This window comes from Passer montanus, unplaced genomic scaffold (assembly GCF_014805655.1).
Source record: "Passer montanus isolate IOZ18808 unplaced genomic scaffold, ASM1480565v1 scaffold23, whole genome shotgun sequence".
Lineage (NCBI taxonomy): Eukaryota > Metazoa > Chordata > Aves > Passeriformes > Passeridae > Passer > Passer montanus.
Window position 1 is genome coordinate 885,684 of NW_024366926.1, and position 139,019 is coordinate 1,024,702.

Consider the following 139,019-nt stretch of genomic DNA (forward strand, 5'->3'; position numbering starts at 1 on the left):
TTCTCACCATCCTGTCTGCCCCAAACTTGTCTTTGGTTCACAGGAGAGCAGAACTGATGGCATTAACATCATTGTCACAAGGTCTGGCCTGGCCTATGGGTGTGCTGTGCAGCTGTGTTCTACAATGACTTTGGAAGAAGCAAATCCTGCCTGGAAACATGTTAAAGAAGCCTTGATTAATTAAGTACAAGATCACCTCAGCAGAAGCAAAGTCTCCAACAAGAAGAAATAGGACAGAAAATGTTTACATTTCATTTTGTGACATTCATTTGCAGCATGCCACGCTCCTCATTGAGCAAAACTACTTCTGGCAGGGGTCCAGGCTACAGGAGCTTTATGTGAAGCCTTGTGAACCAACCCACTTAGAGCAACTGATATGAAACAGGAGCACAGGTGCTTTGATGATTAGGTGAAGCAGCTGAGCTCCAGGTCATGGTTTTAACACCAGGTGAGGGACCATCAGACAGCCATTCTGCAAGCCACAGAAGGAGGGGTTTCCTCAGCTGAAGCACAGATCTCACATTGTAACAACACAGGCAGATGGAAATGCACGCACACATGACTGAGCAGGGTGTGGGGAAAGCCTGCTCTGCTGCCAACTCATCTTAACACAGCCAGAAAGCATGTGAGCAGCCAGCAGTGAAATCTAGATTTCACTGAACAATCTACAAGTTTGGTAAATGCCTTTGACAGAGTCAGGTTTTCAGCCACACTGAAGCCCCATGGATTTGTGGTTTTGTGGGCATTACCAACCTGACATATTTCCCCAAGTTACAAATGCTTTTACCGCCAAGTTATGTTTCAGTTCCTGGGAGAGTTACTGAAGAAATCCTCCTGAGGCTACCACAAGAAAAATTAAGCAGGTGATGGGGAAAAGCCAGGATGGATTCACCAAGGGGAAATTGTGCTTGACAGAGCTGATCACCTTCTGTGGCAAAAGGAACTGCTCGGTCCAAGTGGGGCAGGCGGTGGACATTGTTTACCTGGATTTCTGCAGGGATTTCCATAGGGTTTCCCACAGCCCCCTCCTGGACAAACAGACACATTATTGACCAGACAAGTGGTCTTTGCAGGGGGTGGGGAACTGGCTGGCAGGAAGCACCCAGGAGGTGCTGGTAAACAGCTCCTCTTCAGGCTGGTGACCTCTCACACGTGGGGTCCAGCAGGGATCGATACTGGCCCCAAAGCTGTTCAATATCCTCACAAGTGATCGGTGTGATGGGACCAAGGGCACCCTGGTGAAGTTTGCCAAATGGGGGAACAGGCACTTGAGAAGTAAGACTCAGCCTGCAGGAAGACCTGGACGGGCTGGAAGAGTGGGTACTATGGTAACTTGGGCTAACATGAACTCTCTGAAGTCCAACAAGGACAAGTGTAAGGTCACAAAACCTGCTGGAAAGACCGAGGTAATAGCTAGACAGAGGATGTTTTTAAATAAACATTTCACTTTGACTAGATCCTTCGTAAGGGCTTTGTTAGAATTATGATTGCTCGGCACAATTCCCTTTTGGATTCCTCTTCTGGATGAGCTGATTCATACACAGTGAGTGAAGCAACTTTGTGTTCCAGAGGAAGGGGAACATTTTGAAATGCCCTTTGTGGAAGTCACCTCCTTCCATTCACCTCTTTCAGCTATGCTGAGCTCCTTTGGACTCTAAGGTGAATTTTTACAAAAACTAACTGGAATGTAACATCATCTACCTCTCCACATACATAATATGAACAATTTCTCATGTCAGGTGCTGATTTGTGTTCTTACCTAGGGCCAAGAACACTGGCAAACCTCAAAAAATTAAGTGAATGAGACAACTGGACAACATGACACAGTCAGACTGCACAATAAATTGTGGGAAGGAAGCCAGGAGGTCTTGAATGATAAGGTACCTGTGTGTTTCCCTTGGTAGCACTTCTTTTCTGCCCAGTTCCATAACCTTGGAGTGCAGAAGAAGGTTATTGTATGTCTAGGAGCCTCTGATACCATGCCCAAATTCAGAAATCAAGTTCTGAAAACTGCATTATCCCTATGTGCTATAAACCATCAAGTCACTGGTCACCCAAGAGACACGTAAATAATGTCTCTCTCACAAAAGAGTAATAAAAAGAGAAAGAAAAAAGATAAAGTGATTTAGGGGTGAAGAAGGTAAGCGTTCTTGAGGTGAATAAGGCAACCCTCCCTAGGTTCATGTGGCTGGACACACATATCCCATGTGGGCAAATATTTCTGTTGAATTCTGTGCTGAGAAAATGCTGATTTCTGAAGCAACCACCAACATGCCAGGGCTATACATCACTAGACAAGGAGTTTATGTCCAAAGTCCCAGGACCAAAAGGCCCAAGACAAGGAGCCTGAGCGGCTGAGAACACAAAGCAGTCATGGTAAGGACTTATCACAGCAGACAGAATTGCTGAATGCTTACAGCAATGCAAGGATTTGAAACAAACAAAACAAAATTTAAGCTCTGCTGGGAAGAAAATGCAGCTGTGCATAAAAAAGCAGGTTATAAAAAGGGGATGAATGCAGAATAATTATCATATGAATGGACAACCTTGCAGGGCTCACATAACTCCTGCTTAAATCTAACCTTATTTGCCAGGGCTTTATGATTCCTTGAGAAAAGCAGAGCAGGTAGCTGTGCTTCAGGGAATTATTTCCATTATGGGACTGGGTAGCACAAGCAGATTGTGCTGATGGGCAGACTGGCAGTGCTCTAGGAACACTACACATTGAGGAGATGCCTCCTGATAATCTCTTATCTGCAGCATCAGCATGATTATCTTTCCATAGGAGAACTGGGAATGTGGCCTTTGTGGCATTATACCAAAACCCAGCTTTAGGAGGAGCCAGGCAGTGTCACCTCAGCTTCAGAGCATTCAGCACCTGTTGAAGACATTGAGAGGATAAATGGACTTGACCTTACTTTATCATTTAATTTAGTGTAAATGAACATTTTTTTCCTGGATGCATCAAGATGACCCAGACCAGTTATTTTAATTACCAGGTCAGAGATCACTGTTTCTTGAGACATTACTATTCCTTGTTAGAAGAACTAACTTTTAAAAAGCCTTGTCACGTGCTAGGACTGCACTGAACACTGCAGAATCTCAAGACAGATTTGAACACATGAAACCCACAACTGTGGGGACCATGCCTTATGAGATGTCTTCATTCTCTATCCAGCAGGAGGCTACACACAGGAGATACAAGGCAATGCAAGGAAAGTTCTGCTGCATTACCCAGCACATTACCACTCAAGGCCAGGGTATTTTTAAACTCACAAACGTTTGACAAGTGAAAATTTATTTCCTTGACAAGTGCTAAAGGAGCTGTGGAGAAAGTGACCCCATTCTACAATGCATGGCCAAGAACTCTCTTGCTTTATTTTCTAACCCTCTCCAGCTTCCAAAAGGCTACTGCAGACTTGCTCAGCACATCAAATTTGGCTTACCCACCTCAAGGAGACAGAGTTGTTACACAGCAGATGCTCAGCACACTCAGATTTCAGTGGGCTTGGTCTGAAAGCTCAGCAACGTTAGAGGTGGAACCAAAATCAAGTTCCTTTACTGAAGCTTTGAGTTCCACCTCTGACAAGGCTTTAGGGAAAGGGGGTTTTAATTGGATATCCCAGTGTATCTGTTTTTGAGGACAGTGCAGGAATACCCAATCTGGCTTTAAAGAGAGCCAAGAAGGCAAAACAGACCATACAAAGCTCCTTGTTACTGAATACCAGGCTACATCTGTGACCAAGTAAACTTGTTTAGAGATAATAATTTGTTTGGGAGTCTGGCTATTGTACTGAAGATATAGTCAGAGCCCTACCAGAGAAAATTTTTAACTATGGAGGTCATCACAGTACAAGGGAGATGAAATTCATTTCCTAGAACCCACTTGAGGAAATTAGCAATTAAATCTGCTCCCAGTCCAGTGATTTATCCTTCAAGTCACGTTCTCATGGCTGGCAAGATCTTTCCAGCACTTCAATAAAACAAAACCAACCACCCTTTTCCTAACATCTCATTAAGAAGCAAAGTTCCCTGCAGAGCCCACTGGGCTGGCCAACACAAAACACTAGGCATTAAGCCCAAGAAGTGATGCTCAAACTGAGGTCTGAATGTCAGCCACAGGACGTGGTGTTCTGCCCTTTTTTTTTTCATTTGTTTGTTTATCCAAAGCAGCAGTGGAAATTCAGTCATCATGTCCACAGCAATATAAGATTTTCTTTCCATGATGGCTATTATCAGTTTTACCAGAGGCTGACATGAACTGGATGGACCAAGATGTGTATCTGCAAGAGATCTATACAGGCCAAAATTTCAGACACAAACGGTTATTTCCATCCTCACTCGCTCATGGGAGAGGCTGGTGTGAAATATCCCACTCCACAAATTATCCCATGCCCAGAAGATGTGATAGATTCACCACTGTCAAATAAAACACATTCATCAGTCAGCATTCCACTGGACAGGTCACTTGAAATTGAATAGGACCTCCAGAAGGAATTTTCCAGAAGACAGAATCCAGAAGTTTAGTTCATCTCCAATTCCAACCCAGTGGCTGTGCTCCAGTTTGCAGCAAACACTACTCAGAGTCATGTGCCATGGGAGCTTGTTTTCTCATCACATGTGTGTAAGTCTGCTCTTCATTGTCTTCTCAGTATTTCCAATAAAGCATTGACTTTTATCAGCCACTTTTTGTCAGCGTTTTCTTTCCTGGTGTTGAGTTGGCCTTTTCTTCTCTGCTGGCTCATTCATTCATTTAATTTGCCACTTTGCCCAGCCAGGAGAATGTCATTCTCTGAAAGAATATTTGGTGAATGAACGCTCTTAATATTCAGAGCCCTTGCTACACGGCCCTCTCAAAGCTGCTTAAATGCTGAGTAACATTTCCCTGAGTTTACCCCCGAGATAACTGCACTGAGAAGGCAGCACAGGACAGATTCTCCACTTCAGCTGTGCCAATATCCACAAGCCACTTGATGTTTGCCCCAGGTCATTGCCCCAGTGACTTGCGTGGATGTCACAAATTCAAACTTCCCCCCAGATGATGGTTCTTTTTTCCCCACACAGGTAAATTAAGGACTTGTGTTGTAAGGAAAGCAGCTGCTCAGAAGCATTCAAGTAACAACAGTAATGAACCCTCAAAACAGTTTCCAAGGAGCAACTGGAATCCCTCCTTTGTTGTCCTGCTCTTGCAGGCAAACACCAGCAAGGAAAACGAAGATATGAGAAACTACTAATGGCACAGGGCTGCTTATGTGGCAAAGCATTTGTGCTTCTGTCAGCTAATTCTGGCTGGAAAAACAAAAGGATCCTTTCTCTCTTGGGTTAACTCACAGGGTCAGTTCTTTAATTAGAACTATAATGGATTATATGTCGGTTTTTTCCCTAGTCTGGTACACTTCCTGCTAAAAATCAGATACCTATGTAAAGGAAAATCCCTTTCAGCTGGAGCATGTCCTGGATGCTTACTCAGCAAGGCATCCCAATTCTAAATTTAAAAAAGCCTCTCAAGATTTTTTGCCCCTGCAAATCATATAGTCAGCATAGTAAGAAAGCACCCAGCAATTTTCCTTTCAAGGAACTAGGCTGCTTAATTTTACTTCTCATTTCTTCAAAGGGGGCATAAGGATTTTAAGTAATCTAATCTTTTGAAAAATAAGATGAGCATATTTCCAACCAGATTTTCCACAGAAACCAATTTTAAGCCATCCCATTGCATAAGCACAACTATTTTTTATAAGGAGTTTTGAGCTGTGGGGTCTGTTTTAACCAAAGTGACCACATAAGTTGTCCAAAAGGAGAAGTTCCACCTGCTTACCAGAAAACAGACAACCTTCCAGTGTCCTCAGCAAGTGTCAGACTAGAGAGCATTCAATCTTTATTCAATATTCTATTCCTCAGCATTGAGACAAAAACCCAAAGAAATTCAGAGCACTTCTCAAAAGAGGCCAATGCCACCTTTCACAATACATGCATGATTTTTCAGAAACACCTGAATGCTTTGCGTGTGCATGTGTTTCTTTTTTTTGTGCAGATCTCTGCTTTTTTTTGGTTTTGTGTGTTTGTCCTTTTTCTGAGGTTAGTAATCCTCTGTATTTTTGTGTGTTCACCATTCAAAGGAAATTGAGTATAACACACCACACCACAGATCACCATCGTATCTGTGAGAACAAGCAGCAAAATCTGGAGTTGTTTACTGATCTGTGTTTCCCATAAGCTGTAATCTGATGCAAGCTGTTTGTGCTGTACTTGCAGCACGCTATACAAAATCTGTTCCTGTTTCTACATTGTTTGGCATGTACCTGAAAACATTTGAAAGAATTTAACTGCCTTAACTGTGCTGTCTGGTTACCATAACACTTTGTTTTGTTTCTAAAACCCAGACAAGCCCAAACCCTGTGAACTCACTATTTATGTTAAAGCAGCTGCAGTGTATTAACTAGCTGTGTTTACTTACTTTGCCTGTATAAAACTGTTGTCTTGAAAAATCTTCTGTCTTCAATTTATAGCTCCTTCACACAGGTGTACTGCCAACATGGCTAACCAATTACCTCTGCTTCTATCTACACAGAACTGATTTTCCTTCCTCAGACTGTGGTGCTCTGTAAAACACACAATTTTGTTGTTATGCTGGAGGGAATAAAATACACAGTATTACTGAAAAGCGAAAAAGGCTCTTTCCTTTTTTAAGTCATGTTCTTGCAAGGCAGTGGTCACCTCAGTTTTGGGACACTGGAACACTGCAGGCTACTATTTTGAATAGTCAAAACCTTGAATAATAACCAGCCTCTGAACTTATTTCCACCACTTCAATGCAGAATGCACTCTTACACTCTTTCTGACAGTGCAAAAGTTCTGTCAAGCATTGCTGGGACAGGAATATTGCCAAAGCCCTCGAATGACCACTGGAGGCTGATGGCATTCATCCACCCTCCAAGGCTCCCACAGAGCTTAAAATGAAAATTTTCTATCACAACAGTTGACTGTTTACAGTATCACTAAACCACGGAGCTACTTAGAATCCAATATCTTGCCTCCAACCTCAAGCCCTAAGCAGAGTAGGTTACACTGTTGTCACAACACTGCTGTAGCAGCGCAAACACACCCCCTAAAAAAGTGATATGGTCTCAGTGCCCAGGTGTGCTGAAAAACAAGCAGGGAGAGAAAAGAAACCCTTCACCACAGCGTGGAAACTCTCCAGAAAGGAGCCCACAGTTCTGCCAGATTTTTCAAGCAGATACTGAAGAACAGAAGGACACTGGAGACTTAAAATGTGCACAGCCTTTATGTCTTAGGGGCAGCAACCACAAGGAATGATGCCATGGAAGGCCAAGAAAAATCAGTCACAAGGACAAAAAAACACCCAGACCCAGTGATCAGTGTACATTAGGTATATTTTTATTTACAGAGTAGAGATGCCTAATCAATTATAAGGTTAGACACCCAATAATTCAGGTTTTTTTTGTGTAAAAGTATATAAATATATACATAAAATTCTATGAAGTAAACATTATTAACTGTGATACAGTTAAAATTCACTACTATCCTTATGCTAACAGGCATCTCTTAAAGCTTAAATGCTGATTTCAAGATACCCTCCATAAAATAGCTCTAATTGGACTAGAAGGGCAAAAATTCGGTGCCATGAACAAGCTTTCAAAAGAGACTAGTAAAAGGCCTTTGTAATAAAGTTTACAAGATAAAAATACTGCTTCATCCCTCCCACTTCCCCACCCTGAAAGAAACAAATACTCTAAAACAGTTGCAGAACTGCAGGAAGTAGTATAGGATTACTTTTTTTCTTCTTCTTTACTTTTCTTTTTAAATTAAAATATTTTTATTTCTGTATTTTATGACATATTAAGGAAACTGCAAAAAATGCAGCTTTATTAAATATTGTTATACAAAAATCTCACATATGCATCCATGGGGCTGAAGATAATAGTGGTATTGTATGAGCTATCCATTTCCCTTAAAACTATATACTTTATTTGGAATGATGGAGAGACTTCATAGAAAAGGCATTGGACAGCAATTGAAGAAAGAGATTAGAAAACTATTGGCAAGACAAATAAAATGCTCCAAAGCCTCTCAACGTCCTTGCTTCCTTATTTTAAATGCACTTCTGCTTCAGTATTTTATTTGTCTCTCTGTTTTTCTTCATCCTGGAGTTGGTTCAGGACATAAAGGACAACTTGATAGCAGAAAATGTACTGATCCTGTGAGGAAAAGGAAATTACAGAACATGTGAAAATGCTTGCACACCTAAGTGCTCTCACTTGCACATCACAGTGGTACAGCACTTTCAATACTAATTATACTATAAAATAAAACCACCATCACCAAATCCCCAAGAAAAAAAAGACCCCAAACAACAACAGCAAAAAACATCCCAAACAAACAAAAAGGCCACCGTGGAAAAATATGCAACCTCAACTTAAAGCAAATACAGACACTCTTCTGTCACTAAAGATAATATTTCATATGGGACATTCATCTTTCTTTCACACCAAAACCACCTAAAGGAGACTAGGCACGTTATGTAAGTAGAAATGAAGACAGCAAGTGAATTTCAAGGACTTGCATCAATGCCAACTAATACAGAACTCAGAGGACAGTGGAACTTCTTACTTTAATCTGAGTGATAGAGGTGTGGGTGCTGATAGATGTTTTGGGCTGCTGTGGTGGGGAAGGGGCTGAGAGTTGACTTATTTGATTTCAGGTTGTTTTTTTTTTTAACTATGATTTCACAATTCCTTCCCATTCAAAGAAAAAGTGCGGATTTTAACTAGACCTTGTGATGACCATCTCTAAACTTAATTAGCTCTAGATCCAGATTACTCCTAAAAGATTGAACTTCTGGATGAATATATTACCAAAAGAGATCTCAAGACACATCACTGATTCACAGCAGCTACAGTTAGGCCTTCTCTTCAGTTTATAATGCAACTTTAAACCAAAAAAGCTTAGCTGACGTCCTCTGTAAACACATGCTTTTGAAGATGAAAACCCACATTTTTTTTAAACACAGATCAAAACAATACAGCATGTTAAAAACAGCTTGTGTTTATAAATGTTAAATACATCCTGCTACTCATCTGATTTAATTCTTGTGACACAAGTGTCACATTACAGTGCACAAAGACAGTTGCTGTGTGCATCACGAAGCTCTGTAGCACTTCAGATGGTTCAGTGGATGCCTGGGGAATCCAGACTCACCTCTGTCTGAACCATTCCGTGTCTCTGCAGACGCATGGTGCGCACCAGGTCCGAGATGTCGAACTACCAAAACAAACAGCAAGTTAAACATCCAAACAAGACAGACATGCAGAACAAAGGAACACCCCCAGCATCAAACCAGGGAATAGAATTAGGTACATTAGTAATGAAACAAATAATTCACTACAGCCTATGTTTGTCTGGTAGGTAACCAGCATGTGCTGTCTCTGGGCAATCTGGCTGTGGTCCTACATCAGACACTCCCCCCTTTTCTTGTGTTCTTTCTGGACACTGATTCTCTTGCTTACTCTAAGCTAAGCATGCAGAAAAGAGAGTTCCAGACATTCAGAGGGAGCTTAGAAACTCCACAGAGCTAAGCATGACATAGCTCATTTTAGAAATCCACCACAGTTTTGCTACCCCAGGCCGCTGAAGGACATAAACATAAGGAAGCTAGCACCCTCCTGTGGATCACCTAGAAAGCAATCCCTGCATGGGCTGGCAAAGTTAATTTACATACCCCTTCCACCAATTGCCCAAGCCATCATGGCAACATCATTTTTCCCATGCCATGTGCCAGAAGTCCACTATGGTAGAAGATGACCTTGTAACATACTTCAAGTGACACCCCACTGCTGAGGTTCCCTGAGTAACCCAAGAGCCACTGGATATTAGAGCTCTCCCCACCTGGGATCCCCAGCAAAGAAACACGGTACTGCCAACAACAGGGCACACTCTTTAAAAGATTGCATGGATGCAGTGGAACACACTTCCTGCAGGTCAGGAGCACCCCTGGGCCCATCCCCTGGGATACTCACATCGAGGTCTCTGCTGATCAGCCCCAGCACCACATCTATGCAGATGAGGGTGCCCGACCTGCCGATGCCTGCGCTGCAGTGGGTGATGATGGGCCCTGCCCTGTGGACGTGCCTCATGTAGGAGATGAAGGTGAGCAGATCATCCGGCTGCGAGGGGGTGTCGTGGTCAGGCCAGGCAATGAAGTTCAGGTGGGAAATGTGCCGCACTTCACCCGTCTGAGGGTCAAAAACAACACCACCATTTGGCATGTGGCAAGAATAAAAAGAAAGAAATGGAGTTCCCAAAGAAAAGTCTCAGAACAGAGGGATTTCTCCAGTGAAGGTGCTTTGTAACTCAAGGCAACAAGAGCTAAATTGGAATAACTAGTAAGTAATTTAAAAGTGTAAGGTTCACTGTGCAGACTGAGCTGATCACACAGAGGAGTAACCAGCCAGGCTGAATTATTAGTGAATTCATATCCCTACATATGTTTCTGTGGCCAATAGGAGCCAAAATTTAGTCTCATTAGTGTAATGAAATCATAGCCTGGCCCAAATGCTTTCTCCTATAAAGGTCACAAAGCAGCACAAGCTGCCACGAGGAACAGCTGCCCAGTAATGATCACTGGGCAAAGAGGAGAAGCCCTGGGTTGACTCTTGATGTAGACAATGCAAGTGAAAGCAGGAAAGGCAGAAGTATAAATATGGCAACACTCAGAAAAAACTCTAAGCACACAGAATTAGATTCACTGACCTGAATCTCTTCGAGCTCCAGCACCCTGATGATGAAGCCCTTCAGCTGCTGAAGTCTCACAAGAGCAAGGCGTAGTCGGTCATTGATCATGGTGGTTTTATTGAGCACGTCTGGCCAGTAACGCTGACACTTTATCTTTTCTCCCTCCACCTCCTGAGTCATCATGGCAATCACAGTACAGTTTTGTTCCCAAACCATTTGCCAGAAATCTGCTACAGTGGTAGGAAGAGGTCCTTGGCATGCAATGTAAACGAACTCCTCGTTCCCCACGGGCATGCGAATGAAGCTGGCATTGATGTATCCCCCTTCGACCCCCAGAGGGACTCTGGTGGTGTCATCTGTCACCCCCACACAACAGAAAGACCTCATGTTAGGTGTGCACATCATCACAGCTTCACACAATACAGGCGCTGAGCCTTACACACTCACACAGCACTTCTCCCCACTGATGCTTCCACAGCTTGCTTTAGAAGAGATAAATCACTTAAATACTTAATTTAGGACACTAATCAGTACTTTCAATAAAGAAAAAGATGTCTGCAGGAGAAATATAAACCAACAGATAGGAGGGACAAGTGATTTGAACTGCACCAACTCTGAAAAAAACAGAGGTTGAGTTTTTCCTCACATAGAACTAACCTCTGTCAGTTCTTACTTCTCAACATCTAACAAGCAGAATTTTGTGGCAGGAAATTTACTGACAATAGTACACATGTCTGTTTTCCCAATTCTGCATGGCCAAAACTGAAAAAAACTCGTCTGGTTTTTATATGCATACATCATTTAAGACATGGATCTGCTAAAACAACTGAAAAATCTGTGAACTTCCATCCCCACCTCCCACAGCATAGTAGTATATTGTTCACTGATCTTAAACTGCTTCATAAATGCTTGCTTCATTTTCATCCTTACTAGCATTAGGAATCAAACTATGCCACCTCTGATCCAATCCATCTGACCATACAGGCGGAGACAGAATGTCAACTGTGAATTTCAAATGAGTTAGGACTTACAAGGAAGTATGTTTTTATATCTGTTCTTTCTCCTGTTCTCCTTTGCTTGTCCAATCAAACACTGATCCAGAGGTTTTAACTCCTGAAGGTTCTGAACAGAAGCAATTACGTGTGCATTAGAAAACACTGATTGGAAATAATAGCAAGAGTGATTATGTTATCAAGTCACTGACAAACAGAATAATTAAAAATCAAATCCTAATTTGGATATGCAAAATAATGTAGTCTCAGGAAGGAATCTTTTACACAGCCTTTCATTCAAGAAAATGAAATTAATTAGAAAAAAAACCCAAATCAAACCCCACACACTATCAGTAAATATTTTATCTCATTCTCTCAAAAAATAGATCATGTAACATGGCTGACTCAAGACTTTGAAAAAACTGATTTCACATTCAGCAGCTGGACTTTACAGCCTTTGTCTATGCCTGTTTACTTTATATTCATTTGGTAATTACCCAGAAGCAAGAATGATGCAAAAAGCACTTATGAACTGAATTCAAACTGATCTCATCTCTCAGCAGCTTGTGGGAGAAGGGAGAGAAGTCTTTGGTGTCAAGTCTTTTCATCTCTTTTGAGCTTCCAATTAAAGAGCTGTGGTATTCAAGGCAGTGATGATCCATCCATTCTATTTTTGTTTCATACTGGGAAAAAGGACTTTAAAGGACAAATAGTTACTCACTTCAATCTCTTTAGAAGGGACTCCCTGTTCCAGCAATCCACGCAACATCCTGATCACTGACTTCAATTTGGCTCCTGAATATTTGCCTCCAGGGAGCACATTCACAGTAGGGAGTGCAGAGATCTCTTCATTTGTCACTAGGGGGACATCTAGCAGAAGATATAAATATAAATAAATAGCTAAAACCAGGGAAACATAAACAGTAGCTCACAGTTGGATTTGCATGTTGCTGTTCACTACTGCACTGCCTGTTTTCTCCTGAATGCCCCCATACACAGGGAGAACACATAGCTCTCCTCTTTAGTTTACAGGCAAAAGCAAATTAACTAGCAAAACCAGTAAGACACAAAATCAGCTCTGATGAATCCAGTAACTAAAGTGAGTATTTTCCTGTACTTCCAATAAATACATTGAAACAAACTTCAAGTATATTTTAAATCTAAGTTCTTCACACAGTAACTTAAAAAAATGGATGGAGACACATAGGGATAATTCAGAATTGTCCACATTACAGCCTGTGATTTGTTTTTAGCACTAATACTCAATATGTAAACAGCACATCTTACAATTATCACTTGGAAGGACTTTTTTTTTCCAATACAGCTTGCCTCCCATCAGGCCTTCAGTGCTTCTCTGAAGCACAACAAAATTCATAAACCAAGAATCTCTCTGGTATTGCAATTAGAAGTGTCTTAAACCTACTGACTTAGTCTGAAGTATCCTTTTTTCTTTAAATGAATGCAAAGGACTGCTGTATATGAACTTCAGGAACTAACATTTCTACTGCTAGCTCAAAAAAAGCGAAGACTAAATTCTGCCAAACACATCAAACTGCAGAGAGTTCCACTCTGCCACATCGAGCAACACTGGAAGAACGAAGATAAAAGTAGTGCCTAATCTGAGCAGGGGGTAGCTGGTATGTGAAGCACGTGAGATATCAATCTAATCACAGTCAAACATATTTATTGTTACAGCTTTTGTGAGCCAGATACTGAGGAAGGATCTCAGCTTTCTACAGCTACAGACACAGCATTGCCAATACTTGTTCCTTTTAACTATCACACACTTACTACACAAAAATGTAGAGATCTTTCCCAGTGCATTGCTGAGCTGTTAGAATCCCCCTTATACCTGCCATGAGACCCACAAAACATACCCAGGATGTCTCAAAATTCACTTCTGTTTATATAATGTGACCCTGAAGTTTCCCACTGATGATGTAAAATATCCTTGCCTTTATTCACACGCTCCTGGCTGACTGATTCTATTGGCAGCTCATCGCTTCCCCACGTGATCTCCTCCTCATCTGCCTGGCTCAAGGAAGGCTGTGGAGGGGATCTATAAGAGGACAAGGTAAGAAATAACACCTAGAACCAACACATTTGCAACCTACTTAAAAAACAAACAAACAAAAAAAACCAAACCCCACCAGAAAGTAATTTATAGCTACAATTATTTCTGGACTGGAATACTACACCAGTAATCTCAAAAACCTAACTTTTTTGCCCCCCCCCTTTCATTTTTTTACATCTCTATGGGGGATCTGAAAAAGGTAACAGTGGAAAAAGAGCCTGGAATATACAAATCTAGTAATAACCACCACTGCAATTATTTTTCAAATGCTAAGAAATTAAATAGCATCCAATAACAGATTTGTACCACTCACACAATTCACTACACTTGAGTAACTTTTCAGTTGCAAGTTTTCTAGCTTTGTTGAGGATACTGATGAATGTATTAAGTATTAGAGGACACATTCTCAAGCTATGTCAGGGAAGGTATAGGTTAGATATTAGGAAAAAATTTTTCACCTAAAGAAAGATAAAGTACTGGAATGCTCTTCCCGGGGAGGTGGTAGAATCACCATGTCTGAATGTATTTAAAAAAGGCTGAACATGGCATTTGCTGCTGTAGTCTAGTTGAAGTGTTAGGGCATGGGTTGGACTCGATGATCTTAGAGGTCTCTTCCAACCTCATTATTCTGTGATTCTGTGAAGTATTTTAGGCAATAATGTCACCAAGTCTCAACCCCAAACTTCCCACAAGTTTAACAACATAAAACTGTATACATTTTCATTGAAATTTCACCTGGACTAAAATGATTTCACTAAGAAAAACAACCGTGGGAATATTTTAAGTTCAAAGTGGCTCAAAGCCACTAGCTACAACTAGCTAGTAACTTGGTCAGTCATATGCTTCATGCTCCATGGAAAAACCAGGAAGTCCCAGGCATCCACATGGGAGCTGATAGAGCAGAGGAACTCTACATTTGAGTTGCAGTGGTCTAAAACCAGAAGATGTAACACTAATAAAGGTTGAACTGAACTGATTTGAACTGAAGACAGCATTGATTGAATGTTTTCTTCACATCCAAGTACCCAGTTGTTGGCACAATGCAAATTATGTTATTTGGAGACATCTGAACACAGTCCAGTTACTTGCTACAACCACATATGAAAGGAACAAATAAAAGCAGGGTGTAGTAAACCACATAAAACTGACTAGTATTCAGGAAAATTATAACTATTAAAGTAAGGAACAGACCAAAAAGACATTGCACAGATATTTTATTGGGTTTTTTGCGGGGGGTGGTTTCTTGGGTTTTTTTGGTTGCTGTTTTTCTCTCATGCCAACATATTACACTTCAGACTTCCAGACTTCATGGGTTTGCTTTCAAACAACACTAGAAAAGAAATTTTACCTTTCTGGCACAGCTTTTACTTCACAATAGTCTTCACAACCATTTACATGTGTTGCCTAGAAGAAGTATTTCAAAACACATTAAAAGACATAGTTACAACATTCACATACTGCACATTTTAAACAATTAACAATTACAGGGACTATTTCTGAAGGGTACTAAGTTCAAAGCAGCACATAATAGAAGACTTTCCTCTTTTAGACATCTCATTAACCCAAAATAACAGAGGACAAGAACACTGAGCACTTGGAAAGATACTCTACTGTAACAAGGCCAAAAAGCTATATTAAAATCACTCCTGACTCACGGCAGCAGTAGAGTCACCTAAGTTTTCCCCAGCTGGCTTTTTTTGTTTCTAATACTTAGAAACCCTTTATGAGCTAAGCTTGATAGTGAAAACTTCTGCCTCAGAACTGTCATGCCACAGTTCCTATACTGTGGGTATGGAACACACCTCCAAATGACACACACTCCTATTCACACCTTCCTCAGCAGACAATGAAGACTCTGCAGCACAGAGGAAGGCATTTCCATCTTTCTTTCAAGAAAAACTCTACAAAATCATTTATACTTTTTAGGCCAGCTTGCTTTTCCACTGCCATACTGGGATAATTTTACTCATGGCTCTCCCTAGAGCACATTGACACAGAGCCAGATTCCTGATTTGATTTTCAGCTCTACTAACTGGACAGAAAGCTGCAAGATCCAGGATGTGCTGGAGAGACAGAGTTCTGCTGATTTGAAACAAGAGACAAAACCCAGGCTTCCAGTGACTAATGTAAACCTGAACACACAATAACATAGAGTAAACCACATATAGAAGTTTTTCAAGCTAATGAACTTATCCTAGCAAAAAGCAGCAGAAGAAGAAATTTTAAATCCACATTTTGGACAGTAAGGTCTACACGGCATTCATTTTTACTGTGACTGCTTCCCTTCTGTGAGCAGGAATCATTGAAATCTTTCAGATTAAAAAGCTGAAGTAGCATTAACAAAGTAGTTTTATTACCACTTTTTTTGAAAAAAAAAAAAAAAGCTCATGGACTTCACATGACAGTGTAAAATAACTTTAAGCTTTGTTCTCTTACATAAGTAATTTATGATAACCATATGCTACTTAAAAATGAATGCTTACACACCATTTAAAGCTACTACCTACAGTGATGTTCTCATTAAAAGGACATGTCATATTATTTCCATCAATTCTATGCCAATAAGGAAAAAAATTGAAACAGCACTTGCCAGCTCCTTGCCATCCTACCTCTGAAAAATCTTCAGGTAAAGATGACCCATCACAGTCTGTGTCCTCAGACTTATCTTCTGTCACCCTTCCATTCATCTCTACTGAACAGGAAAATCAGGAGATACAGCATAAACACAAGAGAAAATGCCCAGGAGCCACCCGCTCACAGATGTGAATCCTGTTCCACCTGTCTGGCACTAGACAGGGAATACAGGTGCCAGAATAACCAAGAAACACTTCTTGAGGCCCTTTGCTACCAGAGTGTTGGAAAAGACTTCTTATGGTATAGGATAATCAGACTTTAGGTTTCTTTATTTTATAACTGGAGCAGCTGCCATGTTATGTGAGGTTGTTTGCAAAAAATATCTGTGTCACAGCATAACTGGTGGACAGGCTGCAGCTACTGACTTACCACATTCCCCCAGTGGTTTTTCTGCAATTCAGCTAGATTTAGAGCAGCAGTAGGTCCAAACCAGGATTCTACTCACTCTTTGCATTAACAAAATGTAATTAGGACATGCCAGATAAAATCTGACTTGTGTCTGTCTGCTGTGGAAGCATCCTGCTGCCATACCCTATGGATTCAATTAATCTTCAGCCACAAAGGACAGCCTACAAGAAACTGGAAGTACTGGAGCTCCAATGATATTCCTCAGCTGAGATCCTGGCACAGCCAGAACCTCAGTGATCCCTGACTTTAATGCAATGGCCCGTGGCAATAACCCCATGACCTTGTAGTCATGACCTGAAATAATTACAATTTTTAAAGGTGTGTCTTGAGTTTTAGAAGGAATCTCTACAGAAGCAGCAAGCATCTTGCTTGAATTTTTGGAGCATGCATACAGAGTGTGACTACACAAAGGGACTACAGATCCTACTCTCACTACATTTGAGTTAATAAAACTGAGGAGATGGAATGAAGCAAGAGAAAGGTGTACAGTCAGAAGGAGGTACTGAAAAAGAGCCAATCTTTCTAAAAGAGACAAAGCAGGTTGCTAAATTGTTTGGTCTTGAGAGATCTCAACACATTTCCAAGTTGTGCAATCTGAAGTCAATGAAATGCTTAAATGTTTCAGCACACCAACGTGACTGCAGCTGCAGGACAAGGCACCCAAAGAACAGGAATTTCATTCAAGAGACCTCTAGAATAGGAATAATTTTTCCAGATTACTTAATGCAAAATTCAGATTTTTCCAACCAGAACCTCACATATTACATTGAATCTCAAATTCATGGTAATCAGCAACTATTTGTCTGTGTTCAACTTGGGAAACTTCCAGTTTAGATATCAAATCAATGCCAATCAACTCCCTGTTGACAAATCAACTGCTTGCTTGGCACCTTGTTTCAGTGTTTTGCTGTCAGTGATGTTCTTTTTTAATAGCTCATATTACCTGGCAGGTGATTTTCTGATGCAGCCTTCTTCAGATGTAGAAGACCCTGAGCCTCTGAAGTTGCATTATTCTGATTTAAGAGGTTCTGAGCTTCCTCATCTACAACATCCAACAGATACTGGACAACTTCATTGTGGTCATCCTCATCATAATACTCATCATCTGGAACCTCTGCTCCTGAAGACAAATAGTGCAAAATGACAAGTTTTCCCAGTACAGAATGGTTTGCAAGAACTAATTTAAAGGGGCAGACACAAGGCACTATTTCTAGCTGTTACCTTGGCCTTCCTTTCAACATCAACTCCCATAAAGCAAAGCACAAGACTTGGAAATGATCTTCTAAAAGAGACTGCCAGCCTAATATTTGCTTATTTCAGCATATTCGACCATGCAGGTACAATAAAGACAGAATGATGCAGTCTCCATCTCACCTCCTCTTACCTGATTTGTCAATGTGTTTAGAAAAATCTGACATCTGATTGGTAAATCCAAGGGAAGGTGCATCTTCTGCTCCTGAGAGGTTCATTAGGGCTTTCGTGTGATGGATATTGTTTTCTGTATTTCCCTGAGATGGTCCCAGGATGCCATTGCCATTGACCTGAGGAAACAAAGAACAGTACAAATTAACTCTTAAAGAGACTGGTAGTTTGTTGAAGCAGCAAACAACCACTAAAAAGTTTTCCCCTCTCCTTAGCAACAAATAAAAACCTCTGTTCATATCATCTGAAGTATCTGGGTGATGGGTGGGAAGTTTCACATGACAAAAGCAAATAAAAAGAAATTAAAGCAACTGACAAAAAAACCCCACATGCTGATGAAGCAGCATTTCTACAAGAGAACACATGGTAGTATTTAACATTATTTTAATCCCTATAAAATGTATGCAAGCTTCAGTACTTTTGGTTCCACAACACAGCATTTCTAAGGAAGAACTAACAGATAAAAAAAGAAAGGAAAGGAAATAACCTAGCAAATATAATATGAAAGCATCTGCAGAAACTGTGGGCTGAATGGAGTATTCTGGATGATAGCCTTACATCCTTCTCATAAGACAATTTGTCTTTCTATAAAGCAGTGCCAAAGAAAGAGCAGAGATCAGTTAAAAAACTTGCATATTCATTATGAACCCGGCTTATTCATGTCAATTGATAATAATGGGTTTGTATACTTTGATCACCAGATTGTTTCATTCATTTATTTAGTTTTAAAAGTGTTTGAATAGATTCTTTTCTCTGGTTAATGGTAACAGGCACAAGAAAGGAGCATTTACCTTGGGCCCATAAGCATCAGTTGACTTCTCTGTTTTATCACAAGGATCACCACAGGAACAACCTAAACAAAAATTGAGAAAAACCAACTTTTTCTCTGAAATTAAATTAGCCCCCACTGGTTATTGTTATAAAATAAGTAAGGTGACATAAGTAGCATTTCTGCCTGGTTTATCTGCATTGCCAAACTTCTGTCTGAATGACTACACCTCATATAATGGCTTTTTGAATGTTCTATTTAATGGGATCAGAAAGCATGAATTCTTATACAAGTAACCAACTCCAAGCAAAGAGAAATGTTGATAAATAGTTTAACAACTTACAGTGGAAACGGGCACCTTTGACAACAGTGTTCATTCCCTTTTCCTCAAAATGTAGAAGATACAACCCCACAAACACCTGTCACTGACTATTTTTTTTTTAATATCTAACACTTGGGTTCTTCTTCAAAGGAACCCTTGTGGTCTGTATTAGAGAGAATTTCTAAACTACACAAGAAATGATACCATAAAAACACTATTGGTGAATATCTTTTCATGGAGCTTTTAGAGGAAAGATCAAGCAAACTCCTGTTGGAGCTAGTCACAATAAGCTGGACTAGGATAGTATCTTATGGGTCATATCAGTTCCTTTGTTTTTATAAACAGGTGAATTTCACTCACTATGAGTAAGCACACAAAACTTACCATTAGCTTTCACTGGCCATGGACTTGAGTTCTCAGGGCTTTTGGATTTTGGGAACACTGCATGACCATCTCTGAAAAGAAATATTTACAGGAATATTTATTTTAAAAAAAAAAAGTAAATCACGGTAATCAACTAAGATAACAAAGATAACAAAGTAAACAGTACTACTGGCAAAACTGCTAATCATTCCCAAACAACTTGGTGTCATTTGCAAACTGAGTGAGGACACATCCAACCCCCTGTTCCAAATCAGCAATAAAGAAATGAAACTGGACTGGCCCCAATACTGAGCCTTGGGGAAACCCCACTAGCACCATTGACTATCACTCTCTCACTCCAGCCAGTTTTCAACCCAGTGAAGAGCATCTTTCCAAGGCATGGGCTGCCAGCTTTCCCAGGAGAAAGCTATAGGAGACAGTATCACAGATTTCACTCAATCCAGCAGACACATCCACAGGCTTTCCCTTATCCACCAGATGGGGAACCCAGTCATGAAAGTAGATGAGGTGGGCCAGGCAGGACCTGGCTTTCCTGAACCCCTGCTGGTTGGGCCTGATCCCCTTGTCCTGTACATGCTGTGTGGTCACACTTGATCTGTTCTGTGACCTTCCCTAGCACTGAGGTCAGGCTGACAGCCCTGTAGCTCCCTGCATCCTCCTTCCAGCCCTTCTTGCAGATGGGTGTCACACTGGCCAACCTGCAGTCACCTGGGACCTCCCTGGTGAGACAGGACTGATGACAAATGATGGAGAGTGGCTTGGTGAGCTCTCCTGCCAGCTCCTTGCACATCCTTGGATGAATCTCATCCATCCTCACAGACCTGTGAGTCCAAGTGCCACAGCAGATCTCTGACTAATTCCTCCTGGATTGCAAGGGGTCTATTTGAACACTTGTAGTTCGTAGCTGGACAAGCCTTGTGTTCCCGAGAAGCGCAAAGCACAGCAATACCATGTACCCTTGTGCTCCACTGCAGCACAAAAGCTGTGAATTTACAGACCCTTTCTGCAGAGTCAGTCCTCAGTAACATGTGGTGAATTTCCTGTCACACCAGGAACAGGTTTCACTCATACACTTACAGATACACTCATACAATCATGCAAGAAAAACAAAAAGCACAAGGAAGCATTTGCTTCCAGAACACACCTGGTTGCTTTGAGCACTACTGTTGGAAGGCATGTTTCCAGCATTCTTTTGGCTTCTTTCAGAGTCATTCCTTGTGTGCTTACTCCATTAATGTAATGGATAATATCTAGTACATGGAGACTCTCCTCTCTGGCAGCAACTGATTTGGGGAGAATGTCACTAACATACACAACTTGATAAAGGCTGTCATGGCCTCCTGATAACGACAGACCTTCACAGGGAAAGAAGGGGAACACAATAAAAATCAAGGTTTCTTTGTAACTGAAAGGGAAGATATTTCTTTAGGGCAAAAAGCAGATTAATTCCATGTTACCTAGCTCCTCCTTATGGCACATCAGTGTAATGTCAGGCAGCAAATGAGGCAACACTGGCATCTTTGGTAACTCCAGAACACGCCCTAGCACTAATCTGACAGTCCTTGGGGCAGCTCGCAGAAAGTTGACTGCATCAGTATGGCTCATGTTAGTGACATCAATGTCATTCACCTGCAACAACAAAAGCAACACAGGTATCCTTGTCAGGTCCCAAGTAAGACAGCATTACTGAGGAAGCATTTGTTGCTGTTCTCAAGTGCTATTGAATCACGCCTCTCAGAAGGTGCTTATCTTTGCCCTTTTACCAGATTTGACTTGGCCTACAACACAGTTCACTTTTTTTTTTGGACTGAAAGTTGTCCTTTTCGTGCAATCCCTGTAGATGAAACCATGAAGTCTCTCACTTTTATGAGTCGGTCTCCGGGCCGTAGTCTCCCATCGCTTTTGGCAGGATCCTGAACAATGTCATGGACGTAGCAGCCGACACTATCGTTACCTTTGGTCACTGTGAAACCCAGACTGCCCTTTTCTGACTTTGTCAGGGTCACTCGGAGCTCCACTTCCTAGGGGGACAAAACAGCACTTTACAAACAGGCAATCAGAAGTAATAAGAACATTTTACTGAATTTAGGATAACTGATTTACGTACTGATTTTAGTGTGACACAAGTCTGGAACAAGACTTATTTCTTATCAGGCTCAACTTAGTTGCTTCAAATAAGCATCACTAATGAGTTCTAGACAGAACCAAATAATGTTTTACATGGAAATAACATGAGGCTAAAGGTCTATGAATTTAATAAAATTTTGAAGGCACATATCCAAACTCACACCTTATTTTACCCCAATCTAGCTGCCATACATAAGAACGGCTCTGTATTTTTAAATATCTGAACACATCCATAATTATTCAGAACAAAATAAGTGAGCATATTTTGCTACAGTGAGACACAATACCATAGAGCTTATCTGGAAACTGAACACATGCATCTGTTTTTTGCCCATTTTAATTTGCATTAATTTTGATTTGAAAGATATGGATCTGTCTCATTTGCATTTAAAAAATCACAGAGCACCAGCAAAAGTGAAGGAAAACTTCTGAAGAGGGGACGAAGAAAAATACAGTTTCTTGTCAAAATGGAATATTGGCTACTTATAACACGGAACACCCTCACAACTGGGACGTATCAAGATTGAATTTCAATTTTTTTCAACCTTTTAACAGATTATGTGAGGATATGGAAGTCTCTTCTGATACACAAGACATTTCTGTGATGTCAAGAATCTTTCTCATAAGAACCTCAAAAATAGGCTCCATCTTGCAGCAGAACAGAAAGTCTTTGGGATTCATAGTTATAAATACAGCAAAGAACAGGGTCTGTTGATGCCTCAATTTATTCTCTGACCTTTGAAAAACCACCTAAAACTAAAAGAGCAGAAGTAAGATATCTGCCATTTAAGCTTCCTCTCAGTACATGGGTGAGAGGTGGGCAAACATTTAATGCCAGGGTTCCCAGGAAGAAATGACCCATGAAATGGACATATACACATCCACACAGGGAACTACATGAACTCTTCAAGAGCCCACACAGAAAATACCTGCAGACATTGGTATGAGCAGCTGCCATTGATTACAAATGGCAATGTATGTGCCATTTATTGGGCACACATCCAGATTAGTACAAGTATAACCTACAGCTATCTCATTTGTAAATTAATGTGTCTAATTTCTATCCACTCTCAAAATCATGGCTTAAACAACCACAGCAGGACATTTATGCTCCTGAAAGACAGAAATAGTGTATTACTGGCTCATATTCTTCAGCATTTTTTTCCAGCTGGGTGAGTAATGAATCTATTTCTCCCAGGTGTGAAGTCAGCTCAGAGACAGGAGTAGCATAACAGTCATTTATTAACATGGATGTGGTAACATCAGGTACGGTTCTACAGGTTGGGATCGCTGGCAAATCCAAAGACAGATCACTACAGATAAAGCAGAAAAAAAAAGGAAAACAAGAATAAGTACAATTTGGCTGTCATTCATAAATCAATATACGAACAAAGGCTGACTTTATGCAGCTCTAAAAAGCAAACCAAGAGAAGTGTTTCTATGAATAGGTCCAATGAACTACTTCTATGAACATTTCTGCAGGATGATGAGGATCACTACCAGCAGCATACCTGTCCTCCAGCTCTGCCCTGCCGGGAGGCTCCTGGTCAGGATAGAGGATGGTGCGAACAGCGTCCTTCTGAGCAGGGTGTGCCTCGTACTGACCCTGTGTCCCTGCCTCAGCTTCACCTGAGCTCTGGTACAGCGCACAGCTCCAGCCAGGGCCCACCTGGGCTGCTGACTCCATCACCTCCTCATCACCACTTCTGCTGCTGTCACTGTAGCTGTCTCTTCTGGAGGGAGATTTTAGCCTTTTCTTGCTCAGATCAGTAGTTTCATTTTCATCTGAGCTGTCACCTTGTTCTCTGTTTGATGGACCAGAAATGTCTCTGCTGACCTCTGGAAAAACTTGTTGGGGCGAATGGATGGGGGTCTACAAGAGCAAAAGCATTTAATTCATCATAAGCCAGTTCTGGTGACAAAAGAAAGTTTCAAAGACTGCATAAAATTACCAAAATACAGGGAGTAGGTGGCTACTGACTGAACTGTTGAAACACATCATAGCACAGTTTCAAAAAAGTTCAATGCAACTTGGCCAAGACAAAGTGTACAAAACTCTGAAACTTAGGCTTCTAAAACCTTTAAATTCATTTAAGGAAAACAAAAATACTTTAGCTTCAGAAAGCCTACTGACATATGCTTTTAAACTATACCCAGCAGTCTTCTATGCAAGCACCATGAAATCCCTTCCAACCAGAAGCTGAGGCTCACAGAGCTACTGAAGTCAAACCAGCCTCAAAGAGGAGGGAAACAGAGAAGCTGTCAAACAAAAAACAACAGTAACAGACTACAAAAACTAAGATAATTCATGCCAAATGGTGACGGCTAACCAAGTTATCAACCACCACCAGACTGAATAACAATTTTGCCAATTGTCACATATTCCCAAGAATTATGTCAGCCAGCAGACAGAAAAGATTTAAAAGCTTCATTTATGCTTTCATGGTCAGATTCTTGTGTACATGAACACATCAATCTGTGATAATGTCAATAAAAATTTTGGTTTTCCTCTTCTTTTAATATGTGCACTGTTTTATTAAAGTTTCTGTTAAAGTTTGACAAAGTTCTATTTAAGTTCCTGTTATTCCACATTACAAACAGGTCTATTATAGGAGTAGTTATTTGTATTATTAGTTTGCTCTGTTGCTTATCTCTCACTCCAATCCTAACTTCACTTAAATTTGTATTTGTCTATTTAAACTTCTCTCGTTAGACTTGAATTATTCTATTGTTTGAAAATAATGTTAAAGTAATGCAGAATCACAGAGTATCCTGAGATGGAAGAGACCATGGATCATCCAAGCCCCATTCCTGGCCTTGCACAGCACAGCCTCAGGAATCACACTCGAAACGCTTCTTGAACCCTGTCAGGCTTAGTGCTGTGATGAATTCCCTGGGGAGCTTAAACTGAAGACTTGTCTCCATTAGGTTTACACTTTTCTGTATTATGGAAAGCCTAATTTTCAGGCAATTTTTCCTCTACATTCTCTTTTGCTGAAACACATTTCATTTCCACTTCTTTAAGTATCTTAAAATGGCCTTCTGTTCTTTCAATTTATTTACTGAAGCATTTTGAAAATATTCTTTGGGACACCTCTAATTTCCAGGAGGTAAATATGACAAGCTTTTCGCTGTTTTTACATACATCAACACCAAACTGGTGTTTTGCAGAATATCCTTCACAGTAATATCCAATTTCTATCTGATACCAACTTCAAAACATTGGGCTGCAAACAAATCTCTGCTCCGGAAACACTGTAATAAAACAATTTCTCATGCTTTAGGTCAGAAAATGGAGGAAAAAAGCTTTTGAAGCTATACATTCCTTTAACATCCACACAAAACAACGCGCTCCTAAGGGATTCATTCCAAGCACTATATTTCTGTGAGCACTCTCCCCATTATTCCATCTGCATCTTTCATTTAATTAACCCACCCACCCTCCAGATCGAATAAATGAACCTTAAATAGCAAATAATGTTTAAAAAAATCCCATGGCAGACACCTTACCAGCAATGAAGGGTCGATGTCTGGTAGTATTCCAGATGGTGGCCGGCAAAGGAGAAGAGAGACCTCAGGAGATGTTCCCCTCAGAGCAGAGATGACTTCCTGTGGCCACAGAGGGATTCACTGTCAGATACCCACTTGCAGGACTACCACAGTATCAGTTTCACTGCTATAGGTACAAACCTGCTGGGACAAACCCTTCAGCGACGCCCCGTTCACTTTCAGGATGACGTCCCCGATCTCGATCTGCCCGCTCTCTGCAGCTGGCTGCCCAGGGAAGAGCTTCTTCACCCTCACAATTGTTGATCCCAGCTGCTCTGGGGTCAGGTTATCCTCACGGCAGAAACTGAACCCAAGGCCTGAGCTGTTCTTCAGGAGTTTTACCTCAAATGTGTTCTCTGTAAAAGAAACATTAACTTATTATTTCCTATAGCACATGGCCATGGAAAGAGCGTCTGCTGCTCTTATTCCAGATGTGACAATGTGCACTCTCCCCCTCACATGGCTCTTTCACCGAGTTGAACAGAAGGGTTACACAAAAGATCCCTCCAGGTTAAAGAGGACAAAAAGCTGATCATGACTTCTCAGTCAGCTTGCTTGGCCTGACAACATCAATATGCAGGAAGGCAGAGTGTCTCCAAAGGACATTCCCTAGGAAGTCTATTAAGGAACCTTTTAAAGCACAGAATTGTGGTCACATTTCTCTTCAAAGAGAAAAGCAACGCACAACTTCCCAAGGATATTTTCTGGGAATCGCAGCAAGGAACCTCAGAGAAAGAAAAAACAATTCTTATCTCATTTGCTGTGCCTGTGTTTGTGCAAAAGTAGAATGAAATATGGAGACTGTTTACCCAAAGTGATGGTGTTTTGTTTCCTTGGCCTATCAGGGCCAACTGTGTGTGTGTGTGTGTGTGTGTGTGTGTGTGTGTGTGTGTGGTGGGGCTGTCAGCTGTGGAGATAAGTGCAGTGGAGTGCAGAGCTGAGTGCTTGGCAAATTCAGTTTATACATAATGTAATATAGTGTAATAGAATATAGAATAATGTAGTATTATAAAGTAATTAATTAGCCTTCTGATATCAATGGAATCCTCATCATTCCTCTCTTTCAGGGGCAAAAATATCAATGATATAGAGTGACACAACCTTTCCAGACACACTGATCAGGCATTAGTGAGAGCAGCAACTGGAGCTCCTGGCAGACAGGACAGTGCCCATGCAAGAAGACCCAAAGGTATCTGCAGGTTCTGCCATCTGGGTAGATTTCCCTTCACTTGCACAAGCCATGAGCAAGAGAGGCTGAATTATGTCAACCTCTAGTCAGGAGCACAAATCCTCCTCTCGTCATCTAGCTCTTGATGTCTTCTTTCTTTTAAGACAGGAGCTGCAGGACCCACAGAAGTACTTATTTATATATCTAAATTTATATAAAAATATCTAAATTCCCCTTGGCACCCCTTAGCAGCACCAGTTACAGCAGCACTCCCTTAACTTCAGCCTTGGCATCCAAGGCTGGTGAAACTGGGAAAGAACGTGAAGCAGTGTGAGAAAAAACAGTTAAGCACAGTTAAAGTAACCAAGATGTGAAAGAAGTCTTAAAAAGAAACACAACAGCACAAAAAGAAAGAGACTGCATTATGTGCAAGGGCCTGGTATAGATTCTTATCTACTCCATTCCCATCCTAAGAAGTGAAGAAAATGTTATGAAACTACAGGATGCTTTGACAGTTAAGACAATTGCTCTGTGGGACCTGACCTGCAGTGACAAAGCTGTAATCTTTGGCATTTGAAGATTCTGTCGCTGGCTTCTCCTGTGGCTCACACTGCCCCATCTGATTTGGGAGGGTGCACTGTGGTGTCACTGGAGCATGAGGCTTGGCCCCTGAAAGCTGACCTTTTTCCAACAGCAGGTGCACCACCTAAAGAGATGAAACATTCTCCAGTTAACTGGCAACAGATAGCACAGTCTAGAGTACGTGTTTCCTTCTAACTTCTCAGGGTCCAAACTTCTACAGCAGCAAGTGTTATAGACACTTCCCTTCCCATATATATCCTCCAATGCTTCCTTATTTTTAAGGGCTGTTAAATGACAACCTCCAAAATACAGTAATGGACTTGCAAGACACTTGCCAATAGAGTAAGAAAGGGTTTTCTTCCTATAAAGTTGTGAGGGTGTCAAGAGGTGTCAAAGACAGTGTCACTTGCACATTTGTACAGGGAATAAAGTTAAAAACATTTTATAAAGTGATCACTTTATAGTAGTTCTCAGCAGTTCTGAATGTGTACACTCACTGGCTATTTTCAGATGTGCCAGGAAGCCAAGGAGTCCTAGAAAGCAAATCTAGGTAACCACGACAACAATGGGGAGAATTCCAGTCTTGAGATTCCTTCACCTCTTTTCACTGATAGAGAACTGGTTTACCACAGACAGGAGTAGAAGTAGCAGCCACTCACCTGGCCTGTGTTTCTCAGTGTTTCAACAGCTTGCTTATGGGTAGCTCCTTCCAAACTAATCCCATTGACAGAGAGCACACGGTCACCTACGTTAATAATTTAAGAAAAAGTAGGCAGAGCTTCACCTATAAAACATCTATGATGCACAGAAACTTTCAAGTCAGAGCTAACAGGAGCAGTTATTTAAGGAATTTGTCCCTCCCTTCTATGTTCTGAGTCAGTAAGAGAACTTTGCAAACAAACTATATGGTTCAAATCAAAGGTGTTTTCCAATCTAATGATTCTGGGGGATAATCCCATGTCAAAACCAGTGTTAACCATCAGAGTGACAGCCTGCCAGAAAGCTCAGACTCTTTATTCAAAACAAATCTTAGTCTACAGTGGGAATGCTCACTTCAGTGAAGAATGTGGCCTGGCTTACTAACAAGAAGAGCCATAACAATTACAGCATTTTCTGTATTGAGTTGCCAGGCATGCCAAGCAAGAAGGCCACAAATAACACAAAGCCCTCTCTCTCCGTGCCTGGAACAGAGAAGCATTCTCCACTAACATAAGCTGCTTTAGAGAACAAAAATCCCACAAGCTATCTCCTATTTTCCCCCTCCACAGTCTCAGCATTGCTGGTTCTGTGGTTGTTCTACATTAGTTTTTTAATCTTCACCTGCAGAATTAGCTATCAAGGCAATATTTAAAATGACAATTGCAACAGCTTGGAAAAATAGTTCTTCCCAGTGAAAAAGGTGCAAGGACAGGAGGCAAACAGAGTGCTAGTTTCCAGGCCACAGGATATTGTCAAGTCTTTTACAGACAGTCCTCTGCCCTTTTTTCACATTAGGAGTCCCAACTGAAAGAATGGAAATCCTACCTTTTTCTATTCTGCCATCTGCTTCAGCTGCTCCCTTGGGAATAATCGCTTTCACATAAATACCTCCATGCCTTATGCTAGTATTTACACCACCCTAAACAGAAGACAAAAATAGGATTGTTAGTCTTTTTGAAGCTAGAATACTTAGTAATTAAACACAGTGTCACACAAGGAAAACTGTTCTTAGGAAGCATTTGGGCTACTGGCATATAGAAAAAACAGAGAAACTATCGAAACCAAAATGTTACATCAAGCATGTTCTGTGCAGTCATGCAATTTGCTATGAATGAAGTTGGGGTGGGAAGATTGTAAAAACACAATGCATTGCAATGCAAATGCACAAAACACAAACAAATGTCCTTCAGCAGAAACATGTCTGCATTTTATGGGACTTTCATGCTTGCATGCACACCGAAGCTCAGAGATGTGCAAGAGCACAGCATGCCAAAGCAGGAGATGCACAACCATGCAGTGTCCTACTCCAACACAACTTCTCTGATGTAACAGGAGATTAAGGAGCTCTGCTTTCTCTCAGCTCAGACAAGTTTGAAGGTCTAAGCTGCTCAAACTGAACTGAGATTGGTTTTGGAGGGCCTTGGCCCTTCTGCTGATTGCACAGGGGGTAGGAGTAGATGGTCTTTAATTGTCCCTTCCATCCTAAATCATTGTGTGATTCTGGCTCACTGTGCTCCACAGACTTGGAGGGAAGAGGAGAACCAACAGTGTGGCAATGTTCACTACCAGAACAGCCCGATAACCCACAGGTAACTGCACACCTCTCCTCATCACCACTGCACAGCAAAACGATGAAGGAGCAGAATGGAGGCTGGAAAAGCAAAGGGCAGTGAAGACACCACCTGGTCACCCCTCAAGGGAAATCTCTGCATTGGCTGGCGTCTTCTAACATCTCTGCAAAGCCAGTGCATGCACACAGCAGGTCTGGGGCTACTCAGTAACTCCTGCTCAACCACTGTTCCTCCAACTCTCTCAAGCAATGGAACTTGACTAGGATGAAAATAACAGAATTTCCTTCTGCTCCTCTTCAATCCTAGCCATATATATGGAAACAGCGCTAGGCTTGCAAATCATTCCTCCACTAAAAATAGCTGAATATTAAAATACATTAAAATGTATCTTTTAACACAGGAACAGACACAGTGGAAAATATACGTAATTATTCTCTTCTTTCCTGAAATGCCACTCTGCAGTATGACAGGCCCTAAACATAAAACTACCTTCAAAATCTTATAGCCTGAAGAGAAAACAGTCTTTAAAAATATGGTTTTGCCTCATATTGCAAGAAAGCAGTGTCAGCCAGGTCTCATTTGGGTTTATGTAGTTTTTTGCTTTCTGTCTTTTCTCCAGCAGAGGGAGAACACTGAACATGATGAATGTGACTGAGCGTGCACAGATACTCTTAAATAACACTGCTGCTTCCATGCCTGTAGTGCCAGTCTGGGAGGGTCTCACTTCCTTCCTTGCAAATTTGCCACAAGATTAGGTAGCAAGGGACAAAGACCATCTTGCCTTTTGTACTCACAAAGCAGCATCTGTGGTAAGAGTCTATTTTAGGACTTTGGGGCTCCACCATAAAACAAAAAACAAGAATTACTTAAAGGGCAGATGACAAGAAAATTAATATAAATTAATAGTATCACTTTTCAGCTTTGGTAAGATTAACCAAACATCAATAAATCTATAAATTAAAGTGATTCCAGAAAATATTTTGCTTCCTTGTAATTTAGCAATTTAATGGGTTGCTGGGAGTAGAGAAAAAAGAGAAAACATCTAAAAACCTTGTCAAACAGTACCGTGACACTTATTCCCAAGCCGTTATCTTTTTTTGCTAGTCCAACCTCAAAGATATCTCCAGGTTTAAGAGGCATTGTAGAAACCCTTTTAGAATTCACTTTGTTTGCTGTACTCGATGAGGAAGAATCCTTTATTTACAAAAAAAAAAAAAAAAAAAAGGAGAGAGAAAAAAAAAAAAAAAAAAAAAAAAAAAGAGAGAGAGAGAGAGAAAGAAAAAGAAACAAACAAAACAAAAAGAGACAATGATTTGCCTTTTGCCTTTGGAACAGATGCTTACAGCTAAGACCCTAAAGGGTGGGGTTTTGAGTCAGACACAGCCAGGAGTCCACCTGGCATAAGTACCAATTAGTAAGACTCAAGGCTCGTTGCTTCAACTCTTCCATTGCTGCCATTGAACAGGTTTAGCACAGAAATATGCTTGGCCTTTAGCAGCCAAGTCTTTACTGTCCAAGTGAGCTGGTTACAGAACACTGAAACTGCAGCACTTCAGCAGTACAGCAGCCTAGAGTCTGTTGGATTAATTAGCAGGAGCTGCCACAATTTAATTGAATAACCTCCATCAGACAAAAAGAGGAATCACTGCAAGTTGGAAACAAATTTGCAGTACTTGTGATTGTGCCCTTTTGGAAAGGTGAAGCAGCAAGCTCTCTCTGCTTAAGAGCATGACTCACTGCTGAATTTTAATGCACAAGAACAGTTTTTCAAGGACTAGATCAATCCCAGGAGACAATGACTTCTGCTGCTACCTACTCCAGATGTATCACTCCTACTTTCCTTGAGGAAAAACTTCATTTATCTGCCAAGTGAATAAACTTACCTCTAGGGGTGGTCACTAGGTTATGAATATATTGGACAAACACACAAAATTAAAAGGAGGTTTCCTACAGCCTCAGGAAGTGCACTGTAGGTTCATCCCAAAGCAAAATCTGCCTCTAGTGAGACACATCTTGTGACATTGGAAAGCTGGAAAGTTGTTCCAAGTTACAGAAGTGATTTTCTCCATTTATTTTGAACAAAATCACCACACTATTAGAAATCAGCTATGTGGGATTTACATTCTCTGAACTTGGGAGAAGCAGAGAAAAGAATGATCAAAACAATTCTTATCTACACTTGTGTTATGTTAAAGTAGAATGCAATACAGAGATTTTTTACCCAGAGTGATGGTGTTTTGTTTCCTTGACCTATTAGGGCCAAGCATGTGTGTGTGTCAGGACTGTCAGCTGAGTCGATGAGATGTTGTACAGTTGAGTGCTTGTGCAAATTCGGTTTAAATGTAATGTAATATAGGTGTAATATAATACAGGATAATATAGGATAATAAGGTAATTAATTAACTTTCTAATATTTATAGAGTTAGATGCATCATTTTTCTCTTCCTTGTTGGGGACTGCATTGATTACAATACAGTTCCTAGCATCAGCTGCAGGCTAGGCCAGGCTGCTCTCCCCTCCCATCCTGGCACCCAGAGACAGCTTTCTCAACACCACTATCACACTGATGGGAAATACTCATATGAAATCCACTATGCCTTTTTCGCTGGCTGCTGCTCCTGACTGCCGGAGTAAGTTGCTTCATCCATGTCGGAATCCCCTCGGTCAGAATATTCCACATGCTCCACTACCCCGGGCCTTTTATTTTTCGCTCGAGTGCTGTCCGATGAGGATCTTCTCTTCTCGATGGCTTTCGAGGGCCCAGCCTGGGACTCGCTGTAATCCTGCTGGGCTCTGCCACTGGCACGTTTGCCCAGGAAGCCAGCTGGCTGGCCCTGGGACAGGCTGGCGCTCTCGGTCCTGGAATCCTGGGAGCTCACGCTTCCATCCCGCCTGCCTCCCGACAGTCCGGAGCGGCTCCCCGAAGCAGGCCTCTGGTGGCCACGGCACCGGCTGTGCTCTTCGGAAGAGGACTCTGCCTCGTTGTCCTGCACTGAGGAGGGCCTCCTCAAGTAACCCCTGGCTCCAGTGTTAGATGATGCTGCAAAGCAGGAGACAAAGACAGCCATCAGCAGCTGGCAACTGCTTATCTGCAGCACGACAGCCTTTTCTCAGCTTACAGCCCAGGAAGGTTTCACCCGCCTGGATATTCTGCAGGAAGCTCTCTGCTCATGCTGTACCCCCTCCAGTGGTTACCCTCACACTCCTCCTCTTCATCCTGTCTCTGAACACAATCCCAAGCTAGCTCACAGGGGAGACTGCAGATCCCTACCTTTGGACAGCTTGTCCTTCGGTTGGGAGATGACCAGCGTCACATCCTCAGGAGCGTTCTCCAGGATTTCCAAGGCTGCGTGCTGGCTGACGCCTTCCAAACTCGTGCTGTTCACGGATATGAGGCGGTGCCCTGCACACAAGGCTCTGTTCAGATACAGTCTAACACCTACACTTTTACCCATCAGTGACAACATGGAGTACAGGTCTGACAACCTCTACACAATGCATGGATTAAAAATTACTAAACTTCAAGTGATGCTGGAATAGGGAAATCTAATCATGAAAAAAAAAAGTAAAACCCCAAACCACATCACAAAAAAGTGGTTATATTTCCTCTTTTTAAACCTGTCAAATCTTTACATATTCTGATTTCTACCTTCTCTTTTGCTGTAAAAGAAAAAAGAAAAAGCAGAAATCAGAAGTTAAATGAGCAATATGCAGCTCCGTTCAAGACACAGGCTAAGGAAAGGAGGAAAGGAAGGAAAAAAAATACATTTTTCTCCTTCCCCCCACTACAGTTATGGTTATAGTATATGGTTCCATTTAATTTTTTTAAAAATTAAAGTAGGGATATTGAGTTTTAAAAGCTTTAAATGACAATTCAACTGCAAGACAGACAATGGAAAATAAAGTCCTTATCTTTATATATAAAACTTCAAATTTCTGCTACTTCAAGCTTTATAATTTTTACATTTATTTGTAAGATGGTTGTTTTTGTATAGTCTAAGAAAGAAGCACCACTCGTATTCAGAAATTGTCTGGAACGTAACTGAAGGTCACCATTGTAAGGAACGGTGATACCCAGAGCCATAGATGGAATTTCATGCTATTCACCTGGTTTCAGAGTCCCTTCCAAATCAGCTGGCCCTCCAGGAATAACTGAATGAATAAAAATTCCCAGATCAAGTTTCCCTGTCTTCTCTCCACCGACTATTTGAAAGCCTACAAAGAAAAGGCCCAAAGCAGGCAAAAATATCAGTGAACACCACGTCACTTAACACAAATCCATCTTTTAGAACAAACAAAAACTTAATCATTCTAATAAATGTAAAGTAAAAAAACCCAGACACCTCAAACTTAAATCTGCATGGAAAAAGATAGCAAAGCTTTTTGATTAAGCTTTATTGTATACTCTTGTTTTAAGCAACTGATTAAGACTTTTGTCTGTCTGTCTGTTCAGGACACTCCACCAAAAGCTACAGAAGACAACTCTGGCAAGAGAAACACACAAACAGGTGACATGAAATGTACATTTGCTGAGCAGAAGAAATTTGTTTCCTATCACATACAAATTTCTGGTTTTCTCTATTGTCTGTGTTTCACATAGAAGTTTGACCCTGGTCTTAAGATCTGAGTTTTAAACATCCCTGTTTTATTTTGAGGTTTCTAACTTATTTCTGTTCATTCTACCATGTAAACCTGGGACAAATGTTCCAGAGGAAAAAAGAGAAAAAGTAGAAGATATCAGGTCTTTATTCTCACTTAAACAACAAACTACCATAAATTGCATGGGAAAGAAAGAGGAGAAATAGTAAATTTCTTTGATTTTTTTTTTCCTTTTTGCTCAACTTGTACATTACTGTCGTGTAAACACTGAGTATTACTGTCTTGTAGGCTTTGTTCCCTCTCAAATTTACACTACAATCTGATTTTGAATGACAGAACAATGTCCTTAAAGACACTTTAGAGAGTCTTCCTAAAGGACAACACTGGCATCAAATTTTTCATTACTCATACAGGGAAAAATTACGTGGGTTTATGAAAAAAAACCTCAGTGGCAGAGGAAGGAATGTAACGCAAATCTCTCATCAAACTCTCCTCAAACATCAAATCAGTATTCCATCTGATATTACAGGAATAAGGAAAACACTCCACAATTAGCACATAATGCTCTTATTGTGTCTTTTTTTTTTTTTTTAAAAAGGCATTCATTTAAAGCATTTGTCACAGCTCAAAGCTGTGAGGTTTCACAGAGACAAAATGCAACACTGAGCACAAAGATAAACTTAAAAGGTCAACTTCTAGGATGACTAGTTCACAATATTAATATTATCCTACATTTATAATATGGGAAAACTGAAAAACAGACTTGCTTGACATCACAGAAAGTGCATTTTAAATGCCTTCAAAATCCAGCTATTGCCTGCACTGCTTTGCTCAGTTCTACAATAAATGCTTAAATACAGACCAGAAAACTTTATTTTACTTCTGGTTTCTATAAATACATGTCAACAGCAATTTTAAAGCCACTTACCTAAGCCAAACTTTTCATCCTTTTTCAAGTTCACCAAAGTGATCTCTCTCTCTGGTGTGGCAACTCTGTTTTGTGTTGTTTGAAGAGAGTCAACTGTAAAGCAAACATTTCATGATCAGACACCATTTCAACACTTCCTTTCAGGTTTACTTTAAAGTTCTTTTCCATTAAAAAATATTACTTCTCATTATAAGTCGAAAACTTCTCTGATAACTTGAAAAGTTGTTTTGATCTAGTGGGTCCGACTTTCATCTTTTAAGTCGTGACCAAAGACAGAAAAAAACCTCCACAACCCTTCTAATCCACTTCCATCTTCAGCAGTTCAAAATCTTTTATTCCTCATAAGAAGAGCAGCTAACACAGTCTCGTGGAGGGACAACATAATTGACTCCTAGAATCTTCAACTTCATTAGTCTCAAGTCAGGAAAATATTTAGATCTGTGTTTATGTGCTCTGCTCATAGGTAGGGAGGGTACAAACACATTGGTAAAATAGAAATGCAGGGTCATTATATGAAATAACTGAAAGGTTACTCAATGAGTTCTCTTAATGGTGTCTCTTCATTTAAAAGTAACCAAAATTAGAAACATCTACTAAAACTTCTCTTGCTTCAATTTACCTCCTCGTTTGCAACTGCACAGGCTGCTGATTCCACCTCCTCTAAAATTTGAGCATCCTCACAATACAACTCTGACTCCTGAGGCTTCCCATCAGGCTGAAGTAGACCCAGGCATTTCAGAGACCCAAGGAGAATAATTTGGTGAAGAAAAAAACTCCCACTAACAAACACCAACCAAAAAACCCCACCACACAAGCAAACAAAACAAAATACAAACAACTAAGCCAAATCTCCTGAAACTTCAGGAAACACCAACATACTGCAAGTCTGAACTCATGGACTTGCTTCCTAGACAAGATATTCATTTGGTCCAGGAGTGCCTGGGATACTTTTACCCGAAGTGGAAGAGGCAATCCACAGCTGCAGAAACCTAATGAGCTCCACACACTGGTACTACCACAGAACAAGTGATGCAGGAGAGTGCAGCAGACTGCACATCACCCAGAAAAGGAGTTTTTTCTCCCTCAAAACCACATCAAGCCTAAAGAGTGAAAGAACTAAAAGGAAAACACAGAAGCAGTAACCTCCTAAGTGAGGGAAATGAGCTTTCAAGAGCATGATTCTGGTAGGTAAGAGCACCCTTCAAGTCCCAAACTAAACAGACATCGTTCATATTTGAAAAATATTGCACACAGGTGTCTAAACCTCCCCCAAGAAGCACTCCAAAATAAATACTAGGAAAGGAAATACTAGGAAAAGGTCCTATCTAGCTAACTGGCAGAGGCACTTAAGAATACCAAAGGCACGGGACAGGTGGAACAGTGAAGCATTTGCAAAAGACAAACTGACTGAATTAATAACTTATCAACTTACCACTCTCTTTTAATGCTGCTGATGACAGATGATTTTCTGAAGTATTCATGCTAACACCTGTGACACACATGGAAGTATTGGACACTGTTATATTTTTTTTTTTAAATACATAAGCTACCAAGAATGATTTCAGTCTTTACACAGTTCACATGAGCTCATTCACAATATCAAGCTACGTCTTTTAAAAATGAATGAACATAAATCTAGCTTTGTATTAGCAAATCCAAATTATTCATATGCTCTAGTTGTAGTTTAAGGTTCAGATAGATGGTAGCTCATGCAAAGGCAATGAATTAAAGGAAGGACAGAGGTTTGGCCTTTATGAGCATGGCTAATTTCAGATAAAATAATGGATCTTGAGCAATGAAGTCAAAGACTAAATTTTCTAACAATATTGGATATTGAATGTGCTGAACTTAATAAACCCATACAACAGGTTTCTTGTAATATTTTGTAAAGGAACAAATAAGCTGCTGCAGTAACAAGCAATTTGAACTAGTTCTATTTAAGACCACTTGTATATAGAATCATATTTTCTTTGAAATTATCTCAGCCAAGCAAATGTGGCTCTACTTTCAAGAGGATAAAATAATAAATGTACCAATATATGAAAGTACATGAGGGAAGATCATGCTTAAGAAAGCAGCCCTGGCCTTCTCCAAACCTATGAACGCAAAAGTTTCATCTGATGTGTTTCACCTTGCAAAGAACCTATGTCCCTCAGCACAGGCAGTATGATTGAGCAGGAATTTCTGACATGTGGCTAAGACCCTCACCAGAACTGCTGCCCAGAAGATTATAGGCAAGCACATGACCATGCTAATCACAAAAGTAAATGCACAGAGTAAATGGCTGCAATCAGTCACTACAGAACCTCCACACCTCATCTCACTCCTCAGCATTTATGCTCTCAGCACTGAAAATGCATCATTCCCAAGTCAGTCTTGGTTCCAAGTGCACTGGGGGCAGGCATGGGATGCCATACTGCTTTGTTTGCCTTTTTTCAGTTTGTTTATAATGACCCCATCCCCAGAAACTTAACCATCTTCCACTTTTTCTGATGTCCTGTAACTACAGGAGAGCCAACCAGCAGCTAAGGCTGCAAATATTTCAGTTGTTGTAGTTTCTATTGCTATAACAGGGAACCTTCTAGAACCAGAAACTGGTAACAAACAGATATCAAACATTCACATGTAATAACCCAGTGTTAGTTTAAGTCTATTTAGCTGCTCTGAATGGCTGTTTAGTTTTTTTTAATGTGAACTCTCTCTTTTAGTTAATAGTAAAACTACTTGTGTGCACTCCAATCCTTGCCAAGAAAATGGAGTAAGTGCATCTGGCTTACCTCACTAGAAAAGTGTTTTTGTAAAACACCCAATGTACTGCAAAAAAATTTTAAACTAATTTATTATATCTGAAAAAAAAATCCCAAAAATAGAAGAAAAACTCCAAAGTGTGGAGCTACTACTTAGAGGCACTGGCCAATACCCAGCTGATGCTGAACAGTCATTTCCAAAAAACCACTCCCTACATCATTTCCACAAAAAACACTAAAAAAGGTCAGCCTTCACAAACAGACTGTGAAGACTAGGAAATTATTAGAAGATTCATGCAACAAATGGCACCCTGAAGTGATAACCTGGAAGCTTTTTTTCTGCTACAGCTTTTACTTTACACCCCTGTGCACAGACTGGTGCTGACCAAAGGAGGATTTTTTTGGATTCACTGCAATAATGGCCTGGATTGCTTTAACATGTGATACTCTGCTCCCACTTTCAAATCAGAATATTACCATCAGTTAATAAATATATCAAAGCATTACACCCAAAGCAATTTTAGAAGTTTGTTAGTAAATACAGTAATATTATTTTTTGCATGCTGACCTACAACATAGGCTTGACCGGTATCTTCAATGGATGATGAGTCTGATTCATTTTTCTTTCTTTCAGGGCTTCTACTTAAACCTGCATGAGATTTTGAACTTAAAGGGGAGAAGGAGAGAAGGGGAACCAGACAGAGGGAAGAGGAAGTTGGGAGAGGGAAGGATCAATGTAATAAAATAATGGCATGAATAATAAATCAAAATTGATGCAAAATGTACATTGACTGTACACAAAGATACTGCAGGGTGGTCAGAGAGATTCTTACTTGTTCAGTTTTAATGCTCCCGTTGCTGATCCACTATCAAATTTTGGCATTTGCTGAAAGACCCTTCCCATTATATCTTCTATTTTTTTGGGGGAAGAGTCCAAAGCAGTAATAACATTTTTCCTCGGGGGGTAAACAGAGATGTGACTCTGACTCAGATCATGAAACGACTTGCTCATAACTCTGGGTCTTTCCTCCCACGGACTCTTCTCGTTCTTGTCCCTAGCAGAGCCAGCAAGTGGCTGGAAGAGCGAGAGCTCAGAGCAGGACAGTCTCTTCAGGATCTCTGCTTGGACAGACAGGGGTCGGACAGCAAGTCTGTTCAGAGTGCTGCTGGCCAGGCTGCCAGTGCTGATGGCTCGGCCCATGTTGAAACCTTTAACAGAGTCTGCATGAAGGTTCAGGCTCCTAAATGAAGCTCTTTCTGTGGAAATTAAAAAAAAAACAACAAACCAACAAAACCCAATTAATGTTATTCGGTAGAGCTAGTGTGACCACCTTGTGTAAAGCATATTTTCAAACAACCAGCTCACACAAAATGCATTTTCTCAAGATGCTTAGCAGAGATATATAAACACCCACCATGGGGTTTGCTCAGGAAGCAAAGTTTGGAGTTCATGACACTACACTAACTTGAAGTCCAAAACCACTGAATATTTATCCTCTTATTAGCATGAAGACTCATATTCCCTGTCAGGCTGCTGTGCCTTTTACAAAGACACATCATCTCATTCTGCAAAACCAATAATATCCTCAAGCCAAGTGACCTGGAAGACTACACTTCCTTTAATCCGCTCATAAGTCTTTTCCAGGATTTGAACAAATAGGGCTCCCCCACCTCCACACTATCAGATGCTACCAAATTTCCATCCATCCATTGTTTTGTTTTCTTTGCATGAGCCCCTCCACATTTACAGTAATGCTGCAAGGCCATGAGGGCTTGGCAGCATCTCTGCCCAGTTACAGAGCACCAGTGCACTCAGGACACTTAAGGACCTCCCCTGCCACAAACATCCTAGCACAAAACAGAAAGTGTTGTCTGGGGTTTGCCAGACTTTTTGACTCATTAGGCAAGGATTCCCTTCAGCAGTGAGAAACAGGTCTTGGGCTGTAATTAAATTACTGTCAGCTGAGTCGTGGGAACTGTCTGGGTGGATGTTCTTAGCTGAAAGCAAATTCATGATAATACATCTTAGCCTAAACCCCTCTTAATTCAGAGCAAAGCTGAGGAGGGCTCCTTTCTATTACCCTAACTACCTCCTAAGGCTAGCAGGCTGTGCCTTGGCTCTCACACAGGAACTTGATAAGATGTGGCAACTTGTTAGCTGGTTAGAGACTTTAAAGGCAATCAGGCCACCTGGACCCTTCATAAACTTCACTGATGTCTAGGAGTCCACAGGGAAGTCTCAGGAAAAGCAGTCCTCAGCTGCATATATATTTCTGATTTAGGGTTAACCAGTGGGGGGTTTTTAACCCTATATACATGTAGGAAACAAGCTGCTTTAGGAAGCTGCACTGTTAAGTCAAAGGGAAAATTCCACTTTTTGGTACACATCTCCCATTAGGTTTAATGGTAAATACTGTGGCATTTAGAAAAGGGTGTATTTGACAAATGCAGCCTCAGTCCTGCCATTCCAAAAGACTTTACTGCCTCCAATACCTCAGGCAGGAATTAACCGCCACAGGAACTCAAGCCTCCTCTGTAACAGGCATAGAGATGGTGAAGATTTACTTGTGGAAGGTATGCTTTTCTGTCCTTTCATCAGGTGAATTAGCATACAACTACCACTTCCTTACCCACAGCCACCAGACTAGATAAACTACAGACGAATGCTTTTGCCCAATCAGACCAGAAATCCACAAATCCAAATTTCCTGACTCTAACAGAAGGCATCAATGACAGTTGCACTTGCTGTGTTGCCATCATGGGAAAGAGTAGCCTAATAAAATGTGCTGAGATCTCTTCTCTTGACATTGTATTTACCCTCTGAGAACACCAAACAGAATTTCTATGGATTTCAGATGAGTACTTTCACACCATTAACTATATTATATAGGCATTAGGCTTTTCAAACCTTCTGCCAGTCCGTAACTGAAATTTCCCATGTGCTCAAAACTCATCATCTGTAAGGCTGACTTAAGCCGCTCCCCTTTTTTTTTATTTTTTTCCTGGAATACAGAATGCCCATTTCTTTACTGTTATACATGTCCTTTTCATTGCTATTTTGCTGAGTGCTTCCAACTAGCAATTTTTACTGACATATTAAGGGTTCAATTTAGATTTAGTCAAGTTATAACAACAGCAATTTTTTGTTTTAATTGTTTTTGCTTTTAGTGTGCTGGAGTTAACCATAATACTGATTTGTTTGCTTCTGATTACAAGTGATTGGTGGAATCTGGGACCTCTGATTTCCAAGTGATCTGCACTGTACAAAAGCAAACAATTGTTTTCCAGACTCCCATAGCACAACACATACTCTATCTGTTAAGAGCAACCAAGTTTGCCTAGCTAAGAAAGCCCTCCCTGTATTGCTTTTCTCTGCAATTCAGGACAAGCAAACTCTAAATCAGAGAGTAGTAAAAAGGCTTTAAGTCACTTGGTATTATTTCTTTGCCTGAAGTTGGCTGAGCCCAACAGAACAGAAAAAAGGCTGGATAGCTGCCACATGCCTTTTCCCACTTCCACCCCTCCTCTTTTCTCTGTATTTTAAATTAGAGATCACAATATCCACAGCAATGTGGTCAAACTTCATTCAGCTACACTGGTGGAAGTCTGGATTAACAGCAACTGGAATGCAGACAGATAACAGGGAACAAAGAAAGAGTGAGCAGGCAGACTGACCAAAACAGCACTTCCAGACCACACTGAAGGCCAGCCAGCCCAGTGAGCTCTGCTCCAAACAGTGAAGAAATTCATACAGAGGTGGTTTTTTTGCACTGATTACATTATCTAATTAATATTTTCTATCTAAAAATAATGCCTTTGCATTTTTCTGTTATGCACACAAGTTATGAAGGAAATGGGAATTATGAAGAAAAGATTAGTATCCATGTTGTTCCTTACCAGGTCCACCCAACATTAAGCAAAACAAAGACAGCTGCACCCACAGCTTAGAGATGGAACATCATGGAATGTCCCCTATTTTACTTGCACTCCCATGATCACACCATTAATTCCACATTATCAAACCAATCCCTTTCATATTAAGCAAAAGGTAAAAGTCCTGTTATTGAAATATCTTCAACATACTTCTGCAAGAAAAGGCAAAAGCCTTTAATTAAAGAGGGAAGTACCATTAGTGACCTGTTTTTAGATTCCTTTTAGTTTAGAGGAGCTGCTGTGTGCCGTCTTCTCCCAACTTCTTTCCCACCCCTTAAACAAAATCTAAACAAGCTTAGCTAGTAGAGTTTCTCCATAGTATAAACCCAAATGTAGATCTACACATACACAGCACTCAGCACAATTACAGAAGCTCCAGTTCAGTTTTCCTCCTTACAAAAATACATATAGATTGCTAATAAAAACTAACACAGCATCACAGTCCTTACCAATGTCCTGAGTGTCTTGGTTGCTCTGTCTGGTTCTCATCTGTAGCTGGAACTTATGCTGGGAAGAGCAGAGGTGCAAAAGGTACTGGCAAGTCTTACTATTGTCAGTCTGAAAGGCATGCTTGATGCCATCTGATGTGTTCTGCAAAGTTATTTTCTTCTTCTACACAATGGAGAAAGAAAAAAAGCCAAAGACAAATTATTTCTTTTAGCCTACAAAGAATTCTATGTTTGCTTGTGCACAGTTACAGCATTCAAACTTTCCTGAAGCAAAATGCACTAATGAGAGAGATTTCTATTAAAATAGGAGTCAAAGGTAATATGAGATTTATAAAGTAGCTCTTTAAAGCCACTCCTGGGCTAGATGAGAAGGTACTTTATTACTATTTAATCTGTTTCTGTTACTGTTAGTGCTGAGTAATGACAACAAGCAGAACTATAACATTTTGCAAGATGGGGTTTTCAAACACCCCAAGGAAGACACAAGGGTTGCTGCCATTTAAGAGAAAAATAACTAAATGCTGATCTAATTACCAAATCTCTCAGTTAATGTTCCAGGTCTTGAACTTATATTTTCAGTAATTTTTAAACTTGAATTTATCCATCCTAGTTAAAACCATCTCACGGATGAAATAGGCTGTAGCTTTTCAATAAGGTATCAGACAGAATTAGAAGTGCTGTTTTCAATACCTATATAAAGGTAAGCATTTGAAGCTCAATGCCACATTAAAAACAGACACATGATCACCAGATTATGGTGTAACCACTGAAGTTGGCTGGTGTTGTCCAGATCAAGTGTCAGCCTGTTATCTTTTATCATTTAGCTTAATTACTCTTGGAAATGTAACTTGAAAGTAACAGAGGTGCATCTCCTAATTATACTGAGTACTGGCATTTGCCTGTACCCAGTCCTCTAATGCAGGATTCTCAGTCTGGTGCTCCTTCACTATGCTTGCTCATGCAAGCTAAGATAAAAAATAAAACCTTTAAAACATGAAAACTCATATTTCAATCCCATAATACAACAGCCACACAAAATACAGTCAGACTATGCTGTAAAGCAGCAGCTCAATTTGCAAAAATAAACGACAAAAAACTTACAGTAACTGGAGACACAAATATAGATGTGTACACACAGAGGAAAAGAGACCAACTCACACTAAAGGATATTTTCTTGGTCTCTCTCCACGGGAAGCGCAGCACAGGTGTACGGGCACCATTGTGAACTTCAAAAATGACAACTCCTTTGCAGCACACTCCCAGAAGGATTCCTGTTTGGGATCTCTTCTCAGGCAGCACATGATGAAGGTGAATCCCATATTCTGTTAGCCTCTGACACAACTGCACAGATCAATGCAATGAGATTTCTATGTGTATGAATTTATGGTCATTACAAGTTTCCATACCATTATATGAATATTATATATCTCCCTAGAAATGTTTCCACATGTGGATATAAATGTACAGATCTTAGCAAAATAATCCTCTCTGCCTGGTTATTCCACTTACTTATAGTTTACAGCTATTATTACAGATATACATCAGCTGAGGGTTTTAAGACTTGGGGTACCTCTTGACCTGCCAGACTACAGCAAATGAACCCACTGTTTATCAAAATAAAACAGGGAAAACACAAACAGAGAACACACGTGAGTAAATCAAACTTGCACAAAGCAGTTGCTAGCAAGGAACTGTAACTAGGCAGATGCACTTGTTCTTCACACAGTTTTTAAAAGCAGAATTAACACTGCAATTCTGTGATCATACTAAGGTATCCTATGCAGTGTCACTCACTTTGCACTCCCAGTTATTCACCCCTGTTGTCTCTTCAGTACTGGTGATAAGGGACTGATGGAATGAATCAAACAAGGGAAGCTAACCCCCCCCAGCCAGGCTAGGTCTTAGCTAGGATCATGTCCCCTACTTTGTCCTCTGTGGCTAAGTTACAAGAACACTTCTGTAAAATGAGCAACAGAAATGGAATGGACTAAGTCAGCTGAGTGCCTCTTCCATCACATACTTAGAGATGGTGGAACTGTAGTGTGGCTGTGGAATTACAGTGTAATGATTATTTGGTGTTTCAACAGCTATCCTTCACTCCCTAAACTCATTTTGATCAAGGGAGAACCTGATTATTATCCCACGAGCAAACACCATAATTAGATTTCTCAATGAGTCCTTTTAGAATAATTCAAATACATCTGTGGATAATGGCTTTCCTGTCATTTTACATAGAACCTGCACAAAAAATTTTCCTTGGCAATATTCTGGCTTGCTTCATACCAAGCATCACACAAAGTACTAGCTGTAACAAATATTTTTGTAATTTATGAGCTTTTCCCCCTCTACAGAAAGCACAAAAGACATGGGGAATACAGGGTGTGCTGTCTCATAAACTTCCTTTAGAGCTCCATGTGCCCCATGCTTGCTTTAGAGCAAACATAGGATCAGTAGTTGCTTTTAACTAGCTTGAGCTAAGACTACTGATTGGAAAAAAGTGAGAGAACTTCCCATCTGTTACAATTTCTTTCAGCTTGTTATGATGTGTCTTTTGGACAAAATCTTTTCAGCTTTCTTCCTTTCAGCGTTATTCAGAGCCTGAGCTGTTTTACTGTGCTTTCACTTGAAGTCATGCACCCATATTCCAACAAGGGAATTTTTAAGCCACAGATGAAGGAAGCCAACTGCTGCCCACTTACCTTCAGAAATTCTAACTCTGTCTCTTTTTCAGAGGCACCCACGTAAGTGCTGTGCAGTTTTGGCAGCTCCTCCTTGATGTAGGACAGATCCAGTTTCTCCAACACTCTTGCTGGGACATAGTGTTCTAGTCTGAAATAGGACAAGCCATGAACCTGCAACACAAAACGTTGTTGTGATGGCACCTCCATACACTGCCCTGTGAGCACAACTGAAGCACAGACATTCATTTTTACAAACAACTGTACATTGTGACTCAGATAATTGTAAGAACCTGAGTAAGGGGAGGGAATCACAACCTACATCTTGATCCACAGCCTATTTTATATCAGTTTCTCCATATTCAAGCCTGACTCTACTTCCACTGAAAAAAAAAAAAAGCTTTAACGCCCAGATCTTGCACTGAATTCTGCAACTAACTGTGTTAGACTTTAGGAACACCTGCTCACAGAAAAACCTGCCAAGACCATATCAGCTGAGCTTCCAGTCTGGGGCAGAGCTGCAGAGCACGTGTGGCAGAGCACAGTCCAGTCTTTAATGAAGCAAAGAGATCACAGCTCAACAAGATCAAAGGTGAAATTGATGATGTACCTCTGCCTGGTAATCTCCGTACTCAGCTTGGAGAGCTAGGGATGCTAATAATAGGGCTGTCTCATCATCACAGTGCATCCTGTCTTCTAGGATGTCCTTCCTCAACTGCAGGTAGTACTGGTGACATGTCAGTGTGTGCCTAGAACAGGAATATAAAACAAAACCATGAAAAAAAACCCCACACTACCTTTGGTACTACAGTACAGATAAATACTCAATTTCTGTCCATAAATTTAGGGTTTAAGGGACTATAAAAAATTTCATACACTCACTGTATGAGACTGACATCATCCACGAAAAACTTTATGCGAAAAAACAGAGTGAAGTTGACAGGAGGCTTGTTCTTCTTCTTTGGTTCTTCTTTCCATCCTTCTGGAGCTACTTTACTTAGCTTTATGTCAGGATCCACAAAGAAAAACTCATTGTCTGCCACAAACATCAAAGAGAAGCACAAGGGTAAAAGCATAAAAAACAAGTATTTGCAGCAGATTGAAGATAAAGATCAAATTTATAACTCTCAAACTGGGCATTGAACAGCAAAGATTTCCACTGACTAACAATGACTTAATAAGCATAATGTCTCTTAATGGAAATACTGAATAAGGGCAGAAGAAATAATTTAGCAGTTATTCTTACCTCTTAAAGTAGCCAATCCAAAGAAGTGATGCTCCACCAAGCCAATATGTGCAACAACCATATCAAAGACATCTTTGCATATCGTTTTGGTATCACAGGTCAGCTCCAGCTTCTGCCCACTCAGAAGCATCACATTTACTTTTCTCCTGGTGTCATCACTCTTGCCTTTCTTAGTCTGCATTTTGTAAAATGAAATCTCTCAACATCCACACTTGTGATAAAACCACATTTGTTGGTTTAACATGCTTCCCCTGCCACAGGGGGCTCAACAGCCCCTTTCTTACCAAGATAGACTTCGGTAGATCCAAGGAGATGAATGGCTCAATCGTCATTTTCACAAACTCTGGGCCAAAGAAATTCTGCAAATCACAAAAGAGTGTGAATGAACACTGTGCTGCTGGGACAACAGGCTGGGGCACAGTTAACTCTTGCCCTGCAAATGCAAAAGAGGGACCAAAGGCTAAAACCTGGCAATTACCTGCTACCTAGTCTGTATTATATGCAAAACATCTTCACATAATCCTCTTAGGGGTTGGGGGATAGAGAGGAACCAACATGGTTAGTTAAAGCCTACATGAACTAGCTCATCTTAATGTGATGAACTGGAGATAGATACAGGAGTTATTATCCTGCATTAGGCAACCAGTTCCTGAGACTTGCTTCAAGTTTTCCCATCCTTACTTTAAAAAAAAAATCCAGTTCATGGAAAGCAGCAGCAGAGGGCATCAAGCCATCATCTATTCCACACATCAGACATTCTGTTTACTCTGTAAATATACCTATATACCTCTGTCTCCCTCTTTGTGTGTAATTCCCTATTTCATCTGCATACTAAGACAGCTGGGAAAGCAAAGGGGATCACACAGGGTAAACTTATGAGCCAAATGAATGCTCTCTCTCTTTACCTTCCCCAACTTGTTAATTTAATAACCTCTGATGCTGGCAGGGCACATTCACATTCCATGAAGAGAAATGCAAATGAAGTGGCTGAAAACACCACAGAACAGAGGAGAAAACCTATGCCTTACCTTTGTTAGGATGCTATACTGTTTAATTGATGCAATTGTCGAGCCTTTCTGTTTTAGCATCTCTTGATGCCCCTTTAGGCTCTGTAGCCACTAATGCCACAAAATCTCAGAAGTTTTACCCTGTGAAAGTAGGCCAACACCACACACCTGGTATTTCATCTCCTGATGACTGTTTATTACAGGACTTGGTTTATGAATCCCACATAGGAGAGTTTCAGTCAAGACACCGCTGTGCTTCAATGAAAACAAGAGTTCACCTGAGCTTGGGGCATTACCCTCAGTTTCCTTTGTGTCATGGCTGTTTCCAGGGCTATTTCCCTCAGTGGGTCTCTGGTGATGTCAAGCATTGAGGATCTAATTGCATCCCCTGGGTAGAGGTTGGGCCGGGACTGCCTCAGAGCCATCCTCGCCTGCAGCTGCATCATTTCTTCTTCCTGCCGCTTCAGCATCACCTCCTGACTGATCAGCTTGCCTTCAAATGGTGCTTCATGCTGCCTGTAGGACAGTCAGGGGGATGACACATGAGCAGGCATGCCCAAGACATTCTGCTGCTTCAAGCACATCCCCAAGTGGAAACACGGAGCACAAACACCAGCCATCAAATGCTACATGAAACACGTTTATTCGGCAGCCAGGAGGTTACCTCTGTGCAGCAATCCATCACTGTGGAAAATAAGCAAACACACCAGGTTTCTGCAGCTGCCTGCAGAGCTGCCTCATTTATTGATATGAAAATAAAGGCTCAGCTGCAGTCTGAAAAAATACTCAACACTGCAAACCCAGTGAATCAGTGCGAAATTAGTAGATGTACAAGAAGAAGAGAAGTATTAATGCTTTGCAAATATCTTAATTTTGGTGCTCATGTGGGGACTGTGAAAAAGCCATGCTCAAAAACATGTCATTAAATAAAAAACTGACATAATAGTGTACTTTAAGTAAATATTACTTCAACACATTCTACTTGCATGGGCCTGATATTTATTCCCTGATTTCTCCTGAGAAGTAATACAGCTTGAAATATTTACATTAAAATGTTTATGTAATAACATCCTATATACTAAAGTATTCTAAATATCATACACTAATGGTTCCATAATCTTAGTTTGCTGAAAATAGTTCCTTTTTTTAAAAATTCCCAAGAATGGCCTGGCTGATATAGTCACCCCAATGACTAAATTAAGAGTCTAAATTTATAATCTGAATGAAAAAAAAGAGAAAAACAAACAAAAATTGCATCAGTATTTCAAAAAAAACCACAGCAACATATCTGCAATTTCTTTTCTGCAAGTGTTGATCCCAAACATCCTATCAGTCTCATTCTTTACATAAGGAAAGAAATTCACATCTTGTTTGGGTAAACTAAAGCCATTTTTCATTTGAAAAATAAAATAGCTGGTTAAGAAATGTGAACAACTGATAAATCAAAAACCAAAAAAATCCCCAACTTCCACTTCTCCTCTTTCTGTCCCATGCTTACAGGAAAACACCTTCAAATCCCAAACTAAACAAAAAACAATTGAGCCTTCTGTAGAAATCCTAAACCAAGAAAAAGCAATGTCTCCCCTTGTTAACATAACTATACAGAGGCAATTCTTAAACAAAAATGGACAAAGGAAACTAAGGTGGCTTTCATTACAAAAAAAACCATTTTTTTGCAATTCTAAACTGAGTGTTAATCATGCCACCCAAACTGAGTAATGAAAAACATGAAAAAGCAAAGAAAATGTTTAGAAGACTAGGTATCATTGCAGTCAGGTTTAGAAATAAACATAAACAGAGAGTAATCGTGCACTGAGTGACACAGGGCCCTTCTTTGTGGTAAGGTGACATACAGACTTCTTAAAACTGGATTACATTTATATGCCTACTTCTTAGGAGAACCTAAAGATATATTTGATGAGTGACAAATCTTGTTAATAAGCTAAGAAAAAAATGCACCTGTCCAAGACAGTACACTTGCCTACACTTGCTAAACTGGATGTGCTTTCAAACTTTATTTTCATCTTTTTACAACATTACTAGCTAATACCAATACTTTTAATACTAAAGTCTCATTGGTTAGCATACAAAACCAGCCTTAAAATAAGAAGAGTTAAATATAAGAGAACAATGCTAACATTCCTCAAAAAGAATTTCAGGGAGGATACAAAGTAGTTATGGAACAAATGTATTAGTGTAAGCCCATTATCCTTTCCCCTGTGCAGGGCTTTCCACAGCATTTATTTCCCTTCTTCCTCCTCTGGTTTTTTTTTTTTTTTTTCCTACAAAAGACTGAATAACATGCACCTAAAGGGACAAAGAAATGAGAAAAGGCCTCAGACCTGCCAGCACATGTGCACAAGCTTAGCTTTTCACCATGAGGAAACTTGTTAGGATCGACATATATGGGAATATTGACAAAACCCTAAGTTAAATACACCCACAAGCGCCCTTCAGATCAAGGTCTAAGGATGGGCTGTGAAATAAAACAAAAACAAACACTTTCTGAACATAAATATCTATGAATTATCAAAGACATTTGAAAAAGACATGTTGCAACTGGCTCTATCTAAAAACTTGCTACTGTGAAAACACCTACTGCAGAAAAATATCTTGTCTTTTTAAAAATAGCAGTGAACAGTTTTTATCACTAGGTTGGTTTTACCATCTCTGTTGACATTAATTTCTCTGAATATTGGGGGGGTATGGGGTGTCCCTGGATGAAGCTCAAAAACCTAAGGTTTTACAAATTTTCCTATCTTAGTACATAAGTACTACCACCAAATATAAATCTGCACGTTTCAGCATCCTGGGTCAGTAAAATGAACTCTGGCTTGGTCAGACTGCCAGTTTTCATGGGGAGGGAACGACATGATTCAGTCTTTAGGTTCCAAGACAAGGAATGCATCTCTCCTATAGAAAAGGAAATACATTGAAATGAGGAGAGCTCATTCGTGAAGTTCTGAATATGCAAGTGTTATTATTGGAAAAAATTTTAACAAAAGTCTAAATTACATTCCTAACAGATAGCATCACAGAAGTGTGTTTTGTGTGGTGCTTCATCAGACAAGCACTTGGCTTCTACTCTGTATTTTCATCAGTGTCTGACTGCAAACCAGAACCTCACAGCTGCTTATTAACCTGCAGATGGTAGGGGAGCACAAACCTGGAAGGCTGACACTTAAAAAAGGGAAGTGAATTGAATTCTCTCTTCACCTGGTGTACTTACCAAGAAATTAGCAGGTATTGGATCAGAGAAGGAAGTTGGAAGAAGGGAAGCAGGTAGGCATTCCCTAATGATTAGTGCAGTGGGAAGGTCAGGAATAGACTGAGAAAGATGGATGCCTTTTGGTAAGGCAGGAAGGGTATGAAAATGAAATCTACTGGAAGGAAAAGGCAACAGAAGGAAGAGATCCATGTCAGCTGCTGCTCCTAAAGAGAAAAAGGAAGAAATAGTAAAGGAGGAAAAAGAAAACAGAAGTAAAAAAGGAAAAAACCAAGGAATACAAGAAGCAGAGAGGAAACAAGACACAAGCCATTGCCACAAGGAAAGCATTCCAAGAAGCTTAAAGGATAACAACAGTCACAGACCACAAGAAGGGTAATACTGAATGTCTATGGCTTCTGCTAATTTAACATCAGGCCAGCCCACCCAAAAAGCACAAGCTGCACCTTCTGATAACTGAACAGCTCTGCTGCTTCTTTTAAAATAAATCTCCCTCAAATCCAAATCCTCCTATTTGATGTACAACTCAATTTTATCAGGATAATTCTGCGGATAATTAAGCACACTGGCTCCAAGAATATGCCACAGGAGCAGTAAAATTAATATGTACTGAAGTACTGATGGTATCTCTTGAATGCAAGAGAGACACTGAAACATCAGCTTAAATTCCATCAGCTCCCAAGTGCTGATGGAATTTAAGTAAAGGATTAAGTGGCATATACTTCTCCAAACTGTGGAATCAAATGGCCAGCCAAAGCATGTAAACTCTGAGATCCTGCTCCTTGGAACTACTTGTTATCACCAGCTTTACTTTGAGACATAAGGTTTCTGAATCTATAAAAGCCATGGTGTGTTGCAAGACAGGACATCTTAAAGCAGCAACAGGAAATTTCCTGGATAAAAATATTAAGTTATTTTCTTAGAAATCCCCCATTTAACTAATTACCATATTGGATGGAATTCCTTTTACACTTGTTAGCACTGGAATATTTTAGGAGCTGCTGTAGTGAGAGAGACCACACTGTTTTCTATTCAGCTCATATTAGTAACAGAGGTATAATACAAGTATTAGAACAGGACTGAATTCTGCTTATGGCTGCTGTCCTGTTTCTCAGTAGGTCTGCAAAAAAAGCTAGTAAACTAGTGGGCAGTCTTATTTTTTCATCTTGGATATGCATACTGTCTGGTAGTTAGATTAAGAAAAAACCCTAAACTTGTTCACCTATAAAAATGGGTGAACAATTATGAAAATTAATAAATAACTACCTGTGGTATCCTACGATGATATTTTTGTGCAAGTGCAGTGGTATCAGAGTGAAGGTCAAGGATACAGGAGATTAAAAAAAATACTAAAAAATACTGTATAGTTACATAGACGTAAAATTAATTCTGTTGCTAAGTACAAGAGGTAAGTCTATGCTGTGCTTGCAAAACATATTTTCCTTCTGGATTTCACGCATATACAAATTACATCCATTAAAGGTACCAGTCTTAACAGAGTAATATAAAATAATGTGAAACAAACCATGAGAAACTATGTGCTGCTTCACCTCAGCATTTTCACTTGCATAATAGGCCTGATTAATTTACAACAATGACTCACTTACAATGTGACTCATTTACATACCACATACTACTTTCTGTTTCTGAAATACTTTGTAAATAGAAACAAAAGTTCTCTAACAGCTTCTGCAAATTACTGCTGGTTTAGTTGGAAGCATAACTACGGTGCTGAATGGGCAATTTCCTGGGTTCCAGGCAAAGCAGAAGGAAGGTTGACTTAGCAGTTTTCACCAAAGTAAAAAAAAAAATCAACCAACCAACCAACCTAACAAAAACAAAAAAAAAAAAAGCAAATAAAAGCAAATAAGAAATCCATATATTGTTGTTTCTGTACATACAGCGGTAATAATCTGATTTGCCTTTTTAGTGTGGTGGTAAAACAGCATGAAATGAAACACGAAGTAAAAATGTACAGTTCTTTTTTCTAAGGGTTACATGGAATATAAAGCAGTAACCCTTAGAAGTCTGCCATAAAAGCACCTATATTATGTGAAGACAGGCTGGATTCCCATGACTGCTTGGACACCATTAACACATACAGCATTACACAGATATCATGTTCCTGACAACAAAACTGTGTGGACTCACTTAAGCTGCACCCAAATACTTCTTCCCTGCCAAAAATGCCAATATATAGGTTTTTAGATGACTGCATTTCTCAGGCAAAGTGCAGGTAGTAAAACGGGGTAACCAAAAGCTGCAGCACCTCCAAGGAGCTCTTCTCGTGCTCACCTCCCTGATATGCAGTTCATTTGAGACCCTGCCATACCCAGATCCACTTCTGGCACACAATATAGTGCACGGAGCAGACACTCACTTATTTTCATCTCCATGTTCAAAGCATGGCTCTAAGCCCTATTAACCCTTTGTTTTAAGTGAGCATGGAGGTCACATTCACCAGCAGTGACACATCACCCAACACAGGCCCAATCTTCACACACTTCCAAGTTTCTTTAATAGGATAGAGCAGGATTCTCCTCCAACGTATGCCAAAAACATATAAATATCCTAGAATATTGAGCACAGCAGCCATATTGCATCTCATCTACAGCATACAAAGCAAAAAGCTGCCAAGGAAAGGCTTTGTTGCTGTGATGTGATAAGGGAAGATGGGAAGAAAGATGTGCCTTTATTTTTTTACCCCTTGCTACAAAAATTATCTGCATAATTTTGATAAAATATTCCAAGATGACTGGTATCTGGCAGAGACCAGAAGAAAAGTCCAAATTTTAAATTCAAAATGTCAGTCAAAATTTTCAAACCTTTAGAGTGGAACCATTCTCAAAACATAATAGATATGGCAAGACATGTTTCTGCTGTATTAAAAAGATGCTATATCAAAGGTGATGTTCAAAGTTTCGAAGAACCTACTCTTTAAGGCTGTATTGATGAATGAAATTTGGAAAAATGAAACACACAGGTGGTATATTTGAATACACTACACAGCAAAGTAATTTTCAAAAAGCATAAACTGTTACTGAATTGGCCTGCTTAATATAATAAGTGCTGAGGTATTAAAAAAAAATTAATCCAAACACAAAAACATGAACTAAAGATTTTGCCAAAACAACCAAACCAAATGTATTGCTTTCAACTTATTTCAAGGAAATAAGCATGCTTCCATTTCCTTATTAAATGTTAAAAAACCACAAATAAATATGTATTAATATCAGTAATTTCAAAAACTTTGTTCTGGAAAAGTATGATTAAAAAAATAATTAAATAGTTCCAAGCAGAACACAGCCTCTGACCTTCTGACAGTTATAACAACCTGAGTTCAACCCAGTCTCCATTAAACATGGGAACTAAATGTGGGTACCCAACTTACCTCTACATTACAGTGCATCATGAAACTTACTTCAGAATGCAATAAATAATTCCAAAATGCTATTTTCATTCAAGTATTACATGCTTTGTTTTTTTAATCTTAACCAGAAGGAGGGATGGGAGTGAAAAACTTCACCTGAAGATTTAGAATACGTTTTTTGATAAAGAAAAAGCCATACTGTTTTCAAAGGGTTTACCTTGTTCTCTGAGAATTAGCTTGACTTGATGTGGAGATATCATCAGCACCTGATAACACACCACTGGCATCATCTCTCTTGAAAGCTTCATTTCTTCTTGCTAGCAAACCAAAAGACAAATTAATACCTGGGCAACAAAGGTAATCACTCTGTGTGATCTAAATCTCAGGGATTTATCAGTCACATGAGATTACTCAGAAGGAATCAAATTTGTGTGTTCTGCACAATGGCACTACAGTATCAAACAAATTAACATTATGAAGTTGATTTCAGTTTTCAGAGCTATCTTACAGTTCTACCCAAACAAAAATAGCTGATAGGCTTAAAAGAAATCAAACTCCTCAAAATTTCATAGACCCATTCCCAAGGTAACATATCTTTTTTGTCAGCCATGAGTTGAGACAAGCATGGCAGAGACATCACACAAAACTACTTCAGACCAGAAAGAGAGCAGCTATTTAACTATGCATCCAGTACACAAAAAATGAGTTAAAAAAGCAGTATCTGAACTTCTTATCACTATCCCCCAGACCAGAAAGAGAGCAGCTATTTAACCATGCATCCAGCGCACAAAAAAATGAGTTAAAAAAGCAGTATCTGAACTTCTTATCACTATCCCTGGAATAGGACTCCTCATTATAATTTATAGGCCTTTTTTTTCCTTTTGGCAATATATTAACCTGTGATTCTCTTCGTAAAATTACAGCTTTTGCTGGGAGATCTTCCTGTAGCAGCACCTGAGATGCTACACTTTGATCTTGATTTTGCACAGGACTTCACTTTCCCCTCTTACTGTACCCTCAGCAAACAGAGCTGGCAGGAGAGCTCTTGCAGAACACTCTAAAGCCACACTGATTTAGAAATAGGGTTTTTTCACAGTCATTTCACTGAGCCCAGATATACCACTACTAGAAGGCAGCAGAAGGCAGCTCTGTCTTGCCTGTACAAACTTAGGAGCTGTTGACTTTGGACCAGCACACATAAACAGTCTGTTCCAAATTGCAAGCAAGCAAAGGGAAATTACAGGAGCCTCAGTATTTGTTACTGCTCCTCAGCTTCTGGCTCAGTATGCACAAGGACAGACAATGACAAAGAAGGTTGAGAGAGCAGTGAGGGCACGGAGGCTGGGCTGGAATTCTGTGCATACAGAATATAGTGCAGCTATACTCCAGCTTCCTAACTATTGTTTTCTTTCCTAATTTTCACCAAATGATTTGTCTCCATTTTTTATAATGATTCTGCAAAGATGATTCTTCCTGCCATACATCAGCAAACAATCTTTCGTATTGTCTCCTGCTTTTTCAAGTGATTGATTTAATAGAAACTACTTAAATTTATCTTATTAACAGCCTGTACTATGTACTACTTTAGCATTACACTGAAATCCTTGGCATATAAGTTTTAAACCACTTAAGCCTCCTAGTAAAACCCACCAATATAATTATACCATGGAGTTCCCACATAAAGCTTTTGTAATTCACTGTTACTGTGCACTAACAACAACTCCATCATTTTTCTGCAGCATTTACTGTTATTTAAAAAGGAACACTTCTAATAAAAAGTTAATTATTTCCAGCTTTTCCTACCAAGTTCCCTCCCAGAGTGCTAAATGTCAAACTCATTTCTGAACAGACTGCACATTATGCTGATCTGTACATGATGTTGTGATTTCATCTTCTTAGAACTTTGTATCAGGACAATTATCAAGACTCCTACTAAAGGCTTTTGTGGTCTGGTTTTCCTCTCAAACTTTTTTCTTTACGTTTTTTGTTTCTTTGGGTTTTTGGTTGGTTGGTTTTCAAACATAGGTCTTACCTTGCCTGAAATCTGGTTCTGAAGAAATAACAGATGGACTTTCACTCGAAGTACTATAAACATCGCTGTGATAAGATTTGTACCTTCTCAAAGGCTCTGAAAGTTTAAACCAAGGTATCAGAAGCAGAAAGCAACAGTCATAATGTAAAAATCAAGCACAAACATTTGAAAATTTAAAAAATATTTTCAAACCATTTTAAAATGCCTGTGGCTATGGAGTCTAAAAGCAAACACCCAGGGGATGCTGGGCAGTCCCATTCTGTTCCCCTGGCCTGAGGGTTCTGTGGTCAGCCTGGCCTCTCTTGACTATCCCAATGCAGCCACCTCCTCTGAACTTCCCTCAGCATCACTTCCAAGTTAAAACTGGTATTAAAAATACCCCATCGAGACCCAAGACAAAACATATCCCTCCTCCAAAAAAACAGGTGCAAACTCTTTTTGTTCACCTCTTGCATGTAAGAAGCAATCATCAGAACTCAGTCCCTGACTCCTTTATGACGTAAAAAGAAAAATATCCAGAGAGATAAAGCAAGCACTGGAAAATTATAATTCAGCTCATCTTTGACATCCACAAAATATGATTAACAATCAATTAATAAGCCCCTAGAGGTTATTTAATTAACCAGAACAGCTAAACTGATGTGATGAGAAATCAATACAGCAGTCTCAGTTCCTACTCTCAGGGGATTACATAAATAACATACTGGAGCAAAGGACTCCACAGAAGGGGGTATGTACTTGACATTTGCTACCATCTCCCAGAACTTTCCTAAGCACAAGCTAACAACCACACACACAATGAGCATAAAAGCAGAACACACAATAAAAAACTGTCTCTACATCTTGGGAATACCAATGCTTATCTGTCAAAATGAGACAAAAAAAACTCAGGTGTCCTTATTTGTAGAAGGCTGTTTCTGGTCTGACTAGAATTAATGTTTTGGAAAACAAAAGCAGTGATATAGAAAAAACACATGTAATTGCTGTGAAAACAAGTGCCAGTCACTACAGCAAGGAATATGCAATGCAAGAATACAAAATGGGGAACAAATGAGCAGATGTTTCTGGAGGCTGCAACCAGGAAATCAGAAGTTCCAACTTTTCACACCCAGAAAACAAAATGTGGTGAAAAATTCTGAGGGACCAATAAACCTGCTGCAAAACTTCTATTAGGTCAGATGACAGGTTAGTCAACAATACTACTCATACAGAATTCCTACAAGTAGGGAAAATTCCAAATAGGAAAGAAGCATGAAAAGAAGTAAGATAATGCAGTACTCCAAGAACTAAAAGTCTTTAGTTCACTTTGGACTATCCATTTCCAAAGCCTTCCTCTTTGAAAGCCAGCATTTCCCCCATTTTTACCCAGCTCACTTGGGCTGTATAGGGAATCTTTAAGAAAACTGGGAAAAGTAAGCAAAGCTACAAATCAACTCATGAAACCAACAGGTCTCACCAGCCCATCGCAGTTGCACAGTTTAGCAGGACAAAACCCAATTTATCCAAAGAACATTTTACCATTTAACCCTCAGAAAGGAATAGTATGGACCTACAGCAAGATGAAAAGAATCCACTGGGGCTGTGTGGGAGCAGTGAGGTTGCTTCAATCTTCCACAATGGCTACTTTCAACATTGTGGATTTTACAACAAAGAAATCTGCCCCCAGTCTAGCAATTACTTGCCTACCATGGGAAATAAAAACCAAATTCAGTGGGTAGCTTTTGGAGATGTGTTTTCAAAATGCTCCTAGCCCTTAAGTGAGGCATCAATCCACACACAACACTGGAGCTACAGTACTGAAATGCTTAACTAAAACCAGACCTCTTGTTTCCCAGTAGTTTTATTAGCTGTAGGTTTTTCAAGTCTGCTGAACTGACTTTAAAGCAAGATGATGGAGAGGGAACAATAAAAAATGATGTGAGATTTTAAACAGACTTATTTTTTTCCACTTAGTCAGCAGCCAGGGCTTCTCAAATTGCACACAAATTATGGCTCCATTCTGGTTCTTTGAGACATTAAATTTTGGAAAAAACCAAACCCGTGGTAAAACAGAAATATGCAGTTAAACCACGAGACAAGTGTTTGTAGGGGGTGGCATGCTATGGGACTCTGCAGGGTGTTTGATTTCTCCTGACTCATCCTGTTAGTAGGAGCTGGTGCCGTGCTGTAGGCCGAGATGTCCATGAGCCAAGAAACAAAAAGCAAAATTTCCACACACTGTTTATCTCAGTGTTGTCACAGACCCCCACAGAAGGCCCAACAAGGCCCAGATTATTGACAAGTAGAGCTGGAGACAGGACCACACTCCTGTCTTGTCACATCCTTCTCCCTAATCAAGACCACACAACTTAACCCAAGAACACAAGGAAAGGTATTCTTCTCATCTGCTGGAAGCATTCTACAACCTTTCCATGCTGGGCTATCAGGCAAAGTTTCAAGGCAATTAAGAAGCTACATCCTGAAATTTCCTGTAAATCCTCTAGATTTATATCCATTTTGCTCAGTTTAGAGAAAACACATACAGATGTGGAACTGTTTGCTGCTGGGGCATCTTCCTTCCAGTTCTCTGCTGGCCTACACAACAAAGATCTGTCTACACCCCCTACACACCCCCTCAGCACTGCACCCCCTGTTAATCAAGTGCCTTCCTTCCAGGGCACAGACAGAATGTGCACTGCAGACCTGCAAATACCCCATTAAAATGTAAATATTGAGAATATTCTATCTATAATGCTGGCATAGTCATCCAAATAATTTATGCTCTCTCGTCTCCTCCAGCAAGTTCTCGTCAATTCTAATGTATCATATTAGGATTTAACTTCAAAGAAGGCACTTGGATCATGTCCAAGCTAAGCTTCTAATTAAGAATTGGATTCCAAAGGTCACAAAGTCCCAGTTCTGGGATCAAATTAAAGTTTAGCTTTTCATACAGAAGTTCCAAAAGTAAGGACAAACTTCTAGACAAACTGTCTGGTTGGGAAGGAGCTGAAAAATGACAACAAAAGCTAAAGACTACAATAAAACCACTTATCTCCCATGTTTACAATTTCCCCTGGGAATTCTGAATGGCCTTGGTTTTCCTAGTTTCTTGGGGTTTTTTGGTTTGTTTTTTAAAAAATTTTTGGTGACTGAAGGGAGACTTCAGAACTGATTTGACTTCTAAAAACAATAAATACATTGTAGCAAAAATAATGGTATCAGTTACCTTCCTTAACATTTCACTGTTTAGATTACATCTATTACCAGGACACTTGGAACAATTTCATACTTAAGAGAAAAAAAAAACATGAGTTTAAGCATGTTTTAAGAGTAAATCAAATTTATATATAAAATTTGTACTAATAAGCATGATGCAAAGGCAGACGATGCATTACAAGTCAGAGGGTCTGTCTTTGTGCTGCTTACTGCTCCACTGGTGCTTTTCCAAGCTCCCTATCAAACCCAGCAGAGCACAACCTCCCAGGCACCTCACGCAGCACAAAATAACAAAACACGCTATTTACGCAAGGCGAGACCTGCAAGCCCAGACAAGTCACTCACAGAGAGCCTTGCCTCAGCCAACTTCAACAGAAATCAGAGAACCACATTCAGCTTGGAATTCCATTATTCTGAACACCAGTCACATCAGATACACAAGTTTTCAAATACACATCATTACAGAATTATTTCTGGCGGCACAGAGAAGGCAGCAGAATTAAACCAACAGTTTCGTGACAGGGAGAGAGCTCTCATTTGCCCTTTGAAGTTTACTGGTGGGTGCCTATTACAGGAGAGTAATACCACTTAAAACACATTAACTGTCCTTCAGGAGAAGCTGGGACTCACCTCTTTCCCATGAGTTAGATCAATAGATTAGATTCATATTTGCTTTTCCTTTTCCTCTTTTCATCTAAGAAAAATTCAACTATCTTATGCAAGCCAGTATAGGTTTAACAGGAAGGACATTAAGATCCAGTTCAAATTCCTGGTAGGGATTCATATCCAACAACTGACAGAGGAAGATATCCCATTCAGACTTCTAGGGGAGCAGGCTCATTCTAACTTGCAATATTTCCACATGAGAAAGCAAGCAGTCCACATCACCAGCTATACAGGCAACCCCCTAAGGAGCCCCATCTGAGGCAGAGGGCCTGGCAGGATCTAATCTACTTTAGATTAGATGTAATCTAATGTAGAAAAATGTAGCCTTGGAAAACTGCAGAGAGCACACATCTCTAGTGCTCAGCTGGAAAGGAAAACAGAGAGATTAACAATAACAATGCCAGGGTCTGGTAGGAACTCAAGAGTCCTGTATTTAGAAAGACACTTTTGTTTTCTGGATCTGCATCATGCCATCTGGGATAAGGTATGTAAACTAACACAGGCCCAGACCGAGTTTGTCTAACAAAGTTGTTTGCCTGCTTTAATTTAAATGTTTTATCCTACTGAGAATGCAATGTATTGACCAGAAATTGACAATCTCAGATTGTGGAGCTGCTGAAAGCTCGATAGATGAGATAAAGCAGATGCCATTCTGCTGTGCAATTGTGCAATTGTAAGAGCTGGTTTACTACCTAACATTAAGCTGTGAAACTCAGCACAAAGTAATAGTTGCTGATGCCACAGTACTTGTATTTTATAGATATCCTACAAATAGCTTCTTCCTTGAAAAGCCAGTATCTCTTGTCTCAGTAAAATCAACAGCTGGAGTTCTCCAACCAAAAGAGCATCAGTCCATTATCCTACCTGTCACATTCATTATTTCTAAATATTGTTCTACTGGACAGACCAACTACATGAGAATCTATTTTGCCACAAATGAATTTAAATCACACTGCAGCACCACAGAGACATGTGCAAACTGCCCCTTCCTTTGCTTTCACATGCAGACAGATGTGCCATTGTGCATGACTCCAATGGCACACAGAGAACTCAGAAACCCAGAACACAGAATTCAAGAGAAAAGGGAAGTATGTGCACTTAAATGAATTCACAGTGTTAAGTTTGTAAAGTAACTATTCATTTTTCCCCCCCTAAATCCTGTCTCCCATTTGAACCACTTCTACAGAAGCTCCCAAATTCAAATCTCTGGGGCTTAATCTGCTGAGATAAATTTGCTACCAACAGCTGCCTGATTACCTGCAGAAATTTTCCCTTATTCAAAAATGCACCTTCAAACTAAGAGAGCATCTAAAATACAGGCATTTATAGGATCCCTAACTGTAACCTTTAACTGCAACCTTCCCAGCTAAACACAGGCTGTCACAACATGGAAATTTTATAAATGGGGTCCAAATGAGTCTACAAGGTAGCTAATGAAAAGTTTCATGAGATAAACACATGAAAGAAAGTTTAGGAGGAAATACTCTTTCTAGAAATATAAACTATTACTGCCTCTTCCTGCTGACTCTATGAAGAAAGCGCAATAATTGGACAAAAACCATAAAATCTGAGGACTTAATAATCTGGGTTTTCTGTTGCGAAAAAAATAAAGGTAGAAATAGAGAGGAATAAACACAACCTGTGGGTCTGGAACTCACATGGTTCCCAACTGCAAGAACAGTTAACAAAGGCTTGAGAATATTCCCAAACCACCCCCATTTCCCCACCCCTGGATTAAACATTCCAGAGCTTCAGCAAGATCAACTTTTTCAGTATCCTCCCATCTTTGTTTGTTTGCCCTGTCTGCTATTTCAACCCACAGCCAGCTATATTACTACTCTCACAACTGGTTTTGTCCTCCTGTATTCCACAAGGACATGGGCAAACTTTATGCTCCCTCGTGCATGTCACTTACAACATCCTCATAAACAACACTGCATTTAAAAAAACGTTTTAAAAAGGATACTCATTCACTCAAGTAACACATAAAGCCTTTCACTTTGAATTATGCATTCACTCAAAACAAACAGCGGGGGGAGGAGCTGCTTAAGCAAAAGGCTACCATTACCATCTACTGAACCTTTTGAAGGCAGGCCTAGGATAGGAAAACTTGAGTGTGTGTACACTTCACAAGTGTCAGGAGATACAATCAGTTGGGTGGGAGAGAAGGCAAAAAACCTGGACCATGGGAGAACAGACAACACCTTCACAATCTTGAGCTGCAATGCAAGCTTGCAAAATGTAAAAGAATATTATTTTCTCTCTGAAAGAAATGGGACACTATCAGCAGGTGCCAGGCAGCAATTTCCAAGTTTCAAAAGAACACCGAAAACAAAACCTGCTCTGTGGGCACAGGTTAAGATATTTGGGTTTAACACCTAACAACTTCTTAACTCTAACAAATTCTAAGGTCACAAAACCTCCATAATAAAACAAGATGAAGAAAAAGGCAAAAATGAAGAACTTACTGTCTTGGTAAAATTAACACATACTTTTGGAGTCTCTTATTAGTGATCAGAATAGGCTACACCATAAGTCAAATAGCAGACTCTTGGCCTTGCCTCCACCTGGCTATATGGCACCTAATCATAAACAATCATCTTCAGTAGAGAAGAGATAAACAACCTCAACCTGAACCTGAAACTGTACAGCAGATTAACACAAGCCAGCAAGTTCAAGAGCAAGGCAGTCATGGTCCTTGGAAGCCTTTTGAGGCTAAATCTGAGATGTTCTAACAGTATATTATAGTGCAATTTAGATGGTCTGCAGCTCACTTCAAAGTACTACAGCACATGTAATTAAAGCTCTGTCATTCTTTCCACTATAAACTCTGCTTTTCATGAGTTTATAATTTAGATTGTAAAAATCTGTTCTGAGTGAAAGCTTGGCAAACCAGAGTCTGTGCATAAGAACATTTTCTTTTTCCAAGGCAGTCAGCTTCTTAAGGTTTTATGAATAACAGAAAAGTTTTCCAGCTTAACCCAAAGCAAGTTAAAGAAAAATAAGCCATATGTCACTTAAATTCCTTTGTAGTTTGAGGAGGGAAGTTTTATCTCGCCAAGTTCAACTCACAGAGAGTCCAATGTCACTTCACAATTCAAAAATGGAAAAACAATGTATACAGCCAAAAGCAGAGGCTTAATACAATTTACACAGGCTTAGCTGTAACCTAGACCTGGGCTCAACTGAACTGAAAATATCTCCAGACCTACCAAAGAGAAGGCAGATTGTCTCTCCTCTGCCACCCAACTATGACCCTGTTTCCCGTGACTCCTTACCCATTCCTCCCCCTCCAGACTGAACTGAACCCTGATTCCAAACTGCATGAACTTTTGAAGTAAGTTATTCTCCCTCTCTGTTTCTCGCTCATGCCTCTCAGCTGCGCTGGTCAGAGTAAGAGTAATTCCACACACACTTGACACTTGATAGTGTTGGATGTGGAAATATCATCTGTCTACCCACTAAGTACTTCAAAATTACATACAACACAAAGACTCAAGACTGTATCTTTCATTTCTTTGACAGAGGAACTGGCAATAGACTTTTTAAGAAAGACCTCAAGGGTCATGTCTTATGTGAAAAAATATAAGATGAGGGACAGTATGGAACAAAAAAAGGAAAAGGAAAAGAAGTCTTAACAGACTAGCAGACTTTATGTATTAAGACTTTTGTGAATCTACTCACTAAGGCAGAATGGATACTTCCAGACAGGTTTCTCAAGCCCTATAAGACATAACAGCAACTAACTCCTGTGTTAAAAAGCATTCATCATCCATCTTACTAGAATACTCCTTTAAACTGGCTCATTAAAAATTCACAATCATAACTAGTTTCTGGTCCAAAAGATTTTCTTTAAGTAGTTAACTGACTGAAGAAATTGAACAATTGAGAGCCTAAATTATAACAGTAAAGCACACACTCCCACCTTCAAGAGTGAAACACACCTTCCTTGAAAATAGAAAACTCCGAAACTCAGCTACCTCTTGAGAAAGTGTCTTTACTTTTTTCCTAGCAAGTAATTCAGAAGGATGGGCAGTGAGTCACTGGCTATTGCCTCAGTCTTCCCTGTACATGTTTGTCACTCAGCCCCTGTGACTCCTGAGGCCCAGTCCCCAGTTTACTTTGACTGCACTTTCACCCATTCCCCTTACTAATCCAGTAGTTTCACACATCTGACCAATCTTGGTTTGCAAGGCATGGGCATGTTTTGTTTTCTGCCATCTCCCAATCTGCCTGAATTAGAATGATAAACCCATTGCTCATCGATGGGTTTGGCCATGCTTTTGGTTTTGCTCTTATGCAACCCCAACCTGCACAAAGCTGCACTCCTGAACAACAGGGCTATTGAGCTTTCCCAATGCTGGGAGTGGCCTCCTCTTAAACTCTGTCAGCTGCCTATCTGCAGAGATCCCAGTTGACTCATAAACTTGAGATGGACCCTGTTGATTTCAGACTCTTAAACCAAAAGCCAACCAAGCTTCCCTGTAGCTCATCAGACATCCTGGTAGATAACAACAGATAGTAAATTTCTCTATAGATAAACAATGGTAACTCCGCAGTGTTGCTTTCATCTATGTTCATTTCTTCACACGATAACCTGGCCCTCATCCCCTCATCGGGAGATGCTCATCTCATAGCACAAGAGAACTCCAGCTGTACAGAAATCACAGCAGATTGTAATCTGCCTATGCCATTTCAGTAACACCCCTCCTTTCTGGAACAAAAGGCTCACATGCACAGGAAAGGATCTGGATTCCCGTGCTAATTGCAATAAAAGCACCTCCCAAGATGGCTACAAAGGGCATGAGCAGGCATTTTCAGAAATTCAACCTTGACAAAAGGCTTTATCATCTCTCCTTACTATGGAGGTGTTTATCTCAGGCAGAAGAAGGAGGCCAAGGTGGGGTGTGTTTTCACAGTTACTTCTGTCACACAACAGGCAGGCTAACTCACGAGTCTTTGAGTGCACCTGAGTAAATGCCTGAGCCAGCTCTGTACATATAGCTCTTGTACCATACACCTTGGATGACCAAGTAATGTTTTCTGGCCCAGCACAAGCAGGATCCAGCTCTGCTCTCAGTTTCTATCCAACTGTCTCAAACTTACAGCCCCTGAAAATCACCCCGCAAAACCAAAGAAAATAAAACATGCAGTTCTAGTTACAGGCTTCTGCACCAAGGTAATTTTATAGCTTTCTCCGTAACAATTACGATGACTTGATTTTCCCCTATGCATTTTTTAATGAACTGATGGAACTTGTGTGAAGTGTTCATGTGAAGTGTTCCCACTGAAGGCCAAAAAAACCCCATATTTAAGGGCTAAAGTCCAGCATTATACAGCACAAAAACAGAGATCTGGAGATTAAATTCTGCCTTTCCTCAGGGGCATAAATCCATCTCTAATAGCTGGAGACGAGAATCTTCCTTTGAGAAAAATTGCTTGACAATTGGCTGTTACCAGCTTTTTTTTTTTTCTAATTGCAATTGATGAGCTTGATACTGGTTAGAGATCAACTATTCTGAGTGAGCAATCTGGACAACCACATTTATCTTCATTGGCAACCGATGCTCTAATGACTTTATGTAAAAAAAAATAAAATAATGAGGCAAAGACCTCAGCTGTTTCAAGAGCTGCTACAAGAGAACTCAAATTTATCATAATGAGAAATCTTTGTTTGACAACTGAAATACTGAGAAAATCAAAAAGCTTCACTAACCTTCTACATTCATAGCTTCCCTCAGAAGCTGCAACTTCTTCTGTCTCTCTCTTATCCTGTCAAAGGCACTTGATATTGCTGCAGAAGTTGATGTCTCAGGCGTGTGGCGTGTTTGGTCCAGTTTTTGCGGGCCGAAGACGTCCAGTGCTATGCTCCCATCAGAGTATCTTGCTTCCTTGTTCCTGGCAGCAGTAGAAGTCCGTACTGTAAATGTTTCACACTGATGGCTGTGCCTGTGAGGGCCTCCAGCATGGTCCCTCTCAGCTGCCTTGTCAGTAGCGCAAAGCAAATCTGTGGAAGAAGCCCATATTTTCCGTTTGGGAGGGACATCTGTGTGGAGGTAACCTTTTTTCTCAAGCTCACCGTTTTTACACCTATGAGGACAGAAAACATCTTCCTGGCCCAAACTGTAATCTGCAGAAATGCCCTGGAAAAATTCTTCCTCCTCTCTTGTTCCTCTAATGGACAGAAATCCCATAGACTTGCTAAGTCCTTTGTTAAGGGTGGTCTGTTGAGAGAAGTGAGCTCCGTGTCCATCAGGTGCATCAACCATCAACGGTTTTCCTGGAATAAGGAGACATTTCATACATGTAATTTTCTACCTAATACACAGGAGTCCAACACAAATTAGTCAAAGTGTATGATGAAAACACGCTTAGGCATTGGTTTTACCACGGAAAGCACTGAGAAGGCTGCTCCAAGGGCTCCCTCAGTCAACAAAGACAGAAATACAACTGCTTCATACATGATGACCATTTTATTTCTTTTATATCTAAAAAGCTCAAGAAAAAAAATAAGGTCTGCTATAATTCAGTATCAACATTAAAAACCCCCAAACTATCACATAATTGCTTAAAGCTGTTTTCTCATTAGTTTCATTTTCAAAATAGCCTGGACTATCACCAAAAATACTACTTAATAATCAATCTGAAATCAGCCATTCCTCTCACACCCAAATACACTGCCTACAGGTTTTAATAACAAGTCCAGGTTTGTTCTACAGATTTACAGATGCCCTGCAATAGAGTCAGCAGTAAGAAAAGAATGACTGTGTACTTAGGAATTATAAAAATCCTGGATCTCCCTCTAATGACTAATTTTGGTGACTATGGTCTCTCCTGGTAAAGAATACTCAAACAAAACCAACAAAGCTTCCAAGGTTAAAATTATTCCATGAGTCTGCACCCTTTGAGTTTCACTAATACACAGATCCGCCAATACGTGGGAAGTTTCTCTTCTCCCTCTCCCTTCTCATCAAACTACTTCCAGAATAAAAGAAACTGCCAGAGGTCAAACCATATCAATTAAATATGTGGTCTCTGAAGAATGTCATATCACGGTGACCAGCAAGTTTTGACCCAGGTGGAGTCAGCATGCCATGTGACTGATGCCTTCCTTAGACCTACCTCCATCTTCTTATTGTGATATTCCCATGTACCTTCTTTAAGAAGGAACAGCCTTGAAGATTTCAGTGCAAAAGCAAGCAGTCATGAGTTCAAAGTAATCTCTGTGCTGTATCTACTACTCTTAAAGTATGCTAGACGGTCCTGCCTGCATTGATTGAAATTTACTGCCCCACTTGCACAGCAGGCTTCTGATGATCTTTATCTAGGGTATTATCCTTCCAAACAGAATTTCACAGAATGCTTTAGGGGTGTTTGGAAATGTAGTCACTAATGCTTTAAAAGCTTATGACTTTTAAAGGTGTAAACACATTTCAACTCTGATATTCTTCTTCAAGAAGGGCTGTGCTTTTAGTTTGTAGTTTTTATTTCTGTGATATTTAACTGACAATCAAAGCCAGCAAGACTCAAGCCAAATGCAGCCAAGTAGCCCCTTGCTTCCTACCACCATGCAAATACATGATGATAAGATGTTAAGGTTTGGATTGTCTAAAAGGTGTCTTGTAAGAAATCACACACAATTCCCACATGCTCCAGCCAAGAAAATAAAAAACACTTTTGCCAGTGAGAACAAACTAATTTTCTAAAAGGATCTGATGCCTCATTACGTATTTTACAAAGATAGCTTTAATATTAAAGTAAACATAATTATCTTTGTGGTCAAGTAAATATTACATTATTACCTTATTCTCAGACTATACATCATCCTAAGGCTGGCGAACTACGTATAATATTCACACACAAAAAAAGCCTTTTAAAAATAAATGTTCATTACAGAGTTCCCACTATCCATCTAAAGCAGTGGGATGATATCCACTCTGCAAACACATACTTCACATTAATGTATATGCACCAAGGACAAACATTCCCAAACAGGATTTTAACTCAGTCATTTGTGAGACAAAAAACTAAACACTGCAGTTGGCTTCTTAAGATGGCCAACAGAAACACAAATCAAAAGGAGCTCTGAGAATCCTCCCCAGTAATGAGAGTTCCAGGATAATTTTAGGCCAGAAAAAACTAAAACAACCTCCTCTACACACTGTAAAAAATCCCCAAACACCCACTTCTTTAACACTAAAAACATTTACATGCAAGGTCCTTACTGAACAAAACAAAGGCAAACAAAGCAGAAAGATACCAAGAGAAGCAGGCAGCTGCAACTCCCATACACTACCACAGCTATGCACACAGGATTACTTGGTACAGCATCAGTCATGACTCAGAAGAACATTCCTGCTTCAAAAGATCACTTTGGTTTCTGCACACTGATTTTGTTACAGGATCTCATGCATTGAAAAGAATCACAAGGTACATTTAGCACCTGTGGGTATCCTCACCACAGCACTCCAGAGACACAACCCTCTCTTGCTGTGTGCTGGTGAGAACAGCAGCTAAAGAGCCCTCCTGTCAATGAAAAAGACTGCTGGGGGCAAGGAGCATCCTCCTCCCCAAAGCTGTGCTTCCCAGGGACTTGGATAGACCAGAAGTTATTTCCTGTCTGCACAGAAGCACTGAAGACACAAGCTCCATTGAGAGATGCTCTCTGCTCCCATTGGGCCCCCCCAAACAAGCAAAGTGAAGGCCATGAGCTAGGGAAGTCTCATGGCTAGGGAAGTATTCATGGCTGCAGCTCTGCCACTCAGCCAGCCAAGGGCATGATGAGACAGGAGATGAGCTGTCCTGCCAGGAAGCAGTGCAGGAGGTGTTCCAGTTCCACACTGCTCTTCCACCCCACAGGTCTAACTCTGATCCACATTGACTTCAGCAGCCAGCAAGAAATTTTTACATAGTACCAAAATGAATCTACAGCTCGCCTCAGTATTCAGGCTTGAGACTGCAAAATTCTCTTGCAAGTCTTTAATCTGTCCTTTATTACTCTTCCCATTCCCATTTCTGTTTTTCATTAGCCTTGCCAGTTCTTCCCACCTCTGCAAAACCCATCCCTCTCTACGTGACATTATTTCAACAAGCTCTGCCCAAACTGACAGTGCCAACATGAGCTGGTTAAAAACCATCCTCAGAGAAGTGGAAAAAATGAGACTTTGGGGCAAGGAGTGCACAGCCTGGGTATCTTGAGAGGGCAAACTGAAACAAAGCAGCAATACAAAATTTTCAGACCTGTACTTTATCCCAGCCAAAACTGCATGCTGCTTTTAGCATCAGAGCACAGAGGCCAAGGATCAAGGGCAAGACTTTTCAATACAGAAGTAACTCAAGTGCAAATACCAGTAGTAAAATTGGATTAGGCAACCAGCAATCAGTCCAAGTCAATATTTCTGTTTTTAATAAGGTAAATCTGTCCTCATCCCTTCTTCCTTTTTTGAAGTAGTGTTATAGACTTAGTAAGTCACACGATCAACTGCTAAGGTATTTTCACTTTTTTAATCCTGGACTTTCTCCACTACCTCAGCATTACTTGGATCAAGAGTCTTAAATAACTGCAGGAAGTCTCTTTCAGCACAAGGTTCATGTATCCAGATTCCAGAAAACAGTACACCTCCAAAACAGAGCAGACAGGAATAATACTCCTTCTTAAACACATGGATTTTCAGTTGAATGGCATGCTCAAGTCCAAATTGATTAAGTCAATATATGGTTCATTTACAGCTTCCCCCCACCCCAGCTTTTATAATGAAATGTGTGGAAAAATGAAGGAAAGCACCACCAGCAAAAATCTCTATATGAGGAATAAATATCTAACTGATGATAAAACAAACCTGCATAAGGGAACTTGTATGTCTTTATAATGTAAGACTCATGCTATGACCTTCCTCTTTAAAAAAAAAGTTTGTATTTGTAATGGAAACTCTGGAGACCTATCCCAAGTATCTTGGCTCGACTGAAGACATTAATTACACCACCTGAGACCACACAGAGCCACTCCAGGCTTCAGTTACCCAGGTGTGCAACAGGACAGAGCAGTGCCTCCCTGTTTATCACTGAGGGTGACAGAACAAGCCATCAGCAATTAAGATGCTGCAGCATGTAAGCAATTTCAAAAGGAATACTTTCCCCTTCCCTAGTTGCACTAAACTCTCCTCCTTGCTCATCTGAAGAGTGTATGGATACTTGATTCCTCATATCGCCCTTGGGTGTTTATCCTCCACTTGATGTTACATTAGTGCAATTATTTATAATTACTGTAAATAATTCAAATGCAATTATAGTAACTGCATGATTCCAGTGTATAATATATAGTGAGGGAATATATGCAATAAAAATAGCAATTAATCACCAGGAGTTCACGATTAAATTCCTTTGTGGTGCTAAAATGAAACTCCACTTTTCCACACACACCTTCAACTGCCAGATGTTACATTTGCTAAATAACCATAGATCTGCTTCCTTCTTCCTTTGGTGTTTTCAGCTATGAATGCAACTACACCCTCTTACACCAGTGTCATTCACAGACCATTTTCCACTCAGGCTGACAGTAATCTGGTTGATTTTCCTCTGAGAGAGGGCTGTTGCCTAACTAAATCCAGTCTGTGATTACTTGTGTACCACCTTGATCCTACAGGCAATTAAGCCAATGTTAAGTGCAAACACTGTTGGTACTGTCGCCTACTGTATCTGGTTTTGCTGCCTAAACTCAACTCAGTTTTCTTTAAAGTCTTTCTGCCTGCCCCTTCCTTTTGTTTGCACAAAACAGAACACCTTTTTCAACTCTGTTGTGGATTTTGACTTGTGGATGTATGTAGATCCACACATATGGGAGTGGGGGGTGGTTAGGAAGAGAGGGAGGCTGGGGGGAGCAGGGAAAGACTGCCCACATGTGCATGAGAACACACACACCATCACTGCCAGACTGGAAGGTCTCAAGAGAGGAAATTTATACAGGAGTTTGAAAAACATCTCCCACGCCATCTTTGTACAGAAAACAAAGCAATAGAAAAAAAACTCCTTCTCCCCAGACAATGTGGTTAGTTTCTAAAATATGAGTGGGTAGCGGATGGAGGAGTTGGGTTTGCAATCCCTTTGGGGCAGGCTAAAAGCCAAACAGAAGACAACAGAGCCAGATGTGGCCTGTGGGTTGACTGCTCGGAATGGCACCCCCTCTTTTCTTTTCCTTTCTAAATTGTTGAGAAAAATCAAAGTTTCAGATGGAAATACTCCTAAACAATGTATTCTCTGTGAAGGAAGAATTGAACTGGACACAAGGACTGTTGAAAGCATTATATGTAATGGCCAAATTATAAATCCTGTATAACAATTTGCATTCTGCTTTGGACTGACAGCTCTTCTATCAAAAAACACCAAACAGCTCTAAAAACCAGGCATCGTGTTCAGAATAGTGGTAGTGAACCTTGCCACGCAGCACTTCATATTTCATAAATGCAACATTTTACCTCTTCCCTTCCTAGGCACCTCTGCAAGAAAAGGCAACCACTGCTCTTTCTCACTCAGCTTAATGGGGCAGTTTTTTTGGTACATTTCTCAACCAAGTAGGCAAAAGATCCACCTAGCTACTCCCTTCCTGGATTTTTGTGTATCCCAGGAGGAGCTTGGTGATACAGCTGCTTTTCTTCACAGGGACAGCATTTGGCATCTCTAGATTGGTTTCCTCCCTGATCTTTGTGTCCGCTCCTATTTTATCTTCAGAGTTCTGAGTTTGTCCTCAGCACTACTCTGGAAGCATTTCCAATAGCACCACACTGGAAGCTCCCTACACCTGGAGAAAGGATACCTAAATTTAAAAGATCTCTACCAATGCCAACCACCAGTACACTAGATGCAAACAGAAACACTTATTGGAAGAAAACAGGCATGGCTTTTGGAGTGAAAAAGAATAAAATCCTTTCTTTTTTTTTCTTTCAACAAGAAATCTTCATCTGGCTTTCATTTGGTTTTGCTGAACTCTGGAAGTTATTCTCCACCTACTCAGTTCTTTTTTTCTGGAACTGAGGAGCCAGGGGAAATAAAAACAAAAAAGTAAAAAAATTATATTTAGCAGATTTACAGATGACAGACTTTCAAGCAAATGGAAAGAAGTTTGTGCTGCAGTTTTTGATAATTTAAGTCTGTGGTTTGCATTTATCAAGATAATGTTTAAGCTACTTCAGCTCACACATGGAGGTAATCACTATGAACCATTTCTTTATAGACCAAAAGTGGTGTTTTCACCCAGATCAAGAAGAAAAACACAATGCACAGTCACCTTCCCTGGATCAAGAGCAAAAACGATACATTTTCATTTATTTGAGTTTTTTTGTTGATATTATGGAGAGTGGTAATTAAACAGTAGAATATTTTTAAAATTAAAAGCAGCCACACTTAGCCTTAGCATTTTTCATTCAGTTTATAACACCTACCATTTTTGTTACATCTGATAGTGCATACAGTCTAATTAACAACTGTGGACCAACACCCACAATTTTTATCACTATTTCCAAATATTTCTTATTGTGTACGGTTAAGGTGAATCTAAATGATCTTTTAAATTCATTTCAAGCCTTCATTCATGTGGCACATATTTTTGGCAGAGAAAAAGGTCAGAATACAACTGTAATATTGTAATATATGATTGGACTTGTGACATTGTAAAAGTCAAGTTAAAATCAGGGATCCTCATGGCAGGAAAGCCAAGACACCTGTTAGCTGCATCTCTTTAGGAGATGAAACATCTCCAGCAAAGGTCTGTCCTTGGTGGTCATGGATCATCAACTTAAACTGGAACTTTGCAAATAAACACACAAGGTGCAGGATTTCAGGTATGAGCAGGTTTCCAGGTAAGTACAAGTTAGGGAGATTTCAACTGAGCATTTAATAGCCTACATATCCTTTTCAAAGATAAATTGCGGCAAAGAGTAGCAGAGTGGATTAATTCTTGCTTTATGTTTGGAAGAGTTTGACAGTTATTTAATCTTTTGTCACACCAAAAGAGCTTTATGAAGCCAGTTAAGTAACTTTCACATATAATTATTGATGTAAGAACTCTTTTAAGGTCTAAGGTGTTTTTAAGTACAAAAAATTAAGTAACTCATTGGTTCAGATGACTCATGACAGGCCTTGCTGCTTTTATTTCTGCTGGCTAAGTCAGTTCCTAAACACTGTGTTCCGAATATGACTTGACCAAAACCAAACATTCTGTAATATTAATTTACAATAAATTACTTCGGCAGCCAGCCCTGCTGTAAAACTCATTCACAAAGATAGCCAGAGAAAGTGAGTCATGAGAGAGACAAAAAATAAATTTAACTGGGGAGAATATTAACACAAAGCTGTTTATTAATTTATTAATTATCTTGAAGACATAAAGACGGCAATGAACAGCTGAAAATATAGAAGCTGGTTACATAAGGTGAGAAAAATATTTGATTTAAACATGTGAGTTGGAAAAATTTCAAAACATTTATCCTAAGTCAACAATAAAGCTCTAGCAATTATAATTGTGGATTAACATAGTATGGAAAACTGATTTGAATAATAATGAAATTCAAATAAAGGAAAAATCATATTATTTTACAAAGACTGCAAGAATCTAAGGCATTAGTTGGCTACTCTCCAATTAGAAGCACATCTCTCTTACTGAACCATCTTTTATATTCACGAACTTAGCATGACTTATCAGCACAATTTATTTTAAGTTACATGCTGCAAGTAACTTTCCAATACAAGTCCACAATAAATGCCATACCCTTTATGCTGCTTTTTTCTCCATATGACAGCTATTCTATTCAACATTAATTCTAAATCTCCACAATTCAACAGAACCTCACCTCAGTGGACATCAACAAGTCCTCTGTCCTTTCCACTGTATTTACTTGACTTATAATACACTGGGGAAGTGACTAGGAAAATTATACACATCCTTATGTGCACCCACCTCGCCCCCTCCAATCATCCCAGTGCTAAACTTGACCCAAAATGTGTTCTCAGAGGCAGCTAAACCTGAGAAAAAGGTGAAGGATGACTCACAGAACTTCTAACTCATTAGAAAGATGAAGGTTCAAAATCGTAATTGTCTCTTGGTAGCTTACTGGCCTTCTAAATGTTTGCCAATTTGCAACTGGACTAAGAGCAAACAGCAGCAGAACAGCACAGTGACAAATCAGGGGAAAAGGATTTTGTGCCTTCCTGAGTTGTTTTGGTTTTATTGGCTTCTTTTTTTAAAAATTGTAACATTTTCCTTAAACCTTCATCTGGCTTTCTACTTGTGGCTCCTCAATCTATGAGATTATCAACCAATATAATCAACACTACATTCTATAGCTCACTTTCCCTGCAATTTACAGCTGTGCTCCCAGGGCAGCTGATCTGTGCTATTATTGACTGAATTTGCACTGGCAAACTAGCACAGCATTGCAGAAAAAAAGCCCAAAAAAACAAACACTGAATTGCCCTGAATCAAATGCAAGATGTTGCTTATTAGTATCAGACACCCATTTCACTGGGTCCTCACTGACTTCCAAATACATGACTCAGTGTATTTAACATCAGTGTAAAAACAGAACTGAAAACAGCAAGAACTGGTTTGGTTATTTGAGGGGCTCTGTTTTGTATATTACAATTCCCTGAGGTGTCAGCAAAACAGAGATCAAGCAATGTATCTAAGATCAAAATAAAGAGAAAATGGTGCTATTAAGGCATACTAGGAAAACTGACTGATAACAGAAGCAGAATTGGGAAAGGTTTTGGAGAAGCTAAGAAGGTTGTAAAGCTTCTAAGGAAAAGGAGGAAAATGAGTTCCACAAATAAATAATGTGATACAGAGAAATTGGAAATGTTTGAGTGGAAGCAGGTCAGGCAACACATAAAACAAATGAATGAGTGATTTCCATTTTTTAAAAATTAAAATAGAGACTCAAATATCAGAGAACATGAAAAATATTTTCTGCTTCTAAGGATGGGGGGAAGACAGAACCATAATACCAAAATATCATAAACCCTACAAGGTAAGTGGAAAGCAGTTGTGCTCATTGACAGTTCATCTTGAAAAGAACAGAAAAAAAAATCAAGTATTCAAGAGCATCTCATTAATAACTTTCAGACCAGGCTTGGAATTATGCAGACAATATAATGCTTGTACTGGAAGAGGGAAGCACAAACATTTATTCCCTGAGCTGCCACACACTTTCTGTAACACTCTACACATGCAAGCACTTTGAATGAGCTTCACAGGAACAGGTGTTAAGGGATGAGATGTTAAGGGATGAGGACTATTCAGCCAGCTTTGTAGCCTGGGGGTTAAGACATCGCATTTCACAAATATTATTTGAGTAAAGATTCTATTTAAATTAGAACTCTTCAGATAGTATGAAGTTCCCCAAAAAGAGAACTTTACCTTCAGAAAGTAATTTTGACCGAGGTTGTTTAAAACTCTTTGTTAAACTTACTGGTTGATAGCAGCTGAGCCAAGTGGACTCAGTCTCCAAGAATAAGAGGAAAAAACATTCTACCCATGACATTTTTTTCAAGTTAGAGAATACAGTGAAAAAAGAGCAATTGGATCAACTAGTCTACTTCCTCTGAGTTAAAGACAGCATCCTCAGAGGAAGTTTCAGACATTACATGTTATTCACCCTGGTGCTGACCCAGAAAGCCATGAAGATGTTGGCTGGAGCTAACGTAGCAATTTCCAAAATTTAGTAGAACCTAAAACAAAAGGTTTGTTGTTAAGATATAATGAAGACACTGGGGACAAGCATTACTTCAGGAGAAAGAAAAATCTGCTAAAAAGTTTAAATGAAGCTGTGGGTAGGAAAACAAATGGACAGAGAAACAAAACTCCTCACACCACAAACATTAAAAAGAGTTAAAGATTTTCTAAGAAAATGAATAACAAAACACCAAAAGACTAGTCAGTTGTATTACAGACAGAAAAATAGAAACAGCAAAGAAAAGAATAATCAGAGTTTGCTAATTCAGTGAGAACAGACTTTAAAGACAACCCTGCTCTGTCCCCAAAACTTTACAAATATTTTGATCATTACCAAAACACAGTTAACTATGGCTACAAAATAAAAAGCAGAATAGGGGATGGTAAAAGGGTGTAGAAATTAAAAACTTGAGGTAGTAAGGCATTGTGCTTAAATAAAGTTCTTGAAAAAAATACAGAATAGGGTAGTACTGGCAAAAGAACAAAGGTGTATAAAGAAACAGTATTGCTTATTGGACAACACTGGAGACTGGGAAGTACAGGGTTAAAGAATAAAAAATTAACAACCAGAAAAATAAGGCTCTGGTTCAAACCTTAAAATTAGTGTGAACCAGGGAAAGAATTCATTTAAGAAAGGTCTTAAGAAATTCAGAAAAGGCAGACATTACATAGTTTATGAATCCAGTCCCAAACCCTATATTTCCAAAAGATCTCCCTATTGCTCCCTATTCCAGAAATAGTCTGGAAAAAAAAGAAAAGAACCAGTAAGAAAACAAAGCCCCTGAGAAAGCAGTCAGAACAGTCAATTTGTGCCAGAAAATAAGAAACAGCTTGTACCAGAAACAGTTCCTAAACACATAGTGCTGTAAGGGAAGGGCTGACAACCACTGCTGTAAGTGTTTTATATCAACCAGTAGTGTTTTATATCAAGCAGCATCAATCTAGCCTCATCTTAAAAAAAAATTAAAAAAAAAAAAAAAAAGGGCTGACAACCACTGCTGTAAGTGTTTTATATCAACCATTAGTGTTTTATATCAAGCAGCATCAATCTCGCCTCATCTTAAAAAAAAAATAAATATATATATATATATATATATATAAAAATAAGTGAAGACCACCAACCCCTTGCCAGACTTGTGTTTAATTTTTGCAGTTCATATTGTCACTGACAACTTCATGGGTTATTTCAGTTCCTGCTTTTCACTGCATTGTTGCTTGAAACAAAGCCAAAGAACAGAGGAGCAACTCGAGCACCTCAGCAAGATATCTTTGTTGCAATAACTTAGACTGGTCCAAGCTGATGCCTTATAAAATGTTCCTGCTCAGCTCCACAATCCTTCCAGAAAAATTAGAGGCCAGCCTTTTGGAGGAATACATTCTCTTGTCTGAAAAGCCTAGCACAGAGCTGATGCTGCTAATGACCTTTAACAACACCTATGGTCTTAAACAACAAAAAAATCATGGCAAACATCAGCACTCAACCTACATCACTTGATCCTTTTTCCTCCACAGTGGCAACAGCAACCATCTGTCTCCTCCCAGTTTTCTCTTTCCTTACTTCCCTGAAGTAAAGTACAACCATACCTTGCTTCCATATCTACCTCACACTATCAAAGCATAGCAGAACTGTGATGGAATATATACCACTTCTCTTCAGAAAAAAAAAAAATAAGGCAGCAAAAGAGCTTTGTGTGCAGGGAAAAGAGTCCAGGGCTCCTTGGGATGCAGGAAGAGATGTTTTGTGCAATTAGAGCTATGATGAGAGAGCAGAGTCCACAGGAAAGAGGGAACAAGGAAAAGCTGCTTCCTGTTCTCTAGCTGACCAGCCTCTAGCTGAAAATCTCCTTTCTCCAGAAACAAAACATTTGGCTGAGAGGCTTTAAAATCTGTTCCTACCATAAGGACTGACCTGAAAAAAGACAAATATTTTCTTGAAACCATCACCACCTGTCACCATCACCAACATTTAGCTTGACACTGAACCATCAGAGTTCTCTGAATGTAAGCAAGTCCTCCTCTATTTGATTTATTTGCTTGCAAAATCTACCCAAACTTGGTATTCCGCAGGGTTGCCATGAAACACTTACCCGTGGGAAGCCCTTTTCCCCTCAGCCTCTCCCGAATAGCCTGGCTCCTGTCTGGCTGCAATTTTCTATCTCCATTACAAGACAGCTGATCCATCTGCAAAAAGGCAGTAACAAGAAGTCAAAATGTTGGAAGAGCTCATATTAGTATGAAAAGAGCATTGTTTTCATGTAAATGCACAATATTAGTCAGTGTCAGTTAAGTGCAGAATGGGAGTTCAACCTTTTTAATAAAGAACTGATTCATCAGTGAGAATATCCCCTCAAATTATCCATATTTGAACAGTGCGCACTTCATTTAACTACACATTTGGTCTACCTTTTTTCCACTAAGAATGATTTAAGTTCACAGCTTAAACACATTCCACCCCTACAGCAAACTGAAGGGACAGCAGCACTCAAAACCATGTTCCATGATTACAACTTGACTCAAACTCGCCTAGTTCTACCGAGGAGTTTTCTGCATACCAGGAAGAAGTGTCCTGTACCCTCACAGGACGTACTGCACATGTCAAATCACATGCACCCATTTGTGAGCAGCCTCTTCAGCCCCTCAGGCACATTCCTTTCATGTGTCATTCCTTTTACTCCCACTAACTTTTCACTTAACCTTATTTTTTTAAAATCACTACTTCCCTAGAAAAACTTTCACAGTCATTCAAAGAAAAGTTTATTTGCTACAACAACACATTCTTAGTGAGATCTTTCCATATAGTAGAAGAGCAATCTGGACAGCAGGAGGGAAGGAGAAATCAAGCAGACTTCACAGTTACACTACAACTCAGTTAAAATGAAACAGACTGAATCAGCCTGGGGCTATATTGCCCTTCAAAAAGCATATTAACATGGCAAATGAAAACATTCAAATGGGACCCCTCAGCTGTACTTCAGACACCACCAAATGACCAGTTACAGAGATAAGACCCCTCAAGCCTTTGATGAGGCCCATCAAGATTAGAGCATGCCAGCCTTGGAATAAGTTGTACTCTGCCTCTGAAAAAACAAAATTTATAGATTTTTCTTGTTAACTTTAAAAATTCCAACACACATACAGAGCACTGAACATTAAAACCAGCAGGGCTGGCTGGCTAAGGTGCACAAAAACCTAGCAGCACAGCTGTGCTGTCATTGCTCTGTTAACTCTTGGTTCTCTTCAGTTAGTTATTTTTCTTGTTTTCTTGCAAAGCCAACGCAGTGACACGTTCAGAATTGAAAAGGTCACTGGCAGAGGATAACTGCTAGTCCCACTCCTTCATTAACAACATGAACAGGAGACTGGGAGCACACTTGCTGGATTCAGCTCTCCACTGGATTTCAAAACAAGTACTCGGGAGCACTGTTACTGTTTTTGGCAGGCTGGTTTAGATCAGTCTGCCACCCTAACCCTAGACTCCCTGAAAGCCTGCTGACAAAACCAAGAGGAGAGAAAGCAGAAAACTTGCTACCCTGAAATGGCCATCAATAACTTGGAGAATAATGACTCACTTTCCAGAGTGGCTGTTTCTATAGATTGCGGCCCGATTTAAAATTTGGATCTTTATTTTAACAGCACCACTGATGAAGGCCCTGTAGCCTTTTATTTCACTGAACCACAGACTAGTTCCACTTGGCAACTACACAAGACTTCAGACACTACAGTGAGGAGCCCTGGACTGACAGACATACCTCGCAGACTAGACAATGCTTTGTGCAGTTCAGGTTCAGCACTATTTCGGGAGGCCTGGCACAATTGGCTGCTGTCAAATATTAGACAAATGCTCTCACTTTCTGCAAGCATTTCCAAACCAGATATATGAAGAAACTATCTAACAATTAGACCATATATTTCTATTTAAAAAAAATAAATAACTAGGAAGCATCAGCAAATTAAACATTTTTCATGCAATTTCAGTGCTGCCTCTCTAGACAGCAATTTTTAATTTACATGGACCTGCTGGAGTAAGTCCAGAGAAAGGACAGCAAGCTGATTAGAGGGGTGGAGCACCTCTCCTACAAGGAAAGGCTGAGAGAATGGGGGCTGTTCAGGCAGGAGAAGAAAAGGCTTGGGGTGACCTAATCGTGACCTTCCAGTACCCTATGGGACCCTACAAGACAGATGGAAAGGAACTATTTACAAAGGCATGTAGTGACAGGACAAAGGAAAATGGCTTCAAACTGAGAGTAGGTTTAGATTAGCTATTAGGAAGAAGTTCTTTACTGTGAGGGTGGTGAGGCACTGGCACAGGTTCCAGAGAAGTTGTGGATGCCCTCTCCCTGGAAGCGTTCAAGGCAGGCTGGATAGAGCTCTGAGCAATCTGGTCTTGCAAAAGGAATCCCTGACCATGGCAGGGAGGTTACATCTAGCTTTAAGGTCTCTTTTAATCCAAACAATTCTATGATTCTATGACAATTTATGGTCTTCCTTGATTTACTTAAAATTATTTAACTGTTCTGAAGTTATGCTGTAATGGTTTAGGCGAAGAGAGAAGTTGCCCATCAGGAATAGTAACTTTGCAAGATGAGCTCATGTAATTTCTTTCACTTCTAAAAACAGTTTGGTCATTATTAGACAATAAAATCCTCCACAAATCTCATATTCAAGAGCTGAGCAGAAGTGCAAGAGAATTGGCACACTGCCTAAAGAGTCCTTCTTTCTGTTAATAACCAACTCTCCAAAAGTCAAGCATAACTTCAAGTTAAAGTAAACTCACAGCAATCATTTCTGAAGCACTTCAAGTAGCAACAAGTCTAAGCCTTGCCCTGCAGTTCATCACCTTGTTCTCCTGGTTCTTCCTACTTTTTTTTTTCAATGAAGACAGTTCATGAAATGACCTCCTCAGAAACTCATGAATGCATGTTCCAGGAGGAACTGTCAAGTGCACAAAGTGCTACATGGGGACAGAAGCTGTTCTCTCCCTTCAACACGCACCCTTGTCAAAATTGCAACATACCAAAACAAGAGGAAAAAAGACTGCAGAGTGACTCTGAATTAGCACTTTTCCTCTCTTCCTGCTCACCTCTATTGTTTCCTCAAACGCTGACACAGACTTACCCCAGACAGGCTTCCCAGAACCAGTCTGACCAACTGCTTCACATATGAGAAAGAAGGGGCACAGTTGCTGTTCCTTATGTGGGCACTGCAGGCATCCAGAACAGTCCGTACGGACACACGGGCGTAAATGACATCTTCACACATGCCCAGGAGTATGCTGTTGAGATGGTCTCCAAGCTTGATAGGCTAGGGACAAACAAGAACAGGGGACACAGGAGAATCAGTTTTAACCACAATTTGGGGAACACTCAGAAACAAAAGACACTCAACAACGCACATTAACTATTCATGAGACTTATTGCCTGCATTATCTGAGTGCCAGTTTGAAAGTCATCATCTAGGAGGTGAAAAAATAGTGGCTGTAGAATAGGAGAGAGGCATTCAGGATTCAACCCCTACTCTACAACGACCTGGCCTAAACAAGCTGCCTGATCTGCAAGGTCAGGACACCAAAGACTTTCTCAAACATTTAATGAATAAGTGAAAATAAAGCAAAAGGGAAAAGGTTTAGAGGAAGTTTTAATCCTTAATTTTCTCCAATCTGCCACTCACAAATATAAAATTCAAACCTCATCACAACAATTTTGTGCAATCCTCTCATTTTCTGTGCTCATTTTCTGCAGTTCCTCACCTCACCAATATTTTGCAGCAGATGTGTTAGCATTCCCAAATTCCAGTGATTTCACCAAACAGTATCAACAAAAAAGGAAGAATAAAACAACCAAGCCACTTGGTTAATAAAGCAGAGCTTCATAACTACAGGACAACACCCATACAGCCTAAAAAAAAAAAAATCCAGATGTCCTTCTGCTCTCCCCATTCAGTGAATGCAGCACACTGAATATCCCTCCCCAGGGTATGCAGCAGTCAGTGATAACACTTTTTCTCAGGTGCCACAGGCACTTGGGACCTGAGCTTTCTGATCTGCAGCTCTCCCAAAGTGGGTGGTTACCCACAAAGCACAAACACTGGCAAGCTTTTTGCATCACAGAGTGCTTCAAACAATTGCAATCTTTCAATCTTCCCTGTGTGAGCACTCTTAAGGTGAACCATAAAAAAGGCATTCTGGACCACCCTGATTTGATTAATATAGGCTTTTCCCATCTATCTGTTTATCACTACTAGCTAATAATAAAAATCATGTATGTGAATAAGATATGCATCTCCTGTTCAGCCACACTCCCAGCAGAGAAGCAGCTCATTAACCAACACAGGCAGACAAATACAGAAAACTTATTAAAAGAGAAAAAGGGAAAATCTGCACATGCAAATTAACGCACAAAAGTAATGCCATACACAAGATTGTGCTTTTGCCAACTGCTAACTCCACAGGACACAGGATCCACATGTCAACGTCCCAAAGGCAAATTCCTTCCAGGCTTACCCTCACCACATTGTCTTTGGGGAAATACTCTTTTATTAGCAGGTAGAGCATGCCTTCCCACTACATTATTGAGAAACTGTTGCCACACTCTTGACACCAAAGAAAGAAACAAAGCAAAGAGGGATTAAAATTTATGCCTACATTCCTCTCAACACCTACCTTCTTTAAGTCACCCTCCTACTACTGTTGAATACTGCTAGTTTCATCTCCTACAAGACAGGAGAGCAAAGCAAGAGAAAAGCCCTAGTATCTAAGAAAACTCTAGGGATTTTGGGACAGGCACATTAGGCATTATGAACAGGTACCCATAAAAAGCCAGAGCTTCAAAGTTTTTTACCTCACTTAGCTGCATTAAGGCAGCTACTTCCAAACAAGTACAACTGAGTTCCCTACTACCACTGTGTTAAAGAAAATATTAGGAACTGAACACCTAAAATGCTGAAGTCTTTCAAAATTTTCTTCCTTAGTCTTATATATAACATCTGCTAGTAGGAACAAACCTAAATCTGAACCACATACTGCTTCTCCCACAGTTTCAAGTCCATCATTAAATGCTTTTTCAGAAACATTCCATCTTATTTTCACTATTCTAGATATTTACTTAAAGTTTAATTTGCGGCAGGGAAGGAGCACTGAGGAAGATAATGAATCACATTTATCTTCAGTTAGTTCTGGCAGGACAGTCTAAGAGTTCTGCTGGGTGTGTAAAATAACCACATTGAGCAATAACACTCAGCTCTAAGCAGTCTGCAACTATGTCTGCATTGACTGACAAATCAATAGCAAGAGTCTACTACCCGTTCCAAATAATTCATACCCTTTCTTGGCCATTGTGAAAGGTAAGTACCTATATGTGCTAAATCCAGACTCACAGAAGCTATGGCAGCATGGAGAACAAGTTTATTATGTACAAAACAACCATGTTACTTCAATATTTATTTTTATATAAGCCAAAATGAAAACAAATTATTTTTTCCTTTGTCAGCAGCTTAAACTGCTGTCTTTCAGCCTGTGGCATTACAGGATAGACCAGCCCAGATGTATCTTCATGGAAACTAACACAAACATGCTATCAGCACCTTCTCCCTGCAAGACAACACCAAACTTCACAAGAAAAAGCTCCAAGTATGGGAAAGGAAACTTCTGTACTGTGCAGTGACTGGAAGAGACTGCCCAGAGAAGCTGAGAGCTCCCTCACTGAACCATCTGGATGCACTCCTGTGCCATGTGCTCTGGGATGACCCTGCTTGGGCAGGGAGGTTGGACCCACTGTGGTCCTTTCCAACCTGATTCATTCTGTAAAACTCTGGGAAAGGCATCTTACTCCTCAGTGTCTCAGTATGACACCCTGCCATGCAAACTCAAATGCAGAGTCAGTCAAACAACAGCAAGTCTGAAGTTGCAATATTAAACAAAGCCAAATCCAATCTTACCTGACTTTGAGGAACTTCGTGGTCAGCTCCCCAAAAGAGTGCCATACCAAGAGAATAAATATGAACCTGCCATAAAACACAAGATATCTGTCAACTCATTGAACAAGACTGGAAATGTAAAGCAGACTTCTTGAAGGAGAGCAACTAACAACATCATTTTGCTTAGAACACATTTCTAGTATTTAGGCTCAGATCTTTCACATCCTACCTCTCCTTCACATGAGGTTCAGAGAAGCAAATCCTAGTGCTACAAATCATACAGCATCCAACCAGTGCCCCCCTCTTCTCTGCTTAGTTTAAACCTTTCATCTCACATTGAAGCCAAAGTCATGTAATCCATACAATCAGCCCAGTGTGGGGTAAAGACTGCATGGTTGTGTCCAAGGGTCCTTAAAACTTGTAAAGTCTGAAGCAAAGTAGACCTTAGCATGACTCAAGCAGGGGGCTATCCTATGAGATCACAAACACTGAGATCAATGGAAAAAGAAGGAATTAACAAAAAAAAAATAAATTGAAAGCAGTACCTTAATATATAACTGATATTTGAATGTACAAATACATTAACCATTACACATATAATTAACAATTAACATATCTTCAACATAATACACTCATCAGTACAGGGCATAAAATAATATAAATACTGCATAATTAACAGCACAAGCATATACTGGCTCTGTAGGTGACTGCCAAAACAAAACAGGTAAGTGTAGAAAGAAAGCACAGTTTTTCTAAACTGTGTAAGTAATATACACCAGTCATGGCTCTTTATACCACATTATTAGTAGTATTTATGGTACTTAAAGCAACAAATGTATTGAATAATTCTGAAGGCAATGAACAATTACAAGGACAGCAATAAATTAAAGCTCATATAAGTCAGCCTCTTCACCAACTAAAAGCAAAACATCTTACTTAAATTCTAGATATATAACTTGACAAAAATCTGAACAGATTGGGACAGTAGTCAGAAAAATGCATCAAGGGTTCTAAGTCAATATCACTGCCCTATCCAATCAGAAGCATTCTTTTACAAATACTGAGAAAATTGCTCTCTATGTGGTTTATCATCCATTACCCTTTCAGCTGAAAAGTTACAAAGTTTTCCTTACATATCAAGATATACCACAGCTACACAGCAAAAGGTGAATATGCTTTCATGGCAATAATGAATGCAAAAAAAACCTTTTCAGAAAAAGCTAACAAAACACATAAAAACAATCCAGAAAAAGCCCCAACCAAACAAAAACGGAAGTTTCCCAACTCTTTCATTCCCCCAATAATGCAAGAACAACAATTAAAAAGACTATTATAAAATTAGTTAATTCTAATTAGAGACACTGCCATAGTCCTAAGCCTGTCAGTGTTCAAGAAAAATTAGGACAACAGTCAGATACATTTCTGGGTTGCAGTCTTTAGAATCTGGAGTTGGACTTGATGATCTTTGAGGAGCCCTTTCAGTTCAGGGTATTCCATCATTCTATGATTCTGAGCTTCAACATACTCAAAGATATTTCCAAAAATGAGATGTGCAATCAGACCTCTAAACTAAAACTTTCTACTCTACTCATTGATCTGAAAACATCTTTCAAAATAAAAGCATTTATTAAAAAATTCTAATTAATGTTTGTACTATACTTAAAATATGTTCCATAATATATAAAACAACACGAAATAATTTCCCAAATCAATCTCCATTCTAATTTGGAATGGTTTGGTTACTCTATTTCCAATAAGCTTGCAGTTACCTCAGACATATTTTGGAATAAAATTGACTGTGTGTCTTGGAATCAAAGAGGTATTAATTTATTGACTGTAATTTATTTTTAGTATATCTCCTTGAATACACTGTTAATTTGTATTAGCAAGTACAATCATAACTGAAAAGACAAAGGCAACCCTGTCACTGTCTGACACAAGGCCTTAAAAAAAAAAGGTGCTTTTCTGCCTTCAGCAGCTTTTAGTAGAACAATCAAAAAGGAAAACAAAGATTTCCAGTAAATTAATTCAGTGAACTACAGCCAGTTGTAACAGAAGAAAAAAAAGTTTAAACGTGTCAAAAGTTACCACAGTCAGCAAAGCAAGATCTGATTCTGTGATCTAAGAAACATGAAGTCAACAAACTCCTTACAAAGAACCAGTGTACACCTGATACAGAGTTTAACAGGAATGTAAAGGGAAGCAGTCAAGAAAAGAGGGATGCACATATAAGCTATTTATCTCCCTTACCAACTTCAATTAATAAAGCCATAAAAGGACACTAGTTTTTGTACAAAGCTATGTTTCAGGGGGCTTCCTTCTTCCACATCAGCAGCTAAGGGGATCACCTTCCACCCAGCAAGGAAGGTTATGATGACACCAGGGCAGACATTCACACAGCCCCAACCAGCAAGGATTAATCAGCCCTGCACATGTACAGAGTGCCGGCATTTGGTCATGGCCTATTGACACGCTCTGTGCTGGCATTTACAGGCCACAGAGGCCCCTCTGACTGCTTCCTTCCTAAAGATGAAGAAACATCACAGCATGCCTTTTCATAGTAACAGTCCTCCATTTATTTCAAAAAGACAAAAAGCAGCATATTGAATACTGGCACACAACAAAGAATGCAATCGGCTCTGACAAAGAGCACAAGCTTGTCACTTCAGAACTATTTTTTCTGCCATTTTTAAAGGCCTGTTTTGTACATTAACTTCAGAGTTGGCACTAGAGGTAACGTTACTGTCTTCAAAAGTGTTGTCCCTCTTGAAAGCAAATAAACAAGTCCAACAGTATGACTACAGGATCTGGCAGCTGCATCCTACATAACTGAACCTGAGTCTTCACTGATATCAGTGTTATTTTTACTTCTCTATTAAAATTTTCAGCCTAGGTTTGTAATTGTTTATAGCTTTTCCATAGACAAAACCGAACATATTTTATAATACCATTAATTTTGACAATATGCAGGGCAAGAAGGAAGTCTAAAGGGCTTGGGAGTAACTGTGGATTTTCAGTAGGTGTTCAGTGATACAGCCCTGAAGAAAACTGACTATATACAAAAAGCTGCTAAAACAAAATGTTCAACACAGAAACACATGTTTTAATAGTCCTTCTGCACACAACAGGAATTGATGCCAATACCACTTTCCTCTGAAGTAAGAGCTGTTTCTTCCTGGAGGAACACTGCCAAATCTCATAATTGTTCCCAGATTACAACACTGTCTGTGGCTAGCTTCTCTCTAAGGATTATTGATCCAGGGAAGCCAAGGAGATAGAAATAGCTCAACTTCCTTTTCACTCCCACTGCTAAGTATCTTTGGCTAAGCCTAGGGAATGGTTTTCTGAGGAAAGTGTTACCATTCACAACAAATTTGTGTCAAGAAGACAGCTGAGAAGATAATCATTTTGACTGTACCTGTCAGTGACCTGGAGGAGACCACATATACAAGCCTTACCTGTCTGAACATTTACCCTTGTGAAAGAGTTAAAATGGAGAAGTGGAAATTCTGTGCAGCCATTGCCCAAGTATGTACGTGGCCAGGGCTTGTACAGACTCTTCCTCACAACTGCATGCAACTATAATCACTATTCCACTTTAACCAGAAAAAACAAAGTAGGAGGATCCCTCTCCCACCTCACAAAAGAAATTACATGAATCACAAACCATGGGGAGACAAAAAGGACAGTTTAAAGCTATTTTGTGAAGGGATCAACAACAAAACAGCAGAGCTGTCTGCCAAGGAAGAGGCACTGTACCTTTTCAACATCTGACAGGGATGAGAGTGAGTGGTTCTGCAGAACCTCCGGTGCTGTGAACGCTCGCAGGTCTTGTTGGGACACATTTTCATCAGTAAATGACACACTGCCAGATGGGAGCAACAGGAGAGACCACGGAGAAATGATGAATCCCAGAGCAGTAGGATCAGCTGTAATTGAAAAAGGAAAGAAAAACAAAAACCACCCTGAAAATGAAGCAATGCTGTTTGATGCCCTTGCTGGATGTTAGTTTATTATCAGCCTACATACTATTAGTGGAAGAGATTCATGCTTCCTTTTCCACCTGTGGTATTTCATAACCACAACAGCAACCTCAATTTTAATCACACTAGGGAGTAACACCTATCTTTTATGACTATTCTTCACTATTACTCATAACAGCAACTCAGGAAGAGCCTGCTAAAATACTCACAATCCCCTGAAGTTATTTCATTTATGTTACAGGTGACACAAAATGTTCCCTTTCCGCAGTGCACATGTCATTGAGGCTAATTCCTACAATAGGAATAGAGTTTGCTCCTATCCTAACATAGCACTACTGCAGCAGCAATGTTTGGAAGGGAGTAGACAAAGTTAGTGAAGAAGGAAAATACTCATTAGAGGGGCTAATAGAAGGGGTCAAAACAAAAGAGTTTTGGGGCACAGAAGTCCTTTTTAGTCTAAAGTGAAAAAATATTACAAATATCTGAACATTTCAAAACAAGCACTGAAATTGCAGAACCAAAAGTAACTAAAATATGCAATTTGCCAGTTAGGTTTTTGATGTCTGATGATACTGCTGTCAAAATAACTTAAAAAAAATAAAAAAAATAAAAGGCCATTTTTTAAAGTCAAAATGTTTCTTTTTACACCTCAAACATGAATTAACTCTGTTTCACTCAAGGAAGCAGGAGGTTTTACTAAATAAAACTAAAAGTTAACTTTTATTTTTTCAAAGGCAAAAAGGCAATAGCTCTGCCTTCTGCTACACAATATATCAAAGAGCTGAGGAAACACACATTTGAATGAAATATCCTTTTCCCTTGACATAGTAAGCAAATCCAGCAGAATAATAATTTCCTCCATTAGCACCACCACTAACATTTTCCATTCTCCAGCTCAGGATATTCCTACAGTGCTGGCTCCTAGACTGATGAACTATCTTGTAATCTAGAATATTTCTAATCTCCTAGGAAATGTATTAAATTACTGCTTGCAGGTATCAGGTGTAAAAGGATCTCCCAAGTAAGTCCTTCAATTTTCTAACCCCACTTCCTCTGAAACAAACAGAACAAGTGCTGGTTGCTGTTGTGGCAGCAAGTTCAGATGTTAAAAAAAAAGAAACAAAGATGGACAGGCCATTCCCATTATATGTAACAAGAAAATATCACATTATATAGCAAAGCTTCCAAAACCATTTTCAGGAAGACTACCTTAGTTGGCCTTTAACTTTCAAAAATTATCCTGTGGGTAATTACTGGATTCTGCATCACTTTGTGTGTATTCACCACTGATGTAAAAACCCTAAACAACCAATATCTTATAATATTTTAAGACAACCAATATCTTATAATATGTTAAGATTTCACCTTATGAGTCCCAACTCAGGAACCTTAAGAAATGTAGAGGCTTTAATCTTAATTTAACATTTCATATAAGAAACACTTGAAATACATAAAAACTCTTCATATTCTGAAACATACTAAGACAAAAAACTGACTTCGTTTTAAGAATTAACCCCCCCAAATTAGTCTGAAGTCTTCCCCATATTAATTAAAAAAAAACTTTGGAGCATTTGTCCCCTATAGAGTCTAAATTTATTGATCCACCCTCACTCAAGAATCTTCGTGACCTGAAGCAATGTAAAATTAATGTGATAAATAGGAAGTTTAGAAAAAGAACTGATTTTGCCAGGCTCATTTTACTGATATTTTCTCACCTTCCTCCTTCAGTAGCTTATAACTAATGTAGCAGATCATAGTGCCTATATCACAACTCCAGCGAATCTCATCTAGTGTTACGAAGGATGAGGATAAAAGAATTATTTTTCCAGTTTCTTCCTTAAGGCATGCATCATAAACCAAAATAACTATCTCAAAGCTCCAACCAGGTAATACCAACCTAAGGAAATACTTTTTAGTAACACTACTCTAATGTGTTTGCACCATGGATAAAAAAGTAGCAAAGATGGAATGCATCAAACACGCAGCAACTACTGGAAAAAAATAAACTATTTTCCAGTGACAGTATTCATGTCATCTTCTGTTTAGGCTTTCAGAATAATTTACAAGAGCAGTAAGGGTAACATACTCCTGAAAATACTGAGGAAATGACAAAAAACCAAAAAAAAAAAACCAAAAACCAAACAGGTTTCAAGTCCCTTTTTTAAAGGGGCTGGAATTCAGGATATGGCTCCTGGTCAATTTTTTATCCATTGGGCTTTCAACTGTGCTAGAGCTGCCAGCCTTCTGAGTTAACTCTAGAGCTATGCAACTTGGTAACAAAACACTTGTGAGAGCACAGCATTTCAAGCAGTGCCAAGGCAGAGATAAATAGCGTGGTCTTACTTAAAGTGAGAGAGAGAACTGGCTTTAAACACAATAAAAACAGAAATAATCTTCAGCTACAGAGCATCTGCCAAACAAATGGCAGAGGAAAAAAATCCTTTATGTGCTTTAACAGCATACAAATAGCCTAAAATAACAAGACCCACCACATTCTAAGAAACATGAAGACAAATATTTGAAATGGATCTATTTTACATTATTGATGGCAGGTAATTTTGAATTCCCAAGCTACAGTCAAGTCAGTCCTTCAGAATCTTTTTCCCCCACTTCTCTCTTAAGCCACAGCCATTAGAGCACACAGACACACACATCTCTGAAAAGCACAGAACAACCCAAAAATATACACAAGGTTTTCAATACACATCTTTGTTTTCCTCCATAGCCCTCACTGAGACAAGTAATCTGAAAATTTGTGTGCTCGGGCCAGGCTGGAGGCACTGGCTCCCCTGCAGCCTGGCCAGGACCCCTGCAGGATGATCCAGCACACGGGACCACTTCTGCTGGAAATGCTCTCGTCCCTGGGCTGGCGCAGCGTGTCCCTGCACGCCTGCTGTGCAGGGCAGGCAGCACTGCAGCGTCTCTGCTCCCTCTCCCTTCAGCACAAAGGCATAGGAGAGCTCTCATGGGATACTGAACCCCTTGGAAAACTGAGATGTACTCTTTCCTGAGGGTACTGGAGCAAGAAACAGGGTGAACAATTCGTTTCTGAGCTGCCCCACCATCAAACACCACACTTCACTTCACTGTCGTGCTGACCACATCCAGCAGAGCTCTGCCAAGAGTGCAGAGTCACCGAGTCTCTTTGGTGTGAGTAGGGTGGGTGGAGGTGGAGGAAGTGATGAGGAATAGAAACTAAAAACTTTTTAAAACCCCAATAAAATTACAAAAGCCCAATCTCTCTCCTTCTCAGCAACCAAAAGATCAAATGTCACCAGATGATGAGAAAAGAAAAATCATTCCCCAACAGTTACTGGCAAAGGGAAAAAGCAATCATTTATCACCTGCCAACAAGGACGAGCTAGGAAATGAGGATTTGGGTTTTTACCCCTACCTATTGCATTTTTCTTCTTGTCAACCAAACCAATCCATTTCCTGCTCCATCCCAACTAGGTCTGTGATCACTTTGGACTCATCACTAGTCTCCATCAACACATTTCACACTTGGCTTTCCTTCTTTTCATTACACTTACTCAAACAAAGCAACTACAGTAGTTTGACTGTCAACAAGATTTACAGGTCCCTGAAAACCATAATCTTCCTCCTTTACATCCACTTGCAGATGATATAACTTTTCTTTACATAAATAATCTCCCATATGCAAATTTGCAAGACATTCAACTTGCAAAGACTTCCTTTCTTTGCTCAACCTGTCTTTTTAATATCAGGCTCACTTTCCTCCTTCTCTTCCCCCTTCTTTTAGATACATGTCTCGAAACTTAAGGTCCAATTATTTTCAGAATCCTCAACGCACACTTTAGAACAGGAGTGGCCTAAGTGACATATGAAGGCTTTCCTAGTTTCCAGTTTAGATAAATCTTTTCCAGTTAAACCTAGTAAATTAGAGGGACGCCTGTTTTATAATTCTCAGCAGCAGCGAGCACAGCATTCTCCTTATGCTTATACACTCACATTTGAGATTACTTCAAAGACTTGTTTCTTTGACCTCATGGAGTTCTGAGTGCAAGACACAGCACGTCTGAAACAGCTGATACACCCTTTCAACAACAAAATAGTTATTGCAGATAATTAAACAGATGTAAGAGAAGGGCAGGTCTGGTATCGGCCTTTTCAAATCTCCAGATTAATCTCAACACCACCAGTGCAACTGATGTCAGATCTGCAACTGAGTCCCAGATTGCCTTTCTCCTTCATTTAACAGCTTATAACGTGCTGACAACACAGCTACCAGAGCTGATCTTCTAAACTGGTGATTAGCAATGGGCACTTCAATCTAAGCTTTCATTTTTTATAATGATAGAAATAAATGTATGAAGTATTTTTAAGGAGTTCAACATCTGTTAGAACCGTAAATACAAAGAGGGATAAAAATATGCACATTTCTGTATCTGTTGCTGAATAAGTTGTGATGTGATACACAGTTAACCATGAAGAAAATGCATCTTCATCCTGTGCTTCTCTTATTCAGTGCTTTGATGGATAAGAAGACAGACTCACTAAAAGACATGCACAACTTCTATATATCGAGGAGTCCTCTAATCTGTAACAGAAGCTTGTTCTGCGCATTTTTTTGAATTTCCAGAAACTAGCTTAAGTAAGAAATTAATTGAAGAACAGGTTCTCAGTTGACTGAGTGATAGCAAGATTCCCAACTTGAAACTACCAAAACTCTACCAGGATCACATACATAAATAATTACTTGGGCTGGTAATTCCTTTAAATGTCTCTGGTTCCTGGGCTGGTGTGTGGAGGCTGCCAACACATGGCAATTTAAGAGTTGGCTATTTCCACAGCCTTTTTTATCCCCCTCATTTCAAAACAGCTGGTGCACAGACCATTGAACAAATTTATGCCTAATTTAATTTATTCTGAAGAAAAAATTTACAAAACACTCAGCAAAGCTTATATTTTGTTACAGAACAGCATGTTCAGGGACTCCAGGACTCTGTACAGGGAGGAAGAGCACTTTTGAGAGCTGGTCAAAGCTGAACATGCTGTCATTTTGCAGCAGCTAAAAGCTTACCCTATCTCCCTTGGCCCAGGAGTGATCAGTAAGCTCTGAAGAATTTTGGAAACTCACCCTCTGGCATAAAATAGCTCTTCCACACCAAATGCATGGAAGAAATGGGCCTGAAATTTGACCAAGGAAAACAAGATTTCTTTAGAACCCCCTGTTTGCTACAAGTCCTCCACAAATAAAGAGCAAAATTGAGTCAGACAAGCCTAGAGGAACCTCTACATTTTCTATTCCTGCACGTCAACACCACCTTCATAAGCCAGCACAGAAACTGATATTCAAGATGACAGAAAAAGTTTCTAGATTGCTTCCTGAGTGAAGACAACCTTCATTAAACACTGTCTGGTTATCCAACTCTTGCTGGGAGGAATTAGATTGCCTTTATCAACCTTTGCTACCCAGAAAAGCTCTTTCATTTGAGTGTCTCTTGAAGTGCATTTTACCAAAGGCTATATCCCAGGTTAATTAACAGCATGCAACTGAAAATGGTTTGCTGAACTAGCAGAAAAACAACTCAATGAAACAGCTTCATCTCCAAAAAAGAGACAGATTCTTCTGGCACTGATTTTATCTGAATTTGTGTTTTGGTCTTCATGGATAGGAAGTAAGATCAGAAGCTTCTGCCACCTAGCCAGTCTTGGCTGGCAAACATTCCCCTGCCTTAAAAACACATATCAGAAGTCCTGGGGCAGATTTCAGTTTTGTGCTCTCATCTTTCAGTACTTGTTCTTCTGAAGGAGAGGCGACTGTGTTCTCATTGTTGATGCTTGCATGCAGTCTTCATAGACAGTATGGTAACTTTTCTGCACTACTCTCAGGACAAGAAAGGGTGAGCTCTTATTTTCAGTAGAGACTCCCTTCTAGAAAAAAAATTAGACCTAGGATAAAGTTTTAAGTGGAAAATTAGTAGTGAAACCACTACTATGTGCTCATACAACTGTGATCTTACAGGTGGATTAGAAGATGGAGCTCCATGTGTCAATTCCTGCAAAGTTTACAAGAGTAAACCTTTAATCATCCAAGATCCCTCTTAAGTCAAGGTCTTAACAATCTGCTCTCTTAAAAGAAATAATTCTTCTGACTGTGTCTCAGAGACAACAGAGTGAAAGAGAGGAAAGCAGATGTCAGCTTTCCTTTTCTTGCAATATGAGAAGCAGCAGGACAGGTCAGTTGCTCAAACTGCAACAACAAACTCAGCATTCTTCATAGGGAAAGCTTTTTACTACACATAGGCTGTGAGAACACTGTAAAGGGAAGAAGGTAAATTTGAATGGGATGTCAAAACTACCTATAATTCACCTGGCAAAAAATATGTTGGAGAAGTTGATAAAATTCATATTTGTAAAGCTAAGTCAAGTGTGATGAGAGATCATACACCATATAGCAGTTTCTGCCCACATCTGCCTTCTCTGGAGCCTGCCAATTATCAAACAGAGATCACTCTCAGAGACTGTGCAACACATAAGACAGAGCCAGTGTCTGACTCAACAGATTGTCTAAACCAAATCTTGAAAAAAACAGCTCAAAACAACCTAAATGTTGAATCTTGATAAAATTCTAAATCAAATGCTTGCAAAAAATACAAAATATTATGCCCTAAATAACAAAGATGTGTCCCTTGCATAGTAATGTCGCAAAACAATGACTATTTTCAAAGTGTGAGTCTTTGATTTTTCATTAATAAAACTGAATAAGCTTACATATGCATGCTTAGATATGAAGAGATGACACCCCATAAAGGTGCTGAAATACTAGGATGCATCATATCACATTATGTATATATATATATATATATATATATATATATATATATACACTTTATCTGAGAACAAGTTAAAGATGCTACTGAAGTTCAGTATCTGGGTTAATTTATTGCTATTAAAAAGCAAGAAAGGTAGGGAAGGGCCTAAAGGACTTGCAGATTTTAAAGAAAAGAAAGGGAAACATAAGGAAGGGGAGAAGTTCCATATTCGGACCTAGTGCTAAAATGTGTATTATTAGCAGTATTGCAGATGCTGAGCTTGGAGCCTACTGAGGTGGGAGGGAGAAGAAATACTTCTACTCCTTTGAAGTAGAAGTCAACAACACATTCCTTCAGTAGCTGTGTAGGTGCTGCCACTTGCATTTTGGGGAATCATACTTAGCCCTCAGGTGAAGTTTTCTGTTTTTCACCTTTGAGACAAAACCTCTTCAGAGCACACTGGCCATGACTGCACAGTACTGTACCCATTTCCATGTGCCCTTCAGTTCCAAAGTGTTCCAGTGGTCTCAGACTTATTTATCACTTTTTTCCTATGTTTCCATCCCACTCCAATGGGTCTATAATAATTGAAGTTACCACCACAAGAACTGGGATGTGCCACAGGTTCTGGCAGAACATGAAGTGAAGGCTGAAAGCAACCTTTGGGCTGTGGTCGGTGCAGAGAGGCACTTAAGAGACAACCTAGGAGCAAGGTATTTTTTGGGTTTAGAGCCTGGGAAGGACAAGGCAGTTTACTTATTAATATAACTAAGATGTTTCGAATTCTGTATTTATCAGTCTTAAAAAATGCTTACCTTTTCTGAATAGTTCTTGAAGGCTCTCTGCACTTTGATTCAAAATAGCCCATATTTCCTCTTCTTGCAATGGTCCCCCCCGAACCTCCAGAGCCTCTGCTAGTGACACATGCATGTTACCTGGGAAATAAACAGACTGATGTAAGACTAAATAGCATCTTTTCTTCTCCATGCATGCAGTATTCAAGTAGTAATAACTCATGTTCAACCCTCAGTCACAAAAATTCTCCAGCATTAGCAGAATCCATCAAATATCAATAATACAAAATGCTCCCTATGGTAATAAAGAATTCTGAGCACCTACTGCAAAAAAACTCATGTTAAGAATATAATGATCCATATTAATATTGTAGGCTCTACATCCATAAATTCAACAAGCTGGCATTAATTCACATGCTGTGGGCAAGAGCTTGCTCTGTTAATAAAGATAACAGATTGATCAGTAGTTACAGGTTTATTAAAATAAATCAACTATTGACACAATTTTGACAGGTTTAAGTCAGTGAAGCTGTTGTTAGAAAAGGAAGCTCTTCCTCCTTTCATGGAGTTGTTGATAGTATCTCATGGCCATATTATGAGAAGCACTGCCAGCAAATATGTACACAAGCAAAATAGCTATGGAACTGATAGATAGCTATGGAACAGCTTCTCCTTGCAGTTAAAACCCAAAACAAAACTGTTAGCAGCACTCTACATATTACATCCCCAGAAAACAAATAAAGATTTCTTTCCCCAGATAAATGAAATTAGGCTCCACTATTTTTGAAAGAGCTAAACCACCACACTACAATATAATATTCTGTTGTCCAAAGCCATCTGAAAACTGAAGACTGCATCCCTAATTCTGGCAAAGCAAAGCTTCATCTGTTCCATAAGCTCAGGAGCAAATAAACTATGTGTCTGCTTAATTACTCCAGCTATCTATGGAATGTTCTCTGATTGAGCACTCATGCCAATTTCTATTTCTGATTAGGATGCAGCTGCAGTGGCTTCTCTCTGTGCTTCCCTCCAAAGCCCAGAGAATACAATCTTGATGCAGTGAGCTGTAGTAACAGCCTAAGGTGTACCGTCATTCATCACTGGTAAGTTTGTCATTTGTCTCAAAGGCTCCGAAGTTGTTGCTGAAAATGGAAAATACAGTTCCAGAAGCAATGCTTATGGTCTGGAGACCAGTAACTGGTACCAACAGTTTCAGATGACCCAATGTACAGCTGGAAGCTTCTGTAAATCACCCACCCAGAGCCTCCCCATCACACCATACAGTCCTGGCCCAGGTGTAGGATACTAACCTAACAAATTTAAAGAGGAACAGGCTTACAGGCTATATTTAGTTTCCCAACTGTCTAGGCAGGTTTATGTCTTCCATGTGTTTTTAACTACAGATAACCAACCTAAACACACATAAAGGCAACATAAAAGGCTGAATATCCTGCAGTTTCTAACTGAAAACATGGGGATTGACAATACTTGCTAAAATACGAGCCTTTTCACCCAGAATTCCATACTACTACTGAAAAATTACATATTGCTGGCTGCTTTTCAGCACAGCTTATTTTTCCTTATTTCACAACTTGCCAGTTTGCAGCATTCAATTACTGTGCATATTTACTAAGCCAGATATATTTTCAACAATTAATGTTCAAAAGTCATCATCAAGAGACAGTGGAAGGGAAAGCAGACTCAGATACATTTAAAAGAAAGATGAAACCTGAATTGCCAAAGAGAAAAATAAATAAACCATGACAAAAGGCAAGACAGGGACCAATGCAGACTTGCAACAAATGGAAGGAAAACCAGAGAAAATTGTGCTTCCAGTCAGCATGAGATTCACATACACCAAGCACAGAGTGAGTGTCTGGTCTCACTGTTCCAGGAAATTCTGTGATTTCATGCCACTGTGTCAAATTTCAGTAGGTACATCCAGAATGAAGCTATCTGGATTAAAAGACCTCATCTTCTCCTAGGGACTAAAAATACATGAACTCCAAATAAAAACTTTCTGTGATAAATATTCTGAAGGAGAATGCCAAGCCTAAGAACAACAATACCCTCTCCCCCACACCAAATCCTTCTCTGCCACTCCCCTTCTCGCCATTCTGCAAAATGCTGCATCCTTTCAGCTGTGATTAAACAGTGTGGACTGTTCTGTAGCAGATATAAGCCAATTCCCTATTTAACAACACAACAGAGACCATAAGCATGTCTGCTCAAACTCCCAAACACATTACATCAACAGTAAAAGAATCCTACAGCAAACAATTTCTTGATCACAGTACGAAACAATATGGATATACACACCCAGCCACCCCTCTGCTGTAGCAGTGCAAGCAACAAGATCTGCTTGCATTTTACAGATAGCAGGAGCTTGACAATAAAAATCAAACACACAACCCAACAAAACCAAACTATGATTTTGAAAGCCCAAGCAAAATCTATCACAAAACCAGTCATTACAAGCACAGCCACATGCAAAATGCCACAAGCTGGGATTTGAGTGGGACTCTCATTGAAGCAGATCTGTTTCACTAACTTTTTTGGTAACTTTCTCTGTGACTTTTCTTCCTCAAAGCTGTCTTTAAGCTGCAGTGCTTTTCTGGCTCAGCAATGGGCAGAGCAACATGCTGGTTATGAGGATTAAAAAACCTCCCACAAAATGGTTCTCTAGCACCAAGGAACTGACTGAGGGAAGCTGGGGGGAAGCTGTTGGCAGGAAAATGCAAGGCCAGGTTTCGCCACCTGTCCAGCCCACCTCTCCTCAGCCAGGCACCGATCTGGAACTGACATTGGAAGTGCCTGGCTCAATACATATTTCTCCCCCCCATTTTGTCTGTCTTGGATGTTTTTCACAAGAAGGTATTTGTAGGAATGCTGACGTTTGCAATGCATAACTCCTCCAAATTCCCTGTCTCCTCAGATTCTGAGAACCCTCAATAGTGTGTGGTCCTTTGTGAATACAGAAACCTCAAATGCTCAATTCATACAAAAGCTTTTGGTTCTATGCAATACCCAAACATTATGATAAATTGCAATATAAGGACTATATGGACTAATTTTTCTAAGAGAAAAACAAAGTTTTTGTGGAATACCATATCAAAACCATGCTCCTGGCAGTCTGTGCTTTTCAGTGTTCCAGGCTGACCAGCAAAGAAATCTAGATGTAAAGTTCTCTATGAACTCATAGTTCATGTCAAGCCATTTTTTTGCTACAAGTCCTTTCCCCATCTCCTCCTTATCCAAGAAAAGCAAGATCTGGAATCCTGTGCCCTTGTAATAAGGATGGACAGACTAAAGAACATTGGAAGGTGCACCTTCCAAGGACAAGTTTTCTTCCCCTTTCCTTGGGACAGAATTATGATGGCATCTTAATACAAGACAAGAGGGAGATGGGATCAGTGTAGGCAAGGGTTAGGTGGTATGAACTCCACAGGAACTGCTAGGGCATGGAGTACTCACACACCCAAAACTCACATGAGATCACAGCCACAGGACATCCTAAGGAGAGTCACACAGCAGAGAACACAACACAGTGTAGGAAGGCAGTGGACAAATTAGAACACTGGAGGTGCACAGACATGAACCTGACAGACTGCTTGTTCCAGGGCAGAATTTACTCCCAGACCACACAGGAATACTATTTCCACAGGAAGGGAGTTGCATTGTATGGAGACAACTTTTATGCTCCAGGACAAGAGAGTAAATTCAGGTGTAAATCATTTGTATTAACCAGCTCTGGGCGCAAATTTCTTGGCACCATTCAGCCCGAAGCCATGCAGGCAGCACAGTCACGGGGGAAAATGTTGCCTAAGACAGAGGCCTCTCCCATATTTCAGACACTTTTTGAAAAGAGCCTGTCTACCTCATGAGCACCAGCTGCCAGCTCCTCCCTCTAGACAGACAGCTCACACACTCCCTGGTGAGTGGGATGGGGCTCTGGCTCTTGCCCGAAAACAAGCTCAGTGACCTCCTGGCTTTAAAAATTCTCATTTCAAAGTCCCAGCAACCCATGTTAAAAGCACACCACCTATGGAACATCCAGACAGTGCCAACCCCACCAGCAGACTTCCACTTGCTCTGTCCCAAGGAGGACAGAAAGCACAACAGGAGCAGCCCTTCACACTGAGTTATTCTGTCAAAATGACTGTTTGCAAGCTATATACTTTTATCCCTACCACTTACAAAGTCTTCACTTTTTAACTGCTTATGTACACAGAAGTTAAGTGCTTAGAATTCTCATTTCACCCAACCACCACCATTTCTCCTCACATGTTTTAAATTTTAAATTTGAAATCGAAGGGTTCCAACAGCAAAGAAGATTTTGGAAAATTTTAAAGGACTGTTCTTTCCAAATTTTATTGAACTGTCGCCAGCCAAAATATTAGGAAGCTTTTGCCATAACAGTGATTATTAAAGTCTGTAATACAGTAATTTTTGTCAAAAAGTTTCTAGAAACACATTAAAAGTCAAAAGGCTAAATTGCTTCAACTTAACTGATGTCTGACACTTGGTGTTTTGGTTTTACTAACATATCCCTTGCTTTTTTTCCTTATCTCGTGCATCAGCATTTTCCCCCAATGTTGTAATAACTTCAGAACAAAAACTTAGTCAAAAGCTGTACTTTAATATCAGCTAACTGAAATGCCTGCACTACCTCACACTTGATATTTCATAGGAATATGATGCCAAGAAACATGAAAAGCAACTGCTCTGGCATACACTCTGCAGGTGTTTTTAAATGCGCAAGAAACAGTGAAAAAATCTAGAATACCAAACGGTGTTAGAATTTCTTAATGATCACATAAAATACTCTGATATTAATTTTTATCCTTTGACAAAATTCACAACAAAGAGGAGAGAGCAAGAAGGCTCTATATACATACAAAATACTTTCAGTGGAAAAAAACCCCATCTTATCTGTCCCATGTAAAACACTGTTAGCTGACCTTAACTGTCCTGAATATGAGCAATATTGCCCCCTTGCTCCACAGGGACACTCAGGCAAAAGGTGGCAGGTTCTGAAGAGACTTTTCTCTTAGCAGATAAGCCAAGAGCTCCTTCTTGGAGGGGGCTTCTTCCTCTGGAGATATAAATGCCTGGTTGCAGAAGTACATTTGACAAGACAATTCCATCCAAGAGAACCTCTTAAAATCCACCTTTTTCATGCCATGATTAGCTGCCTGAAAATAAAACACTGACACTTTCATTCAGCACTCACTGAACACAAAATGCTTTCTAAAAGCACTCAACAGGCACAAGTCTCAGTGACACTGAACTGGGGCTAGACCTGGACAGTTTCCAAAGTCTGGTCTCTCCCATTTCAGAACCTGAGCACCTTAAGCTGTTACCATGCCCTGTAATTTCAGAATCCTGGAATCTATCCTATTTATTTACATTGGCCCACATCTTACACCCCCAAACAAGATCTGGACTACATATACCAATTAGTTTATCCCCAATAATAATGCTGCTGAAACCGGGCTGAAGTGCAGAACCCTGGAGCCAAGACAGAAAGCTTGCAATTCAGTAGCCTTTGAAACCTTATTTTCAAATCCACATATAAAATGTGGTTTTCCTATAGCTGCAGGTCCAATTTGCATAGACTATCCAGAAAATAAGGCATTATTTGCAAATAGTCAAGTCAAGCATGCAATCAAGTCAAACACACAAGCTAATCAACTGTGCTTAAAGAGATTTTTTTCTATTAGAGTCCTGCTCTTGAGTTAATTACTGCACATTATTCTCAATTATTGTCTTGAAGGATAAGGAAACAAACCCTTGTGTCACATCCACTTTTTTAATTTCTCCTACAGATACAAAAAGGGGGGGGCGACAGAGCCCCACAAGATCCAGCTACCATTTCTCCCCTCTTTTCTAAAGTATTTAAAGAGCTGCCAGAAATGAGGTGAACCAAAGTTTTTGGGAAAAAATCCCACAGTCCCATGGTGCTTTTCATTCAACCTGAGACCATATAATAATACTACCTTAGCACTATTCCTTCTCTTTCATCTTAGAGAGACCAGCAGAGATTGTATCACCACCTAAGTGTTTCTCCCCTCTTCCTGTTATGGAATAGATTAGCTTCTTCCACTCACATATTTTCTTTCCATGTTCTCCTCTTTCTCCCCCACAGCAGACAGGATGAAATGTCAGCAAAACAAAATTCCCATGCTCCTGGGCAAGTCCTCAGCCTATACCAAGTTTCTCTGAAACTGCATTTCCTCTTCAAACTGATAGCTTGCTGCTTGAGCTCAGACCTCCTAAGTAAGGAAGGGAAACTAGCTCCAATTCGTGAGAAAACACAATATGGAAACACTCCCAGAAATATAAATCTTGGCATTTTATCTGAGCATACACAGATTAACAGATGAGATGCTAGCATTTCTCCTCCCAAAGCCTTAAATCAGTATTATATTCCCAGATCTGGAAGACAGAAGAATGTGACACACTGAGAATCTTGGCTTGCACCTCCAGGACAAGCAGTGTTTATTTTACTCAAAAACTGCTTTATTTCTTTCCTGGAAGGTGGAAAGAAATCAGGTTTTGGCATTAGCCTGAACACACAATGGAAGACAAGCTAGGGTTAGTGTTGACTCCCTCCTTGGCTCTTCTGTCTCCATCACCAGAACCAGATAAACTTGTTTATCTGAAGCTTCATGTTAGGCAAACTAGTAAAGCCAGTCCAAATTGCATATAATGATCATGAAAGTCATGTTTTCTAGGCAACTGCAGAATGCTTTTTCATACATGAGGGTAGCTGATGTTTCACATTTGATATTAAAATTTTATTCAGAAGAGCATATAATTATCACTACAAAGTAAGCTTAATCCACATAAATCGCAGCATGATTCTTGTATCCCTCTCTTTGTTTAATTGTCAGTGTAAGATTCTTGGGCAACTCCCTCATTTTGCTGTTGATTTGCTCCACCTCAGAGAGGGCACGTCTCCTTGATGCATTTCTCATACTTGCAACTTTCATTTTAATTGCTAAGTAGCAGCAGAAGACCTGTGACTAAGGCAAGCTTTAGGAAAAAAAAAATTCAGGACTACAAAGCAGCTTGACTATAGTGACACTTTTTAAACACCCTCATTCACACATAACAAATTAAACCCTTCTGATGACCTGAAATAACCAGAAGCAAAAAGGCATCTTGCTACAGGATGGAGTGGTGATGTGCTGTCTATCAGACGAAAGGCACTAAGAATGGCACCTCCAGCTTTAGTCCAGCAGTTATTCCATTGTTGCATTGGAGAGCCACGCATTCCTCACATACTGTGAAAAGGTCATGACTGAAGTCTGTCCTTACTCACTCAGCTCTCAGCACAGCTGAAGAGGGAATGAAAGCTTTTGTCAGGGGAGCAGAAATAGTAGTAGGCACCTGATTTAAATGTCATGGAGCTACTGGAAAGCATTATTCTAAGTCTCTAAGTAGTGCTTCCCACCATCTGTGACTTTCTAAAGCTGTCTACAAATGAAACACGGGCCCTGGTGAGCAAGTGAAGGAAGCAGTGGTGATGATTACTTAGTACAGTAACTGCTTTTTCAGTCAGTACATTATTTTATAACTATATTATAGTATTATTCATAATCAGTTCCCAATGTTTGAGAAGAGTAATGCTCAAATATTTAACACCAAGATATAAATTGCTACAGACAAGAAATTCAGAGACTCTACCAATATGTTTCACTAATGGATCTACTTACTTTAGAGTAGATTTTTAAAAGCTTAGCTTAAGGCGTCTCCATGATAATGAAGTGATAACTTTTACTACATCAGTCAAATTCTCTAGTTCCAAAGGGCTCAGATTCTGTCAGAATCCTTTCAGTCTCAGTAACAGAGAATGATATCTTCCTTTAAACATGCCTCTTCTTGGGAAGGCAGTTCCCTTGCAGTAATGTAATAATCAGTGTCACGAAGGCAGTACAACTGGATCAGCAAAAAATTAAGCCAAGTGACTAAGAGTTCTCTGTTTTCTTGCATGTGGCACTTGAAAGCCCTTCAGATAGGTACAAAAATAATAAGTTAATGTGCTACAATACTGGGGGGGAAAAGGGAAGCATTAGCACCCACCAACCTTAGTCATAAAGTGTTAAGTTTGCAGTATATTTGTAAATAATATAGAAGTCAACATACTCTTAAGAAGTGTAAGGACTGACCCTACCATAGGTTATTTCAAAGCCTGACTTTAATTCTATATATTCACATCCAATCCTTCCACAAATGGCTTTTTAGGCTGTTGAGTAAACTGCATGGTTCACGTGGGTTTTGAGATTTCTTCCTTTCATGGGAGAAAGGTGGATCTGAGCAAAACAATCTTTGTCAGCCTCACATATTTGACTATCAGACATTTTGGAAAAAGAAATTAGCATAAAAGATGGCACTATGGCATACCAAAGCAGTTTTTCCATAGTTAAAAATGACCTCATGTATGGTACTAGTAAAGAATGCAATGGATTCAGAAATAAGGTTTGTGTTCTTCATTTCAAAGCAGCATACTTACACACAAGAAGAAAGAGAGCTGCTGACTAGTGTACTCAACCAGAAAAAAACCTCTGGTATTCAGAGGACAATTCATACTAAAGTCTTCATTTGAAAGCAGCATCCTTACACACTCACAAGAAGAAAGAGAGCTGCTGACTAGTGTACTCAACCAGAAAAAAACCTCTGGTATTCAGAGGACAATTCATACTAAAAGCTACCTCATGTCCTGCCTGGAAAGGAAATAATATTCAGTAATGCAGATAAAACTGGCTGAATAACAGAATGAAGTTTGAATGACACCTACCTGCATCGGATTCCTCCAGCAGTGCTTCTCCTCAGGTGTACACAGGTAAAGAAGCTGCACTGCTAAAACACCAGGATTTTTTTGTTTAAGCACACATTCAGACTGAGAGCTGACAAACTCCCACATGGATCACCCCACTTACCATATTTCTACTAAACTGCACTTGCATGTTTGTGTGGGTTTTGCCATGACAATTTAAAAAAAACCCAACCAATTTAAAAGCTACTACCCAGCCAGCATCCTCTCCAGGTACTCGGTTCTTACTACGACTCCAATATTTTTAATGGCTCCCAATTACTTTCTTACCCAATGCCCTAAGCTGAACTACATCCTCACACATGTTTTTTCTGCCAGTGACTTGGTGAAAAGAGTTAATTATGTCAATAATTACTGATGGAGAAAAATCATCTGGAGAGTCTATTATGCACCAAGTCTTCATTCTTTGATGCTCAAAGAAGTAATATTCCCAGCTCCTGGAAAATTTAGATTTCTTTAAGCAATTATATATGATCTACAACACAGAAGTTGCAGCAGACAAAAAAAAAAAAAAAAAAAAAAAAAAAAAAAGGTGTGTTGCCTTCTCAGACAGTTATGATTTCTTAGGCTCATTTCTGGGAAAAAAATTAAAAAAGGGAGATATAGCATAAGGAACAGAACATTACAAGGTCTGCAGATAGATAACACCATGGATATCTTATCTGTGAACTCACCTGTCTGGGAGTAAAGCTATTATTCACACAAGTGATGACTAATTATTATTGTGAAAGTCTGAATTTGTAGCCTGAAAAACAGACAAGATGGAACAAAGGCCTACATTTCAGCTGTCAAGAACTGTACACTCAAGAAAATCTGTGTCTCTAGGACCTAAGCATAAGCTGAGAGTCTTGCTCTGCTTTCCTGTAAGTTGAAATAAATGCTAATTCAAGCACAATAGCAAACATCAAGTCTCATTCCAAGAGTACTGGATTTTCTTCACTGCTCTGTAAAAGAAGAAAAAAAGTAATTTTGCTCTCAGACAGAGAGCCTCTCTATTCAGACAAGGCAGTACAAGGTGTGAGATTTACACTTTTCATATGCATGAAAATACAATTTAAAATGTCTGTGATGTGTTATCCTCCTATTAGGTGTGAAAACCTTTACAAAGATTTAAGCAGGGGGAATCAGTGACTAATCTAATAAAGCAACTTCATACACTTCCAACTGAGAAGCATAACTGACAATACCCTGGTGCCTCATCAGGAAACGAACACTCCAAGGGAATGGCAGAGATGTGAACAGGCAGGGGGCTGGATTTGACTTGTCCATGCTGCCTCAAATGAAGGAAAGATGATCCTAAGGAAATGAGAAGCACTGGCAAATGCCACTACATACCTGGCTCGCTGCAGTCTATGTCTGTCAGCCTCCAGGAAGGATGTGCTTTTGACAGTGCCCACTCATGTTGAGAAGAGTGCGTGCATGTCCCCACATTTGCATGTGTTCTCCACTACCTATATAAAATGTGTGAGTGCATGCATATACTCCATAGAGGCCAAATATTTCACTTTTGTATTAAGTTTCTGCTGAAGGACAAGAGAAAAGCCCTGAAGGACAAAGAGAGTTACAAATGGGCAGGAACACTGATCTATTTTGAGAAGCCAACATGAACTACCTGAAAGCCTTGTTAGAGGGTCCCTAAAGCCTATTAAAGGTTTTGGCCAAGGCAGATTTAAATAAGATTCTGTAAGCATTTGGAAAAACAGATTTGATACCAGCAGATGGGCTGCAACTCTAGTAAGAGACCTCCATCTGTCCAGAAACTAGCTCTTCACTCTACACACACACACAGTATTGCAAGTGCAGCACCAGCGAGTCTTACAGCAAAGAACTTCATAAGCATCCATCACCTATAAAAACCCCTGTCCTCATAAGAGACTTCTCAGCACTTCCTTTTCTCCATAAGCAAGTCATTTTTTGGGAAAATAAATAATCCAGTCAACTACTATTTCTTGAAAGCACTTAACTGCTGTTCAAGTGATAGGAAAGATATTTCTCTTTCAGTGATATTTCCTTGCAGTGATGCTGAGCTGAAGAGCAGACTGCTGGAAATTGTCCTTGAACAGGACACAGCTCAGTTTTTCCCCCAGTAACTGAAAATCTGTCTGTGTAATGTAATTCAGGTGACCTACCAATAAGGTCCAACATGCCCTATATGAAACAGTATGTGGTTAAACCATAATACAGAAGAGACCAGACCTCTGAGTTAAATGCACACTGTGCAAACATGGAGATCTCTTCTTCTGCGTGTTTGTCCCACAGGAACTGTTTCCACCCTCAGACAGTGATCATTTCTCCTCTCAGACTGCAGATCCCTTCTTTCTCCACTTCCTTCCATACTCAAGCATACAGAAATGAATTTAAGACTAAAGCTGTGCTTAGTCTCTTAGTGCATATACACTCCCATCCAGTAACCAATTTACATGGCACTTAGAAATCTGAGGGTGAGCAGAAAATATGCTGTGTACTCTTCCATGCTGGGAAACAGACCCACTGCCCAGAAAATGGAAGACAAGCTTTACATGAAGGATATTATTCCCTATAGGCTCATTATAGGATTTCCTTGAATTCTCAATTTCCTGCTGCTGGTGATTTTATATTTCAGAACTTCCAAAGTTCTTTGACTGCTCTGTTAAATCTATTATTAGCAGGGTCTTGAAGCATATTACCCACAGCCATCTTGCAAATACTGAAAAAAACTGATTTTAAAGGCAGATTTGCTTTATCCAACCATCCATAGCTGATCCATTTCCTGCAACTAATAGTGTACATCAAAATTTACCTATTTTTCACCCACTCAATTCTTTAGGTGTGGTATACACCAAGTACTGAGAACAGTATGGTCTGTATGACAACTACTTAGCAGCATGTCTAGAGACAGCCATCAGTTCAAAGATTCCACATTAAAACATGAAGATTTTTGGTCATGGAAACTTGCTTTTCAAATGAGCTCTTTATGGAGGCCAAAACCTTCCCGAGCAGCTTATACTGTCTAGTTTAAATCCTGCAATTAGGAGCTTTTAGCTCCAGATTAATTAGTAGACAAAGCCACTTGAAGACTTGGAATGCCTATGGTTAGGAAATCATGATCTTCCTTCAAAACGTGAGTTGACACAGCACATATGCCTTTGTGCCAAAATCATATGAGTTAATCAGAACCTGACCAGTTAACTAGTCTCTCAGCCTTCCACTCTGCTCCCCACACTTCAGAAAAATATATAATTATATACTGCATGATTCAGTATGTGTTTACAACTGAACAATTGTTAAATTGACTATACTGCCCCTTGAACAAATTTCTAACACACACCCAATTTATGATTCATCTTAAATTCAGTGGTTACGCATGATTTATTCAGTCCTACAGCCACGATATTCTCCATGGCTTAGCTGCCCTCAAAGGTGGTGTGATTATTAGTCCTTTTCCTGTTAGGTGGGAAAACTTGGCATTTCTCTTTCACAAGAGATTCACCTACTTGCTATTTCTGCCCAGCTTCAAATGCTTACCAAGCTGATGGTTTCTGAGCCAACAAAGTGAACGGGATTTGGAGTGTAGAGAAAGATTCTCACCATAAAGAACAAAAGTCTCAATATCATTTGACAGCAGCATGAAAAACCTGCAAGAGCGATTTCTACAATTCCTCAGCAGACCTTCCACACAAAACAGAGTGCCTGATCTATAGCAAAGACAGATAGTCAGTGATGTAACAGATGTGACCGAGCTCCATACACCAGAACGGACAAAGAACACTACCTGCACTCCATAATGTTTTGGTACTTGGACAGATTACAGGACAGAACAAGCTACAGAAGATGGCATTGCCAAAAAAACAGGAAAAACAAGACAGCAGCACCTCCTCCCATGACATAATACCAAGCCTGCTATCACCAAAAAAACCCCAGAGCTCTTGCTTTGTCTGGATGATAAACATTCCTATTAGAAGGACAAAAATCCATATTACAGCCTTGGGCTGCATAACAAAGGCAAACTAGCAGAAACTTTTCCTCTACAGGACTAGAAACTGAGAAGGAAGTGATTCACAACATCATCCTTCTTTTCTTTGAAGAATATTCCTACAAATAGCAATGGAAAGTTAGTCAGACTGAGGACATACACAGGTACTGCCCATGTACAAATCATATTTACTGTATTGGAACAGAACCAAGCAGAAGGTCACATGAATCTCTGAAGCCATTGCCCAGAGAGGGATTAAGTGAAAGGAGAATAGAAGGATAATATAACAGCAATCCTTGAATCTTTAATTCATACAACTGGCCCAAAGGGAGTTAGACCAGTTAAAGAATGCATCAAACCTTACTGCTTTCACAATCAATTTGATGATACTGTGTACCACAGCTTAACTCTGTAACTGTTACTGCATGGAGACCCAAGAAAACAGTAACTACAACTGCCTAAAGTAAACAGAAAAACCTGATACCATAAAAAAAGAAAAAATTTTAAAAAAAATCCTCCCTTCAAAACATTAAAGCTCAAGTCTCATATAATCTAGTCTGCATGCAATATACCAATTTTCATCCTTTCCATGTACGTCTAGAACTTTGACAACAATCCAAATTTTATTCCAGTCCTGAATTTAGTATTTCAATTTTATTCTTGCAAACTTTAAAAAATGGGTGCATTATTTAAAAAGTATTATTTACATTTTCGGTATACAAATGGAATTAACTCCTAGGAGAAAATTCAGCTTCTATGAAAAAATTTTCACAAATGTGTGAAGAAACATGGGCTGAACCTCTTCAACTCCCATTTCTATCTTTCATTGCCAGCTAAACACTTTGAAGATTATTCACTGATACATCACATAGCAAATTCATAAATGCAACACTTGAAAAACACCACTTGGAGAGTAGTCTGAAACAGATTTCAAAACTTTCAAATGTTTTACCAATAGTTTCAAAACAACCTCCCATAAACTTTGCTTACAAAATACTGAATTTGAATGAGAGTTTATCAAACTGGACCAGTTGTACTGGTTTGCCTCAAGTTGCATACACACTTAACCTGAGAAAAAGCAGTAGCAGCGATCAATGAGAAGCATCAAGTGTTCACCACTTACAGAAACACCCAATTTGGTATTAGTGTAAAGAGGCAAGGAGGAAATAAAAAAAGGAGGGGTGGAACAAAATTTTACAGTCTTGAGATGGAAATCTTAGAGACAGAAAAATGCATTATCTCAGTCTGCAGTGGGAAGTTATCCATGAATTCCTCACTCTGCACAAAAGCTGGAACCAGGACTTCATCAGAGAGCTGAGAGAGAAGAATACACAGGCTGCTTTAGTCAAGGAAGAAATACCCAGCTTACAGACAAAGGGGCAGTCAGGAACATTATAATAATTTTTCAATTTGTTTTTCTTGTGTGAAAGTTTCTAGATACCAAGCCTTGCTGGCAAAATTAAGGGATTCAGTGGACCATTACTAATCAATTCCAGAGGAAAAGTAATTTTTCCTCAAAAAATTGCTTTACCACTTGGTTTTAAACTACTGACCCTTTTTCATCCATGTACCTAGACATTGAATAACACTCCCCCCCCAGTTATTCAGGGGGAAACAAATGTATAGAACCATTCACAGCCTGCATTTTAAAAGGTATAGATTAAAATTTTGAGCTTTGGTAAAAAAATTAACTGAAGACAGTTGGTATTAACCCAGATTTTGCTTCCTACCATGCTGATGAGTGACTTCTCCCGTTTTCTAAGGATCTTTTACAATAATTACTTGTATAGATGTTGCTGTCAAGCTTCACCCTTGATTTTACACCATCAGTCTACAAACAAGTAGTAAAAAAACCCAATTTCTCCCACTGGCAGTGGGGAAAAAAGGAAGGTGAAGGAAACCCAAACTTTCCTGAACATAAAAAACCCCAATTTCTCCCAGTGGGAGTGGGGAAAAAAAGGAAGGTGAAGGAAACCCAAACTTTCCTGACCCAGAAGTCACACACAATTTACAGCTGCTCTATATAGCCAGGTGCCTGCTGGTGACTAAGTAGAGCTTTTTTCCCACAGCAAAATCTGAATTCCACAAATTCTTTGAAAGAAGTTGGAAGACTTTATACTTTGAGGTTCCAAAACTATTGCAAAAAAGCAATTGCTCTTTTTAGATGCATATTTACTTCTTGGCACAAACTTTGTCTTGTTTGTTGCTAGTTTTTTTCTAACTGGCATTTATAGCATATCACTGAAAATACATCACAAGCCTTGAAATTAATGTTGTCTACATAAAAATATATATAAACCTATTAAAGTCTAGACAGGCAATAGTTTCTCTTCCATTTCTCCAAAACCACTGAAGAGGGAAGCAGAACAAACGGATTTTGCATCAGCAGCAGACTTCCCAACCAGCAGTTCATATTACATTGAAAAGTTAAATTCTGTGATCTTCAGCTCTTTAATATTCTCAAAGCAAAGACAATGGGTGGGACAGAATCAGTGATAATTAATATGTATATCAAAGAGTTCAGTTAATGTGAAAGTACAAAAATATTTCCTAAAACATTGCAAACTATATTCTGCACTGTGCAAGCACCAGGGAAATTTCCACATATCACATTAAATTGAGTTTGCTGATTCTATTCTGCTCACTAATACTGAGCAGTTGAAGACACAAATTCCTTCAGTGTCTGACAATGCCACAAAACTAAGGGTTTTGTACTGAAAAATGCTCTGTTCAACTACTCTGTGCAAGGCCCAAGAGCACACACAGCACACATGGTAATACCAACAGAGCACAAGAATCTGATGTTGAGGGAAGCAAGAACAAAAAAATGCCTCTTACACAGCATGTTCTTCCCTTCTTAAATAATGTTTCTCACCTGTAAGAGGAATCCAATTATTTATGTCTCCACAAGTTGGCTTTTGTTGCACTTTTCATGTGATGTCATTTAAAATGACAGTTTACGTACATACTTTACCATTTTACCTAGTAGTATATTTCACTTGCCTAAAACTTTTGTTTTAGTTCAACAACTAAAACTGCAACCTAAACTGTGATATCAAAGTGTTGCTGTCTTTTTCTTCTCTCTTCCTGAGCAGCTATTTTTACTCTAGAGTCACATGCATGAAAATTAATTCCCCTGATAACTTGACTATCCATCATTTAAACCCTCCTTAAGCAATCTGAACAAAAGGGAATACAGATTCCAAGAGACAAAGGATGAAAAAGCCAGGAAGGAATTGCAGCTGGAACTAGACAGCTGTTCTTCTCTGAACATCAAGTCAAGCCCACGTGGAGACACATGAGCTTCAGAGGCAGATCACAAAAGGCTTCTTATTAAGCTTTTGGCCTTTTTTTTTTAAGAGTTTAAATCAGTTCTCAGTTTGGAAGAGCTTCCCATTTCTGTGGTTTCAGAAACTTCAGCAATGTTTAATACAAGAAGTACTAAACTGGACCAGACCAGCTCTCCCATCCCCTTTCCTGGCAATCACCAGTTTATTGAGTTCCTGAGCTCAAGCTGCACAGTCAAATCTAATAGTCACTAATGGTCTCTGTTCTGTTAACTTCTCTAATCCCCTTTCTGAGCACATTTGCACTTTCCCTCCACATGACATTTTGTTCCAGTACCACAGCTGCAATTAAGTGGTTCACAAAGAGTATTTGCTTTTGTTTGCTGTAAGACAGCAACTTACTTCTCATATTTCACTAGAAAAGAACATGCTAAAGGTCTTGAAGGGCCCAGTCATGCCTCAAAGTTGCCTGACTTTTATTAAGCACCAGTAAATGTTTGCAGCTATCAAAAAGCACAGAAAATGGTTTCTTCCAACAAAAGCAATAAATCTTCCAGCATACTAAATATTTTCTCTTCTTAAGGCATTGCATGGATATAAAATTTCAAAACTATTATAAAACCATTTTCACGATTTTCCTTAGTATTTTGTGACAAAACAACAAAAACCCAGCTTAAAGTTTTCTTCCTTTACACACCATATTCCTCAAATACACAGAGGACAGAACTGGATCAGAGGCCAAGGAAAAACAGAAAAATTATTCTTACCAAAGCTGTTTGCCAATAGATTGAAACTAACTAACGTGATTCAATAGTATAAGAAAACCTCTAAAAACAAGAGTAATTTTTTAAAAAGACAATTTTTATAATGCAATACCCAAGTCTTGTGCCAATCATGGTGAGCACACACATTTTAAATTGACATAAAGGAGCTTTACCCAGCTATTTCAGTAATTCAGTTCTACGTGTTAGCCCATGTGCTTAAAGCTCCAGGCTGATTTGGCTGTTCCACACATGTGATAACCTAACTGCAAAGCCACTCAATAAATGAGTCTATATTTCTGATGAAACAAACTTTCAGCACTGCCAGCTAGCAAATCTTTTATAATCAGATAATCTTTAAATTCTTTATTAAGGTCAGTCAAGGGATTCAATGACAGGGCACACTGAAAAAAGAAGCTGTTCAAAATTTAAGGTTCTTTACTATTAGCTTGATTGCTAAGCATTGTCAGATTATAGTATCAGAAGAAACCTCTTTCAGGAAATCCAAGTCTAAAGTTGTGGCGTTCCTCAAAAACTCATAGTGTATATTTCTTGCAAATCTTATTAAATAGATCACTGTAGCAAGACTTCCCCGACAAACTTCTGATTTTCGGAGTCTGAACAACCTTACAAATAAAAAGGGGTAAGAAGATAAATAGTTCTAAAAAACCTACAAAAAACCCAAGAAAACAGACAAATAAAAAACCACGAGATAGAAATCAGGTAATTATTAACCCTTTATGTGACCTTAAACATAACCACTAAGCTGGGAACATCAAAAAGGACAGGCAGCTATGAAGGTTTGAAAGCTCATCCCAGTCTTTATGAGGGAGAAACCTCAGCTCACAGAAGCCTCCACCACCAGCACATAAGGACATTCTTGCAAAGCCCATAAATCTGGACTAGAGGGAACTGAAGGTGTCCCATCACATCTTGAACAAGTCCAACCCTTTCTTACTCGCACCTTCCTTTTGTTCCAGACTATGTGTTCCTCCAAAAGATAATGGTTTTCTAACAGTTTCACAAGCTAGACCTTCTAGGTCAAAATTTTCCAGGTACTTTACAGGTTTTCTTGCTACCTTGTAAAATAATTTCTTCCTTTTTCAGACACAAGCCATTTGACAGCCCACAACTGCTCCTCTTGTACAGAGCACTGGTAATTTATGGACATACAGACATTGTCTACTGCAATGTTATGTATCAATAATGATGTCAATAGCATTTGCATTCTACTTTCATCCCACTCAAATTTCCAGTGAAGTTAGTAGCGAGAGCCTCATCATTCTTCAGGGTGTATCAATTCAGATGCCAACCATAAATGTCAAAGTTATTTTTATGGAAAAATATAAAAATTTAAGTTTTCCCTAGACCAGAACATTTTTTTCCTAATATTTCAGTGGATTCATTAGCTGTGCTATTATTTTTTTTTACAGTTTTCCAACACTAATTAATAAGGTGAATGTTCAGGTGTTTCTGAAGCTCTGTCTCTAATGGTTAAGAGGAAAGCCCTTCAGGCACTGGCCTAAGAACACTAAAGATGATTGAAGATACGTAAAATTCTAAAATACAGAGTCTATGAAGGCTGGACAGAATCTCTTTCCTCCTAGAAACCTACCCAAGATAAATCCTTGATCGAAAAGTGCACAGGGAGCTTATTAATAAATAAATCTCTACATAATGCATGCATACAGGCAGTACTCTCTTATTTCCTAAGTGTCAAATTAATGTGAAGCAGTCCAATTTAGAGACTTACGGAAACTGAAAGCAAACTGGCTTCAGAAGAACAAACAGAAAAATCACCTCAATCACTGAAAAACAGTTAAAACACACTAGGGCACTTGAAAGACATACCATAACAAATCCTCTGAAGGATAAACCAGTACTTGTCACCTGTTGAAGTATCCCATTTAAGGAAGTTCCACACAGTCTTTAATTAGGCTGCTGGAAGCAGCCTAATTAAACTTAACCACACAATTGTCCAGTCAGTGACACATACTACAGAGATGTCTCTGGAAGCACCACGTGTGCTGTTCCTCACTGACATTAAAAAGCGAAGCATAAAAGCAGCACTTGGACCATCCTGTCGACCATTTGCTTGCCTGGGATTCAAACTCCTAAGTTAATTCATTGAAGGCAAATACAGCTTTTGCACTGACTTGAGAAAAGAGAGCTATTATTCCACTGGTCATAATCCTAATCACTAGGAGAGGATTTTCTGACTTTACATAAAGGTACTAAAAGGCAAAACTTCTGCTCCATTTCCCTTCTCTAACTTTTCTCTGTTGAAACACTAAAATCTGTGAAGAGAGAAATGGGTAAAATCAGTAATAACATAATGCTGGCTCTTGATAAAAACTCAGCAAGATATTTTACAGCACAGACACCCTGATAAGCAAACTAGGTAGAAAAGTTAAACTATCTATGTATGACATGGTTAAATATCCACATGCTTCATTTTTTTCACCCCTCTACTGCTTAAGGCAATATCCAAGTCCAAATCTATCACCATTTAAACCAAGCATGACTTTGCCAGGAAGTATAACTATTTCTAACAACTAAAGTTTCACACTTTAATTTAGCTCTGTCTTTAGTAATTTATTTCATTTCTTAAAATAACAATATATAGAAGTGGTTAGCAGAAAAAATCAACAGTCCCAACAAGAAATATGGAACACATTTTAACATCAACTAAGGTTGCTTACAAGTTTGAAATTTTGTAGTTAATATTTCAACAACAATGTTCTACAGGGTAAAACAGACAAGGTTTTATGAGTCAAGTCCCATTACCTTTCCCTGGTGACCCTAAGAAAGCCCTGGAACTGCGTGCGTCACAGGTTTATTGGGGTGGGTTTTTATGCCCTCCATTTAGCCATTCATGTCTATCTGAAAACTGGAAAAAACACAGTGCAGTATGCCCATGTTATTGAGATGCTGAGGAAATTAATATTAAAAGGGAAAAATCCTTATCTGAAGCATAAAATTAATCACTGGAAACCAATTCCCCTGTGCAAACAAGGAGCTATGACCGAGAGTGTCTATACCCCTAGAGATTATGAGATAAACCCTGTTCTGTCTGTACTCAGCAATAACTTAGAAAACCTTTGCACTCAGTTCCTTGGGTTTTTTTCTCTAACCTTCTAACAGGTTTTCTAAACCTTCTCTTTCTTTCTAAACCTTCTCTAACAGATAATGAGGTCCTGCCCACCACATGACTAGAACACTGGCTGTGACATGAATAAAAGTAAGGACAGAGTACAGAATGGACGTGAGACTTGGAGAAGCTTCCACTTCCAAGCATGCAATTTTACCACAAAAAAATATTTACATTAACAAATCTTTATGCCTTTCAATGATAATTCTGAAACAGCATTTAAGTCAACAAAAAATGCAACAATTTCAACAATGTAATTGTGCTACTGCAAGAACTTGTATTTATTGTCAGTTTCATACAGCACGGTGCTAAGATTCCAACACACAAGGATATCCTGGAGTGTGCCTGGAAGATTACTGTCATCTGCCTGCCAGAGGACATCAGCTGCACCTGTATACATACACAGATGTAGCCAAAAAAGCTTTAACAGCTGCTGTCAAACTGTATGTGAAACACACAAGAACCCTGGTATTTCCCTTGATTTATCCAGCTTGCACTGTGATGAAAAGCACATCAAAAAATCAGGAATTTGTATGTTCTAACAGCCTCAAGAAAAGTCACCCATAAAGACTTCCAGCTCCAGATCTAAATAAACCAGACTTCAGATACACCATTTCCAATGTACCTCTCTACACATGCCTGAAGCCAAGTACCCACACTACATACAAATACTCAGAGAAGATGTCAACACCACATGAAAGCCATTTTCAGATTCACTTTCAAAAATTTCAGCCAGCTCTATAGAATGTTCCTGCCCATATTTCTCCCACAGATACAGACAAATGCTCTTCAGGAGACAACCTCTAAGAAACACATGCACACAAAAAAATGTAGCCAGAGTTGGATTTAAAAAACCCCATGATATCCCAGAAAACCATGTCCTTCTGCTGACAAGGCAGAAGCACACAGAAATTGAAAGTCTGCTAAAAAAGCACAATGTTTTTGACAGCATCAGATTAGTTCATGACGAAGTTTGTGTTCAGTTCAAACTTGTGCACTTAAATTTTCGTCATTTTTAGGTCAGTCAGTTCTTCTCCCTGAGTTTTAATTTTAGCAGCAAAACAGGAGATAAAGCTTTTGTCTCTTTTCCAAGTGCCCCATTTCACCAAATTTAATGACCAATTGTTTGAAGCAGAAACCAGGAGCTAACACAGCAGCTAGTCCTAAATCTGACATTAATTACCTTACCACCTGCAAATCCTTAATAATACTCAACATCCTGCAAAACTACAGTATTCCCCATAAATACCAACAATCAAAAATCAGCAGTTTTAATACCAGGTCTCCCTTAATTCGTGACCTAATACTTGCAGACATTTCTGTGGCATATTAAATTTGCACATAAAAGATAAAGGACAGATGAAACCCTGAGAACAAAGCCTTCCCACGTCTGTTATTCTTTCTACAGTGTCACAACTGGAGCAGATCTCTATCCTAACCAATTGGATTTCAAATTTACAGGGCATATCATTGTCCCAAGGCAACCTACTCAATTAATTGCCTTTTATGAAAGCATTTTAATAGATAATGATGCACAAAGAATATGCCTGGTTCCTGACCAGGTATTTAAGTGGTGGAGGAGAAAGAGAAGCCCAGATGAAATAAAAACGGCACCAAAGAGTCGTCTTGTGCCCTTCCCATCTGTAAATGCCAGCTTCCTTCCCTGTCCTTCAGGAGGAGGTGGGGCTGGGAAACACTTCTTTCAGAAGTTCCACCCTTCTTTACAGATGCACAGATTTCATTAATAGTTAACTGGCGACATACAACATTAACTTACCCTGGTATTCACAGCTTTCCATCCATGCTTATCCCATGGGAAGCGACAGCTTGGGGCAACTGCTTACCAGTATTTTCTGCACCATGACACCCTACATCAGGACTTGCCTTTCAATCTTTTGCCCTCACTGACTAGCTCATTTTGAAACAGGAAAATTCCAGACAAATTTTTCTGTAAGTAGAGGAAATAAAAGTGACAGACTGTTGAGCTGATAACCAACACTCCTTCCAAAAATGCAGCAACATTTAATGTTCTTAGGTTTAACAAACTACTTGCAAAATCACTTTGAGTTTCACCATCGGTGGACTAAAAGTTCTAGGCCTGTCACGCAAGTGAACTGGAAAGCCCTTCCAAAGAAAATAATTCCTCCTAAAGAGCTGACCTTACTCTTGTTCAGGTTAATAAGTCTTCACAGGTGTTCTGGAACAACCACTACAGAGGCTCTTGAGTGCAAGGTGTCCTTCACTGTGAAGAACTTTGAACAAGAGAATGTCAATATTAACAAGGCCCTCTGGGCCATAATGGCGTGTATTTCAACATATAAATATCTGAAGCCCTTTAAGTATGGCAGCATTCAGAGACCTCAGTGATAAAGAAGAGCTTTGTGAAACTGACAGGCACTTCAACAATAAACTCCATTTAAGAGTCTGCCCAGTCTCATTTTATCTAATTACTTACCTTCCTTGCAGGAATAGCATGCTATTAAGGTTTGCTGATTAAGATTTGAAGCCACTTTGAAGATTTATTGTACCATACAACCACTAATTATTATTGTTCATACCTGCATTTGGTTGGGAGAAAAATAGCTATGTGCCAAATAATTCCTGTTCCAGATGTAAAAATAAAAATATTTGCCCTGCTGTGCTCCTTAAGAAGTGAACAGCTAAAAGACTGCATTTTTACTTTCAGGCCTTCTCTGTGATAGTCAGTCTGCACGAACCATGTTGCGGAAAAAAAATCCCACCGTAAAGGAAAAAAAAGCAGACATTACAATTTCCTGCCACCAGAACAGGTAACGTTTATGTCCTGGTAGCTTCCCACTCTCAGGAATGCAATCTCCTCCCTTTCCTAGACTTCTTCACTGCTTCCCTTCAAGGCACTGAAATTGCCAACATTTCACACAAGTTACAATGCTATGCACAAGGTATCACTGGTCGTGACCAGTCACAGTGGTTACTTGCCACTCATCCACGCAGTCCATTTTTACTTTCAAAGGCCTCTGAAGCTGTAAATAGACTATTGGGTCACATCCTTTCACCAGGCTCTGTTATCCTGCTGAAAATACACGCAGTGTACTCACTTGTGCTTTAACATTCTGCCCAATCTTTTCACACAGATACTTCCCCACTCTTCCATCCACTCAAATGTCCGTGAGCCTGGGGTTCTCACAGCCTTCAATCCCACTCAACAACAGTCATGGAATTAAGAGGGGCTTTTTTTTTTTAAATTAAGCGTCAGAACAGCATCCTCTGATACAGCCTGTTTCCTCTCACATCTGGTATATTTGAAAGTGTTTACTTTGACTGTATCTTCAACTTAAAAAAGAAAACCCAAACATTATGTGCCTTTCATAACACCAAACAGGGCTGTTAGGTTAAAAATGAGTAATAAAGTATCTTTAAAGGTTATAATGTATATTTTTCTCTTTCTTGTTGTAATTTTCTTCTTTCCTTAAATTACTGCTTAAAGTCTAGAACTGCTCATGGAAAGACATGCTTGTAGCAGGTAAAAAAAAAGACACTCCAATTGAAACACATCTGCTGCATGTGAAAGCTGAACAGATATGTCCTATTGATAGCACTAGGAGTGGTAGCAAATTCTGTTGTAACTGCACCACCAAAAGATCCTCTGACCAGATTTACTCTTTCCTCATCAGTATTTCTTGCACAAGACCCAAACTGTTTGTTTCTCATTTGTACCTCTATGGTGGCTGCTTCTAACTCTTGCAGAAATGCCTTTAGATCCTGTTTCTGGCCATCCAAAGACAGACTTGCACAGGCGACAGTCAGTCAGAGGCCTGATGGTCTGATGTGAACAGCGACAGCAGTCCTGCTCTGGAATGGGCACTAAATGCAATCATTTCACCAACCTGAGCCCAAACTAATGACCCTGGAGTCAGGGCACCTGGGAATACATACATATATACTTTTTTTTTTTTTTCAATGACAGCTTTCTCACATGAGGTTCTACCCTCAGGAAAACATCTATGCATTCTGACCCAGTTTCACTGCAGAGTTTCACAAAACGCGTCCTCTTCCCTGAAAAGGTTTCAGGAACTGATCATGGTTACTGCCCCAGCTAGTTCCACATGCAAAGACTTTCATATTCCCTTCTCCAAAACTCACACCTTAATAAGATGGCTAGACACAGATTACCTGCAACCAACCTTACAGTTTCCATGTCCTACATTTACTTCTGATCCTACCTACAAAACCAAACCGGTTCCCAAATGTTTCCCCAGTAAACAGGAGGGGTACGGAACAGCTCCTGGCGGTTCCCTATGAAGTCACTGCCTTTGTTGTTTTAAACATGCAATTTAAAGAGAATGACACAATCTAGAATATGAGAGAGATTATCCTGCGGTCTGCGGAGGTGTCGATTGCTAGCAGATAAAAAGCCAATGAAACCTACGCTATTTCTCATCACCGGCCAACAGATTTATCCTTCATTTCTGCTCCTCCAAAAACGTTAATGAGGAAAAAGTTTCCTCTCTGTTAACAAGTCCGAGGGCCGCGGGGGCGGCTTTGTTTGGCTGGCGCAGGCAAACCCAAGCCCATCTCGGCCGGCAGAGCGTGTCCCGCTGCTGCCGAGCGCCCAGCCCGACCCCACGGGACCCGGGCTGCGAGTCCCGGTGGGAGCACCGCCATCCCCGCCGCTGCGTGCGGCCTTTCTTCACCTCTCCCACACCCCGCCGCCGGCCCCGCCGCGATCCCAGAACCAAAGCCAGGCGCTCGCACGCCCACCGGCGGCCATCCCTCCGGGAGAGCCCCCATCCCCGCGGGAGAGCCCGGCTCGGCGGAGGCGGCCGGGATGGCTGCCCCGCTGGGAGCGCACCTACCGCCGCTCCAGAGCCGCCGTCCGCGCTCGCAGGGCGGCCAGGGAGCCGAGCAGCGCGGAGCTTCGCCCGGAGCGGCCGCGCAGGGCTGCGCTGCGAGCGCGGAGCAGCATCCCCGCCCCGCCGCCCGCCAGACCCGGCGCGCAGAGGGCGGGAGCGGCGGCGCTCCCCGCCCCGCCGTCCCTCCTTGCCGCCGCATTCTCCGCTCCTCCGGTCGCTGCCCCTCGGGGCCGCCAGCAGCGCGGGGAGGCGGGCGAGCACCGCCCACCGCCCCCGAGCGCCGCGCCTTCCTCCCCTCCCTCCGTCTCTCCCGGCTCCTCTCTCTCCCTCTCCCTCCCGCCCCCGGGGCGGCGGGGAAGATGCTGACACACGCCCGGCCCCGCCCGCTCCCTCCGCGCCCCGACCGGCCCCGGCCCCGTCCCGCCCTCAGGGGCCGGCCGGAGCTCCACACGGCTTCAGGACTGACTCGGGACTTGGCTCTCCTGGGGGCGAACTTCAGCCCTGTTCTTGGCCCCAAAGACGGCTTTTTGGTTTTGTTTTCTTCTTCTTCTTTTTTTTTTTTTTCCTCGGGGATGATCTGGCTGCTCCTAGACTTTTCAGCTGGAAGTCTTGGTCCGCAAACTTGAACAAAAGCCTTAGTGCCAAAGCTTTCAAACACACCCGATTGTTCATAGCTGTCAGAGAAACTTTGGTGAGGGAAAGGTCCACTTAATAAGCTGAAAAGTTGGGGTGGGTTGCCCCCCCTTTTTTTTTTAAAGACTTATTTTTCCACTTTGAATGTGAAATGCACTGTGGGAACCCACAGCCCACTTGTGCAGTGGGGTTGGAGCTTCCCCTGTGGGACCCTCTGGAGTTTTTGTAGTAGCTCCCTCCTCTGTGGAGCCAGACTGTGGAAGAAAATAGTCACGAAATAGCACTTTTAGTTGCAAAGAATAATGCCACCAGAGATGTGGCCCCAAATTCGGGCTGTGTGAAAATGAACTTTCAGAATGATAGCCTGGAAGAGCAATTTCTGTTTGAAAAAAAAATAAAATTGTGAAAACAGTTGCTTTAGAGTAAATAAAAATATTTGACTGTAACTGTTTTCTAGTGAAATGCCAATTGCTTTGTATTAACTAAAGTATTAAGGACTCAGCATAAAAGTCAGTCTGCCATAACTAATAGTGTCAGGGAATTTGTGTAAGTCATAACAAAAATAAAGATGAGTAGTAAAACTAATTTACATAGTAAGAGGCTACAGTAATCTGAGAGTCTGTTAGTTATGTAATTTAAATGTAGTTTTCTTGTAATACAAGTTCGTTAAGTTGATAAGTATCTACTTACATTTTAAGATGAACTGACTATATTGGTATCCACATTTCCAAAAGGAGCTCGTTTTGGTCTCTGTACATTTATGCATTGTATGGCACCTCCTCTTGCTACAGGTGACTGTCTCACTGAAAGAGAATTTTTAATAGGTGTTAATGATCTGTAAGAGATTTTATCCTAAAACTCTGCTTCCATCCTTCAGACCAATTCATAGTGGCCCTAACCCATGCCACTATATATTCTGTCTTCACTGTATTTGAAGGTAGGCCACAGAAAGAATTCTTTGTAGGAATATGATTTTTTGCAAAGGTGCATTATTAACTCAAGGGAACAGAATGAATGAAGCAGGACTTGGGGATGTGCTAAAACCCAGCCTACATAACCAGGCAATATTGTGTACTTGTACTGGAATATGCCTCTGAATATAGAAGTCTCCTCCCCAGAGAGTCATCTCTCTTAAAAGACTGTAAATTTGAGTGTAATTTACTTTCCTCAAAAGATTTATTTCCTTGTTCTTCATTCTTCTAATGAGCATCTGTTTGGGACAGCATTCTCCTTGGCCTTGCCAAATGTATGTGAATGCCTTAACAATTATCTCATTAGACTATTTGATTATATTTTTAATTAAACATCTTCAACAAGGAAACTTGGAGCTTAGGATCAATGAAAAATATAATTACCATCTTCACCTACTGTGCATTTTACAGGGATGCAAATACATGGAAAATATTGCCATAACTTTAGAAACTTCTTACATCACTGACTAAAAGAAAGACATGGCATGTTATTCAAGAAGACTGATGCCTTGGAATGCCTCCAGTGTGGGAAAATGAAATGGCTTTTGTCAGTGTGGTGCTTCTGGATTTGTTGTGTACACAACACATTTACTACAAAGATTGACATTCCAGCACTTAAGAGATTCCTGAGTGTGACTTTTTCCTTAGCTGTTCCGAGGAAGTTTCCATGCTAACCAGAGCTGCAAACATTAAATTTTCCTCTGAAGAGATTGTCTGGCAAATAAATGTCCTCCAATTACTCCACTATCAAAATCTTGCATCATTTACGTACAGCTTATGTTTAATGTAGTGCAACTTTGCTTAAGAAAAGAAAAAAAAAAAAGAAGCTAATTTATATTATCTACTGTTCATGTTGAAACTTCCTTAATAAAAAGTTGGGTCTCTATCTATGCCTAAACTGGGAGGTTCAAGAGCACCTCCAAGTTCCTGGTTTGGGATGCATGTCTGGCCACACCTTGACTGTGTACTAGGACAAAACCTGTACATAAACTGGACAGAATCATCCCTGAGACCAAGAGTGTGGGCAACTGAGAACCAAAAATTGTGTGGTCTGCTGCAGTGTACATGTAAAGGTCAGTTTAGAGGGAAACTAAGTCTGACAATTCACGCTTTGCAACTAATGAAAGACATAAAAAAAAAAAAAAGCCCAACGTAGGTCCATCTTACACACTTGGCCCAGAAAGCACCTTCTGTTTGTCTGTATTAGGTGTTGTCCTTATATTATCTAAAAGATCCTAAGCAAATTATGTGAGTGGCTCAGAAAGAAGCAGCAGAGGGAAATAGCTACCACAAAGATTAAATCTCTGGGAAATATTAAGACAGTACAGTGACTGTCTGGGATTTTCAAAAGCGACAATTAATTTTGGGTGTTTCCCTGTTTGGTGCACAAATGGGGACCTCATTTTCAAAAAGTACAGAACAAGTGGTATCTGAACTTTGGCAGCTTGATTCACAGATCCGTTTAGAACTACTGGCCATTTTATGTTCTTTGGCTAAATGGCAGTCAAGGGATAGGGAAAACACTGCCTACAAACATTTGATGAGGCTCAGTGCCAGTGGGAGGAAGTATTTTCAGTCCCCATCTGCAATGAAATCCATTTGTAGGCTAGTGCCAGTGAAGTCTGTAGTGCTCCTCTTGGCCCTATATCAGTACTGTTGCTAAAAAAGAGGCCTGAGATATATTTGGGAGTATTGGTATCTTGTTAAAAAAAAAAAAAAGTAGTTCTTATACCAAGACTTATAGCTCTTAAGGACAATCTTCAAGAAAATCTAATTTACAGGAGCTAATTAGCTCTAGATACTTAAAACCAGACTGGTTGAAATAGTAGTAAATATACAGCAGAGAACAACCTTGCCCAGACAGAAACTACTTGTTCAAACTGGTCCTCTCTGCACTTAACTTTGGAGTCTATCTTAATGAAGGTTTTGTTCAGGAATATTACAGTGAAGAGTTAAATCAGAGCAGCGGAAGAGAGACATTAAAATGTATAGGCAGAGTAGGAGAAAAGGACTTGTTTTCATCTGAGATCTGAAATGAGATGAAGGGTCACTAAGGCTGAGGAATACACAAAGGCTGTCCCAGACTGCAGCCTGTTTGGAAGAAAAGGCTCTCACATCAACAGTAGCTAGATTGTATGGAGGGATAGACCAAAGTCTAGACAAGTTGCCAGAGGCATAGAGGGGCACAGAGAAAAAAGATTTTTTTTCCCCAAAATTGTAGTGTTTCTATTATTTCTATAATTCTATAATTGATGACTCTCTGCTGACCAAATTGTAAAGGCCCAGCATTGTCGATTTTGAATATTCTTCTGTTGCAGCTCTCCAGCATCTACAAGCATTGTGTTTGTCTTCAATCAATGCATTCCTCTTGCTGCAATGCAATTTGGCATCATCCTGTGTGCAAGTGATAGCACAACTTCTGCTGAGAGCTCCACAGTTCCCTCAAACAGAGAAGGAGTGACTTGTACCAATGACAGCTTTATATTTGGCCGTGATCTTCAGTATGCACAGGTCAACAAGAAATGCTGCTTATCTAGTGGTGAATTCTGTGATCTGGGGGTCATCTGTTCTTTTTGGGTTTGGTTTCATACAAGGAAAGTTGGACAATGACAGTTTCAGTAGGTGGCTGTCTGCAGGCAGGCAATCCAACATTTGCAGCGTGTGCATGGCTTTATTACTCTTCCTGAGCTGTTGGAATTCCTCAGGCTATGCACGTGAATTTTTTCTGCTTCATCAAACCCCATTTTGCTAAAGTGACAGAAATGATTGGAAACTATGTTGCTCATATTCATCTTAAATTAGCACGATTTTGCTATTTTTGACTAGCAAATATGTGCATATTCAGATGGGTGATCTTAAACCTAACTGGAAGGGATGGGAACTGAATGTAGTAATTGCAGTGCTTTTCTTTAAAACTAGTAGACTCAGGTAAAGTTAGGAAACCAAATTAACATAACCCCCTTTTTCCTAACTTTTTACCACTGATTGTTGACATCTGTAAGATTTTTCTTTTTTTCAGTTTCTGTCATGGATAGCATTCACTCAGGGACACTGGTTGTAGCAACAGTGTAGCAAACTCTTGAGTCCTGAAAATTGTGCTCAATATTTTCTTCACGATTTTTTTATATTCCCAGTGCCACATTTACAGAGGCAATACCAGGGTCCTTGCAGTGCCTAGTAGCAGCCAAAGGTACATAAACAAATGTCTGACATTACAGGTGGTGAAATATTTCAGTAAAGGTAAAAACATCTATGGATGAAAAGATAATAATAAGATAGACTGATGCAAACATTTTGTTGAGGCATTAAATGTTTTGGAAAACCGGCAAAAAAAAGTTTGAAGATAGACTCCCAGAGAGTATAGCAAGAGAAGTGTAGAACTAAAGAAGTAGAATCTCTGTATAAACTACTAAAAGAGCTATCAAAGAGTCAGAAGAAAACAAAAATAAGAAAATATATGTGATGATATAGAAATATTGTACTCGCTGTAATGGTGCTTGAATTTATTTTTATACTCATAAAAATCTCTTCTGCTTGTCTGAAAATCACTTAAGGGTATCATTCTCCACAAGAGTTCCACCAGAATTATTCCAGAGTAATTATATTGAAATCTGTGGAATTAGCCCAGTTTTGCATTGAAGTTACAGTGATCATAATTTGACTGTAGGTGACAATCACTGTGACACCTACTTACTTTATAAACCATTGTAATTTATATTTCTATTCACATTTGCCATAAAAAGCTGTGAACTAATTTGACCAAAAAGCTGTCTTGTGTCCTATGTAATAATAAGGATTATTTTAATAAACTTTTTTAATGTTATTGTACAAAACTGTGCTTTTAAAAGGTCTGTGCTGGGATATCTGAAGATAAGTTTGGTTTGACTAGGTAAAAAGCTATTTTGTTGTACTGAAGGGGCTGAGTTCTGCCCTAGAAGTTAACCTTTCCAAACAGTTGCACCCACTGAAGTGGATTGCTTTAATTTTATTGGAATAATAAGCAATAATAAGCTTTTGCATTTGTGCAAGCATTTTTTTCAGGATTTTGCCTTGCTTTCTTAAGTGCTTATTAACACCAAGCTTTCATGCAATTTTTCTTTTTTTGCAAGTCATTATCAATTAGTTTTGCTCTCATGGATTTTTCAAATGTCTTTTAAAAAGAAAGAGATACTTTTGAAGAAGAGAACCCCTCCCTCCACAGAGTGAGTGGCATCCCTTCATCCTGGTAATTGTTTTGTCCAGTAACACATAGGCCAGCCACTCTAGCTGACTTCTGTGAGAGTTGAATATGAACAGCTTATGAAAGTTTCACACTTTGGTGATTAAAAAAAATATATATTGATTGATATTATTATGTAATAATTTTTGGACAATTCTTTCCAACTTCCATTTAGTTGCCGCACTGCTTCCCTTAGTAATGTTTTACTGCTTTTTAACTGGAAAGTATTTTTGAAGTGTGAAGCAGATGGAGCAGTGTGATGGACAGTCTTCCTCATGCTTCTTTTCTACTATGTATTTCCACAACTTGAAACATAAACAGATTTTCTAAAAGTTATTAGCCCCAAAGAGAAATTTCTTCAGTATCTCCTGGCCATAAATTACTTTTAGAACAAGCAGAGACAGGAAACAATTTGTAGCAGAAACACGCCCTTGGAAAAGTTTCTCACTTCTCAGAGACAGGTCATCCTTTAATCCCTGTGAAGGAAACACTTGACAATTGGGGTGAAGTGTTAATGAATTGCTTAATTTTCAATTCTGCCTTTATACTCCTAATTATATATTTTTTTGTATGCCTGATAATATTTTGGCATCTGTAACTCCTGCCTCTTGAAGCTTTCAAAAGCAGGAGGCTATATGGGATTTGCTAAATCTCACAATGCATGGAAGAGTAAAATAATCCACATTTCAAAGAAGGAAAAGCTGAGGCATGGCTTGATATATTCAGGGTTATGCAGGACACTTGGTGCAAAGTACTGACTTGGTGTAAAGCTTTGGCTCCCAGTCCCACATTCTTCCTCCCGAAGAGCTGATATTCGGGAGTCAGACCCTTGCTCTTCTGGAAGGTTTTCCTCTGGCTACATATAGCAGTAGTTTACAATCTATTTTCACTTTACTACCTTCCATAGTAATTCCTGCATTTTTTTTTTAATTTAAACCATGCCTTTTTCTCTCTGCATCTGTGGAGATTGTTTCGTAGAAGACTATCTTATTTAAATTTCAAAGACCGTCTTTGCAAAGTACTTCCTTGTGGTGGAACCACCACTTTATGTTTTTAAATAAAATCTTTACTCAGCATGTTTAAAAATTACAGGGCATTGCACACAAGGAGCATTTCAGGCTACATTTGCAAGCAAATTTAGTGTGTACAAATGCAGTCAGAGCATAAGAATGTTGTGATCTTTTGAGTAACCCCCACTGTTCTGCAGTTGCCACTCTTTGGCTTGACACTACGTAATGTGCACAAGCCACCTAAAAAACAAAATAAACTGTATCTCATTCTTTTTGTCTGCAGCTTGTATTTTTTAAAAACCCAAGCACAAAATGTACCATGTATCCTTACTTATCACATGGCTAATTACAGTCCAGCTGCTTTACACTCAAGGAATGCATCTTATTATGTCAATTACAATCAGGCATCATAAGATCCACACAGCTTTGGCTGCATCCATTAACAGGAGAAATGCAGGGTGAACTGAAGCAGCAGCGTGTGGTGCCTGTCTCTTCATAGCATCATCAAACCCACAAGCACTTCCAACACCTTCTTTTCAAACTTAACCCTAGCACTCCATGCCATCAGTGAACAGGGGCAGAAGTGTAGAGCTGGCAAGAGGAAAGTCTGCTAATTCCAGTGCTTGCTCAGTGTCTGGAAGGGACAATCTGTGACATGGTGTTTGGGTGATAAGAAAACACAGCCACCCATGAGATATTCTCTGTCTTTTATTACCACTGGTGTTAAGAATAATCTAAATCTAAAATAAAAGAAGCTTTTGAAAGTATCTAAGTAGGAAACAGGCATTTTTTTTTTCTCTGCTTCTTGAGCTAGGATTTGACTGTATTGTCCACATCTCAATGTAATTTATCCCATTGTGTGGAAAGAGAAAATAATAATGCTCTAGGGAAGGCACACGTACCATGAATGCAAAATATGTTGAAGGAATATGTCCAAATCATACAGGATGCCATGACAGCAAAGCATAACCACATTACCAATTTAAGATGGAGGGAAAAAAATAAAAAGGAGTTGTCATCAACAGAGTGTTTTTATTACTTGGATTATGCTATTGCACAACTACAAATAACACTTAGTCCTCTGTGATACGTATCATAGTTGGTCTACCTGAGGTCAGAATTGGGAAAGTGCCATTATTTACAGAGAAAAATATAGGCATATGTTTGTCCACAGCATATTTTCTGACCCTCATGTACCAAAGTCCATTGAGATGTTCCCTGACAACTTCAAGAACAGCACACTAATAGAAAACAAAATAAAGTTCAGGGGAATGCACTCAAATGCACTTTTATCACCATTGGTGCTAATAGTGATAAAAGTACATTTGTCAAATGCAGTGTGACCAAATCTATCTCTAATTTACCTGGTTATATGAGAGTTTAAAAGGAAGCCTAAGGTAAGAGGGTTAACCTGTACTATTGGATCACTGAAAGTGACTGGGGAGAAGTCTCTCTTCTATTACAGGAAACTCTTTGGTGTCAATTGTTTCCTTTACAACTTTTAAATAGACACATTGTCTCTAAGGCTTATCAGGCAGAGATTTAAACCAGCAAACTTAGCCACATGTTCTGCACATTCAGGAAACAAAATGTGAAAAAATATATTTTTAATTTCTTATTTTAATCTTAGTGAACTTATCATTGCTAGATAGCTGTGAGAATACATTAGGTATGAAATCACCAGAGAGGAAAAAACCCATATTTTTTAAAGCTGTATAATAATGGAATAAAAACATAACTTATTAAAAATTATTTTCTGAAGATCACTGAAAATTTGCAGAATTTATCTGTTTCTGGAGAAAAATATTAGTATTTTTAAAAATAAGATTTATACTCCCTGCTGGTTTGGTTGCCTTATTTCAATATGAGCAGTGTATTTTCTCTAAGAAAGCCAGAGAGGTTCCAATATTGTAATTTTTCTTTATTCTAAAGAGAAGCTGACATGACATTACTCAATTTTAGTATGAATCAAAGGTCTTCTTTTTGACATTAGGTTGGTCAGTGTCACAATATTCAACAAACTTACCTGGGTAGTGGAACAAGGCTGAGAATTGGAGCTACATCAGCTCAAAAGTTTCTGAAGTGTTCAGCCAGAGAGGTCTGCCCTGTAATTTAAGACTTCTCTTAAAGTGTGAAATTATTTTTAAAGTGGTTTGATCAGCAGTTGTGTAAATAAAAATGAGCCTGTGTGCTTTGGGTATTCATTCCTTGACATTGCTCCTGCAGACCAAGTGACTGCAAGCCCAAACCAAATGCAGTGGTTGCTCTTCCATGAGCAGGCAACACAAATTTGGGAGGTAAAAGTACGTGTAGATGGCAAGTGAGAAAAACCAAGATTTTCTTGATTGTTGGGACTTAAATTGGAGCCCTTTGAGTGTCACTATGCAGAAGCTGTTACTGAGAAGAGAGGTACTTACCAAAAGAAAATCAGGGAGGACAGAGCAGTCTACGATGTAGTTTGGAAAAGGCAAAAAAAGGAATCACTTTCAAAGTTCCACTCTGTGGGCAGGTACTTTTTAATTCTCAAATCCTTTGTGGTTGAGAGTTATCCTTTCTCTTTCTTGAGAAAAAATTAAGAAACAAAGCAACCTGTAAGGGGATCTTAATAGATGATTTATCAGCAAATCAGCAGTCATTTGAGTTGTACACATTGACTTCCTCTCACCTCACTCCAGCCGACAGCAGGGGTTTCCTGTTACATCCCTGCACTTCAGCCTCCTTCCCTGCTGTAAACTGATATGGTGCAGGAGGCTTCACTGGAGATAAAGGACTCCTAGTAGTGCCCTACATGCACTGTCCATGTGATCTGCTCTTGGAACCTCAACATTCTCAGATCCAGGGAGGTTACAGTTCTGTGGCTTGTCCACACTCTTTCTGCAGCAATGCAGATCAAAAGTCTTCTTTCTTGGTTACCTTCTTTGACAAGTAATGCCTGCTGCTCATGGGCTTTTAATTCTCTACAGACATGTTTCATCTTTTAACTTGAAACATTCTGTATATTTCCATCCACCAGCTCATCTCTTTCCATCTCTTTTCTGTCCTGCTCAGGCTGGGAGTTGTTTTCACCAATGGTGCAGCATCCACTTTATTTTATACAGAGAAAATATAATTTCAAAGCAGGGGGTTTTTTTTGTTTGTTTAAAGTGCATTAGTCTACTCCAATGCCATTTGTCTTTCTATCTAATACTTCTGGTGTTCAAATATGGTATGAAGCATAGGAAACAAAATAAGAATTATTCTCTTTTAGATGATGGAATTCAATGTGGATTTTCTCTGAAAGGAGATATTCCAAGTAAATTAATTTACTGATACTGCCACAAATACACTGAAGGCAATGGAGTTGCACTGATTAACTATGCCTGCTAAAACTCAGACTGATGTCCTTGTTACCATTGGTTGTGTAATTATTACCCAAGAAGGGGCTCAGAGGATATTTTTTATGACACTGCTGGAAAGCTTTCTATTGTGCAATGCTAGCAAAACAGATATCCAAAAGCAGGTATCAATGTACTTGCCCACTTGTAACTGCCTTAACACTGCAGGCACTCTTTTCTGCCTCAGAAACATGCTTTACTGCAAACCTGTTCCACAGACACTTCAAGTCATGTAGTTAAATATTCAAAAAAAGAAATCTGAAACTCTGCTGATTTTGTTCATTTTGTCTTGGGAATGCTGCAGACTGCAATGTATTTCTTTACACAAAGGACTGTAGCATCTGAGGCGCATCTGTTCTGGTCTGAAGGAAACAGAGCAGGTCCCTTTTCACCCTGTTCATCTCTTTCATTGTTAAAGCAAATAATGAACAAAAGCAGACAGTATCACAAATGCATTTGAAATCAGCAGCTATTTAATCTTTCAGTCTAATATTTTTCTGTATGCATGACTGGGTGTTAAGTCTGTGCTACATTCTACGTCATCTGTTTCAAGTACTTGCAGTGAAGCTGCACTTTCTTGGCACAGGTAGCACAGCATTGACCTGAATGCTGTGACCAAAACCTCAGTCTCCTTCCAGCTCCAGAACAGGCAGCTTTCAGCCATAATCCCATGGTTCTGTAATTCTGTTTAAATAAACAGATGGGTGTGGCTGAAATTCCAGTACTATTAATACAAAATATTTTCATGGCTGTAATTCTTCTGTACCCTGTTTTACTTTTGTTGTAGTTAAATTTACCTGCATTCTCTTGCTAGCTTCTGCGTGCTTTAGCATCCATAAATGAGTTAATAACAAATCCCTTACCTCTGTTTCTCCATTCTGTCGGCATGCAAGCTAACTTTTTATAACTTATAATGAGTTGATATCTGACTTTACAGATTCTTAAATGCAGGGAGGTCCAAGCAAATTTCAGACTATGTGCAGGATAATAAAAAAATATTGGCATCATCATCATCATAACAAAAGTACTTTAATGTACATCTTAGTATTGTTATTTGCAACCCCTTGGACAATCTCTTATTTCTGATAAAAACAGGTAGGGAAGAGGGAGGTGATTGAATTCCTGCACATGATTTAGGTGGAGTTGTAGCCATCTCAGGAAGTTTAGCTACAAATATTGTAGACTGAATTTGCAAATTTTTTAAAATAATGTTCACAGAAGGCCTGTTCTGATTTGCAGCACTTCTAACTAAGAGAAGTGGGGAATCACAGGGTGCTGTGGATAACAGAGCCATTATGCAAAAGTACAACCTTAAAGTTGTGCTGTTGGCACCAATAGTTTTGTAAAAATCTAATGTCAATACAGAATGACTTTCAGATTTCCCTCAATAAAACCTGGTTTAATATCCTGGTGGTGTTGAAACTTCAGCCAACTGTTGGAAATGCTAGACATTTCATTCATATCTAGTATCCTCACCAAAATTACTAGAAAACAAATGGTCAAGATAAAATATAAAAATAACTTTTTTTTTTTAACTGAGAGTACCTTCCTATTTCCATCCTAATCAAATCTCTCATTTTAAAAAGTCACAGCTTTGTATAAAAAGTATTTATGAAGAATGTCTAAAGGAAAGACAAAGTGGCTTGTGGTTGTAAATGGATTTCAGTAGCTAAAATAACCCAGTTGTAATCAAAGCACTGGAGTAAGTATAGGCAACGTATTTATACCATTCCCCAGTATCAAAGTATTTGAAAAGAAACAAAATAGAGTTAACCCTGGTAGTAAATTGTTTTCTTCTTCAGTATAAAATGCAATCTTCAATTATGTTGTAAAGCGAGTGGCTAAAAATATGGTATCATGTCAAATGTTTACTACCACAAGCCAGAGTATTCCCACAGCACAGAAACTGACTATATCCAGTACATCTACATTGGAAGACAAAGTATTTTTTATTTGCTTCATTGTTTTCCAGAGGGCAATTGCCAAACATGGCTGCACTTCATTTGATTGTAATGATGCCTTTGCAAAGCAAGGCTTGAGAGGTGAAAGTGCATGAAGGTCCCCACTATGACTCTGATTTCAAAGACTGGCATTTATTTTAAGTCACATACAGAGTTATTCATACAGAAAAAAATTTTAAATCTCAAGCCCCTTTTTGGTTCTTTCATCTAAAAAATATTAACTAGGTCAGGATGGAAGACACATGTAAGTAATTTTCTGAAATTATTACACTTTTCTGGAAATCTGGTGGTCATTGGACTGAAGGGAGCAGAGAGAAAGATGGAGCTGTCAGACTCTTGCACCATACTACTGTAGAGAAACTGCCTTTAACTCCTCACACCAGAAAAAACTCAGTCACTATCAGTTAAAAAAAGTGAGCCAAAACCATCTGAGCTGCCATTTGTTTGGTTACATTATAGAACATAATTACACTTAAGTCTCACCAGACAAGGAGTTTCTTTCTCAGCCTTCATCTCAGTATAAGACTTGACCTTGATTCTGACCTTGTTCAGCCAAATCTCCTCTTAGGCAGTGAAGAGGGAGTTTTTGTTTGAAGAAGGGATCCTGAGTGAGTAGTGTTAGTGAAGGAGAATGTACACAGGAGGTCTGAGGTGCAGAAATGACTGCAGCAAGTACCTGAATTTCTCTTTCTCACTGAGGTTTTAGCTCTGTTCTGCTGTGGCATCCATGACTGAGATGAGGAGGAGACTGTAATGCACCTCACTAGTGAACTCTGCTCCTACATCTTGTCCTGAGAGGCCAGGACAAAATTTTAGTGTGTCAAGAACATGGAGTGAAAGAGTTAAACTTTAAAGGGTACTTTATAGGATGCACCTCCCATACTTTTTCACTGTCACATTAGTCCTTTTAATTGCTATTTTAAGTCCTGCTCAGTTAAAGAACAGCAATTTTCTTTCCCAGCCTTAAGAGCTGCCTGCCTTAGTCTTTTAATTTTGAAACTCTTTGAATGGGTAGGTCAGAACCATGTGAGTTTGTTAGCAGAGGCCTCCCACAGGCAAAGCATGGACTAGTTCTTAGCCTGTGTGACAATAAACATTCCAGCTCCCACTGCTGAACCTCAGGGAAAATATTATGTGCCAACTGAAGCCAAACATACAAGTCAAATTATTTGGCATCAAAAGCCACAACCACCAAACCAGCAATTGTTCACAGAGCACCATAGAGAATCAAAGAACTCCTCCTGCCATGCAGAGGAATGCTGCGGAATCCACTGCCTCTCTGCAGTGCAAAACTACCACACCTGTGTTCACACAGTGGGACAATGGGTTGGCCATTCCCAGCTCTCCCTTTTTCCTTACCCTGGTGTGTATTCCTGTGTGGAGGTGTTGTAGGGGTGATCTTACTCATGGTTACAAAAGCCTAAAGCTCCAAAAACACATGTGGCATTTAACCAACTTCTGACCTTGGCTGAAGGTGAAGTTCTGATTTAGTGTTAACAGCCACTTGCCTACAGGGAGACTGTTTCCCATTAGCAGGTGTTGTTTTGTTCATTATGCTCATTAAACTTGGTATTTCCTAAAAGAGTGATGACTGAAACCAGCTGTCAGGTTGTCAGGTATTTATTCATCAGTTCAAAATGCTGAACACAGCATCAACAATCTAATTGCCTGTAGTATCAGAGCTGTTTCAACCAGCTCAACCAGTGTATCAGTTCATTTGGGTTGATTATTGCAAAAAAAAAAAGCCACTGTGGTAGATGATTTTGTTAATGCTACTGAGACAGTTGTGCTTCTCAGCAGTTAAAAAGAGTGGAGGAAAGAGAACATAAAATATCCTCTGCACTGCTGTGATCTGGAGGCAAGTGTACACCCTTATTTTAGTGCTGTGTCTAAGGGAAAAAAAAAGAAAAAGCTGTTGTGCCAAAATGTTTCCAGGGATATTTTCTCCAAACACCACACTAATTGTAATTAACTGTAATGTCATTTACTTTTCTAACTTGCCTTTGAAAATACTAAGTACTGTGATACAACTAACTCACACACATATAGCCAGATAAGAGGTAATTCCTGCTTGAAGAAACACCTGACAGAAACTCACTGCCTGAGACAGGCCTTGGTGGATCCTATTTTACAAAAAAAATGGTAAGGAAATATTTTTCATTTGGCTTGTCAAATGAATTGCACTTTTTCAGTTAGTGGCTATGTTGTTATTACTCTGACTGTTCCTCCTCTTAATGCTCTTCTGTGAAGAAAAAAAGGGAATTCTCTTGTGTGCATTTGCTGTGTTATGTACCTGTTCCCTGCACATTAGCTCTAGACCACCTCAAAGGTCAAATCAATGACAATATTAATTTCTTGCTTGGACTTGTTAGTGAAAATCATTAGCTCCTCACAGCAAAATTGTAATATTGATGCTGCAATATTTTTTTTAATTTACTTGTAAAACTTCTTGCAGGCAATGTAGCAGGAATTTGCGTGTGATTATCATTTCAAATGGCTTCTCTGACATGGTGAAATGAGAGATGTGATAATTACTGAATGCTATTATCTTTAAGAGAACTCATTTCCTGAGCTGATGGAGTAGCCCCTAGAAAATAAATGCACTACAGCATAAAACAGAAGATGAAAAGCTGTATTAGTTGGGAAGACTGGTGGTTTTTTAAATGTTTGCTCTATGTGGTAGCAGCAGGTTCAATTGTACAGATTTAAATGAAAGTTAAACCTATTACTAGTAGTCATTGGCTATCTCCACTGTTAAAGAAGTTGTTATATAAGGAATAATTATTAATTAATTAATTAATATTAGGAAAAGGTTAATCTCTATAATTTGGTGGTACTGGTGAGATCCCACCTGGAGTGCTGGGTCTGGCTTGGGAGTGCTCAGCACGGAACCTGTTGGAGTGAGTCCAGGGGAGGCCATGGATGTGATGTGAGAGCTGGAGCAGCCCTCCTGTGGAGACAGGCTGAGAGAGCTGGGACTGTTCAGCCTGGAGAAGAGAAGGCTCTGGGGAGACCTTAGAGCCCCTGCCAGTACCGAAAGAGGCCTACAAAAGAGCTGGAGGGGACTTTTTACAAGGTGGTACAGGGACAGGACAAGGGGGAGTGGCTTTGAACTGAAAGAAGGTGGGTTTAGATTTGATATTGGGAAGAAATTCTTTATTGTGGGGGTGATGAGGCACGGACACAAATTGCAGTGCCAGAAAATGCCTTTGAGTTAAAGTGAACATAAAAACAAACAAGAAAACAAAAAGAGCATAGATTTGAAAATAACTAATCACAAAGGAATTTCCCAAAATGGCAGTGTTGTCCAGCTGTCCTGAGCTGTCTAAAGGGAAGAGGAATATGCTAACATAAGTTGTCTATTTGGATGTAGCTTTGCATGATCTGTTGGAAGAAGTTTCCTCTACATAATTTCTAGTTGATCACAGACCAGAGAGTTAAAAATGCATAAAAGGTAATTGTCTGAATTCTTTTTGGCCTCTTACTTTCAGGACTCCAAATAGTTTTGAAGAGACTGAGGGTGCCTAAATCTACCCTCACCCCAAACAGGTTTAAGCATCACTCTCTCCTACCTTTCAGTTCTGCTCACTTGATCATCTTTCTTGTTACACCCTGTGCTACAGGGAGCCCTTTACACTCAACTGTACAGAAAAACTATTGGAAAAGGAAGAAAAAAATTAAAAAAACATACTGAAAAAGTAGAATTATGCATTGCCCCTAAACCTGGAGCATCTAAGAAATGTTCCAGACCATTAAGCCCATGATGGACTGTGCAGGGTCCGTCTGGCTGGAGAAGAAACCCAATGAGCAGATGATTTATAGGCTAAAGAGCTCACTGAAGTTGCCCTTGCTGGGCCTTGAGCACGATTGTGCCTTTAGGTGTCACTGTTCACCTGCAGCGTGCGTTCCCCTCGCTGAAGGAGCTGTGTCTGTGTCACTCCAGCCGATTGAAGAAAAATTCCAAGGCTGCTCTGTTGCTACAGCTCTGCAATACCACATTCAGAGGAGCAAGGTGAGTCCAACATTAACCTGAGGTGAGGGATCTGATTTAACACAGAGCTGGGACAACCAAGCTTCCTTCTGTAACATTGCACATTCTGATTTTTTAATTTATTTCTCCCTCCCCAGTTGCTGGATGCTCCTGTAAATTGGTTGCAAGAGAGTACAAACTTGATGTACAGTCACAGTGCTGCTAGATTTAGTGTCACACAACAGTGGCAGTAAATTTTTTGCAGCACATGTGTGTGTGATAACTGCTTAGAAATCCAACATTAAAAGTGATTGACGGCTTGGTCATCCTGTCAATTTGCTCATGCTCGTAATTATGGCCAAGAAGGGAAATTAAAACAGCCTTCATGTATTTCAGAAATCATATGACAACATTGGCAGATAAATTATTTTAGCAATGCATGCTGTAATTTGTTGTGTCCACTAACCCTCTCTTGTGCTTGTGACAAAATGTCAGAAAGCTAAAACTGATGACTGCAACTGTGCTGAAACCTGACCAGCATCATCCCACTGACCCACCTGCAGTCAGCAGTGTGGTATTTTGTTGCAGTGTTGTTCAAGATGTTACTTTTCTCCTTTCTGACTAAAAACATGGGAGTTCTGCATTTTGCCAAAAATTAGTGATTTTCTTTGTGTAGAGAATCAGAATAATCCTTCAACTAACTGGCATTCCAGAAAGCCATCCACTAAAACCCTCAGAGTACCCCTGCTTTGAGAACACAGGTGTACCTTCTGGTTTGTTACATGGCATTAGGATTTTGAAAACAAATTTGGACAATGTTCTGACTGCTTGGAACTCTGAAATCAGAGATTCAGACATTAGGTTTGATTCCTGGACTGTTTCTCATAATGCTTTTTGATTTTAAAACCAGAGCTTCATCCTTTAGTTCACCCAGTGACATGCTGGACCCTACAGTACTTCCAATTTTACTAAAGTGAGCTTTTGTTTAATACTCTGAATTTATCTGTATTCAAATCCTGTTAAGTCTGAATTGAGGCTAACATTAAGAAAGAGTCTGCATTCCTCCTGAACATCCATATCCACAAGTCTTTCCTTGAAAGGCAAACTACTCTCTGAAAAACAAATGTGGGGTAGGCACATTTAACAGCACCCTGTGGTGAGATACCTCCAGAATTTTCACTATTAGGGCACCTTGGATAGTTATTAATTTTAAAAAATATAAGAAAGCAAAAAAATTAACATTTATTCTAGCTGTGATTTAGTGTGCTGATTATACACTTAAAACATATCCTTTTCCTTCTAAGATAATGCAACTGAACTGAAAAGATAAGATTATTCCAAGAGCAGGGATATTGTCTAGAGAATGCAGAGGACAAACCCATCAAAGCATAAGCATAAATGTATCTTCCAAGACAAAAAAATCCAGAAGCAATCTTTCTGAACATTTGTTGATGGCAAATCAAGACTCAAAGACATTTTTATAGGATCTGCCATTAACTTGTTAATCAGTATCAGCTTAATCTGTTAATATCAGACATGTGTCTACCTAGCTGGCATCAACAGCAGAAAGGGGTCTTTGTTTTTTACCTCATCTACAACTTAAGCCATTACCTGTTCTGGAAAAACAGAAAGGTTATTTTGTTGCCTTGGCTGCTTCTTTGTAATTTCTTCCTCATGGGTTTGTAAGCATCAAAAATAATTTCCCTTATTTTCCACTGGCAGATGTGGAATAGAGTAGGGAATAACTTCACACATTTTAAATTTAGCCTGGAGGAACATTAAATGCCCCCATTGTTAGTACCAGGCTTACAATGCAAGAAAGGCTAAAATCTCCCAGACAGCAACAATCAACCATTCCCCATAATGGGACTTACTTAACAAAAGCCCCAGTCAATCCATTAAATAGACATATTCAGAAAGGGAGATATTTTATCCAGGACCCTAATTCCTGGATAAAATTTTGTATGTAAATGCTCCTGGAATGGGGCAGAACATCATATGGAAGCATCAGGAGACAAACAACGCTTCTTCCCAGCAGTCAATTTCAAAATACAACAATTACATTAGGAAATTTGAATTAATTTACCAGCTAAACCTTCTCCCTGGCTTCTTCCTCTGTACAGGAAATCATGTTTTCTTGGAGGCCAAGCAGTTTTGCAATTCAGGCTCTAAGCTATGCCATGAACAGAGAGGCTGGGACAGTGTTGGAGACGTACAGGAGTCTGTGTGTGTGTGTACTGAAGAGAGTCCCAGCCACAAAGCAGAGGATGGAGAACCATTGCTTTCCAAGCACCAGCACACAGAAACAATAAAAACTGAACAGCCTTCAGCAGAGGACTCCACAGGAGAAGCAAAACTCCACCTCTGCCACCAAACCCGTGGCAGACATCAGCAAGTTTGCCACGTGCACACCACACTGTCCCGCTTACCGTGAGGGCGCCATGGGCTGGTCTCGGTGCACCCAGAGAGGCCTCCCAGCCCCGCGATAAATAAATGTCCATCAGCCGGAGCACAGGGCTGGTCACTGACCTTCATCCCCTCGGTTTGCCCCAAGCAGAGGGCTCGGGGGGTTTAACAGAGGCGCTTTGATCTCCTTCCCCACAGAGGGCTCCATGGAACTGCCACAGGCCCCGCTGCGGCGAGCTCGGGCCAGCACACGGGCTGTGGGGAGCTAATCACACCCACAGCTTCAGAGCTCCAGCGTGCATAAATCACTGAAATGTGGCCATAAAAGCTGTGTCTCCCGAAAAGGGCAAACCTCTCAAAAAAAAATAAATAATGACCCTTCAATTTTTTCAGAAAGTACCCAGTAAAACAAAAAAGACGGTCCCTATATAAAATGGGCCCTCCCCATTTTGCAGCAAGAATCATAAATCCAATATTCCCCAGCCACTGCAAATTAGAGATTTCTATTAGATTGTGTAGGTTGGCCAGTCTCTGCACATAGGCACTGGAGAAGAACAGCAAGTCAAAATGAGTAGTACTGTGCACAATAGGCTTGAAAAAACATTCAAGTACCAACAGCTATAAGAATTTCTTTCCTTATGGTTCTTACAAGGAGCTTTAATTCATCCTTTTCTGCAGCTCCTGCCTTCATATTGTTGTGGCAGAAAGCTGTTGGGGATTTTAATTTTCATCTCTATACGTGATAAATCCAAATATAAAAATGGTTTGACTTCCTTGGAAATGTTCTGGACATAGCCAGCTTGTGCAAGAATTGAAAAATCAGCAATCTTTTCCAAATGATAGCATCTCTTTCCTATTTGTTTTTTGGGGGATTTTTTTTTTTTTTTTTTTTTCATCTAGAATGAAGTGTGTTCAAATTTGTGAAAAATCAGTCTCCAA

At 39.7% G+C, this 139,019-nt stretch overlaps 1 protein-coding gene across 9 annotated transcripts; it reads right to left on the bottom strand.

The window, feature by feature from the left end:
• Nucleotides 1-7,379: 7,379 nt before the first annotated feature.
• On the bottom strand, nucleotides 7,380-119,650 carry PTPN13 (protein tyrosine phosphatase non-receptor type 13). 9 transcript variants are annotated; one of them, XM_039710534.1, is made up of 48 exons: nucleotides 119,540-119,650; nucleotides 94,736-94,855; nucleotides 86,918-87,087; nucleotides 83,180-83,245; nucleotides 80,363-80,548; nucleotides 77,335-77,428; nucleotides 65,243-65,806; nucleotides 55,666-55,761; nucleotides 53,851-53,950; nucleotides 47,334-47,553; nucleotides 46,315-46,389; nucleotides 46,031-46,205; nucleotides 45,667-45,820; nucleotides 45,395-45,533; nucleotides 44,806-44,958; nucleotides 43,265-43,447; nucleotides 42,107-42,269; nucleotides 38,558-38,981; nucleotides 38,293-38,390; nucleotides 36,410-36,466; nucleotides 34,978-35,070; nucleotides 33,558-33,665; nucleotides 32,722-32,853; nucleotides 32,048-32,490; nucleotides 30,516-30,644; nucleotides 28,705-28,798; nucleotides 27,840-27,925; nucleotides 27,142-27,304; nucleotides 25,572-25,786; nucleotides 25,392-25,490; nucleotides 23,393-23,754; nucleotides 23,020-23,194; nucleotides 21,617-21,775; nucleotides 21,212-21,383; nucleotides 20,899-21,109; nucleotides 19,755-19,825; nucleotides 19,071-19,132; nucleotides 18,242-18,398; nucleotides 17,801-17,977; nucleotides 16,425-16,507; nucleotides 15,164-15,219; nucleotides 13,697-13,800; nucleotides 12,463-12,611; nucleotides 11,781-11,871; nucleotides 10,768-11,105; nucleotides 10,035-10,250; nucleotides 9,217-9,279; nucleotides 7,380-8,216 (listed from the first exon to the last, which is right to left on the bottom strand). In XM_039710534.1, exons 2-48 carry the CDS (start codon nucleotides 94,848-94,850, stop codon nucleotides 8,136-8,138), a joined length of 7,521 nt encoding a protein of 2,506 aa, XP_039566468.1. In that variant the 5' UTR covers nucleotides 94,851-94,855; nucleotides 119,540-119,650; the 3' UTR covers nucleotides 7,380-8,135. The 9 variants fall into 9 exon arrangements, with proteins under 9 accessions (XP_039566468.1, XP_039566465.1, XP_039566466.1 ...); XM_039710531.1 differs by having other exon boundaries at nucleotides 10,768-11,114; XM_039710532.1 differs by having other exon boundaries at nucleotides 10,768-11,114; nucleotides 23,393-23,730; nucleotides 30,501-30,644.
• Between the last annotated feature and the right edge of the window lie 19,369 nt (nucleotides 119,651-139,019).

Coding starts and splice junctions, on each gene's coding strand:
- PTPN13 (XM_039710526.1), bottom strand. CDS start 94,850: ATGCATGTGTCACTAGCAGAGGCTCTGGAGGTTCGGGGGGGACCATTG. Junction 30,645..32,047: donor AGCAGCAGCCAGCGAAAAAG/GCATAGTGGATT, acceptor TTGTAAATAAAG/GATTCTTCCTCATCGAGTAC. Junction 16,508..17,800: donor ATCAGAAAATCACCTGCCAG/GTAATATGAGCT, acceptor TTTCCTGTTCAG/TAGAGATGAATGGAAGGGTG.